Raw genomic sequence first — 106933 nt, forward strand, 5'->3', positions numbered from 1 at the left:
TCTATTCTAATGAAAACACTGGAAGTCGGAAGGGAATTCATCATACTGTTAATGGTAAATATTTACACAATCAAGTTTGGTGGCTTACTACAATGTAGTGTATTTGCTCATGCAGTCTTGCCCACGAGTGAAGATGGTTGGAGGGGAGGGTGGAGAAGAAAACAATCATAGCCTAAGAAGATTTCTAGCCAGAGCTATGGGGAAATGCCAGAATGGAACTCTGCAATAGTAAAATCCCAAGGCAAATACCTAACCTAATGACACTATTAGTAGATGCTTAGACTGGTACACTGTCATTACATAGATTGTGTTAAGATGAAAAGGCCATTATCTCCAGTGAGTTGAGTCTCTGAAGTTGAACTGATTAAAGATGCAACTGTTTGTTGTGGAACTCCCAGGTTGCAGAGGAGTGTCCCCCATAGCAAAGAACACAAAGGAAGTGTAACAGTGGATGCAACTTTAAAAAACTGCACTAGTTGAGGAAGACAATGGAACTCTTTCAAGGAGGGATTGACTGGGTGGACCCAGAGAATGGTTAATGCCTCATTATGGCAGGGAGTGATGCTCACCATCTTAAAAGAGGTGGTGAATCAGCCCCTCTTGAAGATGACTTCCTTAGGCCCTTAATGAATTTTGACACAGTTGACCATGGTGTCTTTCTGAAGCAGCTCAGAGGGTTGGAAGATATGTTTGATACAGGGTCCAGGCTTGCTACCAAAGAGTAACACTCCAAGCTGTTGTGCGGTCCTACAAATGTCCACCTTATTTCCCATGCTGGTCAACATGTAGATATGCTGAACCACGTATATGAAACCATTGGGAGCTGTGATCCAAAGATATGGAGTCATCAGCACAGCTCACCCTCTCTCTCTGTTCCCTCTGTTCCATCTGAGGCCTTACAGGTGTTAAACCAGTTCCTGGGGGTAGTGATGAGCTGGATGGGGATTAAGTAATTAAATCCTGATAAGTGAGAGTTCTCATGTCTGGGAACTGGGGAAATGGCCTGTTTGGGGATGGGTTGCATTTCCCCTTAAAAAACAACAACCAGATATGTAGTCTAGGAGTACTCCACAATTCAAACCTGTCACTGGAAGAATAGGTGGCTTTGGTTGCTGATGCCCAACTCCTTATTCGCAAGTCTGGAAACAGCTGAACCACTTGGGTAAAAATGCCTATACAGTGGTACCTCGGGTTAAGTACTTAATTCGTTCTGGAGGTCCATTCTTAACCTGATACTGTTCTTAACCTGGAGCACCACTTTAGGTAATGAGGCCTCCCACTGCCGCCACGACGCCAGAACATGATTTCTGTTCTCATCCTGAAGCAAAGTTCTTAACCTGAGGTACTATTTCTGGGTTAGCGGAGTCTGTAACCTGAAGCGTATGTAACCTGAAGCGTATGTAACCCGAGGTACCACTGTAAACAGATTTTCAATTACCCATAATTTTGGACCCTGTTTTGTCCATTTTAATACTCAAATTCCTGTTTTATCTGTTTTTATATTGCTGTTTTATTGGTTTTACGTTGTACTTTTTATTTGTAAGCCACTTAGAGAATTTTTAAAAAATGAAGCTGTTTATAAATATTTTATAAGATCGGAGGTGTTGTGGAGATTGTCTTGGAGGGTATAATATACAATTTAACCTACAAGTAGGAGTTAACATATGAGCAGCCGATAACATCAAAAAAGGAAGACTTGAAATGATAATGGGTGAAAGATATACAGCAGATCAAGATTTCCCTATAATGCCACAGAGAGATGGATTGGGAAGTCTTAAGAAAAAAGATAAATAATGGATACTGTACAATGTGTGTATAAAAGTTACTAAAATTGCATAAAGAAAGTACACACACACACATATTTATAAGAATATTATAGCACAGAGAAAGATGTGTCGCCCCCCTTTTGCTGTGTCATCAATACCAGATTTCAATAAAGGCAAAAAGTAGCAATAACAGTTGAGAGCCCCACCACCCCTTTTGTCTGTCTCTTTCTCCTTCAGCTGTGTAATTTGCCCTGAGGAGAAAAGTTCAGCCTAGGGCTTCTCAAAGGAACAGCAAAAAGGAAGCAAATGATAACCATGAAAGGAGCAGCATAAAGGATTGCTTTAGAGTCAATTCTCCTGTCCACAATGCGGGAAAATGCTTCACTTCTAGGGGATAAAGAGATCTAACAAGGGAGACAAAGGGCTGTAATTGTAACTCCCCCATCTCTAAATCTGAGGTGATGAAGGAAAAGAAAGTGGGTGGGTAGCTAGCAAGAAGAACCTGAAACTGAGCTTTGTCACCAAAGTAAAATTAGCACACTGAGAACCTTTGTTTCCCACAAAACTTTTAGCGTGGCATTATTTCCCATATCTCCGCGGTGGAGAGCTCTTTTACAAATTGTAACAAGCAATCGCTGAACTTGAACTAATTTCCCTTCCTTTTCCATTTCAGCTAATTAATACCACGGAATTAGAGTTGGCTCTCTAGCAGTGCCCTATTTAGAGTCTGTCAGCATTGCCATTGTGGCCACCCTTTTAAATGGGACACTCAGAGCTGCCACTGATAATAGCTTAAGCCTGAAACCTGACAAAGCCTGTCAATGATTGGTGAAACCCATCAGGATTTCTTCAGATGTAATCTGCCCAGTATTGGTTTTCTAAAGTGCCATTCTCAACATTCAAGTAGAAATGTAAAAGGGGGGGGACGGGGACTGCCCGGGTTGCCAACTGACCAGGAGGGGAAATAGAGTCAATTCTTCTCTTGTCCCTTTGTTGTTGTTGTCGTCAACATCATCATTTAGATTTCTTACCTATATTTCACCATAAGGTCCAAGCACAGGTTACAACAATGTGAAAACGCATTATTAAAATTGGTTAAAACAATTTGCAGTCATCAATCCCAGCACAACAAACACTCTGTGAGGTGAGTGGGGCTGAGAGACTTCAGAGAAGTGTGACTAGCCCAAGGTCACCCAGCAGCTGCAGGTGGAGGAGCAGAGACACGAACCCAGTTCACTAGATTACGAGTCTACTGCTCTTAACCACTACACCACACTGGCTCTCCAGGAGAGGCTGGTGTGTAGAAGTACTCACAGGGTGACAGAGGATGATGAGGGGATGGGGGTCAGTGCACAGGAACCAAAGCAGCAGGCCCCATTGCCCGTGCCAGAGGGGCCCCTGCCTCCATGAACAGAGCAGACTCTGAAGCATAGGGAGCAGCAAGAGTTCTAGGAGGCTGAGGCAGACAAAGGCCCACAGCCCATCTCCCTAGCTGGCCAGGTGGGGCTCGCTAGCTCTGGGAGGAGGGGTGTGATTCCTTAGCTGGAGTAGGCTTGGAACAGGTGAGGGTCTCATGCCTCATCAAGCCCAGGTGCTGTAATCAGCAGGCAAAAGCTGAGGTGCTGGGCCTGCTCAAGTGCTCCTGTTGATGGACTCAGCTTGCATGCTGCAGGATTTCTGTGAGACCATGCCTCAGTTTGGACCTTGGACAAGTGGATTGACACTGGACTGGAGACTTGACCTATTGACTTGCCACCAGGTAGGCCAGGGGTTCAGGACAGGGTATCTGAAATAGTAAAGGGGGAAGTTTTGGAAATTGCAACAGTTGCAATCACAGTACGCATACTAGTAGTCGCAAGAAGTTGGAAATCCGACAAACCAGTTTATAACAGAATAAAAACATATGGGATATAGCATTGTTGGCAAAGCTTACATATTATAAGAGTTATTGAAGTACACGTGTCCCGTGTGCCAAACAAACACTTAAAAATGGGGGTTGTTTATTATTATAATGTAAAATCCCAAAACTATGTTTGACTTTATATATTACTTTCACTCATATAATTTGACATTCTGCTTACAAGAGAAAAGCAGTAACCAAGGACATCAAACAAGTCATATAATGTTTCTTAAATCATAATTGACTGTTTGTATGGTATTATGAAATTACCGTATTTTTTCGTGTATAAGACTAGGTTTTTTCCCTAATAAATTATGTCAAAAATTAGGAGGCGTCTTATACATGGATAGTGCTGAGGCCATTTTCTTAAATCTGAGTCCCCCAAAATAGGGAGCGTCTTATACATGGGGGCATCTTATAGACGGGAAAATACAGTGTATATATAGATGAAATATTTATTTCTTTTGTAATCACTTTAATTTTTTTTAATTTTAAAAATAAAACAAAAAATGATGTGCAGAGATATACATACTATAGAGTCAAAGGCCAGGGTAAAGAGGTGTAGCTTGAGCATGTGGCAAAAGCTGTACAATGAAGGTGACAAACAGACATCTGTGGGGAGAGAATTCCACAGCTTAGAGTCTGCCACAATCCCCCAAACATCCAAGGGCAGTTCAACTCTCAAAGCTGTTGACTTTAACTGTAGGGGAGATCTGCAGACCCTCCAAGTGTCCCTATTTTCCAGGGACATCCCTGATTTAGAGAAGCCGTCCCAGTTTCTCATTTGATGACAGAATGTCCCCATTTTCCTTAAGATGTCCCTATTTTCATTGGAGAAATATTGGAGGATATGGAGTTATCTGCCCCCCCCCCAAAACTGTCTGAAGGCAATCCTTCATGTTTCATGTTTCATTGTTTTTATGTATGTTGGTAGCTGCCCAGAGTGGCTGGGGCAACCCAGTAAGATGTGTGGGGTATAAATAGGGATGTTCCATTCCATAATGATAATTTTACTATTTTCATTGGAGAAATGTTGGAGGGTATGGTCCGTAGGGAAGTATTTCAGCTATTTTTAGCTGCATCTGGAGGTACAGAAATCAGTAGGCAAACTGATGACAAGCACAGGTTTGACACTGCTCACATGTTCAAAATGTTTGCATAGGAGCCTATGTATTCACACATGTGGGCTCCCAGTGCACAAGAAAAGTGAGATTGCCTACCTGTTGCACTATACAACTCTCAGTGGGGTTTAACATTTGATCCTTCTTCCAAGAAACTCTGGGAATTGTAGCCCTATGAGGGGAATAGGGGTCTCCTAACAACTCCCAGCAGTCTTACAAAATGACACTTCCCAGGATTCCTTGGGGGAAGCCATGACTGTTTAGTGGTATGATAGTGTTAACTAGATAGTGCAGTTGGAGCCTTAGTTTGACTCTTCAAGGCTGGGTTAAAAGTTGTTTATGAGGCAGGAGGGGCAGGGTTGGGCAGCATAGAACGCCTGTTTACCTGGTGTAAGATGAGGCATGCTAAATCCAACCAGTCCCATCAAACGTGCTTCTTCTCAAGCACTCCACACAACATTTAATATCCCATCAGCATCCTTCTGTGAGGCAGAAGAAAGCTCTTCATTCAACACGGTGTCAGCTTTGTCATTTGTAATCATGTTCTGGTTCCTAAGCTTATCCATTCTTCCCTGTGTACCACATAAGTTTTCCGAATGATTATTTAAGCATGCCTCCTTTGCCTTGTGTGAGCTCCCTGGCCCTCAGTTTTTAGCTTACGTTTCCCTTCCCTCGTTTCATGCCCAAAGAATTACAATTGCCTCTTTCTTATCACACTCATAAAACATAGAGCTGTGCCTCATATAAAACCACACCATTTGTTTTCTTTGCAATCCAAGATACTCTGGGCATGCATTAAAAATAAATGGGGGCTGTGTTTGTCAAAGGTTTCTCCACAGTCAAGAGGGTAAAAAAAAAACGGGGGGAAAGAAGAAAAAGCTGTTTTCTCTAAAAACAGAGACAACGGTAATTTTTACAATTTTGTCATAGGTTCCATGGTTTCAGTCTTTTTTGCAAGGCCAATGTATCATCCATGTAACTAGGCCTGGGATTTTGTGATTTGCCCATTTATCATTTCAGAAATAAATAAAGATATGTAAAGTAAAAAAGCATAAGGGCCCCTGGTCTTGCTATCAATGGGTCCTCAATCATGCTAGGGCCACAGACACATCTTTCCCAGTATGAGATATTACTTTATTGTGGCGAAAGGGCTTGGGTTATATATTCTTTTACTGCTTGATAAACCTATTTAGATACAATACCACAAATTGGGTGGCTACTTCTACAAGAGGTAGAAGTTGTTTTGGGGTTTTTTAGCAAAAGCCTTCTAAAGCTAATGAATGCAATCAATCAGACACATTTTGCACTAATCAGTTAATTAGGCACTGGGGGGTGGTCCTTCCTTGTCGCTTTCCTGAACCTACAGCTGGTCAACTTAACTGGATGACCCTTAGTTCTGCTCACATGAGAGGTATAATCTCCTGTTTAGAATGTTATTTATGTAGGTGCAATCCAGAGTAAATTTAGTGAATCTAGGTGGTAGTAAAAAAATCAATGGAATTAAAGTTCAAAGTTAATTTAGGCATGTATTACCTTTAGTTAGTGGCAGCCCTTTCTATAGACCATTGAAATTAGGGAATAGTCAATATAACTAGTCAAAGGGTAAAGTAAATCAATAAAATACAGGAATGTCTCAGTTGTAAAATGGTGTGTGTGTGTGTGCGTGTGTTTAAACCACCAACCATGTACTGCCCTTTGATGAACCCAGCTTAAAGGCCAATGACCATAAACATTCCTGAATAATGATAGACTTCATTAACAGACCCCTGACAGCTGTATAGGGGGAAATATGTCAAGACTTGAAGTTTTCACATAGCTTAGGGGAATAGAAAAATAAACTTTGTTGCTAGATGAATTTGAATCTACACTTGGTGGTGTGTCCGCATTACTTGAAATCCATTCAGTGAAAGGAGTTTGAGAATTGAAACATATTCAGCTGAATGGTCATTTTAACATTTTTGGCTGCTTGGGCACAGTTCCCACATGTCCACATTGAAAGGTCAGTCCTTGTTCTGTTCTGATGCTGCACCGAACTCTTGCATCAGTGGTCTTTTTGCTTCAATGGAGGGTCCTTATTCATGAGTACATTGTGTTGCACAGGAGACTTAGGTCTTTAAGATGCAGGAGCTCAATGTACAGCTGTGGGCTCCTGCATGAAATCACTGTACTGTATTGGGAGGTCCATGATCTGACCAGTTCATCCACCCACAGAATAAAATGCCAATCAATGTGATTATGAGGCAGGGAATGCAAGTTTCTTGTCATATTGACTATATTTTCCTGTATAGATTCTCAGTAGGCACCAAGAAGACAAAAGTACTTTGCTTTTGCCCTGGCCCAACTCTCTTCCCCAAGAAACTGCCACATTCGACTACTTCCATTCCTTCCATCTCTCCTCCAGTGAATACCACCAACAGAGCATCTTCTGTACTGATAACTTCCTGTCTTCAATCCAGCTTCTTTTTTGCTGATTTCCCCTCATATGTGAGGGCAGTAGCCAGGTCATGGGCAGCCCTCGGCTTCTTTCTGGGTGGCCCACCAAGACCTGAGGAGTTCTTATTTTCCCTAACTTCCAAGCTGATAAGACATTAGCCGGGCAGCAGAGAAAAGATCATTGACTGTTCCTATGTTGCCTTGAAACAGCAGTTTAGGAAGGAAGAGATTAAAGCTTCCATTTCCCAGCAATGATCCAGGTGCAGCCTGAATGACTGTCATTGCATTGCTAATAGTGGCACAAAAACATTATCCATTTGAACATCAGGATAGCTGGGGTGCAGGCCTTAATTCCCCTCAGTGATCACTATGCAGCTTAAATGTGTGCCTGTTGACTGTGTGGGTGTTTACTTACTCCAACCAGCATTAGCGAAGGCCACACCCACTTCCATTGTCTGTGGCTCTCAGGAACCACCCACTGCTGCCTTCTGGCCCTCGGGGGCAAGAAAGGTTGCTCACCCCGGTCCTAATACGACTTTATCTCAAGAGCACCTTCAACATTTTCCAAGTGTTGGGACCATAGTGATAGAGCACATCCTTTGCATGCAGAAGAACCCAGGTTCAATCTCTGGCATTTCTGATAAAAGGGGGATCAGGTAAAAGAGTGGACAGTGTCACCACCAGAATACTGACCTAGGTGTCTCAGAACACGGTTAGATGGATGCTGACTTGGTCCAGTGGCCAGCCAAGGAATTTGTACTGTAAGACTAGATGAGATGGGGAAATAGAGGGAGACCTTCCCAAGTACACACTCTCTCTCTCTCTCTCTCCATAGTCCATTCTGCTAAAAACATTAGCCCAGGGTTCAGACGCAAGAAACAGGCTAGGGTCATTTTGAAACTTGGGCAAACAACAAATAAAATAGGGTGCTTGTACTTCTGTGTCTGGGGTTGTTTTCTTTACATTGTGGAGCATTTTGACTCACAGATACATGTTGCTTCTCTAGCCCTAACACATAACTGGGAGAGGGGGATGGGTCACGTCTAGGGCAAAGGTGACAAGTCCGGACACCCTTTCTGGTGCGGCGGTGATGCGGGACAGCAGAAGCTCCTTCATGGACCCAATGAGGGAACCCCATCATCAGAGTCCCATCGAGATGGGGGGGGTGAATGTAGCGCCCGCACCACCTATCAGAAGCCAGATCCTAGCCTGCATCCCAGATTGGCAAATGGGGATGCAGGCTCGGACACGGGCTGGGCCAGGAGGCGGAGCAGGAAGGCTTCCCTTGGGTCCGCTCCCTGGCCATTTAAACAGCCCTCACCTGGGGCCCGACCTGCTTTTCCCTTCTCACTCTGTCCTTTATGTGCCTGGTGCAAACAGTAGTCTTGAAACGAGTGTTTGCTTACTATCCTTCAGAATTCATTGTTCAGATGGGAAGTAAAGACATTTCAGACTGAATCTGAACTACCTATCAATGGAACTCTTCGCCCAAAGGCAGGAGATAAGCTTTATGCCAAATCCCTCTTCACCTGTAGTCAACTGTGCCCTCCCCCAAGAAAAAATAAAATTATCTGGAGGGTTGGGGGGACACCTGAGATGTGATGCTGGAGGTTACAGGGGGAGTTGGCAAAAAGAATCATCCTCACCCCTTCCTCTAGCAGGGAGACTTCACTATATGGTGGTACCTTCTATCAGTGGAAGGTAGGATAGCTCAGACAGTGAAAGCACGAGGCTCTTAATCTCAGGGTCATGGGTAGGTGACCCTCGTGGTCCCTTCCAGCTCTAAAATTCTATGATCCTTTAATACTATTAGTCCTTCCATGAACAGAAAGGCCAGTCTGGGACACATACTTTTTCCTCCTTGCTTTTGTTGATAACAGCAACAACTGCAAAACATTGGCAACTCTATTAAAGAAAAACCGTTTATGCCTAAGTTCTCCATTCCAAGCAACTACATTCTTTCTTTTTATCATCGTATTTGTTACGGGGTTCCGTGTGTGGATGCTTATTAATGGGGATGTTTTCAGGGATGTTGTAACAATTCCTCTTTCATGCAGCACTTAGTTCTGCCTTGCTCACACAATCTTTTTTCTTTCTTCAAAAGTAAATAAAAATGTTACACTGAAGAACCTTTAAGACTGGGGGGAAAACATCATTTGTATATATGAGACCAGCTAAGGATCTGGAAGTATGAGAAAGTCATTTCATGGAATCCTGGCCTGGTATCAGGAAACTGTGGAGAAGTAAACATTACCTCTCATCTACTGACCATGAGGTCATAGTACACTCAATTATGAAAAGTAATTTATAAATGATTTCTACATATTACCAGTTCTCTAAATTCAACTCCTTCAGAGAAATAGTTGGTCGGTGTTTCCCTGTGTTGTTGTCCCTTCTGCTCCTGATTGCAGCTTTTGAAAAGCAAACATTTCATATTTAAAAGGGAGGAAGTGATTTTAGTTTGCGGATGAAGCCAGGCAGAAATCATCTGAGTTTCCAGCCTTTCCAAATGTGTGATATGAAACTGCAGCAGCAGCTGCTGCAGATTCTTAAGAGGGTCGAGACGAACAGATGAACTTGCTTTTCACCAATTATAATTAATTGGCACCAAGGTGTTTACATTTCTGCTGTCATCTACATGCATTAGCACTAGGTTAATGTGCAAACCGTAAGCTAAATTATGTACTATATAAATCTTTTCATTAGATACCATGCCCCTTCTCCTTACTTCCTGAGAGTAACCTTTGATCTTCCATCAACAACAAAAATAATTACCATCTCTGCCCAACCTGGGTTTATCCATGTAAGTCAGGAATAGCTGCTGCACAGCTGGACACAGATGTTCATGTCTCCATACCTAAGCTCTGCAGAGCTTTCCACAGTCATTTATATCACTCTTGTTATGAGTTTATCAGTGTCCATATGTTGTACATTGTAAATGTACTGTAATATTCAGCAAATTTCAAACAATAATGAATCAGAGAGGGGGTGGGAAATAAAGGAAAAGAAACAGGAAAAGGCAGGAGAAAATGGAAGCTTTCCTAACACTTTAATTATGTGCCTAAGTCTAGATTTATTTATTTTTTGATAATGGATGCAAATGTCAACTCTCATCTGCTAGCAATGATTCAATCATCTAGTCAACTGATTTATCAACTGGTCATAACAACAAGCAGGAATTAAATCTCTTTCTTACCTGCCAAGTATGTTTCAAAGACATATAGGGACAAAGCCAACCAGTAAGACAGTAGCACCATAATCAAAAGCCTGTCCTTGACTTAATGTGGATTGTGAATTCCTTGTGCTTCTTTTAATTCCCTCTTGTTCTCCTTCAATTACTGCTGTCCCACACTGTCTCCTCCCCAAAACCCAGAGATTCCCTATGCGGTCGATGTAGGACTCCTATTTGGATTTTCAAACATTGGGACTGATGCCAGATAATTAGTTCAGTTCTGTTTCTAGCCATTACGAAGCAGGGTTCACCCCATCATAGGTGGTGAAATTGGATACACCCGAGCCCACTCCCACCACCTCCATGCATTCGTACAACATCCGAAAAGGGCTAATGTAAAGAAGCAAGGACCCAGCCCTGGGAACAGGTCTCTCATTCTGTTCAGTAGCCTGGTGCCTCAGCCAACCATTCGGCAATGAAGAGTGTGTCCAAAGGAGCACATCAAAGTTGATCCTGAGACTCTCTTCACCAGCCTGCATACCACTGTTTCAGGAAGTGGTTCTGGCTGGAGGGAAAGCAGCAATGGCCCCCAAGCACTCAGAGAATGCCAGTTCAGGTAGACCTCGGTTGGCAAAGCACTTTCTATGTCCATGGCCAGATAACCATTAAATAATTAAGACATAATGTTTAGGGATCCTGAGCATGCACTCTTGGTGTGTACATTTTAAAAAGGGATGGGGAACGTCAGAGCTAAAAGCCATATGCTGCCCTCCAAGTCTCTGGGGGTCTCCCTGTGTCACAGCTTTTTCCCACACCACACCCCTTCATTGGATATCCTCCACCCTGCCCACAAGTGCTTTTGCCCCACTATAAAAAGGTAAAGGTAAAGGAACCCTGACAGTTAAGTCCAGTCGCAAACGACTCTGGGGTTGTGATGCTCATCTCGCTTTACTGGCCGAGAGAGCCAACGTTTGTCTGCAGACAGTTTTTCCGGGTCATGTGGCCAGCATGACTAAGCTGATTCTGGTGAAACCAGAGCAGAACACGGGAACACCATTTACCTTCCCGCCAGAGTGGGACCTATTTATCTACTTGCACTTTGACGTGCTTTCGAACTGCTAGGTTGGCAGGAGTTGGGACCGAGCAACCGGAGCTCACCCAGTCATGGAGATTTGAACCACCGACCTTCTGATCGGCAAGCCCTAGGTTCAGTGGTTTAGGCCACAGCGCCATTATTGTGTGTCCTTTTTTACTATGATGGTGCTTATTGCCTGTCCAGATAGAGGATGGAGCGGGGGTGTGGGGGATGTCAAAATTCTGACTTCTTCAGTGCTGGGATGTTGTCTACTGTAGAAAGGAAAAATGCACACACAAAACCCTTTTTTTTTACTCAGGCCCACCCGCTAGTACTGGTATGCAGCCCCCCAAAGGTTGCTCAAAAGGGAATATGACCCTCAAGCTGAAAAAGTTTCCCAGCCCGTGATTTAAAACATATTGGTGGACCATGGGGATTGGGGAGGGGGGGGACAGACCACCTAAGCCAGCCCACCCCTGCTGCAAAGTGATGTGTGTATATCCATGAGTATACACACATTACCTCATTGAGTACACAGACACTCTTATTTGCTGCATTAGTAAGCCTACGGTGCATTCTGATACCATAGACAGTCATTTTCTGGATCTAATTAAAATTCCCACTTTGGTTGATTTGAGTATATGAACAGGCAACAGAAGGGCCAATGTTCTGTCCCACACATGCTTTCACTTGCCCTGTGCTAGAATAGTGTCCTCCATTATGAAGCAAAGACCATGTTCTCAATGTAAAACTGTTTCAATTTCAGACTGTTCTACTAATCAGCTGCTTAGTGTAAATTTCAGCTTTCTAGCTGAACTGGAGGTAGCTAAGTCATTTGGGGGTATATTTTCTGTTCCCAGTTTCAAGGGAGAGAGGTAAGGATGCCCCATTTTCAGACTTGTCTAGCAGTCAGGCTATGTTGGGCTAGGTGTGTGTCTCCTCCATTTTGAGAGAGCGGGGTAAGAAACAATCATTCCATTTCCAGTTACTTTTTGTAATCAATATTTTTTGGGGGGACTATGTGTACACAAGTTGTATTTCCTAAAGGCGAAAGATTTCCTAAAGGCCGCTAACCATTTTGACATGCCTCCAGTCTGTGAAACTTATATATGATGTGACTGGCCCCATTCATACATAGAGCTAAGCCAAACCATGGCTTAGCACAAAGACACAAGTGTGCTGGTTCCCAAGAGGAGTTGGAAGCTCCCTTGCTCTTCTGTGGCCATTTTAACTCAGTGCATTGTGGCAGCCAAGCCAAGGTTTGGCCCAGCATCTCATTGTCCAAGTCTCGGTTTCTTGCCCAAGGATGATAACCAGGATCTGTAATCAAGGTTTGATTGGGGGAAGAGAGAAAAGCAGGTGTGAGTTCTTCTCTTGGGGTCAGCCATTGTAAGACATAGTTTGGCTTGCCATATTGTGCAAGCCAAGCCAATGTGTATGGATTTCAATGAAGGAAGAAGCATAACAACTTAAGTGTGATTACAAGTCACCCACTGAGCTCACTGGAGCTTATTCCCTGGCAGGCGTCCTTAGGATTGCAACAAACAGTGCCTGTAGATGCCTGAACTTTTCCGTGTATAAGACGAGGTTTTTATACTCTAAAATAATGTTAAAAAACTGGGGTTGTCTTATACACGAATAGTGCATTGGGGGGATGGAGAGACTGGTTCCAGCTGTGACCTGCAGCTTGTCAGTGGTGATTTGGTGGGTGATTGGTGGCTGTGGCAATTGGGCGTGCATTTGCTGGCTGCTGTTTGCGAGCGGGCAGATGCTTGTGGGCTTCTGCAGTGCGAGCGATTGTCAGCTCCACAACTATGGGCAATCCTCCCCCCAAAAAGCTCAACACCTCTGGGCAATTTCCCCCATTTTCTTAAAAATGGGGTGTCTTATAAACGGGTGTGTTATACGCGGAAAAATACGGTACTTCCTCATTATTGATAAGGTAGGAGTCAGACAAAGAGTGCCGCCTCATGGGGGAGAAACTGTTTTGGGCTCCCTCAATGTTGAGGGGGCAGAGGAGGCCAAGCACAAGAGAGGAGCTGTCATCCACTGAAGCGGCTCAGCACTCAGTGCTCAGCTCGGTGCGCAGCACCACTCCACGTGGGGTACTTGCCACATGCAGCCTCCCAACCACGAAATGTGGCGCATGTGCAATGTCCGGCCCCTCAATCCTTGGCGCAAGGTGGCACCTCCAAGTCAGACACTCAATACCAGGCCTTTGTTTCAGTTATTTTATTCAGCTGTTTTACTGCTTGTATTGATTTTTGAATTTTTATCCCTCCTTTCTCCCAAAGAGCTTGAAGTTAGCCATGTTACATTGCAAGTGTTTAATGCTTTGGTACATACATAGTAATTGTAACATATGAGTACAGAGCATGTCCAACTCAGCCAGCTCCTACTAGGGATGGCAAACCCAAGCCAACTTCCCTAATAGGTCTAAAGGGAGAGAGAAAAAGTAAGAAAACAGATTCTTCTAAGCCACACCTGAGAAAGGGAAAAAAGTGACCAACTTGGCAGGCAGTATCTGTGTTCTATTTCCTGAACAGGGTCTGTGCAAAAGCTATCCCTAGGAGAGCTGTTAGCCTTAAATAATAAAGCAGATAACATGCACAGTAGACAGCAAGTGAGCTTTGGAGATAAACAAACATCCTGTTATTTAATAACACAACACCGCAACAAAAATGGATGGCACACAAAGGCTAGCTGTGCTCCTCTCAGAATTCCCCACACTATTTCTGGGCAGAGAAACTGGGATGGGGAATTCATCAGATTTCTCCAGTGGGAGGAACATTTTTGAAAAGCGAGACTTGCTATTAGCAGCAATGCCACTTCTCACTTCTCTGTCTTGTGGCGTAGAGCTGCAGAGCTGCCCTCCCAACATCATAGTGGACGTTGGAGAACAACGCTGGGTGCTATTGTGGATGCAGGAGCTTGGGGGAAATGAAGAGTAAGGGTGGTGGCCCGCTTAACTAAGACAGCAACCCTAACTCTCAAGTGGGAGGACTGGGTCTGAGTGGAGCAGTTGGAGCCACCACTCGCACTGGCTCCAGCCTGACATAGCAGAGACATCTGGACTGGGCCTATAAATTGCAAGGTAGACTGACGTGTAGGGGGGTTTCCACGAAGCAAGACATAGAGATAACAGCAAAAATCTTTACTGAACCAACAGAACTGGACAATGCAGCAAACTGCTTATATACATTTCTGAAGGCCTGGGCCACTCCCACTTTCAGCATGATTGGCTGTCTAAACTCCCAAGTTGCGAATCATAACTCAGAGTTTAATTGGCCAATGACAGTGGCCCAAATCCTGAAATGTTCTGTGATTGGATATCATGTATCACATCAGAACACAGGGGCTCAGAATCCTTAGTCCAGACTCAAGCTCAGACCACTGAATACATAACATAGACCACCACATTAAAATCCAGCAAATCATTGGATATACCAGCTCCATCCACTCCCTGCCCTCTGGAACACCCCAATTCAGGGATCTCCTGGTGACTGCTGGTATGAGCTTCCACCTACACTTTCAGTAGGCATAGCAGGGTCTTCTGCAACAGTGGAGGTCTCCCACTGGCAGAGCCAAACAGCCACTGCATCCAAACACCACTTACAATGGCAGATCAAGGGTTTGGATTGCTCCATAGTTTAGTAACCGTAAATAAGATTCTTTGTTATAAAGTCATTATGCTGTTAGTTCTACTTGAGATATGATGACTTTATGTGCCTCCAGCCTTAAGCCTGTTTGGCTATTTATGGAATCAAATATTTGCGTTGTCCCCCTCGTTGCACTTAAAACATATTGTTATTATACAAATATTCAGAATACAAATGTATCATAAATGGATGGTGATATCTGTAATAATAATACTTCACAGAATACAAAATGGAGAAAAAAGGTCACTGCCCGAAGGATAATGAGACAATTTAAAACAGAGAGAGTAAAAATTGCCCATAGAATATGGTATTGACTGCATAGGAGCTACTCAATTTGTCTAAGTTTGCCTTTATTTTTGTTTGAAAGGAGAAGATTGCTAATTTGGTATTACTTTTCATGAGGAGTTATGACACGCTCATGAGAGTTTTTTTATTTACTCTTTGCAGCGCCGTTTCTAGCTTCTTACGTCAACTGCCTCAAGAAATGCAAGGGATTTAATTTTCTCAAAATTTAGTTCTATTTAAGACAAACTAGTAGCTTCCAAAAGGGTTACAAAATGATGGGCTCCAAAGTAAATTGAATCAAGTAGATTAGTAGTTGCCTATTAAACTGCAATTAGCTCTTGTAGCAGCAAGACATCGTTTCCTGTAGTTTGTTTCATATTTAGTTAGCTGCTTTGGGAATATAATCAGGAATCCACTGTGGTCTCTCAGGAGCCAGAAAGTTTAAACTAATTAAAACTGGACCAAGAAAACTCTCTTTAAGAATCTTGCATGAAAGTGTAATGACCTTGGCCATTGACTTGCAAGGAAATGTTATACAAGTATTTTTCAAATTGACAGACACATGGAAAGTGTTTTATTAGCTACTGTGAGAAAGAGGTATGCTTGGACGCATGTGCAACTAAAATCCCAGTAGCGTATAGCAAATACAAGCCTTTGGAGCATGTGAAAATTCTCGTGCCAGTTTCCTTTTTCCCCTAAACGGAAGCAATGGTAGCAATACATAAGGAGATGGGGGTGGTTTGGTTTTTGTCTTTCCTTGTTTACAATATCTTTTCACTGATGATGCAGTTGTAATGGTGTTTTGGAACTGCAGAACCTTGATGCTTTGTAACGTTTGCACTTCTGTCAATGTGTTGTTTATATTCTTCCTGAGCAGATGTACTCAGTTTGAAAACTTAAGTAACTATGCAGTCAATCCAAAAATTCTGTTCTACACTCAGAAGGATGCATCCCGTAAGTGGAATTCTCCTTCCATGAATGGAAGCTCCTTTGCTGGCCAGAAGGAGCCAACTCTGGATAATAATGGGTTATTCCTGTTCAGCAAGTTTTCCATATAATATAGCCAAGAAAGGGAAAAAGGCATGGCAGAGCAAACAAAGGTTTCAGATTTATTAGATCTTAAAATATAGACTTGTATTTCAACAGAACATTTCAAAGAATAATATAATCTTCAATTTCATACACTCAAAATGGTACACCTTTATTCAAAAATATATTACTTAATGTACCCAAAATACACTTTTCAAATTTTATTTAAAATAAATTCAGTTCCAAATAACCACAACCTTTAATCTATCTAAATCACAGGCAAATCCGTTTCCTTTTTAAATGCTTCTCAGATTAATTTTAACCTTCATGATTTCTCTTCAAAACAGCAAGTCATAAAAGATGCCTATATTAAAATGCATTACAGTACATGAACTGCAGTTTAACTAAGTAAGGCTTTGTGGTAAATTAAAAACATAGTTAAAAGCAGCTGGAATGGGAGGGGTTTTTTTTGTCAAAAAGAACTCTAACAGAAGTAATAGTTTAGTATTTCAACAGATTTTTTGAAAGATATTTAAAAAACAGGAATAAATGTTATTTGTAAGTGAGATAAAGTAATTTTTCTGAAACGCCATACAGCTGACCGCATTTTTCTGCAACAGTGTGCACCCTCACTTCCCCGTCACAGACACAAATCCTATTAAATAATGCTTGAAGGTGAGATTAAGTAATCCAAGAAATAAGTAAATGAGCATTCTTCTTAACTTAAATAATGCTCTTTGAGGACTGGTTCGAGGACATTTGGGGCAGGGGGGATTATTCTCTGCTTATTCTCCATTTCATTAACTCACTCACTGGCTCATGTGTTTTGTTTTGGTCGATAAACACAAACAAATCCATCGCGGTAGCGTTATAGTTTAATAGACCAATAGCATTTACTTGAGGTAAGAAGGTTGTTCTTCTACATTCCACCCTGCCCTGCTCCCGTAACTTCAAAAGCTATGGACCCAGGCAACAAGCAACCCCCAAAAGCTTAATGACTTCAGAAAAATTTGCAACCCCACAAGCAAATAGAGGTAACATAGCTCCTATGGTTACACTCCTTCTGCTAAAGAAAATAGCTTTGACAATTATGTGCAATCTTTCAGCCCCTGCATTTAAACTGCCATTTATTTATTTAAACACGGTTCAGCGTTTTTCTTTATCTAATGGAGTAGAACTTCTAAAAGGAGAATTGTTTTTAGCTAAGAATTTTCTCTCTCTCTCTTTCAGCCTTTCCTCAGTGCCTTTTCTAAATAAATAGCCCGCCAGAGTTTTCATTGGCACAATGTAGCCAAATGTATTCAATTTCCTTTAACAATATAAAACAGTCACGGGAGTTCTGGGGTTTCTGAGTTAAAGAGAGAGAACTATACAAAGGCTTTTTTTTAAAAAAAAAAATATGAAATAAATCTCAGCATGATTAGCTGAAAATCTGCCTTCAATATTCTAGTACATACTAATATAATAAAGCGTTTGCAATATCATTCATACAAAAGAAACTATATACCTTTAAATAAATTAATGCTACTATGTACATAATACTGTACATGAATGAAAAATGGCATAAACTGGAATAAGTTGTTTAAGGTCCTCGTTTCCTTAAAAAAGGCATTCTATCACCTTTATTATAATTAAGGAAAAAAGATATTATTGAGAATCTTCTTTTTTACAAACCGATTCTAGTGGCAACCACATGATCGCACCACCATGTTTCTGTACTTTTTCAAAATAACGTTTGAACTGTCATCAAAATAGAGCACAGAGATTGCATTCAGTTTCGTTGGGGCACAGCAAGGCTTAGGGACATGATCTGGGAACATCAAATGGACCTGGAAAAGACAGAGAGACAAGTAGGACTCAGCTACATTCATAAAGATAAAGTGCATTATATGGGTTATAACACTGTGACACCAGATGGCGCTGTGGAGTCCCTTTTTCGCCAGTGGGATTTCCCCGTATGAAGTTTACAATGCATTTAACTGAACGGGGTTTTTTTATGTGTCTAGATCCAGCCGTAGTCAAACTAAGGCTTTACTTGTGCAGTCGTACCTTGAAAGTCGAACGGAATCCATTCCGGAAGTCCGTCTGACTTCCAAAACATTCAGAAACCAAAGGGCGGCTTCCGATTGGCTTCCTGCAGGAAGCCAATCGGAAGCCTCGTCGGATGTTTGGGTTAAAAAAAAACTCAAACGGGAACAATCACTTCCAGGTTTTGATTGTTTGGGAGCCGATTTGTTCAGGCGCCAAGGCATTTGAGATCCAAGGTACGACTGTAGAGTTATATCCATACTTTCTGCTTGCGTTGATGTACAGTAGGTACATTGGATTGTATCCCATAAAGGTTTCCCAGTTGGTCGTGGATTTGCACTACTGAAAAACCCCTTCCTCTCTTCTCCCCATGTGTCCCCCATGCACCCTCAAATCTGCTCTGGGGCTAGGTGTGGAGAAAAGGAGATTGGAAGTCCCACTGTGCAAGTGGAGCTCCTTGTGCTAATGGGACAACTTCACTGGATTTGGGTTAGAGCTAGACTAAGTTGAACATAGATTCCATTGCTATTAATGCAACAAGTCGGCAATGGTTGTACTTAAATTCCACTGATTTCTCCTTCAGCCACAGCGGGTACCAGTGAATGGAGCTCAACTCAAAGGTTCTGCCAGGCAGCAGGAGCAAGTTCAGGATTCCAGCCAATGTAAGTATGTTACGGTGCTCCAGTAGCGCTGGCAAGGGTGGGGTGAAACCACAGCATATGTGATTGCTTTTTGGAAGGAGCAGGGAAGAGACTAGAGGAGGCCATTCCATGAAATGGGCTTGGATAACCATATGGAAGGCAATGCTGAACAGCTTCCTGAAATGAATGGGAAAGGTAGTGGAAACATTGGAGACTGAGGGAAAATACAGGGTCTTTTGTACTTGAAAGCAAGTTAGGAATAATATTCTGCACATGTTGGGTGAGTTGGGAAGCAAGGAGGCCGTAGAGAAGGGAGTTGTAATAGGAAGGACAAAAGAGTATTAAAGCCAGGATAAAAACTTCAGCAGTAATAAGTTTCGTTTGTTTGGTAAGACTGTTAAAATCTGTTATAGCCATCTGCCCAGCAGTGATATAAGTCTGTAGTCTTTGCCAGAGAACACAGAACAGGCAATCGGGAAACAGCTTTTATATAACTGTTACCACGAAGAGATCGTTTACCAGGGAGAGATCTTTTCGAACAATCATAAATCCTTTAAACACACACACACAGTGTTTAGTAGAAATAAAATGCACATGCATTTCCTAAGGTTGTTTAATAAATAAAATGAAACTTTTGGAAATGTGTGTGTCTAGTTTAATTTTGTAGGGACTGTGGAACTATCATGGGCTTCTCACTTTGGGAGGCAAGGGGAAGCACAATTCTCATTTTATCATTTCTTGCCTCTTTCTCATTTGAAGATGGAACAGATTAATAAGAATAGTGGTCAGCAGTAATACTGCCAAAGTTAATGAATGCACTTAGGAATGTGAATTTTCCCAGCTTGTAATGCCTGATTGTAACCCCTTTGCCTTGAAATTATTCCTCTGTTTCTAACCTAAATAAATAATATTTCTAGATTTTGCACATTCTGCAATCGTCATACTAGGTGCTCACATCTAATAGCCACTGCTGGCATAAGGTTAGAAAGAAATTACTTTAATGCCTCACATTTCACATAATTACACACACAATCGACTCAGGAATTTCAAAGTTCAAATAAGCCAAATACATCCCAAATGCATGCATTAACCATGTACAGCCTGATTCAGCTGTAGTGTCTGAGAAAGTTAAGCTGCTGGTTGTTGTTTTTTCAAAGTGTGCTTCATAAAACTTTTCTTGGAAAGCTACAACCTCATTGGGAACAGCCTGGTTGAAACCTTCACTTAGGTCCAGGGAAATGAACAGTAAATGTCTTTAAATATTTTTAAAATTGGAAATGCTTATTATCACAAGGCTCTTTTTTTATTCTTTCACAGCAAGTGTCCTAATAGAGGAAAGATACTTATTGGCATCATCAGCATAGAGGTGTCTGTTTGCTACAGTCTTGGAGCCCAACTCCCATGCAGTAAGTATGCTAGAAAACACTTGCTACAATAAGCCAGTCTGCCATGTAGGAATCCCAAGGACTAATTGCCGAAAACAAAAGGCTGACCCTTATTGGAGTAATGTGATCACAGTGGAAAGGACTTTATTACAAGTTGCATGCATGAGCAGTTAGGTCCCCAAACTGCACCCTACACTGAATTCTAACATTCCTAATTTGAAGTAGAACATGCCAGACTTTTGCATGTACAGTGGTACCTCGGGTTACATACGCTTCAGGTTACAGACTCCGCTAACCCAGAAATATTACCTCGGGTTAAGAACTTTGCTTCAGGATGAGAACAGAAATCGTGCAGTGGCGGTGCAGGGGCAGCGGGAGGCCCCATTAGCTAAAGTGGTGCTTCAGGTTAAGAACAGTTTCAGGTTAAGAACAGACGTCCAGAACGAATTAAGTTCTTAACCTGAGCTACCACTGTACATATAAATTGGAAGAGGACAGCTGGAGGGACAAACAACAGGTGAGGCAAGATATTCATGATCAGATCTCAGGACACTTTTTTCTTGCAAGTTTAAAAGCAAGCTGGGTTGTGCTGGAACAAGATGCTGTGGAAGAGGGAATCCTTTCCCTTTGATCCCTTTTTTCTACTTCTAAATAGAGCCACCTACTAAAAGTCTTATCAGCTCAGCAGTTGGGGTGGGAAATGCAGGTACATGTTTTTTGGTCCTGAAAATGAACGGCCGAGTCAAAATTTTAAAATATAATGGGAATGTTACTGTATAACAGTGCTTCAGGGGTTTCTTACAGAAATATGATTATGTGGTTTGTTTTAAATATTAATCTGCTTGGAATGAAATGTTAGAACAGTAGAGGGGTTTCTGGATATTTTATTGCCTTTGCATTGAAAACTACTGAAGCAGGAGAAGATATAAAGAAAGAAGGGCAAGCCCAGAAAGCCTGTGTGTGTGTGTGTGTGTGTGTGTGTGTGTGTGTGTGTGTGTGTGTAGGATGCTGTCTCCCAAATAATATCCCTACACTTAAGTACACTAAAGCAAAGCCCCGCTGGTATCTAGTGCCAAATGTATTGCTTTCCTTTCCTTTGGGCAGCATCAGTGAGGCTGAGAAGGGGGTCTTGCTGTCTGGACCGCCAAGGCTTCTGCCAACTTGGGTGCTGCAAATGCAGCAAAAACAATGCAGGAGGCAGCAGTTACAAGTCATAAGCCCAACTTGATTGGCATCTACAGCCACAGCAGGCACTGCAAGTTCCAGCAGTTTGACTTTACCCCCGAAGGCACACACTTCTCCGGAGAAAGACTGATGCAAGCAGCTGATATCTATGAGATAATGTATTTACATTCCATTGGTTCAATTCAGACATAATTCCACCTCTTTTCCTGGATGGCACTCATTACATTTAGGGATGCATACATACCAGAGTCTGCACTATGGCATGATTTGTTGCATTCATGTGTGCATTGAGAGGAAAGGAGCATTCTCCATCACAATAAAAGGCAGCGTAGCCCTCTGGAGCTATAATCCAATCCTAGGCAACAAACAACGCAGGTAAGAGATACTTTAAGGAAGTTGAGGTGCCAAATTAGAAAAAATCAAACAGAAAAAAAATCAAACAGAAATGAATATTGTATTCCACCCAGAAATGTATACAGCAGGGATGTCCAACTTCCAAGAGACTGTGATCTACTCCCACACAAAAAATAATAATGGCAGTGATCTACCCATTGTAATGACCAAAGTTGTTGAGCTTTTTGGGGAAGGAAGACCCAAAGTTGTTGCGGGGGGGGGGGAATCGATCAGGATCACGTGATCGACCATGGATGACCCGCAACTGACCGATAGATTGCAATCAACCTGTTGGACATCCCTGGTATACAGTAACGGTCCTGGCTCTTCTAGATCCTGGGTAGATGTCAGTGGATTAATATGTGTGAACTTTACAAATATTCCACTGTTGCCTGCAAAGCATTGTACCGGAGTTCTTCTGCTCTGCTAGCTGCACATTGCTGTCAATTCCTGAGGGGGGGGGCAAGGTAGCAGACAACTTGGTCTAGCAGTACCACACTGGTGTTGGGAAGCTAGCAGAGCAACAGAACCCCAGTGGCAGCTACTGACCCTTGCTTTGAAACTATTAGAGATAAACAAGGGACACTGCTGACAGAGTGAGGTCCAACACTACTTTCCTGTCTCTAAATTGTTGGCATATCAATTTTCCATGAAACAATATTTATTAATCTGGGATAACTAGATTACCTGAAAATTGATCAGGTAGGTTCCTTTAGCAGCTCACCAAAACCAGCATAATTACTACGGAATGAGTTATAGACTGAATTTCAAGATTTGTTGCAAAGATTCATGTTTAACATTCCTCCTCCTGAAAGCTAAGCACCAGTTGCCATTATTATTATTATTGCTGTCTAAAATAGGATTGATCATTGCTCCTACCTGCCAGCCTAGGTCTCTGAAGCTCACGTACAGTTCATGTTTTTTACAGGCTTGTTTCTGCTCACTTGTGTTATAATCTGCAGAAAGGAAATAAAACGTATAAATACTTCTATGGTTCAAAGCATTCATTATTTCCTCCTTAGATATTACAAACATCTTGATATGAGTAAATAGCAGGAAACCTGCTTTTGATATATGAAGTGTTTCAGGCAATTGCATGTCATGCTGACTCCTATTACTGACTACCATAATATTAGCAGACGAGCTTTAAAAGAATTATATTAACAGCAGACTCCTATACATGTCTATTGAGAAGTACATCTCACTGAGTTCAATGGAGCTTCCTCCCAGGTAAGTAGATGTAAGATTACAGCCTCATTTCCCCTCAAAACCCGGGGCAGGCAAGAAGCTCAGTTGCAAAGGCATCATTGGGTGGGAGCATAATAGCAACTAAATAAACCTGCCACTAAAGTATGTCAGTTATGGGCATTCACCCTTTTCAGGTGGGTGGCGGTTGCGGCCCCTCACTCTCTGCCATCCCAGCAATTAGCTTGCACATGTTTGCCAGCCATTTGGGAATTCCCCCAGTTGGCAGGACTTCCCGCCAGAATGCCAGCTTCAAATGGGCCAATCAGAAGCCCCACCTGATGGGCAGTACCTTGCTGTCTGGCAAGGCTTTGACTGCTGCCATAACCTTCTATGATATGATAATAATAATATAATTGTAATTGCATGCCTGTTTTATTTAAAAAAACAGTAGCTAATTATATCCCCTTGCCAAAAAGCAAGCAGCATGATGGATTTTCATCAACCTGCAAAAAGTTTCATTGTGATCAAGGCACACAGACATAGGGCAGTTCTCATGATGCAAACGACAATACAATAGAAAGAACTATAAGCTCTTCATTAACATCATGTATCTTTGTTGACAAGCCTCCCTGGCTATTCATATAGTTGAGTCTATTGGCATTTAATACAGTGAAAATATTACCAAACCCTTCTGGCTGTCCCAGTCTGTTCTGTGTGTCCTGCACCATATCTGTAGTGCTAATATTGCTGTAATTTCCCCATATTTACAATGAGTTAATAACTTTGACTGTTAAGAGAAATGGGTATAAAATGTTACATACCTTCCACTTCTACTGATTTCAGTTTTCCAGAATGTTCATAGTCAAAAGAGTGTTATAAGTCTCTAGCTTACTTTTTTATAATAAGACCGACAGATCAAGGAAAGACTACCTCATGAACTGATTTTCTAAGAATGTCAATGCATATTTTGTGCCCACTCAGTGTCCAACCATGTTAACATCTACTTGGTTACTGATTCTGTTTTGGCATCTTAATGTTCATCATTACAGCATTTCTACCATTATAAGAGTAATTCTGTCTCCTTTGAGGGGCTTCCCTTCCTTGATTTCTGCCCAAGAGTTTTTCCAGAATAGGCCTGTCTATTAATCTTGCACACAGAATGGAGAGAAAGAAAAATGTGCTCTATTTGCTGGCTGCTTTGGGGGAGGGGTTTAGAGCAGAAACACAAAAATGTACTCACCAGCTTTTTGGAAGTCCCTATCTCCCCATGAGCTCTATGTGAATTTTTATTCAAAAAAACAAACAAAACCCAAACCCCTCTAATATATGTAAAAGTATCATTTCAGCTTTCTCCACAGTGTTAAAATTGTTTTTAGCATTTTCATAACAGATGACTGCTGCCCAGATGTGAAAAAAGCCTCAGCACACTTGATGTGAAACTAAGCATTCAATATCCAATCATAGGGGGAAGACGGGGGAGAATTTGATCGCACACTTATTTAGAATGCAAAAAAAATCCCTAAATTAAATCCATATTCCTTCCTTACATTTCTGCATGTTAGTAGAGACAAATGTGGGATGCAATATTACACTGCATGGTAAGTGGCTAGGGTGACATTACTCTACAGAATCTGGTGCCAAAGATCTAATTTCACTGACTAGGGATTCAAGGTCCATGTGCTTATTCTGCTAGGAATCAAAATCATGGGATATTGTGGCTGAATAAACTTTATACCCAAATAATTTAGGAACTGGAATTAGGTTTAGTAGAAAAATACTTTGAAGGGAGAACAAGGAAATCGGATATAAAAACTCCTAAATGTATCCATTGGCAGGCAGCAAATATTTGAGATGGGATTGAGTTTGTCTATATACCAAGGATTATTGCATGTTTAATTAAGTTATTACACATCTGGGCTGCAGTCATGTGCACATTTACCTATGAGTAAGTACCGCATATCTGACTAGACATGTATAGAATTGCACTATTAAGCATGTCCCACATCAATAAACAGAACAAGTTAGGCTTTTGTTTCTCAATGGAAGTCTGTATTTAGAATGAAATTTACACTGTTAAAATACAGCTTTTGAACGAATATTTGACTCAGTGAAAGAGCTACTTATGTTCATTTAAAAAACATGGCTGCAATATTGGTAACAGAACAACACCATGGAAGTTGGGGAAACTCATTGCATTGTATGAGGGAGAGAAGAGAAACATTAGAGTAACATTTAGGCTGGTTAAACACTATTGACCTCTGTGATTAAACCCCACTGGCTTCTATGGGAAGCAGTGCACCCCTGGTTTAAAGTAATGGGTTTGACTGCACAATCACTTGTGCCTGAGAGGTCTATATGTCTCCGTCTGGCTTGTACTGGGTGGGTAAAGCCACAACCCTGGCTTACTGTTACGTGCAAACCTGGAATGTCGGCTGTTTCACTGCAATGGTCAGTAAACCAAGTAGCAATCGTGCTACATGCAATCTCGTGTTTGGAGCAAAACAAACTACAAACCCAGGTTCAGGGTTGTAGCTTTTCCCTCCAAACATGAACCAGGAGGAGGAAAGATGGAACAATCTGCTAATCGTGGAAAACCATGGTTTATGGCTTACCATAACATGTGAACCAGTGGCGTAGCGTGGGTTGTCAGCACCCGGGGCAAGGCAAGTAATTTGCACCCCCTAACCCGTGGATTTGCGCCCCCAACCCTAACCCCCAGATGTTGCACCCGGTGCGGCCGCCCCCCCCTGCACCCCCACGCTATGCCACTGATGTGAACATGACCTCTGTGCTTCCCATTCTTTGTGGGGTGTGTCATTTACATGCCCTGTGTGTTCTCTACATGTTCTGTAGATATTATGCATTCTTTCTCTTACCCCCAACACTCTGCATTCTTGAGGAATCTTGCGGAGTGCTGGATTTGTTGCGGTTCTGATTTTTCTTTTTGTTGTTGGCAGCTCGGACAGATCGAAAAAGGACTTCGCTTGCTTTGAAGAAAGCAACCATGAATGGCTGCTTTGACTGAGGTCCATGCCGTCCTATAAGGCCAGCAGATTTCACGTTGATACTCCTACCTGCAAAATACATCAACATAAGCATATTTACCAAAACACAGAATAAGCTAAGCCAATTGGTGAAGGGGCAATGTTAGAATAATAACTCTGGAACATTATTATTATTATTATTATTATTATTATTATTATTATTATTATTCTGCTGTATTCAAAGTAGCACTGCGTAACAGCTATCTAGAGTAGGCTGCCTACACACAGTGCCTCCATCTTGCCAGCAACCACAGTCAGTTTGTTGGCCCTGATCCAGCCCCCCACTGACTCCAGGCACTGGTCCAGCACTTACACAGATGTTATCCTGATATATGTTACAGAGGAACAGAGTTGTGTATCATTAGTGTACTGACGGCACTTCACCTCAAATCTCCCAGAAACCACCCTGGATGGCTTCATGGAGATGTTAAATGGCATCAGAGATGAAATAGTACCCGGCAGTACCTCACAGCACCCACAGAAATACTCCCCAATATTTTTTTCTGAATTTGACCCCAGAGAGGACCAGAATCACTGTAAAACAGTAATCCCAATGCCCAACTCACAGAGCTGGCTCAAGAGGATACCCTGATCAATAGTATCAAAAGCTACTGAGAGATCAAGTAAGAATAATGGGCTTGCATTCCCTCTGTCCTTCTCCCAATAAAGGTCACCCAAGATGACAAAGACCTATCGATAACCAGGCCTGAACCTCAGTTGGAACAGGTCAAGGCAATCAGTTTCATCCCAAAGTATTTGCAACTGTTGAGACACAACCTTTCCCCCAAAAGGGACCATTGTCTCAAACCAATGGGCCCAGGCTTGATTATTTTTTCCTCAGGTGTGGTAGCATCACCGCTCCCTCCCACAAGCATACATTGACCACAGCTTGGATCCACCTGGTTGTACCACCTCAGCAAGCTTTTAATAAGCCAGGAGGGAGAAGGGAAGATGTTGTTATTCACATCACTGCAAACACCTTGTCCACTTCATCAGGCTCCATCAACTGAAATGTAATGTGAAAGGCAGATATGCTAGACGTACATAGAATAGCCTCATCTATTTTGAAAACGGTGTAGTGCTAGAAGAGAATATTGTGTGTATTAGAATCCCACATTGTGATGGCAAAGTAGTCAACTTTTTTTTGAAGCCACTATCTTCTTAATTTAAAAAAACAAGAACAGCAGATGGGGAATCCTGTATACTCGACACAAATCAATACGAAAAAGAAAGGCAGGCATCCTACATATTTATACTATGAGTCATAAATAATTTCAAAGCATTACTCAAATTTCACCAAAAGCCTTAAGTATAGGTACAGCTGAGGCTTCAGTCTTTCAAGGAATAATATATAATAGAGGTTGAAATATGTACATGATTGACTCTAGTTTTACTCCCAGGGGGATGTACATATTTCTCTATAATATTTGTTCAGTCAGAACTGAGCACTACACTAGATTATAGACTGTGACCCTCAGGGGCAACCGGGGGTGGAGGAGTGTTGGAGGAAGGCGTTGAAAATGAAAATAAAATAGGTGGGAGCTAGTCACTAAAGCTGCATCCATATGAATTTCGAACAAATAAGCCCCCAGCTCTTAACAGAATTTATTTTGGCAGCCCGAACACCTTTGTGTCTCCACGTATTATGCAGAACCCTTCGTTCCGCCAGAAACCGAGACAGTGTCATGTGAAGCTATGCAGCTGTACAAGGGGAAAGCGTACAAAATTCCTTAAAATAGTAAAAGAAATTCTGAATTGCTAGCCTGGTTGGCAGCAACGTCCCTCTGATCTATAGCAAAGTAGGAGATGGGAAATGGTTAAAATCCTCTGAGAAAGAAGCATCTGCCTTGCAAATGTATCATGCCATTAAACTCAATCTCGCTTGAGAAAGAACTTACTAATAGTCATAGGAGTAAGCCTTAAACAAATAAGCATATAGGCTTCCCTTTTAAAGGCAAACTTACAGTGGCTCTCTGCCAGGGTCTATATTTCTTAGAAAAACTTCTATCATTGGCGTAAATGAAAGAGGCAGTTTGATTTGTGGTTAAGGCAGTTTCCATTCTACTTCCACTGTAACAAATGTATTAATTCAGCTCAGACTTCCTCCTCCTGGCAACCCTTTTGCAGTAAAAAAGAGAAATTAGAAGTCGCAGCCAAATACCGTACCTTGAACTGACCCACTTCAATACATAAACACTTTTACAACATGTTTATTCAGGTGTAGCACTTTAAATTGCTTTAAGATGTTTCCAGTGACAGAGAAACCAGCAAAGGTGAAAAAAGGAGAACTGAGAAAGTTAAGCAGTTCGGGAGCGGAATGGAGTGGCCACATATTATGAAAAAATATATATGAAATAATTGCTGCTTCATGGAGGGGCAGAGTCTGGAAAGGAAAATATGTATTTGTTCAATTTCTAATTTCATTTAAATGATTGTGAAATAATATAGTGCAATTCATTGTTGAATGTGAAAGTCTTTAGCAAGTCGGATCTGGAAAACCTTTTACAGATTATTACAACCTGGACCAAACCACAGCGTTCCACGTTTACCTTCCTTTTTCTAGGAGTCCTTCTGACGAAGCTCTCTGTTTTGTTGCAAGGACTTTCAATAATTTAATTTACCTATAAAAGATTAATACCTTACTGGCAGACATTTCAGGAAATCTATTAGATGTATATGTCCTGAATACTATAAAGGTATGTGTGAGACATTATTTTAAAGGGAGTTCACTTTGGTTTTGAAGGATCACCCCCCCACACACACACACGCACACACATACTTTTGCTTCTCACAACCTAAGTTTTCTGAATTTACAAAAGTGTTTTTTGTGTGAGAAGCAAAAGTGGAGGGGGGGTTGAACCTTCAAAACCAAAGTGAACTCCCTTTAAAATAATGTTTAATATTAAGTTTCCTGTCGGTTTCTTTTTAGATTTCAGCAGTGAGATGACTATTAAGATGCCACAAGCTAAGGTTTACTTAAGTCCTCAAGATATACAGAGATACTCTTAAAAATTAGTCTAAGCCCAAATACCCTTTGAACACAGAGGCAATTTATGTGACTATCTGCTGTTTACTTGATCTTTTGAAAGGCCAAGGTAAGCTGCGAGAAACAGTTTTCCCCACCCCTCACCATAGAATTATGGCTCAGCACTTCTATTTTTCTACATAAAAAACCCAATAAATAATCATTTATATTTCAAAAGGTTTGCTCGGCAGTAAACTCCCAATGACTACCATTCAACATAGCTCCACGTAAGTAAATTTAGCATTATACAAGTTGATAATTCTGGAGAAAAAAGCATGTTACAATCATAAAAGCACTTAATTCAGAATTGCCCCATTGGTCTCAAAACTACTACAAAATTAGTGGTTTCATAACTGAAGGCTCAGCTTATTTGTTATGGCCAGGATCCAAACAACCATGCAACTAGTTCCATGCACCCAAGGGAGTTTGGGGCTTGTGTTTTCTGAGCAGCAGACCCTCATGCCACATAGCAAACCTCTTTCGAACCAGAGAGCCTTTCAAAAACAGTTTGTGATCAAGAGCCTGCTATTCAAAGGGAAAATGTTAAACCGAATGGGGCTTGCCTGAGGCACCTGGGTGGGTCTAAAGTAGCCATCAGTGTGTATAAATCAGTCAGTGTGCTTAAGTCATCTGATTATGGAATGCTTGCTAATAATTTTAATCAAATTCAGCTTGCTCAGATAAAAACCATGCATGTAACATAGATCTGGGAAGCACATACAGGAATCACATGTACTACCATTTTGGGATTCTAATTGACAAAAAACCCTATGTGTTTCGTTTGTAGATTTCCACTAGACAGTGTCCGAAAAAGCAGATGAGTCATTGCTGCAATCCATCCTTTCCCATGTCTGAAGAGTCCTCCCCACACACTGGAAGGCATATTTGAAATGTGGAAAACAGGGGGGGGGGGGCGATGAGTTTCTGGCACACAACTCCATGTGTGTTTCTGGTAGCAAAATTCCACAGGTAATGAAAATTCTTTCTTTCAAAAGCAACCCTGATCAAATCATCTCTTTTAAGAAACTCACCCCAAACTACTAGCTGTTTGAAAGATGCCAAAATTGTGTTTGGTCACAATGGCAGGAGATGACAGGTTATGGCCAAGAAACTTTAGAGCACAAGTCTATGTGTGTCTAGGCAAAAATAAATTCCCACTGAGTTCAATAGGGTTCATTCTCAGGTAAATGAGTACAAGATTGCCTTATTTAACTAGCTTCTGCATTGATGGCTAAATCATGCGTGCATCACACTATGAAATCAGTAGACCTAATTACCCGGTTTTACACTGAGTTGCCATGGCCACTGTGGAGAGGGATACTGCAATTAGTCACCCACTACAGAATTGCATAAACTTTCCAAAACTTGTGATCGTGTTGCTAAAGTTCATATTGCTTTGGCTAAGCATAAAAAACAGCAACTTGTAATGATTACCTTAAATGCAAGGCAGGCATTACGGCTCTTAATTTTGTTTCTTTCCAGTCTAGATGCTAATGCAGAGAACTCATTCTCACTCATCCACTTGCTCAAAAAAAAATGCCCACCTCCTTACTTCTTTGGCTGCTGCTCTGAGAGTGATCTGCTCTCCTATTTCTCCTTCCCACCCTGATGCCTGGAATGCTGTGGCTGAGACAGTGGCATAGCATGGGTTGCCAGCAACCAGGGCCACACAGTGGCAGTGGATGGATGGGAAACAGATGGAGTACATATTCACATCACCCAGGAGATCACAGCACAGATAAAAGAAAAGAAGAGTCATTCTGTTGTCTAGAGAGGTCACTTCCTGGTTCACATGGAGAAGTCGTTCTCAACAGAGCCCAGTGACGGAAGCACACAGCTGTATTGAGGCAGCACAAGGTGCTGAAGTTTTGCAGCCCTAACAATTTTACACCCAGGGCAATCACCGCTGTGCTATCACCCCCATGCTACACCACTGGGCTGAGATGCAGTAAATGCTCTATGTGTTCTGGACAGCAACACATATCTGGGGAGAGGGGGAAGAGGCAGTGACATGCTCCCCCAGGCAGTGTTCTGACACCCGCCTGTCCCAGCATGTCACAGCCTGTCCCAGAGAGCCAGCGTGGTGTAGTGGTTAAGAGCTGTAGACTCGTAATCTGGTGAACCGGGTTCGCTTCCCCACTCCTCCACATGCAGCTGCTGGGAGACCTTGGGCTAGTCACACTTCTCTGAAGTCTCTCAGCCCCACTCACCTCACAGAGTGATTGTTGTGGGGGAGGAAGGGAAAGGAGATTGTTAGCTGCTTTGAGACTCCTTTGGATAGTGAGAAAGCGGGATATCAAATCCAAACTCCTCATCCTCTTCTTCTTCTTCCCCTGCACTGCGAGGTCTGGGATAGTGTCATGCAGTTGTGAAATATGTTAGAAATTATTTACTTGTCCCAATAAGCCCATTTATAAACATGGGGTATGAATTTATTTATTTTCTCTTGATAGGTGCACAAATTTATTCTAACTGCTGGGTGAAGAATGCCCTCTCAGTTTTGCAGCATCACCAACAAGACCACATTTTTGGTGACATTCTCAGAGGGGTCGTTGCTCTCCCCTGCGGCGGTGGCGTTATGGGGGCGGCTATCTCTGCTTGAACATATGTTCTCCAGAGCCGGCCCATCCCCCCCCCCACACACTGGATAACCCTGATGCTCCCTAGGTCCCCAGCTGGGACTGGGGAGGGAGAACGCCGAAAGCCTGAGCCAAGGTCTACCCACATTTGAAATTTAATAAAGTTGTGGCCAATTTAATCCCATAGCACGTTGTCTTGAGTCGTTATTCCACATGACGGGGGGACCGCGCGGGATCTGGGGACTCCGCCTGTCCACGCAATGGGAAAGGAACATGGTGGCCTGGCTAGCCACTAACTGCAAGTGCTCTGTGGTTTTAAGAAAAGATGCTGTCCACCCTCATCTTTACCGATAAGCTCCTCTGCCTTCCCAAATTTTAAAACTTTCACCAGTCCGAAGGTTAATTTTTCTTCCCACTGTTGTCCACTCAAATCCCACTACAGTCAAACCTCGGTTCTTGGACAGCTCCGTTTTTTACATTTCGGCTCCCGAACGTCTGACACGGCTTCTGCTTGAGTGCAAGAAGCTCTTGCAACCAATAGGAAGCTGCGCCTTGGTTGTCAAACAGTCTTCTGAAACATTTGACAACCAAGGTTTGACTGTACCTCTGAAAGGCTCAACACAGCTCTAATTATTTTTTAAGCTGTTGGCTTGACAGGCAAAATGAACTTTCTTTATCCATCTGATTCTAAAGAAAACCATAAGCTGCTATAAGGGGTTTTTGAATTGCAAATTACAAGTGCATTTGCATGGAAGGAAATTCCTTGTCATTTTTCACCAATACTTTCTACAACTTGAAGGTAGCTATAGCTTTTCAAAACATTTGGCTAGCAAAAGAAAAAGGGGAAAAAAGGCCAAGCTGACACTACTAATTTAATTCCACTCCAAACCCAATTTCTTTCATTTAGTCTCGTTACACACTATATTTAATTTTGCCCATTGATGCGTAAAGAAAATACGTTTCGGGAATTTGCAAGGAAAACTCCCCACCTCAATCTGTAAATCTTTCTTCAGGGATTATAAAAGAGCTCAAACTGACATGCTGCTTAGGCCTTTGTAAGTCTGACGTTGCCCAAAGAAACCATTTTCATTGATGCATTAGCACAAATAATTATCATGCCAGAATAATCTTTTCATATAATCTTTGTTATGGAGTAATAAGAAACAGGAGGAAGGCAAGCAGTTCAGGGGAGGAGGAAAGGGATATGTTGGTGACCCAGGACCCAACCTTGGAGAGGCAGCAATGCAATTTCAAATGTTTCACATACCCCAACCCAAATGTTGGCTGCAGGAGGAGGGAAGGAAGGAGGGAACACATTTGAGACGTGTCTCTAGGGACACTGGATTGCTGGTGAATTCCAATGCAAGCTGGTCTTATCTGCACTGTCCAAAATCCACATATGTGTTGGAACTTGGTTATTCAGCATCTTACACATGGAATCATAGATTAGTAGAGTTGGAAGGGACCCCAAGGGCCATATAGTCCAGCCCTCTGAATGTTCCAACACAGTTCTCAACTAAGAGAGAAAATTTAACAATTATACAGTGGTATCTTGGTTTATGAATTTAATCCATTCCAGAAGTCCGTTCTTAAACCAAGGCATTCTTTCCCATAGCAGAGGGGACTCAATTTACAAATGGAACACACTCAACAGGAAGTGAAACATGTTCTTATTCCAAGGCAAAGTTCACAAACCAAAACACCTACTTCCAGGTATGCAGCGTTCTTAATCCAAGTTGTTCATAAACTAAGCTGTTCTTAAACCAAGGTACCAATGTATTTAAATTTTTTGATAGAAAAACGTTTTAGAATTGCACAACTATGGACTCAAATGCACATTTCAATGCAGAAACAGATTGATTCCCACTCCTCAGCCTTCCGCAAGCCAGCTCCTCTACTGTGTGGCAGAAACCTGTTGCCCAGTCCCAAACTGCCCCAACTTTTCCTCCACCTGAAATATGCTTTGGAGGACAAAGAAATTGCATCACCAGCTGCTCCATCTCACCTTTAGCAGGGGAGGGGAGAGAGATGTTGAGAACAAAGGGGCTGAGTGGGAAAGCTGGGAATGTGAGAGTGAAGGAACCAGGAGGTGAAGGAAGCCTCCTCCCACCAACACTTTCCACCCCATTTGTTAAATATCACAGGCTATTAACTAGTTAGAAATATGTGTGGCTGCCACTGGGACTTCCATTCTCCTCACTGCTAAACCATGCAGAGAGTTGTTAGGAGACCGCTGGTCCCCTGACAGAACTCATGTTCACAGAATGGTTTAACAGTCAAACTCCCTTCTTGGTTGGGAATTTTGGGAATTGTAGCTCTGTGAAGAGAGTAGGGACCTCCTAAGAACCCGTAGCAACCTTAACAACCTACAGCTCCCAAGATTCTTTGAGGGAAGCCATGACTGTTTAAAGTGGTTTAGTACCTTTAAAAATGTACAGTGGTACCTCAGGTTACAGACCCTTCAGGTTACAGACTCTGCTAACCCAGAAATAGTACCTCGGGTTAAGAACTTTACTTCAGGATGAGAACAGAAATCGTGCTCTGGCAGCTCGGCAGCAGTAGGAGGCCCCATTAGCTAAGGTGGTATCAGGTTAAGAACAGTTTCAGGTTAAGAACGGATCTCCCGAACAAATTAAGTTCTTAACCCAAGGTACCACTGTATAGTGCAAATGGGCGCCATGGTGGGATGCATGTATATGTGTAAGCTGTGCCATGCAACCTGTCCACCACAAACGATGGGGGTAGATCATGGTGGGGAAGTTATATGGGCCTTTACACCTCATCTCATACTATTTCCTACATGGGATCAGGGTCAGGGGTGCATAAACAAAAGGCCTATTTCTCCTTCCCACTGCTTATAGTGAATGGGAACCCATCTTTAAAATTCATTTGTTTGGCATTAAAAATGAAAGTCAAAAGAGCTACATTCTTAAGACTGAACTGTAGTCAAATGGTTTTAAAAAATAAAAATCCATCTCATGGCTAAGGTCAGAATTAGTAGAATTAATTTGACAGAGTTGCTTTGGGGTTTATCTGTACATGCTGAAAATGATATCTGAAAAGCACTTTAAGGCAAACCTCTTGAAAGATTTATGAATATTTCAGGGGAATGTTTTACACATTCTTTCAGTGCGGCCTGACAGATTATTTAAAAAAGAGGAAAATGTTGTAATCATTGTAGAAAATGTGCTCATGAAATACTTGACCCACCATTCCAATTTAATACAGTTCCAGCTCTGAATGGTGTGTAGGAGTGTTGCTTTTTATCCTAGTTTGACTCATTTTTTAATGATCACAAAAAGATGATAGCATGGAAAGTAAACAGGAATCCTTAATAAATGACTTCATTAAAGGAATGAAAAGGACAGTGATTTTTCAAACAAATGTACCTCTTTTTATATCTAAATGACAGTTATCTTCTGTATTAAAGTGATTCTGTATCAGCCCAGTCTCCCATTGATCACACTAACACTTTCTGATGTGTATTAAACCAAGCCAAAAATGTCCTCAATCATTTGTTACACTGCATAATTGATAGTTGTGTTCTGTGCTATACATCAGTGGAGCCCAGCAGCATCTGAATCATGTCCCAAAATGTTTACAATCTCTTTTATACACTGAATAAGACGTATATTCAGCAGGGCTGCAGGGAAAATTTGCTATTTATAATAAATGGGAAATACACAATGCAAACTTGATGGGCTACTGTGAATAGACTCCACAGGGGAAAACACACTGGTATTTAAGAAACTATTGCAAACAAGAGATTAAATAATAGCATTCAGGAACTGGCTTGCATAAATAGAAAACCCAGAAATAAAACAGAACTAGGCCTAGACGCCAGAATGTACAATGTGCTGTATAGCATTTCAATTACTTTGTGTGATAAGCATCAAATGAGAGGGGGAAAACAAAACTGAAAACTCACAACAACAGCATTCCCTTGGGACAATTCTTACACTGTGAAACTCTCAGATTAGATGCCTCCCAAATTAGATTGAAATCTGTAATCAGATCTCCTGTTACTTTAAATGTTTGGAGAGAGAGAGAGAGAGAGAGAGAGAGAGAGAGAGAGACCGAGACCGAGACCGAGACTGAGAAAATAAATACAGCTATGGAAGCAATGGGAAGAAAGATCTGTCCCCCCACCAATTTCCTAGTGCAAAATTCTCCTCTTAAAGTTGTTATTTGCCCCTGCAGGGAACACCTACAGATATTTTCCTAACAGATCAAACAGCACCTTCAGGAAGGAAAAGTGATTTTCATCAAGAAAAATGATGGGTAGAAGAGAAAGACTAGCCACCTGACCCAGTGGTCCCACAGTGGCTTTTAACAAGAAATCAAAGAGATGGTGATCCAAATCACAGTTCTCCATTGACTCATCTACTTTGGCCTTTAGCCTCACCCATTAAAACCAACCCATTAGCTACCACTGGAATGGATTAATCCAATGGTTCCTAAACTTTTCTTTCCCACTTGATAATTGCTAGGGATCTTTGCAGACAACTCAATGATTTTTCTGCCTGTTGCAGGAACTGTAACGCACAGTGCTAAATCCTGTATGGTTTTTAATTTCCATTTTGCAGACATGCCGTGAATGAAGGAACAGAGTTTGGGAAACCCTGGACTGATCCACATCTTCATAAACCTTACAGCTCTAGACTTAAAAACAAACATGATATTTCAATGAATTTCATCCTACATATTGAACCGACCTGGACCCTGTGATCATCAGCTGAAGCCCTTCTTCATGTGCCTTCTCCACAAAAGGTCTGGATAGTGGCAACACCAGAGTGGGCCTTTTCTGTGTGGCTCCCCACTTGTGTAATGCTCTCCCCAGGGAGACTCACCTGACACCTTCATTACATATCTTCAGGCACCAGGCAAAACACGTTTCTCTATAATAAAGCCATGGGCTGATTAAAATTCTATGGACTTTAAAATGTACTTGTGGGAGAGGGAAAATTGGTTTGTTTTTGTTTTATTATGTATTTTGTGTTCTCATTTTGTATTTTTATGTTGTGAACCGCCCTATGATCTTTAGATGAAGGGCACTATGCAAATTAAATAAATAATAATAAAAATACATATTGCTTTTCAGCAGAAGCATGTTGTTTCCTTACAACCTCAAAAAACGTAAACCACAAAAGCAGACCTCAGTTTCTTTTGTTCTATTTTATGTATCAAAACACAGGTGCTGATACACAGGATGTCAAAAATCTTAAAGAATGTTCTGTGTATATGAGAAAGGAGTGCAAGATATTTCTCTTGTCCCCGCAAAAAAAAATTAAATTCTGAAGCTACATACATTTTACACTGAAATTCAGTAACTTGCCTCTCATGTCTTGTATCAGTGTAAGAGTCATCAACTCTCCTTTAAGACCATAAATGTTTTCAGTCACCAAAAGCCTAGAATGTAAACTTAAAGGTACCCAGTGGATTATTGGAAAGAGATAGGCAGACATTAGAAGGGAGAATTAAAACAACAACAACATGATCCTTTCTTAATTTACTGCAGCCCTGGGGAAACTAAATTGTATGTTGACAGCTTCCATATGTGTTTTGTTGCTCTTTGGACCCACAATTCAATATAAAATGTGGTTTTAGCAGAAAATCAGCTACATTTCATTCAGAAATGATGCTTATGATACAAAATATCATTTTTAAAAAATGGATTCCAATGCCATGTGGCCTTTTGTACTTTTCTCAGCATTATCGGGGGAGAAACATGAACTATAACAACCAGACATTTTCCCATAGAATAGATGTTCTCAATATATGGTTATTTCATACCACATATTTTTCTTTCCTGCTCCTAGTATAACAAAGGATTTACAGTTAAGAGCCACAATCCCAAAGGAAAGCCATAAGGAATTTGTTTTAATTCAACAAGACTTAAGGACCAAAGCTCACAGCAAAAGTGATGGGGCTGAAATCTAGGTTACACAGACAATGTTGCAACTGGGAGAGGCAGTCCCTGGCTTTTGTCAACAGTATGAGACAAGCTAACCAGTGATCTGGGTGTGTGGTAAAGCTTAATTCAGAGCAGAGTGCATGCCCATTTGCATACTAGCTCATGTCACCCACATTTCTCTATGCTCAAAAGACTACAAAAACTAGCACCAAAAGCCCTCCAGAACCACATCAGATATATTTCAGTGGAATCTGCTTCTGTTTCCCTTTTGCATGAATGGACACTTCAATTGCTTGAAATTTCATTTAAAGATTAGGTAAAACTGATGGAATGTTGCTGTTGTTTTTCCAAAGGCCCTTTCACAGGACCACTGTAACTGTGGTGGCTCACAAAAATGCCTGTCTGGTTCAGCTTCTTGTCAGTTGCCTGGGGTCACCGGCCACAACAGGATCAAGCGATTTCCATATGTGAGTTTTAATTATCTTTTCTGATCATGTTATAAAGCACAATTAACCTGCTCAGAAGTTTTTAAGCAGCAAGCCCAGGCCCAATTGCTGTGTGCATTGGACCAAAGTCAACAGTACATTTTTTCCCTCTTTACTGAGGTTTTCTTATGTCTATTAATTTAATTTGAACCGTCAGGATTTCCAATAGTAGCACCAAAACCAAAAATAGAGTTTTCAGTTTGTGTTCTGGCAATGCAATCATTTGACTGCTTTGGTAGTATCTATACTAACATATTATACTGACCTTATTCCTAGCTAGCCTATTGGAGTTTATTTGGGCTTTGAGCCATTACCTTTCTTTGTAATTGATTAATTAGCGTTGCTGTATTTCAATAAGTGAACTTTCTTTTTGGCAAGGAGAAGTTTTTGAGATATTTAAAAATTTTGCACTTCTGACATTTAAGTGATTTGCGCCCGGACACCATTTCTGACGGCCAAATCCTGCCTATGTCCAGGAAACTCCAGACGAATGGCAAACCTAAATTAAAACTTAGATTATATAGGCAAAGGACCCCTGTTTACATGAATTCAGTTGCACTGCCATAATCCTGCACTAATCAGAGCCACTGCCCAGACATGAGACTTATGCAAGTGCATGTCTGAATTGCAGCAAAAGTAGGACATTCTGCATGTGTTCCCTGCATCAGTGAAAACACCATGACTTGCAATGTTGTACTCAGTGCTATTTTTCTATTTTTTTAAAAAAGAGGTGCTGGAGCTCACTATGAATGCCTCCCCTATAATGGCAATGGTGCCCATCTGAGAGGTGCTGAAACTGAGTTCCATCGAATTCAGGGTTTAAAAAGCTGTGGTTGTACTGGTGAAAGAGCTACTACATTTTGTTCACCATCTCCAAGGTAATATCTTTTATCCAATATATTATGTGCCAATGAACTGCTGGGTTAGACGACAAAACTACCACCAGCATGGAAAAATCAGTCGTTTTGTTTTCTCTCTATTTCCCATTTTTTACAGCCTTAAGTTCAGTTTTCCAAGGTTCCACATCAGCTTATGAATTAAAAAACAAAAAAGTCTTCACAAAAATTTATTAGCATTTTTTTCTGCATTTCTAATATACACATTCTCTATCCAATTTTGTCATCCAGACATATAGATTGTAACAATCTCTGATACTCTGTCTCTCTAAGAAGAAGAGAAGAGTTTGGATTTGATATTCCGCTTTATCACTACCCTAAGGAGTCTCAAAGCAGCTAACATTCTCCTTTCCCTTCCTCCTCCACAACAAACACTCTGTGAGGTGAGTGGGGCTGAGAGACTTCAGAGAAGTGTGACTGGCCCAAGGTCACCCAGCAGCTACATATGGAGGAGCAGGGAAGCGAACCCGGTTCACCAGATTACAAGACTACCGCTCTTAACCACTACACCACACTGGCTCTCTAACCCCAATGCCGAGGGTGTTGTCAGGTCATTCCTTCTAACGCATTGCCTCTTTAATTATATATTTAATTTTTATTCCACCCTTTTGCCCAAAGGAGTCCAGGGTGGCAAATTGTAGGCAAATTTTAAACAATGCTTGCAGACCTTACATCAGTAAGTAAAATAAATGCAGTATTTCCCCATTACCAGAAGAATCAGTCCAGCTTACTTCGGCCATTAAGAGCTCTGTGTGCATTTCCGTTATTTCCAATCAGCCCCCCCTCCTTGCACATTGCAAGTTGCTCATGATCTGGACCAAGAGGAAACGAGAGAGAGAAAGTTGCTGTTAAGCCCAGTAGGGTTTCCTTGTCATGTGGCCATTGGACCTTCACATGGAGGATTGTAATAAAATCACAGGGCAAGAGGGTATACAGTCCATAAAACTTGTATAATTCATGGACCTTATGCAGCATAGATATCTTCTCTGCCCGGGTAAATATAGTATAGTTCATAAGGGAGTCAGTAACTGGAAGCCCCAGTATAAAACCTGGCCTTCTAATAGCTGCAGTCTTCCCCATCCCCTGCCCCAAGAAAGAGAGCAAAGAGATCTGTGGAAGGAGGCCTGATTATAGAAATGAAACTTGCTAGCTGGCTGCTGTGCAGGAATAGAAATTCAAGGATAGGTCTTGTCCCTCCAGCACCTTAGAGTGGCCACCCAACAAAATCAATTGCTGGCTTGGGATCTATGCTACATATAACACCAGCTTCATAACACCACTGTCAGTCATCACCAGAAATGTGCTGCTTTGGCACAGTAATACATGATGCAAAGGATCTGTATGGTAAGTGGTTACACATGTCAGTCAGATTCCCACATGGAGTCACATGAATTATGTTTACAGAGTCTTTCACACATTCTAAAATGTAGAGCATCCCACAAGTGCGTAAACGACAGGAAAACCACCAAAAAATGAAAGAAAAATATCTATTTTGGAATGAGTTATGTAAATGTTGCTTACCATCCATCATTTCTGCACAGAGCTGCAATCCTAAATTATTCTGTGGATTAATCACCCAGTGATTGCTGGTCACGGTGATGTCAAACACAAGCCAGCCAACATCAAATGCTTGAGCCCGTCTTGTATCTAACAGAAACAGGTCTGCGTCCCTAGTTTAGAAAATAAAGAGATAACATTTAGAAATTAAAAGTAAATTATGTCTTGGATTTAGACTTTGCTTCTGCCAGTAAAGCGTTTGTCCTGGTGTTGCAACAGCAATGCTGAAAATGGGTGGATGACATCACTGACATTTCTTTTGGAAATAAAGGCTGTGGTCCACACACCAGAGAACTTCAATCTTAGTTGTCGTCGGTGATTCATAAACACTCTTCATTTCTCTTAAGGGAAATCTTTTCTGTATTGTGTCTGTTAGCTGTGCTCTGCTAGTTCCATGTAATATATATGCAATGAAGAATTTCAGTGTGTACATGAAACATGTATCTTTGACCGAGCAGAGGCTTCTATCAGTGAAATGGAGACAATTTTCTCACTCCTTCTCAGTGGCGTAGCGTGGGTTGTCAGCACCCGGGACAAGGCAAGTAATTTGCACCCCCTAACCCGTGGATTTGCGCCCCCTAACCCTACCCCCAGATGTTGCACCCGGTGCGGCCGGCCCCCCTGCACCCCCCACACTACACCACTGCTCCTTCTGCATTTCCACACATGTCCCCTCCCTCATCAGTTCCATGATTATTGAGGGACCCTTTAGAACCATATGCAGGTGGAGGGATGAATCAATCAAACTTGCCTCCTTCCCTGTTACACTGCTGGAAACCTCTGCTGGATCAAAGACCCTTCTGTCGGTGCACAAAGGATGTCATTGGACACAATCCATAGAAAATAACAGAAAAGCCCTGCACGCATCAGGCTTTTGAACATGCCAATGGTATTTTGAGCAGTTCCCCCCTCCCAATGATTATTAGGAGAAAAGTTATATATTTATTTGGTTTACTGTGGGGTCCAACGAAAACCACACTGAAAATCAGGTCAATTAATCTAGATAGGACTTGTAAACATTAGAGCCTCAACAGCAAAACCTTTTCCAAACTCGGTCAGTAGTTTAGATGTTTTAGCTCTATAGCGCACAGATATTTCTGGAAACACCAAACCTAAAGATCATCACTTCGCCCACTTCTTACTAATGGAATATTTGCATTAAAAATTACTTATGGTGAGGAGCGTGGATGTGGCAAATCTAATCTTAAAAGTTCATTCATGGCTTAATATGCCCAACAAGCTATTCCACTCACACAAAAGTCTTATACAGTGTATAGATTAAGAAAGTAAACGTAGCTCTTGGTTCTGTAAAAATAAATAAGAGTTGAGCCATATAGTATATCCCTTGTTGCAGTTAAATTAAACTTGGCTTGTCGTATTCATATTTCAGGGCAATGTGTGTTTTTCAAAACTAGCCATTTAAATTGTGCATGTAATTCCTACATTTGCTCATCCATAACGGTTAACTTAACTAATCATTTACATGATGAAATTGGAAAATTGGATACCTGTGAATTTTCCTTCTGGCACCCTCCCTGGGCAGCAGTACAACAGATGGGTTGTTCAAGCTTCCAACCACTAGGAGAAAAAGACTCCAGGTAGAGGCTGAAAACAGACATGCTGGTATTAGGAACCACGGCTCTGTTTTGAATCCAGATCTATAGAACCTATTTTTCCAAACTTGCCGGGCTGTGTGGGTATGATGTAAAAGGCACTTGCTGGGCTCACATGGACTTTCTCCAGGGCTTAAATGAAACTACACACTGTGCAGAGGTACAAAAGAATAAGTGTTAAGAGCTGGGTTGAACTTTCCCCTTCATACTTCACAGAAAGCCTAGCATCCCCTTCTAAAGGGCAAATGAAATGCCATAGCACCAGCTTCTATTTATTCCCACGATTATGCACAGAAGCTTTAAGTTCTGAGCACACACCCCTGGGAGAAAAATGCAAAGTTCTGTGGTGATTTAGGCCTATTTTTTTTAATGAGGTGAGAAACCTGTGCTTGGGCTATCCCACCTCAGGCTACAGATTGGAGGAGGGGTATCACATGCTCCTCATAAACACCTAGCATCTCAAGCTTGTAGCCTAGCCATCCCAGAAACATGCTTGTTTTCTAAGTGCAGGGAGCATTTCTGTGTGAAGCATTAAATAATGTGTGCCCTCCCTCAACTACTGTTGGAAGCAGTACAGTTCATTACCACCTCAGTGAGGGCTCAAGTTCCACATGATGCCACAATCTCCTGATTGATTGTTTTCTGTATGCATGTATTTTTACTAGATTTCTGGCTGCACAGGGTGAAGAGTGCTTAGTCCTTTCTCATGCATAGTCATTTCAGGAGGTAGTTCTAGTGATCAGACTCACCCTTCTAAAGTTGAATTTTTGGGGTACCTGCATTCACATGCATGCAGGCACACACAAACACACACACTTGGGAACGCATACCTCAATTTATTCTTCACCCAGTGCACTCCTACTCCTAGTTTGGGAACTGGTGTCCACACAAGGTTAGCCATGATCCATATCTATCCTGCAGTGTCCTGAAGAATGACCTAGCTGTGTTTTAAGCCAGTATTGTATATACATCCCATGTTGGGGGTAATTATGATTTTTAAAAGGGCATATGAGGAAAGAGATACCCCTTCCTCCAGTGCCACTCCTGGAATAAAATTTGCCACTCCAAACAAGCATGCTGAGCTGCTGACCACAACATACTACAACAAGTATGAAAATGCTGAGGAGAATCATAACGAGCTGAGGAAAAAACTATTTCATTAACGTGAAAACACTGCCATGATCCAAGAAATGCCAGTGACAGGTGGGATGGAAATCTGTCCAGGTAAGGGATCTTAAAGGAAAATTCACAGGTAATACCTTTTTTTTATTTTTCCATTCATAAGTATACCTTTTTATTTTTCCATTCATAAGTATGTTTACTATTCCAGATGAACATGAAGAATGGCATGGCCCCTTGGCAGAGTGTGACTTACAGAGTGTGACTTACAGAGCAGAACTGAATATTTATGCTGAGTCGCTGATGTTGACAGTTCCAGTTAGTATGATAAGTAATGCTCAGATATATTGTGAATAGGTTGCACAGCCACTGTACCCATAAGCAGGATTCTGTAAGCAGACGTTTCCTGAGATTGTCTGAACCAGCAAGGATCAAAATGTGACAAATGTGTTATCTGATTTGCCTTTGAGTCAAATTGCCAGCAGCTATCTCCTAGCCATGAAACAAGCCTTGTCAGTGGTTTATGTTGAAATGATACCAGGTCATAATCTAGGGTTCTGATGTCTTACAGAGGTCGGCCACATACCACTATGAAATTCTAAAGCAAAACATGATTCAGGAGGAAAGGGCAACCCTTCATTTCCACCCTGGTTTACTTGCCTCATGCAGCACAATCCTATGTATGTTTAGTTAGAATTAAGTCCCACTGTGTTCAGGGGAATGTAATCCCTAGTTTGTGTGCTTAGGATTTAAGGAATGGAAGTATTCCTCTGCTGGAATGTGTGCAGATAAATAAATGCAACCAAAATTCTGACACTTAGGCTGCAATTCTATCCACACTTACCTGTGAGTAAGCACCACTAAGCATAGAAGAACTTGCTCAGGAGTAAACAAATAGTAGGGATAGGGAATGAATTTGATTCAGTTCACATTGAAAGGCAGACCTAACCAATTCTCATTTTCTGAAACAATACAGAAACTGAAATATAGCTACTGCTCTAAATTCACATTTTGCAGAATTTTGCAATGCAGTTCTCCAGCTGAATAATGTGTGTTAAATAAAAATGCATATGGTGGTCAAAACAGCATTATGTTAGAGAAAATGATAAAAATGTGTATATTAGGCAAAATTACATATAAAATGAGGGGAGAGGTTCACCATAAGGCAGGGTTTAGAATTTAGATGGTATGCTAAGTCAAACCTTGGCCTGGATCGGTGCAGCGCAGGAGCAAAAATAGCCACTGGACTCCCTGTACTGCTTATCACATTATCAATATGCCAATAAAGATTTGAGATTGAAGGGGGTGGAGTCACACTCCTTTTCAGGAGCTCACACATTCATGAGGTCCTCATAAGCCATAGTTTGGCTTTCCATGTCAACTGAAGCAGGTCACTGCCGTACTTGCATACATCCCAGGCGCATAAAGAAGAGATTCAACTCTCTTGTTGCTGCAAATGGAAAAATAATTTGAAAAAGAAGGCACCTGTTTGGATACTCCTTGATTATCTGATAAATGCTAATCTTAATGGTTTCATTTTCAAATCGACTGTAACTTCGATCCTTGTAAATCCGGAATTCAGCCGCCGTCACTGCCTCTCCATGAGGGATCTGAGTCAAGTCAAATCGAAATTCTTTGTAATGCCTTCGTTGGTGGGAAAAGTCCTTGTCCCTTTCAACTGTGAAAATAAAACAATGAAAGGGTTAAAAAAAATGCATACCCCATAGTTAATTCAGGATTCATTGTACATTCTTTAAAACATAAACAAAGAGGGCAACGGGAAATTATACTAACAGCCAAACCACAACTCCTGAATTATACAAGTGAAGTGTCATTAGGTCAAAGAGGAAAGCCCATGGTGATTGCACTCAACATTTCAGCAGGCAGAAAGCTGAAGGGAGATCAAGAAATATGACAAAAATATATGGCCTAAAAATGTGGGGCAAATAAAAAGTTACCGAAGAGCTAAGGCATTGAGTTTGGTTTTGCTCTGTATACATGTAGGAATTATTTGCTAATTATCTTGGTGTGTATTACTGAAGGCAGCATCTGAGAATGAAAAAAAAGAAGCCAGCTAAGGCATAATTCTATAACAGGGCAAAAGACTAATTTACACCCAGATGTGCATTTGCATTGACTGAGTGCATAGGAGAAGTCTGTTCTCATGGGGATTTGCTCGGCTGGACCAGGATGCCTGACTCCAGATTAGCAGAGCAATCCAAAGGATATGAAGCCAGTGGAACTTAATGCTGGTTTTAAGTTAAGTTGGTGTAAGTTCCCCCTATTCCAGATGCCATTCAGAAGTGTGACCACTGCTACCTGAGCTAATCCAAGCTTGGTAAAAGGGAAACAAACCTTTAAAACAGAGTTTTATTGTACCCTCTTTTTACCAACATATATTCCATCAGGTTCCCAGGTCATGTGAATGAGATGAAAGAGGTTTGGAATAGGTGTAAGACTCTTCTTGTTCCATCCTATCCCTGCCATGTCCCTGGAATGCCTTTGGGGGAACTTACACCAGAGTAGGTTCCGCCAGCATAGCTTCTGCTATAGCAGGTTGAGTGACTTACATTGGCATAGCCCAGCTGATCCCTGGCTCAGCTGGGAAAGCCAAAGTTCTGCCTATTCCAAACTTGCTCACTCTGGTGGATCTTGGATTTGGGCTGGGGTGTTAGGTTTCATTAAAGATACACTTGGAAGTCAAAAGAAACTAATGCACACAACACTATGTTTAGCAGTAAAATCACACATACACCCCATAAAGCATAAACACCTCCAAATATCTTCCTAATACTCTTTAATAATAATTTTAAAAACCATTCCTTGATGTTTTAGTTTATTTTGCCATTACTATGCAAGTCAGGCAATAATTTTGGCTTTATGCTGTTCAGAATAGCTAAGCCATAAATAAATTCGGCCATCCATTAAGGATGTTAACTTTTTTTCAACATGACAAGGAATCCTAAGCTTCTGGGCTAAGCAACCTACACTAGGACCCGTAATAGGGCACTTGGGTTGAAATATTTTTTAAAGGGTTTGGTATTACTGCTAACAAGAAACTTGAACAGACACGTATAAAATAGGTCATCCTGTCATAAGATAGGAAATGTGAGAGAAAAGAAGCAGGAAACACCTGATTTGGGAACTCTATTTCAGGCTGCGAAACTGAAGGGGGGAAAATGTACCGAGATAAACCTGTCCTCTTTACAAAGACGCAACCACACTTAAATGCCTCTTAAGAAGCTGCAGAACTGTCTTAGTGAAATTAAAACGTTGTTACACTAGCACTGAAATGCTTTTCAATGTGTTCAAGGAAACGGAGCACATCATGTTTTATGAGTAAAACTGGTGCCAAGTCCTTTCGTTGGTCTTTCAGTATTGCATATATCTAATGGTTCCAACAACAAATACAGCAGAATTCTCAATATTTTGGGGGCTATGTGCTGTTCAAAGGGAAGCCTCCTGGTGTGGCAATCAATCCTTGATTCTTTTCAGGTTTTCAGGGGACATCAGGGAGAGATAACCGTGTTCAGACAACTGCAGCAGAGCCTTCTCTTTAACCCTGTTCAGGTATTAGAGCTGAACAGGAACTATCAACATGAGTAGGAAGCACAGAGCTTTGTGCACCAGCCTCACCTGCAAAGCTTTTGTATTTGAGTCCTGCCCTATGTTTCCAACCTTCCTATATCTTGAGACGGGTAGGGCTGAAGAGGACTCCTTGCATGCATTTGCTTGAACACAAGCATGCATAATCAGGAAATCTGAGAAAGCCCGTTTCCCAATCACACAGTTTTTCTACTTGCATTCAACTGAAAGTTGGTAGAAGCCCCCTTCAGATCTTCCCTGTTCAACACAAGAATGTGTGGGACTGACCAGGCAGGGGATGTGGGTGCTGGGAGCAGCGTGCAGAGCTACCTGCCTCCAACTCATATCAATATTTCCTGTTCAAATGATGCCTTGTGAGGACAGAATGAGGAAGGAGGCAGATGAGAACAATAGGCTGCTGCCTATTTATTTTTTATTATTTATTTCAGTCAACAAAATTCAAATGTCACTTACTAGAACAAAAGGCCTCTAAACAGGTTTACCAGAGTCTCAAATATTCATTTAAAATGCCATAAAACAAACAAACATGAAAAAAACAAGTTACTGGGGAAAATTAAAGTAGGAAATAAAACCAGGAATTTTAAAACATTTACAGTATAAGCTTTAGAAGACACCTGAAGGCAGCCTTGTATAGGGAAGCTTTTAATGTGTCAGGTATTATTATGTTGTTATATATGTTTTTTAAAAAATCTGAAAATGCAATCGTGAGCAAGACCTGAAATTAATTCACATGCATAATAGCTCTAACACTTTACAAATGTCTCCTGCTTTCTGTTAGGACAGCTTTATATGACTCTTAAATCTATTAAATATTATGTGATAGGGGATGGCTGAACCTGACTCACTATATTCTCTGCAGAAGCAGAAAAGTAAACCAGTCTGTACCAACCACCTCTGGGTGACGGAGGTTACTGTAAGCTGACACAGAACAAAGTGCACATGTTTACATCTTGAACCCAATGAAATGATAGTTTATCTTCAGTGAATACTTTGGGTTATCTGACAAGCTCAGGTCAAAGGTCTCAAGAGTTTCCTCTTGAAATTACTGAGTGCTCTTTCTGATGAATGATAATTAAAAGCAGAGGCTGGAGATATCAAATGTGGTAGGTGACAGATAAGTCTCAGATAAATGCAAGGACTCTGGTTCCTACACACTCAAAGGGCAGAGGCCCCAGGAATTAGTTATTGTGTTACTGGGAACAGACAGAAACATCAAACAGCTCTCTGTCCCTTTCTCTATCTCCCACCTTCAACCTGCTCTCACCCACACGTCTTTGATTCTTCTTCAGGAATCCTAAGTGACTTATGAGAAAGAAAGAACTTCCACAAAGTAGAAAAGGGAATTAGATCGGAATGAAGGACTACATGTTTTATTATTTTTTCTTCAGGCACTTTAAATCAAAAATATATGAGCTGTGATTGCTTGAATATATTATGCACCATGCTGCCAATATTTGAACTCATTGAATTACAAAGCTATGAAAGGAGCAAGAGGCCACCAAATCTAATCCCTTGTCCAAGGTGGAAGTATTCACATATTAGCCCCCTAGGAATAACCCACATAATCCAAGCCATAAACTTGGGGCTGTGTGTGTGTGCCACAGTCCCATAACAGTGTTGCCTCCAGCTGCAGGTGGTTCTAGTGTGGGTCAGCCAGAGTCCATAGGGGTCAGTTTCCTGATCTGCCACAAGAGAGGTTCTGTTTACATGCCCCTCCGCCTGCCAGCAAGACAATTTGGCTACAACCTGGATCAGTTGAACGTGGATTACTCTGAAAGCAAAGTCACACTAGTTCCAGAAATGCAGCGCCAAGAGCAAGTCAATGCTGAACGAATCATACCAAATTGTCAGAGCTAGGACAAATGGTAAAAACATGATCTCCATCTCATTCTGGTCGGACCACAACTTCTAAAATGCACGTATGTAGGAATCAGTGTCTGTTTTTGTTCGCATCCCTTTGCTCCGAACAGAAATTAGAAACAAACATCACAGTTGATAACTGGCTCAAAAAGACTTTACATGTTGCACAATTTATGTGTGTGTGCTATGGGGAACTGCAGATCCTGAGGACTATGTGGGTATTGGATGGACCTTCATAACGTATCTTAATAATCACCCTCTCTCAATATACTGCCCACAAAGTGTGGATTCATCTGGAAGTAGCTTTAAGTAGTATTTTCCCCTAGTTTTGCACACCTATTACTTTCCTTGTTTGCCTATTTCCCCCCTTACTCTTTTCCTTAAAATTAGATGTTAATCTTTCATTGGGCTTTTTAAAACATAAATGTGTAATATATATATTCAGTATTGCAAAATCTATATTTATGCTATTATCTTCTTTTGCAGGGCTAATCTTACCTAATCTTTTGAAAGGGGTATCAAAAGCTTTAACTGCTCAGTTTCCAAAATTACTAGAGCTAGGGAGAAATGAATTTTCTTGCACACTCATCTATTTGGAAAAGTGTATTTTATTATCTTTAAGATTACGTTATATTTTCAATTTCTTTTAGAGCCTAAGGCTAAATTGGTTCATAGAGTTTTAAAATATTCAGACACATTATAGATAAGGAGCAACTAAACAAAATGACCCCTAGAACTCTCAATCTCTGCTACTTCCGTGCAGGTTTCCTTAGCTACTAAAACCAAGGTCAAAGCACTAGGTGCTCCTACAGCAAGCACTGTGAACCCCACACTCCTCCCTGCCCTGAAAAGAAATAGACCTAACAATTTGATCCTTGGCAGAGACTCATCTGCAGACATGGTGATGTATTTATGGTCTATGGGCCTTGTGTACAACTTTTCCGAGGGGTTCTATTGATTGACCAAAATCAGTCTCTAGCTGTTTTTGGACTACAACTCCCATCATCCCTAGCTAGCAGGACCAGTGGTCAGAGATGATGGGAACTGTAGTCCAAAAACAACAGGAGATCTCAGTTTGTGAAACACTAACCCAAATAAATGTGGCTATATCAAAATTAGGTGTGTATGATGAAATGATAATAATGTTTCTGCCTTTGCACTGTGCTCCTCATTCTTCAAACAACCTGGGAACAATTTGGGGAAAGGTGATAATGATTATGGTGCCGGGCTTGCTCCCCACAAAACAACAACTTCAGAAAAAGGAGGTGGTGGTTCCTCAGCACTGGGCTCCCCCCACAAAACAAAACTGGGAACAGTCAGGGGAAATGTGATGGTGATTATGATGCCTTTACATTGAGTTCTCTGCCACTGCATTGAACAGTTCTGGAATCATCCCAGCTGTACAGCATGCAACAGGAACAAGAAAGTTACCATATTTTCCACTCGCCCTCATAGTCAACTGATGGCCCATTTGTCCTGTGATTTCTAGCCAGGGGTACAAGATTGGGGTGGGGGTGGGTTGCCTGGTAAAACCTGTGGTTCACTGCTGAACTGGAACAAACATCATTTGGGTTGTCTGTGGATTGGCATTTGTTCCGCTTCAGCAATAACTTGTGGGTCTTCTTGGGAAAAGCAGCAAAACAAAAACAAAACAAAAAAACCCTATTGGATCCCTAACTAGAAACCATAATTATCTACTCCATAACAGCAAACAAGCACTACAACATTTGTTCCTACATACACACTTTCAAGCAGCTGCATGTCACATGGCTGGCAGGCAGCAAAATTAGCAACAGATGACTATCTCAACATACATACACTTCTTTAAAAGAGTAGCTGCCTACCCACTGTTCCATGTGGCTGACAGGCAGCAAAACAAATAGAGCAGGAAATGGGTGGATCTTGCACTTCTTCCTCCACTGTTACACAAACGCGCACACTTCCCCCTGAAACTCCCCCATGCCGAGAGCCGCTACCTGCTTCTTCTTCCATGAGGCCCGTGGGCAGCAAAGCAAAGAGAAGGCAAACATTTACAGGACATCTTTAGCTCCCCGCTTTTCAGAAAGCCCTGCCATGGGCAGCCAAAGGAGGGGAGGTGGAATGGCCTCCACACTTCCCACACCCTGACATCCTCCCTAAAGCCAAAGAGGTGGCACCCATCCATCATCTCCTCTCCATCTTTGTCCCATGACAACTGCTCAGACAAATCCTTCCCTCCAGAAATGAGTGGAGGAATCAGCATCATAGCCAACTGGAGTTGTAAGTAGGTGAATCCAGAAGAGGATGAATCTTCTTTCCATCTCTATCAAGGGTTCTGTGCTGCAGAGCCAGAAAAAAAATTATACTCATCCCTTTGCTTGTGTTGGGTTCGTTGCCCCAAGCTTAGAAGGTTGCCTGAACATTATGTTTCCTAACTTTCTTTCCAGAAGAACTAGGGACTTTTTTTTCTCTTTAAATGAAAGCTTGAAGTCTGGGGTCCCTGATGCCACAGGCTCCAGTGAAATTACTCCACTTACACAATTATAAATCCAAGGGATTCCTATTGCCCGGTGTCCAAACAACACACTTATCAATCACAGCTCAGATTTCACTCATTGGCTAAAAACACTGAAAGGCAGGAGCAGCCAGGCTGGCTCATTTAACAGAAATTGCTTAGAAGGGAACCTGTGCATTATGCTTCATAATTTTCTTTCTAGAAGGGCAAGAGACGTACTAAAAAAGAAAAGCAAGCTCAGAATCTGGCATCCCTGTTCTGGGGTTTCAACCAAGGCCTTTGCAGGCACTGAGCTGGCAACCCCATCCTAATGGAGCAGCCTCCAGTGACTTTAATCAGGGAATAAGAGAAATGAAGAGTGGAAACAGTGCAACAAACTAAAATACTAGAATTCAACCATGGTAAATCATTGTACCCAAAGGTATCCTCTCAATGAGTAATGTACAGTGGTACCTCGGGTTACAGACACTTGAGGTTACGGACACTTCAGGTTACAGACTCCACTAACCCAGAAATAGTACCTCGGGCTAAGAACTTTGCTTCAGGATGAGAACAGAAATCGCGTGGCAGCAGCGGGAGGCCCCATTAGCTAAAGTGGTGCTTCAGGTTAAGAACAGTTTCAGGTTAAGTACGGACCTCCAGAATGAATTAAGTTCTTAACCCGAGCTACCACTATATACTAATAACTTGGGGGGCTGTCAAATGCAGAGAGCCCTAATTTTGCACATAATGTGCATATCATATCTATAAATCCACCAGTACAGACTCCAACAAGCATATGATTTAGGCTTGTACTTCTGTAAACCCTCTAACCCTAATCTTGCCTTTATTAAAGAGTGTTCTCGGTGTCTTTCCTTTACTTTTCGCAATTTTGAAAGCCCCCATTTAAAATCACCCATGTGAAAACAACAACGTATTTCAATCAAGGAAACCATATCACCCCATAAAGCAATGTTTCGATGAAAAGTTAATTTGTAAACATGTGTTATTCATTCCATTTATAATTTCCTTTTACTTTCCAAGTCATATGTAGATGTTTTGCAAGTCAAAACAAGCGCCACGTTGCAGCTGCCTCCCTAATTATTAAATTCTGGAAGGCATTACAGTTGTTGATTTTAAGTGGGGGAAATGACACCTTGTCTTTCCTTATGCTAGTCTGATCCTTACCAGCATCAGAACGTTTAAAAAGAATGAATGAATTGGCTTGATAAGGTGTCTGGAAACCAGAAATCAAGGAAAATATTAGTACTGTAACACAGAGACTACAAAGCTAGATATTTATAGATATTTCTTAGAGCCTGCTGAGCTCTGTCCATTCCTTTGTAGACTAATTAATATATTTAGCTGCTATATTATGACATTATGTGTCTCAAGATCAAAAAGCATCCATATTGCAGAATTATACAGCATTAGTCAGTGGTTCCTAAACGTTTCTTCCCATGGACCGTTATCATTTTTACAGACATGCCACAGACTCTTGCAAACCACTTGGTGGTCCATGGATCTTTGTCCTAGAGTACTAATCTACAAAACTCTCAAGTAATCCCAGCATGGAGCCCTTCTATCAGCTCCAGCCACTATGGCCAGAGATAAGTAACAGCAGGAGTTGCAGTTCAGGAATCCACTGGGTCCATCTGTTCTAGAATGTAGCTGATCCATAGCAATACAGCAGTGTGCTTTATTTCAGAATATTTCACATTCATAAAATTTTACAGAGCAGACCCCATCACTTCCGTGGCTGGCTTTGGTTTCATTTTCATTTTTCATATGACTACTTTGCTCTGTATGATACAGACCCAATATTTTTTTTGATGTCCTAGTTGAATAATCCTGGACTACCCTAACACCTGCCCACTCTGCATATGTTCCTGTGTACAGTGGTACCTCGGGTTACATACGAGGTTTCAGGTTACAGACTCCGCTAACCCAGAAGTATTACCTCGGGTTAAGAACTTTGCTTCAGGATGAGAACAGAAATCGTGTTCTGGCGGCACAGCAGCAGCAGGAGGCCCCATTAGCTAAAGTGGTGCTTCAGGATATGAACAGTTTCAGGTTAAGTACGGACCTCTGGAACGAATTAAGTACTTAGCCCGAGGTACCACTGTATGGTGATCTGCAAAAAAAGGATGTGTCTTGGTAACCTCCTCACCCCCTCATCATCCTCCAGACCCTCTAAGTGTCCCTATATTCCAGGGACAGTCCTGGATTTACAGAAGCCATCCCAGTTTCTGATCTGATCCCAGAACGTCCCGCTTTTCCTTAGGAAGTCCCTATTTTCATCAGAGAATGTTGGAGGGTGTGGAGTTATACAACCCCCCAAGCCAAGGAGATAAGTAATTATACAATCTTTAGAAGACACCCAAGGGAAGTTTTTAAATGTTTAATATTTTATTATGTTTTCATAAGCTGCCCAGAGTGGCTGGGGCAACCCAGACAGACAGGTGGGGCATTATTATTACTATTATTATGGAACAGGACATCCCTATTTTCATCGGAGAAATGTTGGAGGGTATGCATCCTCTAGACCAGGAAGTAAAAATGATTCACCCTGTTACATGTAACAGGATTAGCAATCACATTGAAGGTTCTTAAAATACTTACCGGTAAATACCTGTTGTGGAGTGGAGTGTCCTCAGGAATGAAGCACGACAGGGAAAAGGTTTAGTCCTTCTTAGCAGGACAGTGTGAGATTTTTGAATCAATACTGCAGGACTTAAACCTTGCTTCCCTGGGTGCTGTGCTTCCAAGGGCAATCATCTTCATCTGATGCACCTCATTTCCTTCCTTCTTATAATTCTTCCCAGTCAGCAGAATTCAGCTTTCCTTATGTTAATCTTAAATTGGGGGCCTTTCGCAAAGCATTGCTGTGCTCTGCGGCGAATATGCATTTGAGGGTGTAATTCTGGATCACACTCTGCCACCAAAACCCAGATCCGTCAAAACTTCAATTCTCAGAAAATAGCCAGTTTTCAGACTAATCCCACTTGTTCCTGTGCTGAAATCTGAGGGGTCATGTTAGCTTTGTACTGTTCTGTTTCTCCATAATAAAAAAGTAAACACCACTGGCAATTATAAACTTTTCAGGTGCCGATTTGCCAGATCTTAGCAACATACTTCCAAGACAGCTCAGCTCATTTGCCAACTTTGCAAGAACACTTACTTCACAAATTTAAATAGATCTAAAAATATTAGCTTCTAGATTGTTCAGACCTAAAGTCTTGCAGCCAGATCTTGCCAGTCCTTAGACCTGATTTGCTGTGGGATCCCAGTCAATTTTACATTTGAAATTTAATTAAATAAAAGCCTTTAGATCACAAACTAGTTCCCTAGATCATAAATACACAAAGTATGGTACACTCAGGCTGTAATACCAATTTCCCTCCCTCAAAACAGAGAGCCCCCTAAAGAATGACGCTAACACTACCTTTTCAGTAAGGAAAACTTAAGAGAAATTAATATCATTCAGGTATGGATCGGAATACACTAAAGCTCCTGTTTCAAGTTGGGAAGTCAAATTTTCCACATTTAAATCATGTCCTGTTAGGGAGCCAGCTTCTGCTATACTGTTCCTGATTAGTAAAAGGGTAAGGTGAGTCTATAATTGCCTATAAGTCAAATAAATTATTCAGCCTGCTAAGGTTGAAAAATAAGAGGAAAATCAAGTTCACGTTATGTTGCTTTGGTTACAGTCTACTGTTTTCTACTTGACTTTACTTTTGTTCAGTAGCAAAAAAGAAAGACCCATTAATAGCAGAGTTTTCAAAAACCTACAAGTGAGCATGTCAGTTCAAATCAGCCTGGAGATTAGTGAAATACACAAAAAAATAAAAATCTGCCTGACACCCCCCACCCAGATACAATGAAGGCTCAGAAATCTTCACTGCTATTGAATGTGTCAGGTTCTTTGCAAAGCACTGATTCCAATAATACTCATAACTCATTTTCCTTGACTTTTTTCATAACCAAGGTCTGCTCTTACTTATGCACTACCTCACCAGAGCATTTGACTTCCATTCAGCTAGAAAAAACAGTCACACAATTTCTGAATCAGGTATGTGTCAATTTGAAAATTTGTGTGGATAATTGTGAAAAGACTACAGCTCAGTGGCTGGGCATCTGGTGCAAGGTCCCAGGTTTAATCCCTGGGAGTTCTGCGCAAGGCTGGAAGAGAAATTTTGAAACTCTGGAGAGCCACGGCTAGTCAAGTGCAAACAATATGCTGGTTGAACCAATGATCTGACTCAGTATCAGGCGCCCTCCAATGATCCAGTGTTCACTGGTTTTGAAGCTAAGAGAATATGTCAGGGCATGTTAAGAAGAAAATAGCCAAGGCCAACAAGGATGGACACAAAGAGAGCCAGCATGGTGTAGTGGTTAAGAGTCTCGTAATCTGGTGAACTGGGTTCGATTCCCCGCTCCTCCACATGCAGCTGCTGGGTGACCTTGGGCTAGTCACACTTCTCTGAAGTCTCTCAGCCCCACTCACCCCACAGAGTGTTTGTTGTGGGAGAGGAAGGGAAAGGAGAATGTTAGCCGCTATGAGACTCCTTCAGGTAGTGATAAAGCGGGATATCAAATCCAAACTCTTCTACATTAATTTTAAGAAGCACTTCTTGTTCTCAAGGATTTTGCCTCCTTCAGAAGATCAGCATAAAACAGATGGAAAACCCAGGGCTTGATTAAGCATTAAGCAAAATAAGCACATGCTTGGGGTATCAAGGGAAGGGGGCACCACCAAAATTTTCCACTGCCAGATCATAGCTGTCAACTTTTCCCTTTTCTTGCAAGGAATCCTATTCGGAATAAGGGAATTTCCCTTTAAAAAAAGGGAAACGTTGACAGCTATGTGCCAAATTTACCATGTGCCATTTGGTGCAGCTGAACAAAAATAAATATTTATACAAATATACAGAAATAAACATTATTTTCTAACTTACTGTAGATGTTGTTTCATTTTGAAAAACAAAATTTTGTTTTATGGTTTATTATTTTGCGTGTGTGTGTGTGTCCCAAAATCTTTTTAAGTGCTTAGCATAGATGCCAACTCCTAGGAATTGGGGCAGTTTTGCCCCCCTTCCAATGTATTTTTAAGGGGGGCGGGTCCCCTCAATTTTCAGAGGGTGTTCAGCTCCACCCCCTGGCTCCTCACAATGTCCTGTCAGGCCCCCTCAATCCTCTGCAGAAGCTGATGCCTGGAGTGCTTAGGGTGTCTAAAGTTGTCCGGCCCTGACAACTCCCATTATCCCTAACCATATGCTGTGTCGACTGGTGCTGCTGGGAATTGGATTTCCAGCCTCAGATGCCCCATCCCTGACAATAAAGTATCAAAAAAGTAGGCACCCCTTTCTGTACAATACTTCAGTTCTAAAGGAAGTGCCATCATATTTTAAGAATGGCAGCAGTCGTCTGTTTATTGCTTTGTAACAATGGTGGGATGATCAATCCAGAAAATAGTACCTTGATCATTAGAATTAGGGGAAATTCCCCCCCCCTACACATTCTAGCAATCTACAGCTAATTAACACATACATTTGAATTAGTAAACACCAATCCTCAGATGACTATAGTTGTGCGATGTTGCTTAGGAGTCTTGCCTGAATGTAAAACAGTTTTTTAAAAGTGAATAATGTGCACACATTTTGAATGGAAATGTGTCACCCTTTCATATCACTCTTAATAGTTCCCCCTCACCCCATACCAAGTACAAAGTAACATACATACTAATCCCTTTTTTAAAAATGCTTTGGATGCTTTGGTTTTACATAAGGACAAGGAGATCTTTAGGACTGATCTTGAGCATGCTTAAAACTCCTCTTTTTTTCGCACCTGAAGCCATGTGCTTGCTGCTGCTTCCATGACTACGGCTACATTGAGAAGGTTTGAAAATTTCCACCACGTGGTTTCACTTTACACTGTGTTTATATAACATGTAAGGGACACTTGCCCCCTTGAGAGAAGCATCACTCGCGTATTATGTAAACAGACTGTAAACCAAAAACACATGGGACTGACATTTTTAGATATTCCTAGAGCAGAATGCACATTGTTTCAGCTATGTGAAATGGATATATATAAATAATTTCTATTGAAATGAGCAGGGCTTGCTTTCAAGTAAACGTATTTACCAGCATCCAGGTCTTAGAGGTGCACAACATTACCATTTTTATTCATTTGGTCAAAGTGCAAACGACTTGAAGCCAAAGACACACACATAAGTCCGTATCTTCAGTCAGACAATACATCCTGGACTTACTTAGAATCAGAGAGTTGTGCCACTGTTTTGTGGCAGAACACACATGTTGCATGTACTGGAGCCCAGGTCTGGATTCTGGCATCTCCAGTTATAGTTGTACCTTGGAAGTCAAGCTGAATCGTTCCGGAAGTCCATTCGACTTCCAAAACATTTGGAAACCAAAGTGCGGCTTCTGATTGGCTGCAGGAAGCTCCTGCAGCCAATCAGAAGCTGCAGAAGCCCGGTTGGACATTCGGCTTCCCAGAACCAGAACAGTCACTTCTGTGTTTGCGGCGTTCGGGAGCCAAAACGTTCAAGAAATAAATTGTTCGAAAATGAAGGTACGACTGTATTTTAAAATTTAAAAGGATCAAAGAGCACATAATAATAACTACAATAATAATAATTTTATTATTTGTACCCCACCCATCTGACATGATGTGAAAAGACCTCAGCCTGAAACCCTAAAGAACTGCTGCCAGTCAAAGTGGACAACACTGGACTAGGTGATCAGATAGTTTGACCCGATGTAAACAGTTTGCTATGTTCCAGATGGATGCTTCCTGTGATATCTACAAGCCTCAGATCAACCCTATCTGCACTCAAGTGCTGTTACTGATTATTCAAAGGGGCTACATCCCAAATAATGCTTTTGGAGAGCATTCCAACTCCCAAAAAAGCAAACAGGAAAGCCTTTTTTCACAATAGAAAGACAATCTCCCTCTTCAGAAAGAACTTGATTCAGAGTTCCACCTTACTTTAAGATCTTGAAACTACCATGCCACCCATCAGACTAAAGAAATAACCTCATGAGACTGGGCTTTATTTACAACATTCGCTATTATTAGCCTTCATATCCTCTCCATAAGGCTTTAAGAACTTTCATCCTCATTGCAAAACATTAAAACAGGATGCAATTAAGTAAAATTAACAACATGGGTCAGATGGTCAGCAAATAAAAATTGGCCCGAGCAAGGAATCACGCAAAAGCCAGGGCTGAAATGAATCCACAGTATTGGTTTTTGCTTTTGTTTTGTTTTTTTAAAGCAACTTTAAAATAAAAAGCAATTTCATTTTAGGCAATTCAGTTTTCATAAATTTAGTATGCTATATTTTGCCTTCCTGATTAAATACATAAAGGCTGCAATCCTAAACACATATCCTAGAGAGAGCAAGCCACATTTAACACAATGGGACTTCCAAGTAACCAGGCATATGATTGTACTTTAAGGCTGCAAACACACCAGATCTTTAAAGCACATTAAAACTGCAAACCGTAGTTTGCCAAGGTAGCTATGTGAGAGGTAAACTACAGTTCCCACAATTCTTGGGAGGGAGCGGGAATGTACTTTAAAGGTCTAGTGTGTAACAGATAGCTATACAGTGGTACCTCGGGTTACATACGCTTCAGGTTACAGACTCCGCTAACCCAGAAATAGTACCTCGGGTTAAGAACATTGCTTCAGGATGAGAACAGAAACCATGCTCCGGCAGCACGGCAGCATCACAAGGCCCCATTAGATAGTGGTGCTTCAGGTTAAGAACAGTTTCAGGTTAAGAATGGACCTCCAGAATGAATTAAGTACTTAACCAGAGGTACCACTGTACTGCTTTATACCTTTTGCATACTCTGTATTCACTTGTAGTAGCACTAACTTTGTCCACCACAAACATGACACTTGCGCAATACTTAGAAACCCCAGAATCAAATTTTTGTTGCGCTGTTGAGCAGAATATTATATTACTTTAAATAATTAAAACACATATATAGGCTGAAGTCAGTAGATTCCCCCAGACAATGGACTGATGTGTTCCCATTTCCAATTTAGCACTAACCATGGTTTGCCATGACATCCAACTTGGCAAATTCTGCTAAGCGTTTCCCTCCAAAACACAGGCAGAATCCATGGTTGGAATGGGGAGTGCAATCTTTGATTTGGAATGAATTGTGTCATCTGCATGTTGGAATTCTAGCCCGGTCAGAGGTATGTGCCTATCTGTTCAGGCACCGGCTGAATTCCTTTGACCTCCCTCCGGCGACTCCCGGCAGGAACAACACGAGGTCCGTTCCGGCGATTTTCCTCAGGCTGTGAGAAAAACACACCAACTGCTTCTCCTCCTCCCTGCTCCCTGCATATCCCCAGGGAGGGGAATCAGACACAGACAGAAATGTAACTACATGCTTTTATTCCTGTCTTTAGCAGCCATACAGTAAAAGATGTCTGCTCTCTTCAACAAACAGAGAGAAACTCTAAACTCCACCCATGTACATCCTGTACAGGTCATATGACACACACTGAGCTCACATCCTGTGCTCAATAAGGAGAATGGACTGCCCCTTCGTTTTCATGGCAACAGTCACATACTTCCTGTTTGGCTTTCCAGCCACAAGCAGCAGACTGAGCTGCTAGAGCCTTTGCTTGCTGCAGCATTGCTGCTTTAGAATAACATACTCCCCCTAAAGTATCAATGCGTGCTGCGAGCAAAGCGTCATCCAGAGAAGAAAACAAACAGTTGTTATACTTATAACATTCCCCTGTTGTTTCAGTTCCACCCTTGGAACTACCCGCCACTGGTTTTACCAATGTACCTCTCTGGTTGTGTGACTTCCAAGGAATGAGTGCTTCTGCATTACCTTGGTTAACAACTCTCTGTTGTGCCTTTGTCTCTGACTCAGACACAGCTTCAATTTGACCTTGGTCGTTTACAACAGCAACAGCTAAGTTAGCAAACTCTTGTGAATACCTCTTGGGTGGTACACCCTTCGTTGCTCTCTCAGACCTACGTAAGAGGTGCTGCTCTTCTTTGCTTTCTGGTTCAACCTTTGGACTCTTTGGAGAACCAGTACCAATTGTAAACAGTGGTTCATCCTCCTCTTCTGAGGGTCTAGTCATTATGTGAGATTTCCTCTCAATGACTGTGACAACTGAGCTGTCTGAGCTATCGCTGTCATCATCAGTACTACTGAACTCAATAAAATCAACATCATCATCATCATCATCAGAATCATCATCATCACCTGTGGGAAATGTGTGAACAATCACTCCCTCCTGTTCAGGAGCACTCTCAAGTCAGGTATCATGAGAAACTAGTGTTAGGGCTGAAAAGGCAAGAGTTCAAACCTATTCAGGAGGGGGGGGGAGGACATACAACAGCCCATGGCTCAAACCTGATTCTCATAACCAGGATCAGGGAACCTGAAGCCCTCCATAAGTTGTTGGGCTACAACAACTCTCATCATTCTTGACCATTGGGTCATGCTGGCTGGGGCTGTCAGGAGTTGAAACCCAACAACGTACAGAAGGCCATAGATTCTGCTACCATATTCTAAAATATGGCATGCAGAATTCTGTGAATCAAGACAATGAATTAAAACAATTCATTAAAATCCCCTTTTAAAGATGCTTTACAGAGTCAGAACGGTTTCAGAGAGAGACAGAACTAACTGTGGTTAAAAAAGTAAAGTACCTAGGGGTAAACATAACAGCAAAAAATCTGAGTCTATTTAAGGATAACTATGAAAAATGTTGGTCTGAAATTAAAAGAGACTTGGACAGTTGGACAAATTTAAAACTTTCTTTGTTAGGCCGAATTGCTGCTATTAAGATGAATGTATTGCCAAAAATGTTGTTTTTATTTCAAACATTACAGATTGTGGACAAGACGGAGTGCTTCCGGAAGTGGCAGAGAGATATCTCTAAATTTGTCTGGCAGGGCAAAAAGCCCAGAATCAAGTTTAAGATATTAACAGATGCGAAAGAAAGAGGGGGCTTTGCCCTGCCAGACTTAAAGTTGTACTATGAAGCCGCAGCTTTCTGCTGGCTAAAAGATTGGCTACTTCTCGAAGACACTGATGTACTGGACCTGGAAGGTTTTAACAATGCTTTTGGTTGGCATGCATACTTATGGTACGACAAGGTTAAGAGCAATAAGGCCTTTAAGAACCATATTGTCAGGAAAGCAGTGTTTAATGTCTGGACAAAATACAAAGACTTATTGGAAAACAAAACTCCAAGGTGGCTTTCGCCTCTGGAAGCCAAGGCCCGAAAAAGACCCAATATGGAGGCCAAATGGCCAAAATATTGGGAAATATTAGAAAAAGATGGAAACAATTGGAAATTGCAGAGTTTGGAGAAAATGAAGGATAAAGTGTGAGACTGGCTACACTACGCTCAGATTAAAGAAGTATTTAAAAACGATAAAAAGTTAGGGTTTCAGGTGGAGAAATCGAAGTTGGAAACAGAGCTGTTAGAACCTAAAACCAAGGTACTTTCAAGAATGTATAACTTGCTGTTAAAATGGAATACACAAGATGAAATGGTTAAATCGGCTATGATAAAATGGGCACAGGATATTGGGCATAATATTATGTTTGAGGACTGGGAAAGGTTGTGGACCACTGGGCTGAACTTCACTGCATGTAATGCTTTGAAGGAAAATGTTATGAAAATGATATAAGGATGGTACATGACCCCAGTTAAACTTGCCAAGATATACCATTTGTCTGACAATAAATGTTGGAAATGTAAAGCAAATGAAGGAACATTCTTTCACCTCTGGTGGACTTGCCCTAGGGTGAAGGCCTTCTGGGAAATGATATATAATGAGCTGAAAAAGGTATTTAAGTATACCTTTACCAAGAAACCAGAGGCCTTCCTTCTGGGTATTGTCGGCCAGCAGGTGTCAAAGAAGGACAGAACATTTTTTATGTATGCAACAACGGCAGCAAGGATACTTATCGCTAAGAATTGGAAAACTCAAGATTTACCCACACTGGAGGAGTGGCAGATGCAACTGATGGACTATATGGAACTGGCCGAGATGACTGGCAGAATCCGAGACCTGGGAGAGGAGAGGGTTGAAGAAGACTGGAAGAAATTTAAGAGTTACTTAAAAAAACATTGCAATCTGGTTGAATGTTAAGAAAGGATGCTAGATCATAAATAATTGTGCACCACTAAATTAGATGAAATTATGATGATAAGTAAATTGAGGTTAAATTATAAACCTATTAGAGAATTAACAGACTATAGTTAAATGAATGTGACATAAGATTGCAAACAAGATGATAAATTGCGGGCAAGAATTGACAATGATGTAAATGGGAGCGGGAGATGTGAGGGAGTCCTAAGTAGTTAAGAAAATATGTTATGATATATGTTATATTGTTCTTTATCTTTGCATTTATGTTTAAAAACCTTAATAAAAAATATATGGGGAAAAAAAGATGCTTTGGAAGAATATATAATTGAAACACAAGCAAGAATTTTTAACTATTGAAGGATACATTCCAGTTCAGTTGCTCATAAGCAGAAATAGGTTACTCTGGGGGATTTTATAGACACTGAATCTAGTCTTTCTGTTTGGGGAACAGGGTCTCCAACATGTGTTGGCTCCTCAAATAAGAAGGGCACTTAACGCCTAACATTGTCCAGCTGGACAGAAGCATATATTTTGTTTATAAATAAGAAGTCGGGTTTGGGCAGAAATGGAGTGTTGTACAAATTATTTGGGTGGAATTTCTTGGCAAGGCTGAGACTAAACTTACATGTTTTGTCTTATTATGTTGAAAGGCAGCTCCCAGTTTTCCATATTGTTTCACTGAAACTCTTCTCATTGCCCTTTCTCTATTTTCCCTTTGCCACCACAGTACAGTTCCTTGGCCACTTTTGTCCAGTCTACTGTTTTAATTCTTTGGCCAGGATGAACTATGTAGATATTTGGTATGTTCAACGTGAGGACTACACAGATGCATGGAAACAGAACAACTGTGTGTTGTGAGTGACAGTGAGCAAACAGGACTGGGTACTATAAGGACAAAGAAGGAAGTGGGAAAAAGAAACAGCATAATATAGGAAAATAGGGAGCTGCTGTATCCTTTGTTCCGTCTAGCTCAGTATTGTCTACACCACTGCTATTTTTCTTGGGGGGGGGGAGGTGATGGAATTCACCTCTTTCTCTTAGAATGGCAATGGCATCCACCTGAGAGGTCTGGAACTCAGTTCCAGTGAGTTCCCCCTGGGGGAAAAGGCCCTGGGCCTACACTAACTGGCAGTGCTACCTGGAGATGCTGGCAACTAAATCAGGAACCTTCTGCAGAAAAAGAACATTCTCCACCACTGAGCTATGACCTACCTTTAGCCTCAGCCAAGAGAACAGAAGCATTCTAAACACCATAGAAACAGCACGAATATTTGCCCGTTGGATTTTGGTGGCATCTTTTTCATGATGGAAGCATAGATTTTGTTTTTTGTTTTTCCATGGGTTGCTTATTACACACCACACTTTCTTCAAACTACAAGGTGGGTTACCAAACAGAGAGATTAAACGTAGACTAATAGCCTGCAAACAAACACTAATGTTTAAGAAATGTGTGTCTCCAAACGAGGACTGAATGTGAAACGCCCTACGGTCAACTTTGCACAGAAAACATCTCAATCTTCAGGGCAAAAATTGAAAGTCCCTCCAACACCACTCCACCAAAACAAACTAACCGGTTGTCAGGACTGACAGGTTTTGCCTGCTATAGCACTCATGTGTTTTATAGGAATCTTTAGCCAGGGGTGTTATTTTAAGAGATGAGCAAATGGGGAAACCCCATGGCCTAGCCAATAAAATATGAACTTTAGGTGCAATGAAGCACTCATAAATATGACTCTGAACAAGGGGATTCATTGTTTTGACTGACCTCCTTTTTTGCTTCTCTTCTGATCTCAGCCTCTCTGTGTGCGTCATGGCAGCCCTCATCCTTTAACCTGTGGTTTTTAGAAAGCTAGCTACTATGTTATTTATGGCCAGAAGCATTAGTAGCTGCTCTGTGTACTCCCTGCATGCACACATACTGAGGTGGGATGGGGTCTTTTGGTGCATGTGTTTTACTTTGCTGGGATGAAAGGATTTGCTTCTGGAACTGAGGTGGTTGCTGTACTTTAAAGAGGCCTCAGCAATTCGGATCCCTCCCTCTGGTACTAAAGTTGTGATCTCTCCCCCCCCCCCCCGGCTGCTCTCTTTTTAACATACTGTCATATTTTATTATTTCACTTTTCATTTTTCCTACAATATTTTTCCCAATGTACCACCCTCATGTTATCCCACTGCCCACCAGTTTTCTGAAGGCAGCTCTGTATGGGAATTTTTAATGTTTTATTGTGCTTTAGTATTCTGTTGGAAGCTACCCAGAGTGGCTGAGGAAACAGAGGCAGATGAGCAACATACAAAATTATATTATTGCTGCTACTACTACTACTTTTAGGTAAGGAAGTCAGAGAATTCCAACAAATACGGGAAATGAAGTGCAGTAGAAATTGCTGTAGTTCATGTGCTTCTCTGTGGGCAGAAAAGGAAATCACTTAAGTGAATCTAATCAAGTTACATTGTTTTTAAGTCTGCAAAAATCAGCTACTATGTTGTTTTTAGTCTGCAAGCAACATGTAAATAAGAACTGTTGTTTTACGTTGTTCTGGCATTTCCTTTACATTGAAATGAATGTAAGGTGAAAGTTACATAAGTTATGTAACTTGCATTAAATGTTGGACAGAGAAAATAATATTATTTGGTGTTAATAAAACTGTAGCACTACAGAAACAGTGCTGGCTGTGATGAATACAGGTTGAAATGGATATCATTGCTTCCTTGCACCCCTGCTTTCAGGTCAAACTTTGCAAGCATTGCTGCACGCTAAAGGCAAGTTCACACAATCACTACTTACACAGAAACATTACCACAACCTATGTTGTCTCGCCTGCTGCATAATGCAAGTAAAAAACACACACCATGAAATTCAATTACAGAAAGCTAATTTCCTGTGGTGGTATCTTGATTCTGTCACTTGGGAGCACATTTGTAAGAATGAGTAACCACAGAAGGATTACAGAAAAATAACACAATTGCAGGGCTTATCCAAATTGTATCCCAATCAGTGTTTCCATGGTAGAAATATAGCTACTATTGATGTGTGATTTATATATTCATAAATCCACCCTCAAATAGTCACTCGTGAGTGTGACTTGCACACTGCAGCACACACACCACAGATTTCACTTTCAAAGTGTTTCACACGATCTCAACCACAATGCTTTCTGAGAAGGCTCTGAATATTTACATGCAACAGGATAGTTAGGGTGAAAACCAGTAGCATGTATGGACTGGTCCACAAACTGCATCCTACTTGATCTTATGTTGCAGTAGCTAGTATTTTAGATGTACCTGGAATTCAAGTTCAAATCCCACATCTACCATGGATTCTGGATGGCATTCCACGAAGAGCACCAATCAACAGTTTTAAATCCTAGATCTTCTATAGTATTATGGGCTTTGATCTTGTTGTTCAGCTCTGTTGTGTTAATGTTTTATATTTACAGAATCCCAGGAACTGTAGTTTGTTATGGGTGCTGAGAGTTGCTAAGGGAGCCGATTTCCCTCACAGAGCTACAAATCGCAGCGTGGTTTAACAGAGTGTGGTGTAGGGGTTAAGAGCGGTAGTCTCGTAATCTGGTGAACCGGGTTCGGGTCTCCGCTCCTCCACATGCAGCTGCTGGGTGACCTTGGACTAGTCACACTTCTTTGAAGTCTCTCAGCCCCACTCACCTCACAGAGTGTTTGTTGTGGGGGAGGAAGAGAAAGGAGAATGTTAGCCGCTTTGAGACTCCTTCGGGTAGTGATAAAGCAGGATATCAAATCCAAACTCCTCTTCTTCTTCTCTTCCCAAGGAACTGTAGATCTGTGACAACTCCCAGAACCCTTAACAAGCCACACTTCCCAGGGGTCTTTGGGGGAAGACATTACTGCATTAAATGTATAGTGCTAATGGAGCCATGTAGTTAAGCACAGCCTATCAGCCAGCCAGCCAACCAACCAACCAACCAAAGGTTTCTTTGGAAGAGCCTGGGAAGCAGGGAAAGAATCACCACCTCACCGCTAGAAAGTCATTCTTCATGCAAGCACTTTCCTCACACGGCAAATACCTAATAGCCTGCCTTATTATTCATCATAGCCAGGGATAGCTGTCACAGAGGTCTTTGTGTAGGAACCGGCATGCTGGTTAGGAATATTACGCACCACATGGTTTTCCAGGAAACAAAAGGTTGCATCAACAACCAAGAAGTGTTATTATGGATGACTTTAATTGCTATTCACGGTTGCTATGAGGTTTTCTATGTGCATGAGTGTGTTTTTCCCTAGTAAGACATGTATTGTACCTAAACCCACAGCTTCCCGCCCAAAGTCTGTGTTTAGTCTGAAAAAGCAACTGATACTGAAAAAACAAGCGGAACTGTATCAGTCTCCTTCCTAATGGCAAAACTATTAATAACAGTACATATTTTTACACATATGTATGTCCCTTCACCATACACTCCCAGCCATCTGCTACATCAGTTTCTCTTGGGTTACTGGTGATTTCTTTCATATTTTTCTGGCAAACCAAGATGCTGAGTCTCTTTCAAATCCACGAGGAAAAACAAAATAAAATATGTGTTTTCAAAACACTGCTGGATCAATTACTTCAGAACAGTTAGAGTAAATGTCCTAACTGTACACATAACTCACACACATATATATCTATTTCAGAACTCATTCATTAATGTGAATTGCCTATTTTCTGTACCCAATTTTCAAAATCATTCATGACCTTTCTGACGGACCTCTTTATGTGAATACAGTACTTAACCAGCAAATGGGAGTGAAGGGCAAAATTGGAAATGTGGGAGAGCACTGCTAGGTAAGAGAAACATGCTATTTAGCTTGGTTTCATTTCAAATAAAGATAATACAATTTTTACAGGTTTTCCAAGGTTACTATGACAATACTTCCCACCCTCACAACCTGAGTTGGCCAAGTTTGTGGCAAACATGTTTTTGTGAAAAACTGAGAGGCAACAGGTGTTATGCTACTATGAGCATAAATCAGAATGTTATGAGTACTGGAGAAAACACAGGTTTGTTTGCTTGCTTGTGGAAATGCTTGCTTCTTTCAAAACGGAAAAAAAATCCCACACCTAGCAGTAGCTGCCAATTTTACTGGCAGTTACAGTGCTATATAAAACTGGCTGTTTCCATGCATAGCCCAAAAGTCACATTTTTTCCTTATTAAGTTAAGAGAGCCGTGCTAATCTGAAGTGGGGCAACTCAGCCTCAAAACCCTGTGAATTGGCCCTCAGTTTGTACAAGATGTGTAAATCCTAGCGTTTCTGCAATGCTTTTCAGGATCCTGGTCTTTCCTTAGTGATATACAGTGGTACCTCAGGTTACATACACTTCAGGTTACATACGCTTCAGGTTACAGACTTTGCTAACCCAGAAATAGTGCTTCAGGTTAAGAACTTTGCTTCAGAGTGAGAACAGAAATCGTGCTCCGGCGGCGTGGTTGCAGCAGGAGGCCCCATTAGCTAAAGTGGTGCTTCAGGGACACGTGTACTAAGGCATTCCCAGTTAGTGCAGACCTCCGGAACGAATTAAGTACTTAACCTGAGGTACCACTGTATACATGTGTGTAAACCTTTCAGAAATTTCTTTGAACTATGGAGAGGTATATAAATAATAATAGTTGATAAGATGAAAAAGATGAATTAAAAACTCCCATTCTTCAGCTTATTCCTGCTGCTTGTAATTGGGGGAGGGGGGATCATTCAAGAATTTGATACAGAAAATCTACAGTGGAATCTAACTAAGGGTGGTATTCAACAAATTTCTAATCAGAGTAGATCCATTAAAATTAATGGATATTAATTTCAATAGGTGTACTCTGAATAAAACTTAGTGGAATACTACCCTAATAAATTACTTCCTTGCTTTTCAATCCTCAAACCTACAGCTTGACAGTATTGGTAAATAAAAAGAAAATTGAGGATAAGTACAATCATAGTGTCTACTGAATTTGGAATTATCCGTGGGAACAATATGCCAAGCATCAATCATCCACTGCCTGTATTTATTTCACTCTCATGGGAGTCTCATTGAAAGTAATATACAGAATGTAAAGAGCCTTCCACTATTCAACAACTCACTTGTAAAATAAAAAGGTAGCCTCGTTCCCCAACCCCAGTGATCCTTTGAGGTCTATCTGAGTAGATAGTTTTATGTTGGCAATCCACTTAGTCTTAGACAAAGCTCCAATGATCAGCTGGGAGTGAGGCATTAGACAACCTTTTATTTCACCAGTGATTCACTGAACAGAACTGTGCTTAAGTACAATTATTATTATTATTATTATTATTATTATTATTATTATTATTATTATCATCATCATCATCATCATCAACATTTCCAACCAGGATTGAATCACACATTACTACAGATTTTGAAAACTCCTTCCAGAATGCTGTATCTCTCCTTCCTGCCTGACAGCGGGGGAGGGGGGGCGTGTTATCAAAATCCCATGCCAGTTATACAGTTCAGCTTTTAAACACAACAGAAAAAGTGGTGAGGTATGAAAACAACCAGATTCCGTATCTGACATGAATTTTAATGAATAAATGTAAGCTAAAAATGGAAACAAATCTCCAAATGCTGGCAAGTTTTTATTTCAATCTATAGGAGATCCTTTTAGAGGAGAAGCTGGGCACTATGAGGTAAAACTATTGTTAGCTTTTGTCTACTATAATCAGATAACGGCAATAGTAACAAAGGCATGGATTTACCTATCTTTGTTAAGTAAGGTGTCCTGGTTGTCTCTGAGTACTAGAATACTGAAGTTAATTATTTCTCAATAAATTTAAAGGGTTTTTGGTGACAATTTCAGTGTTACAAACGTCAGCTGAAAGGGAAGAGCAGAATGAGAGGTTACATTATTAAAAACATAAATGAGAATACTACTAGCAGAAAAGAAAACACAAATTTTTAAAAAGTATACATTTGCACTTCTTAAGAAGAAGAAATCAGGATTCAGAGATGATGAAAAGGCAAACATCATCTTAATTGCAGATTACTTCGTTTTCCCCTCTAGCTTGATTTCAAAATTAGCATTTCAATAACCCCTCAGGCACTTCAAAATTTCATTAGCAAAGCATGCAAACATTATCAAAAATTATTCTGTCAGAATAATTATTATGACCACCTTTTGTTCCTCAAGGGGGGGGGGGACGGGAATGCCTCATAGTACACGTGTCCCTCAAGACTAATTTTATTACCTCAAGCTCACAGAAAACAGCATTTCTAAGACTTAGCACTTCACGTTTGTTATTTTTAGCATATGGGTTTTTTAACAGTTACAGTTGGCAATGCAATGATTTATGCAAATTCTTTTATCACCTCATGGGGGATTAATGTACTGTAATTTGATAATAGCCCTCCACTTAAACACGGTCAGCTCCTTCCAAAACAGAGCAATTTGATTGCAACTGACTGATAGCTCGAATCACAAAGAACTTCAGTGATACTTCCAGTCACAAAGAACTGCAATTATTTTGTAAAACAAATCTTGCGGGGTGAAAATAAGGACTGCCCATTTGTCGCTCCCATCTTTCCCCTTTTACACCTTAACCCAGATTACCTGATGGTTTTCAAATAAATAATAGAAGATAGTTGCCTACATGAAGGGATTAACCCTGCAATTCTATACATGTCTTCTTAGAAGAAAAGTCCCACGGCATTTCCTGCTGCCTACTCCCAGGTAGGTGGGTATAGGATTGCAGCATAATTTAATTGTATGGCAATGAAATTAGGCTATTTAAAATCAAAATGTTTAGTTAGCTCACGTTATGCACTGATATTTTGAAATAAATGTCGCAAAGTTGGAAATGCTTTAGAAGCTACATAACGCACAACTACAGAGGGGTAAAGAACTGTAGCGTACTATGGGCCAGCTCATAGAAACCTAATAAAGCTTGAAATTCAATAATGTCTGCACATAGTAACCACAAGAAGAAAAAAAGCCTTCCATTCCAGATTCCATAAAAAGACTCTGATATGCAGCTGCTTCTTAAAGTGTTTCCAAAGTAGTAGGATATAAGCAATAACGATCTAGGGAGGGGGTCGGTGGGAATCTAGCTCATAAGAAAAACAATAGTCCGCAAAGAAAATCTTGTAACAGATTTGTCTGTGTTCTGCCTAATCTCTAACCCCTGAAGATCTATGAAGGATTCGGGCGTAGGGGATGTAGGTACTGTATTTCCTTAATAGCACATTCATTAACTGAATGATCCTGTTTGAACCAGTGGAGTTCAGTCCTGACACAAGTCAGAGCAAACGAATACGAAGTGATACGTCAATCTGCCTCCATCAAGGATCTCTGTTAAAAAGCATAAATTGAAACACTTGCTTGGTACTTTTTGGAATCCTTGGCTTCCCTTAGCAAATATGCGTGGGTCTATATAGCCATTTCAACTTTACTTTGGGCACAGGAGTTAAATCAAGCTACAGATAAGGGCAAAGCAAAGGTAACAGTAGGACAACATTTGAAAGGAATGCGAGAAATGAAACTCCTGAGGGATTAGTTATACTTACAAAAACAAACAAAAATCCGGACTGCAATTGCCTTAAAAAGCACACAATAGTACATTTTCAAAGAGATTTGAAATCAGCTTTCTGCTAGCAAAGAACTGGCAAAATATTGTTATTCTTATAGCAGCTGAACTTTGTCATTTGGTGCTTTCTAGGACATAAAGGTATTAGCAACTGAGGACTGGAGTAACTTCACTATAGCGAATAAAAATTCAGAAGATGCTATTTACAAGACACAGCCATTGCAAGATATTTCAGGTCATATGCTGGAAAGAATAGCTGTATACTAAGGGAAATAATGTTGTTGTGGTTATTTTGAAGAGCTGAACACACACTCCTTACCAGAGAACAGCATATGCAAGATATTTCCTCCCTTGAACTGAAAACTGGCAAACTGGTAAATAATTGCATAGTAACAACATTCTTAAACTGACCTTTTCTATTATAAGGTGGGCATGTGGATCATTATTTCATTATGCAGTTTATTGTAATTATATTCCTCCCTGAATCATATACTCAAAAACTGAAGACTCTAAAACATGCTCCATTCATTATGTTTCTGATTCTAAATATTATAGAATTAATATTTTTCAAATATGCATGGGGGGGGGGCTCCCAGGCTTAGATGAATATGAGAACTGTGGCTATAAAATAACAACAAAGGAAAGGCAGTGCATCTCACAATACAAGAATATTCACCACAGATCTTCCTCTTAGATAGGAAAAGCAACAAAAATCTCAAGAGATGTGAAATCTTTTTAAGGCTGCAATCTTATGCACAATTACTAGAGAATAATAATAACCCACACTAGTTATGTCCAAGTAAAGCTGCACAAGGTAAGGCTGAATCACTATCTATAATCTCTGAAACAACTAAAACTTATCTTCCAAACTGTCCATGCTTTTGCTTCTTCTCCCACACAATTCTATAACTTTCAAATAACACGCTTCAACTTCTTATTCCTTTAAGTTTTGTTTTGTAGTGCATAATCCACCAGCTCACGTGCTTATTTTTAAAAAGATTTTACCAAAAAAAAACACACCAAATAAAAACCCTTGCTACTAGCCTAAGGCTACACAACTTCATTACATCAAGGAAAGAAGTCGAGAGAGGAGAATTATAAAAACTGACTTTAACATAAATAGTGAGAGAAACCTACACACCCCATGACCACCTACAATGTAGCCTGTTTTAGCATTAGCTCAACATCAGCTTGCATTATTAATACACCTTCCAGGGACCAATTTGGCCATGACAGAAGCCAGCTTCTAGGTCCTGGCTCCTAGCTTGTCAAACACAGAGGAACGTATCAGAAAGAAAGAAAGAAAGCAACATACCTAAATTGACAAAGCTCATGACCATATCTGCATCATTCAGAAAGTTGGTATCATGCAGGCTAGCTAAGGGAGGGCTCCGTGTAGTCAGCGGAGTTGTGCGAGATACGTGTATTCTCCGAGAGTATCCATTTGGAGATGCTGGGTACCCCTTCCTCAGCCCTTTGCTCTCTCCGCCAAGTGATCCCCTGAGCGAATACTCCAGTTCTTCAGTATCTTCTTCATTTGTCATGGCATTGTAGAGGTCGAGCATGAAGAGGGGTGCCGAGGAAGCTTGCTTTCCAGGTGAAAATGGCCTGGGTCTGTGAGGCAAACCCAGGATGGAGAGAATTTCTCTCTGGATCTCTCTTCTCTCATGGTTCCGCAATCTCCTGTAAATGAAACTGGAGTGGACGTGATTGTCTGCTATGCCCGCCTTCACAGAACCCATTAGAATCCAACAATTCCAGAGTAAGCTCACCAGAGCTTTGAGCACAGTTTGGTCCATATTTTTCTATATATATCAATATGCAAAATAAATAAAAACAACAAAAAAGCAATCCCTTTCTTCCACCTTCTACTTTTTCTTATGAGGTCTGCTTTCCTGGTGTCTGGGGGGTAGGGGGCAAAAAAAGGAGAGGTGAACTGTAAATTACCTATTCTTCATGTCAACGTTGTCATTTCTGAGCACAACATCTTGCTGGTTTTATTTCTCCACTTATTTAAATATTACAGGATGTGTCGGGGCGCAGTTCTTTCTAAGAAAGCTGAAATTCGGACTTCCAATTTTCCACTGTTGTTACTGTTTTTCCTGCATTGATGGAGCAGAGGACCAGAACTTGGTTAGTTGATGCAGGCATTCCTGTAAAGAACCGTAAAGAACCAGTTTTGGGGGATGTGGTTCTATTAAACGACAGACCATCTTCAGTCACACAGGCATTCTAAGAGCAGTCTTCTCCTGCAATGTTTTCAACTCAATTAACTGCTTAAGACTCTTCTCCCACCTTTCATTCTTTCCTGGTCTGAGCTGCAGCTTGGTGGTGTAACATCTACCGTAATTTCCCCCCCTAATAATCAGCTGAGACCATTAACATCCTAAGTTCTCTCCTTAATGTCCAGCAAATCTGAAACATGTACCAAACATTTAAAAGGCCTTTCCCTGAATTCATTCAGGGAAGGGGGGGAAGAGAGAGAGACCCTGCTGAAAATCCACCCTTTGAGTTCCTTAACTGTTATTTCCACCTCTAGCAGGCAAAAACATAGCAGCTCCCTTCAAGAGAGATCTAAAAGCTAATGTAAGCACAACCCTGCTGGGAGAGAAGAGGCTTCTCATTGTAATTTGAAACGGGCAAAGTGAGGGGGGAAATGGCTTAACCCTTCTGTTACCAGACAAAGCTATTTCCCCCCCTTCAGATTACAGTCCTGCCTCTAAGAGGGCGAGATAATGACCTCTTCAAAAGGAGTGTGGCACCAAATATCAATGAAAATAGTTGTGTGTGTGGCACATGTAAAATGTTTTCAAAATCCTTGGTCCACAGGATTATATTTTTTATCATATTAATCAGCATAATATATGAAAAAAAAACTTTTTTTAAAAAAAAAACGCAACTCACCTCTCTCCTTGTAATAATTATGGCACGATGCACCAAAAGTTAAGTACTTTAAAATTCCATTGATATTGTTGGGCAAAGACTTTGAGTACTGGATGTGTGTTTGTTAATCTGGAAGAGCACGATTCAACAAAGTCAAGCACTCTAAAAACAATCTGAGATTGTGGAGACTGAAAAACATGTTGAAGCCATACAGAAAGTAGCTGGAATTAATATGCTTAATATGCTTAAACGTGCTTAACTTTGGTCAGGTTGTACCCCTTTCAAATAAAGAAAGTTGCATTCTTTTCTACTTAGCTAAAATGCATTTTAGAATGATAAATTAGAAATTATTCACCAGGTGTTGGAAGCAATGTGTTGGACATTTAACAAATAATCAGTTTCTTTGTCATTACGTATTAATAGCATCTTGAATTTCTAAAGATTCTTGTCAAGTCAAGACGTATAAATACATAAGTTTGCTAAATTATTTGTTTAATTTTTCTGCTTCACAAATTTCAAAAGAAAGGAAGGTATCTCATCAATACAATGAGCTTCCCTCTGGAGACATATGCAGACCTCCGGGTTATACAAAATACTTCATTTGGCAGAATGGAAAGGTTTAGGGCTAAGTCACACCCACATATATATCATTCAATGTTTCTCCAGTCAGTTGCTCAACCACTGCTAAGTCACAGCTGACTGTGTGAGCTTCTTCTATTGAAGTTAATGATTTTCTGTTTGTAGTGTTTGATCCGTCATTACTATTGCATGTGTGGAAGTCATCACAAAGTGTTGCAGTCCTTAGATGATGAGCCTGCTTGTGTCAATTCAGCCTTTGCTCCTGCCTGAATAGATCTGCCCTTCCGCTTCAGCGGAAGGAGATATTGGAAGTATGCATCTGTTTCCATCCACCGAATTACACACTTCATTTAACTGAATGGAGAAACACATGGGCGCTTTATCAGTTATCAGCTGATAAAAGGAAGAAATCTCTGGATTTGGGCAATATAGTATAAAGTATCCAAAATAAAAAAGAGGTTGGAGTAATAAGAGGCTGCAGACAGTTCTAAAGAACCAAGAATGTACAATCTCTGTATTAATAATAATCGACCCAATAAATAACAACATCACCTCATCCCCACAAAACCCTTGAAGACGAAGACATCTCAAAGAATAGCTCTACAGTGCAATCTTTTCCAACTGGATCTCCTCCAGATATGGCTGGACTCCAAGTCCCATCAGCCACAGCCAGCATGGTCAGGGATGATGGGAGCTGGGAGTTGGAAACATCTGGTGATCACCAGCCCAGAGAATGTTCCTGCAAAGGAATGGAAAGTGGCAAGGCTGTTCAAATGGGGGCAGACATTTGTAGAGGAGCACGAGAGTTTAGCAAACTGCTTAGGATCCCTGGGAGCATTGCTGCAGCTTGTGATGTGGCATGGGGTCTTCTGCTCAAAGACAGGCGGGGGGTGGGGTGGGGCAGAGGTCCCATGGAGTACATGCAAGCCCTAGGATCATTTAAAAGGAACTACTGGCCTCAGTTTACAGTATAAACATAAGTTTGACCTGACCTCCTAGCAGCTGCTGATCAGCTTGGCTGGTCTAACTAACAAGAGTAACTTGTTTCAAAACATCTGAGTTACATATGATTATGCCGCGTATCTTCTTAGAAGTCAGAAGCTGAGATTTCAATCTTATAAATAAAAACACTAAGCTTAAAAAAACAAAAATGAGGAAAAATTGAGATGCTTTCCTTGAAATGAAAGTTACGTTCTGACTTCAATGGGCACATGAAAGACCTGTGATGTAAACCAAACACCTTTTGAATTTATGGCTGTGTTCTATATTCAGTTCCTTTGGGGGTGGGGTTTGGCTTCTATGTATTTTATTATTTATTTGTTGCTTTTAAATGTCTGTATATGTTTTGTGAATTCATTTTATTCACGCTTCTGCACACCGCCCAGTAATCTTTGGACGAAAGGCATCCAAGAAACATTCTCAATAAGTGAGAATGGGATCTTTCCCAGCCCAGCAGAACTTTATGGAGCAGCCAAGCCAGCTGGGACAGGAGGTTGAGGCAGGCAGCAAACAGGCCTGGACTGGGCACAATGCCATCTCATGTGAAGGCACCGGGGTTGGTTCAAGGGCCCGCCGATCCTAACTAGATCAGCCCTGCCCTATCTCTGGCAAGCGCCATTCCATGGGATTTCTCTAGCTGCCACCACTAGCACCAGCAACCTCCCCCCTGCCCCCCACAAACACACATTTGGTGGGAGGAAGGGAAAGCTTTGCACCAATGAAGTACCACTGGCACCTGTCTGCAGGTGGTGGCTTGTGAAAGGCAGGCAGAGCCGGCCAGGCTGAGCACAGGAACACCTTTACCCTATCCATCCCTGCTCACAAGGGGCTTGGATTGCCCTGTTCGTATTTCTTGCTGTCTGTTTTGGATTTGTTCACATCATGGATTGTATTATGGTTTGTAGTTTAAGTATGTTGTTCACAGGCCAGCACTGGTGTTTATAAGCTAACGTGCAATGAAAGTTTCCCCAAATGGTGGAATATAAAAGCATAAGAATAAAACTAAAAGTGTTTCCCCCCTTTTTTCAGCTTCTTCAAAGAACATGATCTGTTGCCTTAAATTTCAATTTAATGAAAAATTGGGGTGGGGGAGAGGTTTCCTTGGGCACATGGTGTCGCATTAGACTTCCTTCAAGTAGACCTATTAAAATCAGTGGTCTTAAAGTTGTTCCCGCCTGCTGATTTCAATGGGTGTCCCACAAGCACAATTCCAAACATGTCTACTGAGCGAGGGGAGGAAGACCTATGGAATTCACTGGGGATTACTCCCAGCTAAGTGAGGTTAAGAATGCAGCCTAGGTCTAATGTTGTTGTTGTTTAGTCGTTTAGTCATGTCCGACTCTTCATGACCCCATGGACCAGAGCACGCTAGGCACTCCTGTCTTCCACTGCCTCCCGCAGTTTGGTCAAACTCATGCTTCAAGAACCCTGTCCAACCATCTCATCCTCTGTTGTCCCCTTCTCCTTGTGCCCTCCATCTTTCCCAACATCAGGGTCTTTTCCAGGGAGTCTTCTCTTCTCATGAGGTGGCCCAAGTATTGGAGCCTCAGCTTCACGATCTGTCCTTCCAGTGAGAACTCAGGGCTGATTTCCTCAAGAATAGATAGATTTGATCTTCTTGCAGTCCACGGGACTCTCAAGAGTCTCCTCCAGCACCATAATTCAAAAGCATCAATTCTTCAGCGATCAGACTTCTTTATGGTCCAGCTTACAACCCACTAATAACCACGTAAGCAAAATCTTGCTGCTTCTCAGCAGCAGCCTATTACCCACAGTAGTCTAGTGGGAAGTCCACATGCAGGGCATGTATGTGGTAGCCCTCTTTTTGGCCCATCAAAATTGATATTCAGAGTTGTGCTGCCTCTGAACATGAATGCTCCATTCGGTTATTGTGGAGAAGAAAGAAAAGGAAAAAATATTGCAAGAATATTACCTTTCCAGAAAGATACTGAACTATCTGATGTCTAGCAAAAAAAGAAGGAAAATTCTTATTTAATCTAATTAGCTGCTTCGATTTCATTTCACAGAGACACAGATGCAATACACACATACAAACCCTGTTTCGAACACCACCCACTTCGCTGCTAAGCATCTCGCAGCATCTGGATTTCATTCGTACCAACCCGATCAGCTCCTTAATGGGGGAAGAACAATACTGGAAGCTGCTCTTGCTTGTCCAAGAAAAAGCACGTGAAAATGATACAACAAATTTACACAGCAAGTAAAGACCAAAGATGCATGAACATGCATGGAAAGCCTGACCAGTTCAGATCTAACCATGTTTACTTGAAGGTCCATCACCTCTTTTTCAATACCTAGTTATTAATACAACTTTCATGACAGATGTTTATCAAATCTATTTCCACAGGGTAAGGCAGAGGAATAAAAGAGATGGTGGTGTGGTGGTGGTATTTATACCCCACCCATGTGGCTGGGTTGCCCCACCCACTCTGGGCAGCTTCCAACACATACAGTGGTACCTTGGGTTACATATGCTTCAGGTTACAGAGGCTTCAGGTTACAGACTCCGCTAACCCAGAAATAGTACCTCAGGCTAAGAACTTTGCTTCAGGATCAGAACAGAAATTGTGCTCCGGCGGTGCGGTGGCAGCGGAAGGCCCCATTAGCTAAAGTGGTGCTTCAGGTTAAGAACAGTTTCAGGTTAAGAACGGACCTCCGGAATGAATTAAGTACTTAACCTGAAGTACCATTGTATAACATGGCAAAACATCAAACATTAAAAACCTCCCAATACAGGACTGCCTTCAAAGGTCGTCTAAAAGCTGTGTAATTATTTATCTCTGACATCTGATGGGAATGTGTTCCACAGGGAGGGCGCCACTACCGAGAAGGCCCTCTTCCTGACTCCCTGTAATTTCACTTCTCGCAGTGAGGGAACCACCAGAAGACCCTTGGAGCTGGACCTCAGTGTCTGGACTGAACAATGGGGATGGAGATGCTCCTTTAGGTATACTGGGCCAGGGCCATTTAGGGCTTTAAAGGTTAGCACCAACACTTTCAGTTGTGCTTGGAAATGTACTGGGAGTCAATGTAGATCCTTTAGTGTAGATTCATACAGGCATGTATCCTACCAAGCTTCTGTCATGTCCAAAGTTGCAACACAGAAGCAATCAAGTGTCAGATAAGGACTGCCGGAATCTTTATGCCACATATGAGCAACTGTGTCCTCCTGAGAAGATTGAAAAAAGTTCTGTTAATGAACTCATCTCTTGGTTTTAGTAAAGGCTCATAAAGTGGAAGTACTTTTTGTAGAGAAATGACAATGAAGGCACCAAAACAAGAGCACGGGGAGAGAGTAAACATTCCTAGAGACTGAGACATAGCATCCAGAGGTGTTTTGTGTAGGGATCAACATTGCTCTGCCAAGGAACCATTTCTAAAGCTATTCACTGGGACAACTGATCTACTAATAAGGAAGAATGCCTCAGAGAACATGCAACAAATACATAGCACTTTAAGATTAACAGATTTACAGCAGAATATATTTTGTGTGTTACACAGCCCACTTTGCCATATGCACCTGACAAAGTAGGCTAGAGGCTGGATCTAGACACATTTTTAAAAAAACACGTTTCAGGGAAACGTATTGTAAAGCTCACAATGGGAAAACATGTTGCTGGAGGATTGAACTCTACAGCCCATATGGTGTCACAGTGTTATGACACATTAAAAACTTTTTTAAAAAACTAATGTAGCCGAGTCCACAGTCTACAAATGCTTATATTGTAATAAACATGTTAGCTTTTAAAGGGTACTACAAAACCCATTTTTCTCTGCAACAGACTGACATAGCTACCCTTCTGGAACATGAGAATGTGCAGATTATCTTTCCCCCACCAGTGAATCTGTAAATTCCCCTGTCTTCCAGGACAGGAAAGCGGAGTTTGTAGGTCCGTAAATGAGGCATGCAGGTCTGCAATCCTAAACATCTTTATCTTTTAGAAAGTGATCACTGTCTGCATGAAATTGGTGACTTACAATGAGACAAGAATTGGTCAGATGCAATATTCCATGATTTGATAAGTTGTTGTAAACGTGGATTATAATATATTCTTATCCATGTGTTTAGCTTACTTTGTTGAAGACACACATTGATTTAGGGAACATATTTTTAATTTGCATGTGTTACATTCAAAACTTACTTTCGCAGAACATTTTCAAAGGTACTGAAAGAGTAGGATCAGGTCAGAAGCACTTATGTTGCATTTACACAGAAGTTTATTCCATTTTCCTGATGTTTCCCTAACCATTAATTTCCACATTACATTTGAGCTTTCACATGATGCAAAGGCCATTCTAGAAATATAGTGGAGCTTAGTGTAAGTTTAGCACTCATTTCTGTATGATTTGCAAACAATCCCCGCCCCCGAAAGCAAATAACAGAGAAATGAGTACTAAACTTGTGGTAAAGGTAAAGGGACCCCTGACCATTAGGTCCAGTCGTGGCCAACTCTGGGGTTGCGGCACTCCTCTCGCTATATTAGCTGAGGGAGCTGGTGTACAGCTTCCAGGTCATGTGGCCAGCATGACTAAGCCGCTTCTGGCGAACCAGAGCAGCGCACGGAAACGCCGTTTACCTTCCCGCCAGAGCGGTACCTATTTATCTACTTGCACTTTGATTTGCTTTCAAACTGCTAGGTTGGCAGGAGCAGGGACTGAGCAACAGGAGCTCACCCCGTCACAGGGATTTGAACCACCGACCTTCTGATCGGCAAGTCCTGGGCTCTGTGGTTTAACCTACAGTGCCACCCGTGTCCCTAAAAAACTTGTAGTGTATTCTGCTATATTTCTGGAAGTGGCTTTTGTATCATTTGAAAGTTCAAATATAATGTGGAAATTAACATGTCATTCAAGCTAAAAGAGTCCTAACCAGAGACAGTAGAAACAAGGGTGAATTTAATATATAAATATGATGCCTCTATAAAATCTAGCTGGAGCTGAAGTGCTCAGATGTGCATTTTGCTATGCTAGGAGAAAGAAGCAAAATCAACTTGCCTCTTACCTGGAGTGACATAAACCCCTCTTTCTGCCAATTCAGACACAAAAGATCATTCTTCTAGCTAAACTGCCCAGTTATTTGTGACCCTCTTCTCCTTCACTTGTGAAGCTGTATAAATATCACTAGAACACATGCTTACTCTCTCCCCTGATAAAGCAGAATAATTTTAAATGCTGGGAAACCTAATGCAGGGAGGAGGAACACCCGCATTTGTTTACAGTGGACATGGTTTTCTGAAATTTGATGATTCATAGGAAAAATCATCACGCTCCGTCTTTAGTGTTCATTACTACCATTTGACCCTCCATCTCACACAATTAATGACACAATCCATCACCATACCACTGTGGTTTGTAAGTTTGGATACCAAAAGAGACTCCAGAAATCCTCTTTGGTTTATATTAAGGCTATGATTAGTGCAAGAATTGCACAGTGGCAAATGTAAAACATTTGGCTGCAGAAAGCATTTGCAAGTAGCAGCGAAGAGCACTCCTTTAAATTTTGATATTTGGCTTACCTACTAAAGTGTTTTATTGAGCTCCAGCTGCAGAGTAGTACCTGTTAAACTCATTGTTCCTTGGCTATACAATTTCCTCAAGCACATCTGTTTTGCTCCACTGCTGTCCTTATTTCTCATTCAAGGAGTCACTCCCTAGTTTTTCAGATCTGCTTGGGGTTCCGTCATGATTTACAGGAGAAGGAAAAGTCGACATGGGGCAAATGCCCTGATCATATTATTGACTTTCCCCTTAAATAAACTTGATTCTCTTACAAATTGAAAATGCTAGCATTCATAGGGACACAGGAATCTGCCTTGTACGGAATCAGACCACTGATCTATCTTGTTCAGTATTGTCTACACTGATTTCCTGGGTATCAAACAGGAATCTCTCCCAAACCTATTTGCAGATGCTGGGGAATGAACTTAGGACCTTCTGCATACGAAGGAGACGCTCTGCTGCCGACAGCCTTTCCCCTCTTCACACATGCACACAGCCTATTGGTTTCCTTTACTGACAACTGCATGCCTTGTTGTAGCATCTGTGCTGTTGTACTTTAAAGAAATGAATCCCTTCAATGTTTGGTAGACTAATATACACACATTTCAGGTGCAATGGTTGAGAGATCAGAAGCATGCCTCATGCTCCTGCAGTCCTCTTCCCTTATGACATGGCAAGATCGGATTGCTAACTCTTAAACAGCAAACAAGTTCCATGTTGCATGGTCTTTACCCTTTGCCAATCTTATATTCAAAGCTGAAGATAATATCTCTGGCATGGCTCTATGCCAGGGGTCAGCAAACTTTTTCAGCAGGGGGCCTGTCCACTGTCCCTCAGACCTTGTGGGGAGCCGGACTATATTTTTGGGGGAAATATATGAATGAATTCCTATGCTCTACAAATAACCCAGAGATGCATTTTAAATAAAAGAACACATTCTATTCCTGTAAAAGCACGCTGATTCCCCGACTGTCTGCGGGCCTGATTTAGAAGACAATTGGGCCGGATCCAGCCCCTGGGCCTTAGTTTGCCTACCCATGCTCTATGCCATACCCTTTGCAACCAGCTCTCTAATCTCAGGAAAATCTCAGACATTCTCCAGGTTGCTGGTGTGTGGGTGGGTGTGGGGGGGGGGTGTTTGCCACTGCCATCCAGGGTGCAATTAATATAAATGCTATGAAGGGCTTAAGCAGCTCCTTTTCAATCTTCCTGTAACAAATATTTCAGAAGGAAACAAATACAAGTGGGAACCCCTATGCAAATTCAAACACTAGCGGGTGTAGAATATTCTGATCTAATGTGAACAGAGGGAAAGTGATTTGAGAGCAAAACAGTCAAATTTGAACAAGTTCACTGGATGCTTGTTGTTGACATTTGTAAGCTGCCCTATGACAAAAAAAGTTCATAGGCTGGCTTAGCAAAAAGAAAAAAAAGGATTATAGTATATAACTAACCATACAAGCCAATGCAGTAACAAATAAAACTCAAGAGCAGAGGGTTTTGTTTTGTTTGTTTTTTAGTGTGCTAAAAGGCCTGGGGAAATAAAAAGGGTGTCTATGTTGTCCCCTCAGCACCAGGCGAGTCTGCCTGGGGATGGCATCTCGCAGAGGTGCCACCACTGAGAACCTGTGGCCACCTGTCACACCTCACCTGGCAGTGGCACTCAGAGAAGGCCCTCTGGGGAACAGCTTAAAGTCTGGACAGGTACGTGAGAGAAAAGGCAACCCTTTAACATGAAGCTAAGTCTGAGACACATATGCAAAGGAGCCACATCAAAGGAACCACACAGAGAATGGCTACAATGTGTGGGTAGCTAATTTGGGAGACGCGCCCCAGACTGGCAGCGAAGCTAATCCAGGCCTCACTGGACTGTCTCCCTGTTCCTCTCGATGGGCATCCCCTGTCCTAAAGCTATTCGTTATTACATGCAATTAGTTGCTCACAGAAAGAGAGGGATCTCGGGGCCACTATTTACTTATTTTCATACCCCAGGATGGTCTTGAAATTTGCTACATGCCACAGGGCCTTGGAACCAGCCAGGCTAGAAATGTAAACAAACAAACAACCTTTTCTGGGTCTCAGACTTCCCACTGCCAAGCTTCAGCCCATTATGATTTTTAAAAATATATATATAAAAAGAATGGTTACATTATAAATTGCTTAAAAATGGGCTTTATGGTGAAAATGGTGACAGACTTTACTATGGCAGCAGCAGCAGGCGCCAGTCTAATTACAGTCTTCTCAAGACATAACTTATTACAGGCTCCGCAGCAGAGCCCGCGACTTCGTGTTTTAATTCAGAAACCTGGATTTTGTTTGTCATAATTGACTATTATGCTGCCCCTTTTGCCAGGACGCTCTTGTAAAAAAGAAAAAAAGAAACTCTTGCCTTAAGTGGTCATTCCTGCTTAGACATTTTGAGCAAACTGAGCCTTTGAAGAGCCTCTCACAGCTAATTATCAGCTGTCCTTTTCAGATATGTCATTTGCCCAACATTTCCCTCAGCTGAGGTTCATATTACTCTGCTAATATACGTAGCTAATAGATAATTTGATCTATTCCTTTTTCAGGGCATCGTGTGCTTTCGGAGGATATATGACAGAGGCAAATGCATCACTGAGAAAGAGGAAGCCGCTTTGTGGAAAAATTTGCATATGTTCATTTGTATGTGTAGATGTAAATTAAGAAATAATAATTTAAATAGAAATACAATATAGCTCACCGTTGGGTGGGCAATGGTGACCAGGAAACCTGTGGAGAAGCCTAACCAGATTATATCTCACGTCTGCTGTCCAGCTGCTAACTGTTGGTGGGCAAAGTGGTCACAGTCCCTGCTTTCCCTCGTTGTGGCGCTTTGTTTTTGAACTGAACTTGGGCCAGGCAACCCTTCCAATATAGGGCATCTTACAATGTAAAGGACTGTCTCTCAGACAACCCTCCACTAGAGGACAATGCTCCATATTTTAAAAATGACACAGGGCCGCCCGATTGCATTCAGTTTGAATGAAAATCACCAAATGCGTTTGGAGTCATATATAACAGGCATCATTGAGAATATTGCATGGAATGCTGCCACCTTTTGGTTTTACAAATTATTTGCATGGGGCATAACTGCTGTATTTTGTGATTTCTGCAATGACTAATTTCAAGAGCACACACTTACCCATATCATTGATCCATTTCCATTGGACTTATGTTCACATAACTTCTATGTTCACATATAGAATACAGAGTTTGTTAAAATAGTATGTTCTCATTTCTACTCGGACAGGGTATATATTCGATGTCTATCTACATCCTTCTCTTCTGTTGCACTAATATGTCTATTCTCTCAGGACAAGGATTTCTGCTTGCCAGATAACATGATCTCCCTTCTCCTCCCCTTGCATGTTGTTCTGGGGGAAAGCAGCTCTCCAAACCTCTCAGAGACCATTTAGCGGTGCAGGGGCACACAGGGGAGGAAAGGGGGAGTTGTTGTGCTGGTTCCTGCACAACTCAAGCTTACTGACGCCCTGCCCCATGCCCAAACCAGGCAAGCAGTGGCAGATACAATTACTTAAAGAAACATTTGGTATGATAGGGGTCTTGAATAAGCTGGTGATATTGCATAATAGACAATAAGTTTAATATACGTAATCATTTTTTTCAAGCCTCAACAGGCAAAATAAGCCCACTGGTTAGTACCCCTAGTGAAATAGTGCTTCCAATACCCCCTGGTATAGTTTAACTAGAGTCACGTACCACTGAAGCCTCATTTTAAACAGAGCTCTTTTAAAGTTGAAGCTACAAGCAACCCCCTGCTTGCACAAGGGTTGTGCTCTGCGTCATCATGAGCGTTGGTGGAGTGTGCATAAGCCCATCCCGCTCCATTCTGCCCACTTCCGGAATTAAAAATGGCATGTACATCAGTGGTCACACGCCAATCAAATGCATGAAAAACCGTTGGTACTTGCATTGTGCATCAGTTTGGCTCCTTGCGGCAGATGTGGATATGTAGCCAGATACTGTGGAAAGAAAAGTCCCACAGAAGGCGATAGTAACAAATTGCAACCATAACCATAAGGGCATTCTCTGTGGCAGCCCCTAAGCTGTGGAATTCCCTCCCCACAGAAGTGGGTCCGGCATCTTCACAACATAGCTTTCGGTGAATGCTGAAGATGATTCTCTTCACCCTGATCTTTGACTTTTGAGGCATGTGCTTTTCAGGACCCACCCTATTCCCGTGCCTGTAATTTCTTTTAATTGTTTCTAATTTATGGATTTTAAATTGTTATAACCCATCTTAGGACCTCCCGGTGAAGGGCAGGAAACAACAACGACAAATGCAGGTTTGCCACAAAAATGTCCAGTACACTCAATGGGGAGCTTCAGATCTACTTAGCAGCATGTGAGTTATCAGAAACCAAATTACTTTATTTTTTTTTTAATAAATTTTTATTAGGGGTTTTTACAAAATAAAGTACAAAAATAGACAACCTTTCTTTTATCTCAACAGAGTTTCATGACTTCTTTGGACTTCCTCACATCTCCCGCTGCCATTTTCATCATCATAAATTTTTCCCAGCAATTTATCATCTAATTTGCAAATTTTATAACCACTTATTTAAATATAATCCTCTGTAAATTAATTTCCCTTAATCTCACTTTACATCCCATTTCGATCCGATTTTGTGGTGGCCAATTATTTATGATCAAACATCCTACTTAACTTTCCACCAAATCACAATATTTTTGTAAATAAATCTTAAATTTCCTCCAATCTTCTTCAACCCTCTCTTCTCCCAGGTCTCGAATTCTGCCAGTCATCTCAGCCAGTTGCATATAGTCCATCAGCTGCATCTGCCATTCTTCCAGAGTGGGTAGATCTTGAGTTTTCCACTTCTTGGCGATAAGTATCCTTGCTGCTGCTGTTGCGTACAAAAAGAATGTTCGGTCCTTCTTTGGCACCATCTGGCCGACAATGCCCAGGAGGAAGGCCTCTGGTTTCTTAAGGAAGGTATACTTAAATACCTTTTTCAGCTCATTATATATCATTTCCCAGAAGACCTTCACCCTGGGACAAGTCCACCAGAGGTGAAAGAATGTTCCTTCATTTTCCTTACATTTCCAACATTTGTTGTCTGGCACATGGCATATTTTGGCTAGTTTAACTGGGGTCATGTACCACCTATATATCATTTTCATTACATTTTCCTTCAGAGCATTACATGCCGTGAAGTTCATCCCCGTGGTCCACAACCTTTCCCAATCCTCAAACATAATATTATGCCCAATATCCTGTGCCCACTTTATCATGGCCGACTTAACCATTTCATCTTGTGTATTCCATTTCAACAGCAAGTTATACATTCTTGAAAGTACTTTAGTCTTAGGTTCTAACAATTCTGTTTCCAACTTCGATTTCTCCACCTGGAATCCTAACTTTTTATCCTTTTTAAAAATTTCTTGAATCTGAGCGTAATGTAACCAGTCTCGCACTTTGTCTTTCATTTTTTCCAAACTCTGCAATTTCCAATTGTTGCCCTCTTTCTCTATTATTTCCCAATATTTCGGCCATTTGGCCTCCATATTGGGTCTTTTTCGGGCCTTAGCCTCCAGAGGTGATAGCCATCTTGGAGTTTTATTTTCCAATAGGTCTTTGTATTTTGTCCAGACATTAAACACTGCTTTCCTGACAATATGGTTCTTAAAGGCCTTATTGATCTTAACTTTGTCATACCATAAGTATGAATGCCAGCCAAATGCATTGTTAAAACCTTCTAAATCTAACACATCAGTGTCCTCTAGAAGTAGCCAGTCTTTTAGCCAGCAGAAAGCTGCGGCTTCGTAGTACAACCTTAAGTCTGGCAGGGCAAAGCCCCCTCTTTCTTTCGCATCAGTTAATATCTTAAACTTAATTCTGGGCTTTTTGCCCTGCCAGACAAATTTAGAAATATCTCTCTGCCACTTCCTGAAGCACTCCGTCTTATCCACAATTTGCAATGTTTGAAATAAAAACAACATCTTAGGCAATACATTCATCTTAATAGCAGCAATTCGGCCTAACAAAGAAAGCTTCAATTTTGACCAACTGTCCAAGTCTCTCTTAATTTCAGACCAACATTTTTCATAATTATCCTTAAATAGACTCAGATTTTTTGCTGTTATGTTTACCCCTAGGTACTTTACTTTTTTAACCACAGCTAGTTCTGTTTCTCTCTGAAACCGTTCTGACTCTGCATCTGTCAAGTTTTTTCCCAACACCTTAGTTTTCTGTTTGTTTAGTTTAAAGCCCGCTACCCGACCAAAGTCCTGAATCAATTGTAACACTCTTTTTGTACTAGATTCTGGCTCTTGCAATGTCAAAACAAGGTCATCTGCAAAAGCTTTAAGTTTATATTGTTTCACTCCGATCTGAATCCCTTGCACCAACCGGTCCCCTCTAATCAAGTTCAAGAGCACCTCCAGGACAGAAATAAACAGCAAGGGGGAAATCGGGCAGCCTTGTCGTGTCCCTTTTTCAATCTTAAACTCTTCTGTAACCACATTGTTAACTATCAGTTTTGCCTTTTGTTCTGAATAAATCGCGTCAATCCCATTTTCAAAACCCCGCCCCACTCCCATTTCTTTTAAATTCCCCTTCATAAATTTCCAAGAAATATTATCAAAGGCCTTCTCCGCGTCTATAAAAATTAGAACTGCTTTAGTGTTAATATTTGTTTGCAAAAGTTCCAAAATGTCAATAATGTTCCTTGTATTAGCAAATAAATGTCTTCCTGGGAGAAAGCCTGCCTGGTCTTTATGAATTATCTCATTTAAAACTCTTTTGAGTCTTCCTGCCAAAACGTCAGCAAATATTTTATAATCCACATTTAAAAGGGAAATGGGGCGGTAGTTCTTAAGTTGTGTCTTTTCAGTTTCTGATTTTGGTATCAATGTGATGAAAGCTTCCTTCCACGATTCAGGCGCCTTCTTTCCCTCCATAATTTCATTGCTGACCTCCATCAATGGTTGAATCAAATAGTCACTTAATGTCTTATAGTACTTGGAGGTCAAGCCATCTGGCCCTGGAGACTTGCCCAACTTCATATTCTGAATGGCCTGTTCTATCTCTAGTCGTGTTATTTTACTATTCAGGAGTGATCTATTTTCTTGTGATAGTTTTTTAAGTCCATTTTTCTCCAAAAATTTTGCAATCTCTTCCTCCTTTTGTGGCCCTTGAGTGTATAATTTCTTAAAATATTTCTGGAAACATTTTCTAATTTCCACCGGGTTCTGAATATTCCTTCCTTCTATTTCCAAATTTGTTACTATGTTCAGCTTTTGTCTCTTCTTCAACTGCCATGCCAGCAGTTTCCCACATTTATTAGCCGATTCAAATGTTTTTTGTTTCATTGATTTAATCTTCCATTCTATTTCCTGATTTATCAGTTTGGAATATTGTGCATGATGAAGTTTAATTTCTCTCAAAATCGGCTGTGACTTCGGGTTTACTCTTAGTTTCTTCTCTAACTCTTTAATTTTCCCCAAAATCTTGTCCTTTTTCTCATTTTGTAGTCTTTTCTTTATGGCGTTCTGTTGTATCAAGAACCCTCTCATCACAGCTTTGCTTGCGTCCCAGATTGTTCTTTTTTCCACAGCAGTGTTCAAATTTATCTCAAAATAGTCCTTTATTGTTTTTTTGGCCTTCTTGATAATCTCCTGATCTCTAAACAGGTTGTCATTCATCTTCCATCTAAAGGAGCCGGTTGGTAATAATGTCATGTCCATTTTCAACGCGTTATGATCGGAGCAGGTCTTTGGGCAGATTTCCACTTTCTTCACCTTAGGAGCCAGACCTCTAGAAATCCATATTTGGTCAATTCTTGTCCAAGTCAGTTGGGCTTCAGAGAAAAATGTTCCTTCTTTCCCTAAGGGGTTCTTTGTCCTCCATATATCAATCCAGTCCATGTTGTCTGTCATTTCAAAAAAGGTCTTTGGTAGTCTGCCTTCTTTAGTAACCTTTTGGCTTTGTGACCTATCCATGTTTGTAGAAACGATCCCATTCATATCTCCCATCATAATGATGTTATCATAGTCCAGATAATCCAGCATAATCTCATGCAACTTCTTGTAGAATTCTGATTTCCCTTCATTTGGAGCGTAGATTCCTAATATCAAAATTTTCTCTCCTTGGTGCTGTATTTCAATTGCCAAAATTCTTCCATGTTCATCTTTAAATAAAAATTTTGGTGAGAGGCTCTCCTTTGCATATATCACCACTCCTCTCTTCTTAACTAAGTCCGAAGATATAAATTCTTGGCCTAACCTTTTATTTACCAATATTTTTCTGTGGAGCCTAGTCACATGTGTTTCTTGTAAACAAGTAATGTCTAGTTGCTCCTTTTTTAATATGTGAAAGATTTTCTTCCTTTTTTCCGGACTGTTGCAGCCATTTATATTCCAACTTAAAAGTTGCAGAGACATCCTGGATAGATCTGTTTAGTTTCCTTGGGATGGTATTTTGTTCTGTAAGTCTTCAGGGTTCTGAGGTACAGGCACCTGTGGTGGTTCAGGCCCTGAGGGTAGTTCAAGTCCTTTATGAAGGTCCTCTCCGTAGGCAGTCAAAAACTTATCCCTATCTTCCAAAGTTCTAATTTTAATCTTCTTCCCTCTAAAGGTAAAAGATAGTCCTTGGGGAAAGTCCCACCTAAAGATGATTGAGTTGCTTCTCAGCAGTTTTACTAAGTCCAAATATTCAGATCTAAGATCCAACAGCTGTTTAGGAATGTCCTTAAAAATCTCAATTCTTTTGTCCGAAATGTTCAAAGAGCTTCCGTAGTGCAGGCCCAAAATCTTGTCCCTTTCCTCCTTTGATCTCAACGTAATCAAACAGTCTCTGGGCCTTTCTCTCTTTGTGAGTCTTCCAAGTCTGAAGGCTGACACAATTTTAAAATCTTCCTCCTCTAGACCCCAGAACTTGGAGAATTCTTTGGTCAGAAACTCAGCTAGATTACCTTCTTCCACTTCTGGTATCGATCTTATCCTTAAATTAATCTCCCTGTTCCGAAGTTCCAACATGGAGAGATAGGTCTGGTGTTCCCCAACCTGCTTACTGAGCGGCCTTACTTCTTTTTCCAACTCTCCCACTCTTTGGCTGGTCTCTTCGGCCAGTTTCTGATTTTCACCTGCAGCCTCCTTCAGTTGTCCGATTGCTTGTGCATTCTGTGCAACTTGCCCAGATAATTTGTTTAAAGTTTCTGTATTAAGGTCAATTTTCGCAGTTTGTTGGTCAACTTTCCTCTCCAAAGACTCCAATTTCTCAAGAATTCTCTCTAGTACAGAACCAGATCCTCCTGAGGCCATCTCTTCTAGTTGTAAATCCTCAGTTTCTTCCTCCCCTGCCTGTGACAGGGAGGTAACTTTTTCCTCCGAGGGCAAAGTGGGCACAGATGATCTGCGTGCTTGTGAGGCTGCAGTTACGGTTGTCAGAGTTGTTTGTCTGGTTCTTAGTCCCTTTCTTTTTGCGCCACTCATTCCAAAGTTATCTAGCAGTCAAGGTCAAGCTGAGTTATTCCCATGGGAAAGCTACGGCCCAGATGGTAGCAGTCAAACAAAGGGCCGGGAAATAGAAAGTAAAACAATGTTTTTGTTGTAAATCCTCAATCCTCTAGGGGGAGCATAAAATGTCCTAGGAAGAAGAGTCCATTCCACATACGAAATCTGAACCAATACTTAGGGATCTTCACAAAAGTAGTTTTAGCAGAGTTGGTTTTAGGTTTGCCACAATATTTCAAGTTGTGCTTACTGGAGTTCCAAAATGCAAGAACGTAACCATTCTGAACTCCCTCAGACTGTCTCAAAGTTTAAATAGAATGTATCCAAATTTGCAGTCTGACAGTTCTACTGCTCAGGCAGTTCTGACACCTGGGCTTCTTAAACAGAATTGTAATCCACAAAGAAAGGAGTATATAGGTCCTAATAAAAGTCCAAAAATCAATTGCTTACAGTCTTTAAAGGGAAAAGTAATTTCTGCGGGTGCTCAATCTGAGCTGTCAAAAGTTCTCTCTATGCCTCCACTCCTCCTGCTCTTTGCTTTAAAAGTCAATGGCTGCGGAGGACGGACTTCCTTTTCCTCGTCTCTCCGCTTTCAGCTTATTTTCAATATTTTTAGTCCCGAAATTTAGTAAAGTCCTCAATTACTCACGGGTTGTTACGTTTTAGAATCTTGTGTTGAAGGAAGAAAGGTCGGCGCTCACCGGCAACGGCAACGCGGCTTCGCTCCGCTGAATGCGCATAGACCCACAGCGCCGCTACCCCCTCTGCGATCCGGAGCCCCTTACGGGGTTCCCTCAACGTTTCGGGGGTAGCTCCTGGCGCCCGCCGGGTCCCGAGACCGCAGGCTTCCGCTGCCTGCGGTTTTCCAGAATGGGTCTCCGCTTCGCCGTAGCGGACGACCCTTTTCCAGCGTAGCTTCCCTCTCCCGGTTAGGAAAGGGCAGCCATTACCGTTCGCGCCGCCTCCGGAAGTCCAGAAACCAAATTACTTTAATTCAGAACAGAAAATAAAAGTGTAGATGAACAGTTAGTATTACTAGCAATTCAACAGCCTAATTACAGGGTTTTTTTCAGGCTTCTCCTAAGCTTGGACTCAGCAGTGATTCCTTCTAAAGTTAGATGCTTAGAACAGGCCTATGAAATATATGTATATAAGCTGAAACCCCTCCTTTTGGATGCTTTACCCAAGAGAAAAGACATGTTTAGGTGAGATTTGAAATGTGGAAGTGACTCACTCATTCAGACAGTTCCTGACAGATGATGCAATGTAAGTGAAAGACCACAACCAACCAAGGGGGAGATCTCCAGGAAGAGAAGAGAAGATTGGAAGAACAGAGAAAGCAAGCTGACGGAGGAAGTAAATATAAGGTCAAAAAGAGAGGGCGGAGTAAAACCCATGGAGATTTTTGCAAGCCAGGACTACAGTGAGGCAGCTGTTTGGGAGACTGGCAGTGCAGATCTATAATGACACAAGGACTGTAGGTCTCGGCTTAATAAAGACTTATTGCAGGCTACTCACACAAAAACTGCTCCTCAAAGAATGCAGCGTCACTAAGCTAGTACCAGCCTGCTTGCCTTAGAAACCCACACCCAGACCTTTCAAACTGGCCTGTGATTCACCAAGTCACCTGTATTTTTAGCATAGGGGAAATGCAGAATTGAAGGAAGCTATTATTTACTACTGCTAGTATCTTTCCCTGTCCCACTGTATTATGGGTTTTAGTGTGAGATCCAATGAAGTACAAGTCAAAGTCCATTCATGCTTCCTTTTCTTCAGTCCTGCAGCTCCCTCTGCACCCCCAGAAGTTGGGGACCCCTCTGGAGTAGATCTGGGGGAAGCACAGGAGGCTGGAGAGGAGAGGAACCAGAAGTCCAAAGGGCAAGTGAGAGAACTGACACTCATACCTCCCACATTCTTATCTGTGTTTTTGAAAACCAGAAACTAAAACAGAACCCTAAGGTCTGACATGAAAATGCAACAGGCATTTCTACCGGTCCTGCACAAACAGTGGTTGCAACGTTAGACTGAACCCATGTAATTTTAGGGAGAAATGTTTAGCAAATTGATCACAGCCGTCCAAGAAGGAATGTAATAATCCCTGTAACCATATGAAAAAGCTAATGCCGCTAGACAACACTTTGCTGACGCAATGCAAAAGGCAAATGTCCACAGTTGTGTTTAGTTGGACTCTGCTTAAGTCTTCTGCCAGTTGTGCTTAAGCTATCTTCCTTTGTAACATTATTGCCCTTGATAAACAATGAAGAAACCAGGGAGAGAGCGTTGGAAGAGTAATTATATCAAGAGGCTGCAACAGTCAGTTTCAGTAACCAATCAGACTACAGATAGGAAGTCCAGTGAAAATGGCTGATATGTCCTCCATGACATTTTGGGAAATCAACTAGATACATTAGGTTCTGGGGATGTGTTGTTTAACCTGCTCTCATGACCTCTAAAGCTTTCATGACCTTTGCCTTGACCAAGTAATCATCTTCCCACAGCAATGGCAAAAAACCCCACACAAAATACCACCCAAATTAAGATTGCAAACATGCAAAACTTCAGGCTGAACCCATCAGTATTTGTGGGATCATGGACCAAGGGGGGAAACTTCAGACTTGTCATGGAAGCTATGCAGCCTTGAGCTGTATCTGACAAGGCAAATTCATGGATGGGTGAAAACAGCCAAATATAGCACACGAAACAATGTTATTTAGTCCCCAAATATATATGCAGTAAATTTGCATTACCATCGTTTTTAGAAGCTGCTCCCATGACAGCTTGACTATTTGGATAGAATGGCTTTAAAACACAACAGATGGCTACAATTACATGCTGGGAATTACACTTCTGGGTCTAGAATAACGGAACAAAGCACAATAAAATAAACACACTAATTCCAACTGGATTGCCTACGGTTTTTGAAAACGTATACACTGACATATACAATAAATCTTGTCACCAAGAGAGGCACGCTTCAAAAAATCTTGAGAGCCTGGAGTCATGGCATGGAAGGTGGCTGTGTGTCCCGCTTTGCATAGGACTTCTGTTTGCAGCAGCCCACAATTTGAAGGGATGACTAATCCAAGTCTGCTTTCAAAATAAAGAACAGTAAGGAGGCGGAATGGTGGGGGCAGGGCTTGAAGTTGCCCATCAACAGTTAGCACCTGGAAAGGGAGGCTGAGCAGGCTTACTTGAAATCTGATAATGCCACTGCATTGCCTAGACAAAGGATAGGAAAGGGTATCAAAAATATCAAAAATAGGCTACGTTCTATATGTAAAATGTGCATGTGTTGCTCCACCCAGCCGCCAATGGCATGTGGCCCCTGTTAGGTTGGCCAGAAGGCAATGTGGCCCTTGGGATGAAAAAGATCCTGCACCCCGCACTACGACAAGAGTTGAGCTTAGGCGGGAGCCAGCCGCTTCCTCCTACTGAGTCATAATGGCTTTTCCTCCACTTGCTCAAGCGCGCTTTGGGGAAAGGAGATTAGTTTAGCTTTAATTTAGCCAGCTAAATTGAGCTTTATTATTGGAAACAACTCTGAGCTTTTCAGTTCCCCCTAATAAAGTCAAAAGGCCAGCGGATGCTCTCACCTGAGACCACTGTAATGTTTTATTTGGATTAAATCTTCCGACTTGGCAGCTTTGTGCCGCCTCCATAGACACGATTCATTTTAGCTTTATATCCTCCCAGGTGGTTGATTACTTATTAGCAAGAGGACTTTCTCTCTCGTCGTAAATGTAGTTGTGAACTCGTTCCCAGCATTGTCATGAAATGCTAAGCAGGCAGGCAAGCAGGTTGTTCCAACTCCGTTTGTTTTGCTATCCAGTCCAGTCCGGTAAATACACTTGAATCATTAGATCTGATTTGATCAAGATGCCTTAATTGGTTGAGCATCTTTAGTTCCTGGCTTCACTAAAGCAGAGAATAAAAGTGCAACTCTAACCATATCTCTTCAAAAGTTCCAGTGAGTTAAACTGAACTTAACCCTCATCTGCACAGTATAGCATCGTGCTTCTTTAAACAGCCATGGCTTCCCACAAATAACCCTGGGAAGTACAGTCTGTTAAGGGTGCTGAGAGTTGTCTGGAGACGCCCTATTTCTCAGAGAGCTAAAATTCCCAGAGTTCCCTGGGAAGAGGGGTTCATAGAATCAGAGTGTTGGAAGGGACTCCAAGCGTCATCGAATCCAGCCCCCTGCAATGCAGGAATCTCAACCAAAGCATCCATGACAAATTGCCATCCAACCTCTGCTTAGGAACCTCGAAGTAAGGAGAGTCCACACCTCCTGAGGGAGTCCATTCCTCTGTCAAACAGCTCTTACTGTCAGAAAGTTCTTCGTGTCAGAAAGGGTTCATTGTTAAATGAAGCCTTTCATTTAACAATGAAAGTGGGTAACAGAAACCTATACTGCAGGGATGGGAAGCTTCGGCCCCTGGGGCCAAATGCAACCCTCCAGGAGGGCTTTGTATCTGGCCCTCAGTAGCTTCCTGAGACCACAACCCTCTCTGCCTCTGCATTGCACCCCTCTCAGTGTTTTTGCCTGGCTGGCATGTGTCCTTGAACCCTGCCTTTTTGCTGGATGGACAATCGAGAAGAGTGTGTGTGTGTGTGTGTGTGTGTGTGTGTGTGTAGAAGCTAGCCTACTGTGGAAGGCTAACATTTACATTCCTTTTGCCTCCATTTACTTTTGCCTCTGGCTCCAACCGCAGCTGTCAACTTTTCCCTTTTCTTGCGAGGAATCCTATTCGGAATAAGGGAATTTCCCTTTTAAAAAGGGGGAAAGTTGACAGCTATGGCCCCAGCCTCCACAGAAGGTGGCCCAGAGGCAAATGCAGGTTTTCGCCTGAAAGAGGTTTCCTACTCCCGCCATGCAGTATAAACCTGGACGAATTGGTGCACCATCAGTTGACGCTGAAAGCTTAAGGAAGTCTGTGCCAGCTTTACTTTGGAGGTGAGGACATTCCAAAGAGTGGAAATTAGGAAATTCCTTTCTCCCCCACCTCTCTCTCTTCTGCCCTGGTTCACACACTGGTGAATTCCTCTCTCACCGTTTCTAATTCCCTCTTTAGTATTGCAGTGAGCAAGAATAGCCACATCGCCCCGAGTCTGTTAGCATCATTGCCACATGGAGGGGAAATAGCACCTCCATGTCTGTGACATGATGTCTCAAGTCCACACTGGCAATTTGCCTCTTGGTTACATGGTAGAAAAATAACTCGCTGGGTTTTAATAAGGCAATAGCACTTCGGAGGTTTTAAACCCTTGCCTCTGTGTTTCTAACGATTTGCTTTTAAGCATACTTGCTTCGCTATCCCACACAAATGCAGGGCAGCATAATTTCTTGCTTGCAACTCTCACATTTTAATGCTGTATTCTGCAAGGGGCATTTTAAAAAGTAATGCCAACATAGCGAGGTGTCCCAATAATTACTTGAGCTAAACAGGGCGGGGGGGGGATGTTGAGGGGCTGATTTGTTTTCCTGTTTCTATTTTGCTCTTGTGAGTGTAAAATGTATGTAAAATTCAATGTATGTAAGCCAATGATTCAAACACACACACACAGCACAAATGGCCTCATGAACTTGTCTGCAGTATTTGTGAGCAGAGTACGGTAATTGCGTGAACCGTGCCAATGAATTTATTGAGCAGCAGGAGGAGAAATTATTTCAACAGGTTATCAGGACTGAAGCAGCGGCAGGAAGAAGAAGAAGAAGAGTTTGGATTTGATATCCCACTTTATCACTACCCAAAGGAGTCTCAAAGTGGCTTACATTCTCCTTTCCCTTCCTCCCCACAACAGACACTCTGTGAGGTGAGTGGGGCTGAGAGACTTCAGAGAAGTGTGACTGGTCCAAGGTCACCCAGCAGCTGCATGTGGAGGCACGGGGAAGCGAACCCGGTTCACCAGATTACGAGTCTACCACTCTTAACCACTACACCACACTGGCTCATTTCCCCTTTGCCTAAGATTCTATGCCCACGACAAGTGACACACAGTAGTGTAATCCAGTCACCATTTGGCATCCTTCACAGCATCCTAGACCAGAGATGGGGAGTCACGTTTCCTCATCACCTTCCAAGGGCTACAAGCACAGGTGAATTTAGGGCAGTGAGACTGATTCTGCTGTACTGGGCACTAAGCCTAGGCATCACAACAATAACATTGTGAATTCAGCAGAACGGAGGGGGAGACGTGACGAGGAGCGAGCACCAAAGTTTGGCCTCACAGAGGGCACCGCTTAAACTTGAAAGACCAAAGTCCACCCCTGACATACGCCAGCGACGGTCAGAATAAAAAGTGGCTAGAGGAACCATTGCGACTTTTACTTTTGCACAGTGACTTTTACTTTTGCACAGAAAACCTCTTCTAGACAAGCAGGAGGGATGGTGGCTGTTCCATGACACTTTCCTGTCAGGGAAATGTGCTCAGGAAGAACACCAAGCAGGATGTTGTGGGTCTAGTGGAGGGTTTGCCTCAGGCTGCATTTTGACCTGAACTTTTGGACATACTGCCATTGGGTGGCAATGGTATATTGATATGATTTATTTATTTTTAGCTGCTGTTTTTATTGTCATGATTTTGCTGTTTACCTTTTTTAAATCAGGGGTGGGTGTCCTGCTTGCTGAAGACGGTGCCAAGATTTATTTATGTGGCATTTCCTGCCCTCACCCTTAGCCTGCTATTTTGCACTTTTGCTTCTGGCTACTAAACAAGATGTCCTCTAAGAGTCTAAGGGACTGAGGAACTGAAGCTTCCTCTCCCTGTGATGGAGGCGGTCTTCCCTTGCTGGCCGTTGCCAGTCAACAGCTCTCCCTGCTGGTTCCATGAAGCAAAGGAGTTGAGCTGAGTGCCCAGACCTCATTCATATAGGATGGGGTGGGGTGGGGTGAGGAGTTAGCTTTTTTTCTCTTTGATGGCCAGTGTAACTGGTAAAGATATGTTACCATTTATGATGGGGGCAGCTAGGCAAATCACAGCTAAAAACTGGGGAAAGAAATCTAGATTTGGGTCACAAAACGATAACATGTAGAATGTTGCTCTAGCAGAAAAGCTGAGAAAAAGCCTTTAAGAGCTACAGAGTGATGAGCAAATACTGATGATTTGAGTGCTTTATAGCATATGGATTTTTTATATATAAAAAGAAACCTGGGCAAATCAAACCTCCAGTCACACATGGCAAGCTATGAACAGACATCTTGGCATAATGCGACTGGAAGATAATGTATAATAACATGTTTTCTATTACTGAGACGTGACGAGATATATGTGACATGACTCCCTAGCCAGATTGTTATATGTATTTTATCTGTTTCTGTTATGAAAATACAGGTATTTTGGTTTTTTTTAAAAAAAAAAAAAAAAACACAACCCACTGCTGATGGTCTGACATGCTTTTCAAATACACAGTTGGATTTGCAGCAATAGAAGAGCAGAAAAATAATTTTTTAGTGTCCTTGCCTTAAGCATTTTCTGCCATCTAGTGCTCACTGATTTGTAGTACTTGATTCTTGAGAACCTTGTGTGTGTTTGCATGCTAAGTGCAACATTTTTTCTTAGTTGTTGTGGATACCCCCCCCCCCCAAAATATATATATATTTGCAGGACATTTCCCAAGTGCTCATTCTGGTGAAGCTCCTAGGAGACATTTCCCCCTCCCCCCACCTTTTTCTTTTCTTTTTTAAGTAAACTAATGAGAGTGATTGACAAGCAACCTCCACATTTGCAGGCCGATGGGAGTGAGGAAAATGGAAAAGTAGGTTTCAGATACAGGAGCAGAGGAAGAAAAGACTTAATGCATTAAAAAGGATGTGGATAAAAACAAACAAAATGGAAGTAAGGTATCCAAAGATATGACTGCCAAAGTTCGAGGACTGGATTCAGCTAAACAGTTGCACTAGCTGGGGCCTGCACATCGAGTCACACTGGTGCAATGGGTCTTTCCACACGCCCATGCCCACCAATTGGCTCTGGGGGAAGATTGTTCTGTCTGGCCAACAGAAACATTCTGCTGACAGAACTACCACAATAGTACAACACTGAGTTCCTCCTGATATTGCAACATATGATACAGACTCTCCATATTCTAGACAAAGTTGGTCACGACTCAAGCCCCATCCATTCAGAATTATCTTCACTGGGCAACTGGTATGGGAAGTGGGATGAGGCTTGTTGGCATCACTGCTAATGATTCAGGATTGCCAACTGCATCAAAGTTTCTAGGTATGTACAAGGGAACTGTACAGGGGTTGTTTATGCATGGAGTTTGGGGTGGGAGAAGCAGGCTCATGGGTGCCGGGGGAGGGGGCAATGGGTGCCACCTTGTACATACCCCATGCATTCAGGGAACAGGCGGACTTAAGGCAGCTGTGCTCTTACTGAAATCAGTGGAGCAAGTTAGCCACTGCTGCTTTCATTCCCATCGTTTTGAATGGGACATAAACCCCCTGCTTTTGTGTTGATGCAATCCATTCGCTCTCCAAATATTACTGGACACAATAATTGTTGGACTGCAATTCCCTATTAGCCTCAGCCAGCATGACTAACAGTCAGGGATTATGGGAGTTGTAGTGCAGCATCATTTGAAAAACCGCAAACTCACCCCTGCCCTGCTGTACAGTAATGTGTTCCAAACCCTATGTTAAGGTCTGAAATTGCCATGCATGCATATTCTCAGCACCCAAATAAGACAGGATCATAAGGATAAACAGCTCACATAATGCTTGTTTAAGGGATTGAGATGGGAGTTAAGGCAGCCAGTTGCACTACTCTGTATTATTTATCATTCGTTTATAAGATTTATAGCAGCTCGCTTGTCCCCCCGTAAGCATTTTCTCCCCTACTTAAACACTGTGCGTCTGTTGCCTATCTGCTGAGCTCTATCTAATCCCGAAGCGGAGACAAAGACCAGACCAGCACTTGAAACGAATGTTGCTGAGTGTCTGTCTTGCTGCCGCAACACACGTCACAGCTGCTGTTTCCTGGAGCAGTCAGGTTTCAAACAACCCCTTGAGGTTACTGTCAGGTGAGCATTTTGCACAGCTATCCTGAGAGATATCTGGTTACTATCTGCCTTTGAAAGCAGGCATCTGAAATTGAAAGGGCTTCTAGATGGTAGTTTGGAGAAGGGGGGGGGCAGGTAGGTGGGCACTATTTGTGACAAAGGAGGAAAGCAAGAAGGACTATCTTATCAGGGAATATCAGCAATCTGAGTTTTTCTCCTCCAAAAAGCAGGCTTCACCTCAAAGCACAGGGATCAGGCCTCATCAGGCCTACTGTGTCATTCAAAATGTTTCTTTGCAGGTTTCTCTGAATGTTTTCAAACTGCTTTCAAACGTTTTCATTTAAAGCAAAGATAAAAACAGCTCCATACAGTAGTCAGAGAATCATCTCTGAATATTCCACGGCAACAAACACTTGCCTCCATCACTTGAAATTGTTGCCCACAGCTAAAAAGATTCAGCACACCCCGCCATTTTTACACCCGAAAAACAGGACATGTCAGGAATTTCTCTCATGTATGGCAAGCCTAAACACCTATCACTGGCTCTGGTTCCTCCTCCTGCTGTTGTCCTCCTTTTCTTCTGCCCTACCATTCTCAATGTGCATCACCCACCATGGAAACTACATGCCGCAAGGAAGCATGGGAAATTATATGTACAGTGGTTCCTCTAGTTATGAACTTAATTCATTCTGGAGATCCGTTCTTAACCTGAAACTGGTCTTAACCTGAGGTACCACTTTAGCTAATGGGACCTCCTGCCGCCGCCGCACCACCGCCATGCGATTTCTGTTCTCATCCTGAGGTAAAGTTCTTAACCCGAGGTACTATTTCTGGGTTAGAGGAGTCAGTAACCTGAAGCGTCAGTAACCCGAGGTACCACTGTATTCAACAGGGAAGGTATTCTTCCTTTCAGAAGTAAAACAGAAGCGTTAAACCAAGTTTGAACACTAGAGGGCAGTGCTTTCTTTACAATACTGTATTTAGCCGAAGTCAGTTTCAGGGGTGAAAGAAATGTATCACTTTGCACTAAACATGAGAGCCATTGGGCATTTTCATGGGCGCTGTTATTTATTTCTAGATAAATGATCTGCACAGCAGATGACTCCTGGTATGATTTTTCAGATAATGTGACTGGCGGAGTTGCTGAAGGACAACACCAGTCGCCCCACCCCTGAGCTCCCATTTCCCAATCTGCCTTGTAGTTTATCTGCTAGCCATTGACCTAAGACCTGGAAGGTACCTGAAAGCCCAACCCTTTGCTTGTGCAGGAGGCCCACTCCTACAACCAGCCAACCTTTGCTTAGAAACCTTCAAAGTATAAGAACCCATCACCCACCAAGGTTGTCTGTACAAGGTTGCCTGCAATTAATCTGATTTGAACTGATTTTACAATGAAATGATTTTAGAATGTTGTATCATTTTACTGTTGTTAGCCGCTCTGAGCCCGGCTTCGGCTGGTGAGGGCGGGATATAAATAAAAATTATTATTATTATTATTATTATTATTATTATTACTCTACAAGGTTTGTACCATCAGAAAGTTCTTCCTAATATTCACTCAAATTTTTATGGTTTTCAATTTGAAGCCTTTGGTTCAAGTTCTTCCTAATATTCAGTCAATTTTTTTATGGCTTGCCATTTGAACCCTTTGGTTCAAGTTCTGCCCTATGGGGCAAGAGAAAACAAATTTGCTCCAACAACAGCAGCCTTTGAAATGTCTGGAGATTGCTGTCATATTGCCTCTTAATTGTCTCTTCTTTAGACTAAGCATAGCCACCTCTTTTGTTCATAGTCTTAACACTTTTTCCAGCGTCCTTCCAACCTCTTCAGTTTATCTGCACAACTCTCCTTGCCAGCCTCCCACATAGCCGACTGAATAAGAAAGATCCCACACTGCCTCTCTCAGCACTGCCAAGGGCTTTCCTTAGCAGCTACAGTTAAATTTCCAGTCTTCTTGCCATTAACACCTCCAGTATTTGTTCCGCCTTCCCACTTTGGTTTTGATCTTCAGCTTTTGACACCCCCTCCCAAAACAGCTCAGTCACCTAAGGACACAGGAACCGACTCATGAAAATCCACAAGAGGGAGATTAAGTTATTCCAACTTCCTAAACATCTCTATGTAGCTGTTACCTGTCCCATTATTTATGAGAAGGGTGTCGATAATGACTGACATCTGCCTTTATTCAGCAGATAAGCTAAAAGCACAAAAAATATACTAAGATGCAAGGCTTGGTGATAGGTTTCATTATACAAAGCAATTTCCATTGTAAGTGGCCTTTGCTTGGATGATTAGCAGGGCAGCTCAGGTCTTTTGTTGGGGTTTTGTTGTTGATACTGATGTTAATCTTCGTATTTCTTTTATATCTTATGACTTATGTGGAAATTTTTCAGTTTGGTTGTGTACTTTTCAATGTGTTTTATTTCTTATGATTCCTGCATTGCAGGGGGTTGGACTAGATGACCCTTGGGGTCCCACCCAACTCAACTTCTGTTATGTCTGTAATTTTGTAAATGTAAATTATACGCAGCTTTGTAAACCGCCTTAACCATGGTTTTAACTATGAAAAGGCAGCATACAAATAAAATAATGATGGCGGTGGTGGCAACAACAGTGGGATGGAGAATTTGTTTAAGGTTTTGCTGATATATATATTTTTTGGGGGGGGGATAACAAAAGCAAATTAACTTTAGAATTAGCTGAAATTTAATTCACTTAAACTTGGAATTAACTTTAAATACAGTTCAGCCCCAGTTCTGTTTGGGTGAATTAAACTCATCCACACATTGGCATAAAGGGGAAGCTAAGATCGAGAACATCTCCTGCACAAGGCCTCATTGAAACCAATACCAGTGGGGTGGGGGAGAGGAATATGCCTAGCACACACCAACTTACAGCTCCAGTTCTTTCCCCCTGCCCCACCAGGTTCTGTGCAGAGGTGAAAACACCATCTAGAACAAAGTGCTTTTGTCAACCTTCTGTAGCAAGCTTCAGCACTGCCAATATTGTTGTTACACTCAGCGCGCATGGTGCTTTTGCAGAGTACAATAGGTTAGGTCTGTGCCCCATGGAGCTTACAGTTCAAAGGTGGGAAACAGCAGAGGAAGGGGAGGTGGGATATAGAGGTGTCCTGAACCCCTGGCCTACCTGGTAACATGACAAGCCAAGTCCCAGGTCCAGGATTGATCCGTGTGTCCAAACTGAAGCATGGTCCCACAGGGATCCGACAGCATCCAAGCTAAGCTCCATCAACATGGGCAGTTGAGCTCTGCCTCTCTTTTGTACTTTGCCTGCTGATGGCAGCACCTGGGCTTGATGAGGCATGAGACCCTCACCTGTTTCAAGTCTAATCCAGCTGAGGAATCACACCTCTCCTCCAGAGCTAGCGAGCCCCACCTGGCCAGCTAGGGAGATGGGCTGTGGGCCTTTGTCTGCCTCAGCCTCCTAGAGTACCACTCCTGCTGCTCCCTGTGCCTCAGAGCCCACCATGTTTGTGGAGACAGGGGCCTCTCTGGCTCTAGTGACTGGTCCTGCTGCTCTGGTTCCTGATCGTCATCCTCTGTCACCCTGTGAGTACCTCCTACACCAGCCTCTCTGCATCCTCTGCTTGCCCTGGTGTGTCCCTGTCTCGGCTACACCCCTCGCCAGAATCCCCTTCCTCCTTCCCATTGTCCTGCCAGTTCATGACAACCAGGCAGCCTCCAAATTCCATGCAATATGGCCTCCGTGGAATATTCCACAGAATTCTCTTGGATGGCTTCGCCCGTCTCCAATTTCATCTCCACTACTTCTGTGGTTTCTTTTCTTCCTAATTGTTCAAACATATTGATAAAAAGCTAGAAAGTTGCTCGAACGTATATTGTTCCAAGAACGTTAAATTCCAGGAATCAACTCCTATTCTGCCAAATTATTTGTGCAGTGTGTTGAATTGGAAAAAGAAAAAAACCGTGCAGCTGAGGCAAAATTAAACAGCTTCTGTGTGCGGCTGATGTTGAAGGAGTCTGTCTTGAAACCTCCACACTTTAATAGAACTGCCACATGTTCTGGCTGCCCAAAGGCATCTTCTTGCTTGTTGCTAAGGCCCTTGCTTTTGGAAACTTATTTCTTCTGCCTAATGTTAAAACACGACACTGTGCTGTAAACAGGCAAAGCAAAATGGGAAACTCCTTTGCTAGGAGCCATTGTTATACCTTTAAGGCAGTGCTTTTTTCAGGGTATGCAGTAACTGCACCTTTTTTTTGTTGTTAAAAAGTGTGGCACTTGTTGTAACTACTTCATGGTGAGTACTGGCACCTATTTTTCTAGAAAAAAACCAAGCACTGCTTTAGGGTATATATCAAAGATATGCTTCAGCTTGGATATACAGGGCAAGCTTTTTAATTAGAACCAAGTATGCTGCCATAACGGTCATTCCAGAGAAAACTTGAGTTGGCTGAAAGATTTTCATCTGCAGAAGATTATTTTCTGTGAATTCTGTACTCTGACCTTTCAAAGGCTTTAAGCTGAGCATTTGCATGATGCAATAGGCAGTGATTTGGATGCCCTGTCAAATTCTTATTAGAACTGGAAAGGCAAAGTAATGCTATTAGGTGTTATTGTACAGGACTGTGGAGAGGAATACTGTAATTGAACAGAAAGCTCTGCATTTATCAGGCTCTTTTGACAATGCAGGGCAGCGGGGTGGGACAGGGTACAAGTTCCCGAGCATCCAAATGTTTTTTTAAAATGTTGCCTCTGTTGCTTCTACAAGCTGAGGTGTATTTAGTACACAGTAGCATAGTATGTGCTGAAACGAGTGCATAGGAAGCAAAGTCATTGTTGCCTTCCTTGCCTGATCTACTACAGTGGTACCTCAGGTTACATACGCTTCAGGTTACATTCTCCACTAACCCAGAAATAGTGCTTCAGGTTAAGAACTTTGCTTCAGGATGAGAACAGAAATCGTGCTCTGGCGGTGCGGCGGCAGCAGGAGGCCCCATTAGCTAAAGTGGTGCTTCAGGTTAAGAACAGTTTCAGGTTAAGAACGGACCTCCGGAACGAATTAAGTACTTAACCCGAGGTACCACTGTACTTCCATTTAAGGCTCTCAAGCAAACCAAAGAGCTCTGAATCTGAACGGCTCTTCTTTGGACTGTAAAACTACTTGATATGTACCAAAATGGAAAAGATGTATAATTCATCAACGATGTTTTGAGGCATCCCTGAATGCAAACATGGAAATTGATGCTTGTTTCATTGACAGAGATGTTTAAGAAATCATGTGCAAGGTTTCTCGGCTTTCAGATGGGGACAGGACAAGGGACGTTTCCTAGCCAGGACATCAGTTCTCTGCTCTAGGGATGGGAGCCTATGGTCCTCCAGATCTTCTTGCTTTTCAACTAACATCATCCAGGCCAGCTTGGCCATTAGAGATGATAGAAGTTGGATTTTGTTGTTTAGTCGTTTAGTCGTGTCCGACTCTTCATGACCCCATGGACCAGAGCACGCCTGTCTTCCACTGCCTCCCGCAGCTTGGTCAGACTCATGTTTGTCGCTTCAAGAACACTGTCCAGCCATCTCGTCCTCTGTCGTCCCCTTCTCCTTGTGCCTTCCATCTTTCCCAACATCTGGGTCTTTTCCAGGGAGTCTTCTCTTCTCATGAGGTGGCCAAAGTATTGGAGCCTCAGCTTCACGATCTGTCCTTCCAGTGAGCACTCAGGGCTAATTTCCTTAAGAATGGATGCGTTTGATCTTCTTGCAGTCCATGGGACTCTCAAGAGTCTCCTCCAGACCATAATTCAAAAGCATCAATTCTTCGGCGATCAGCCATCTTTATGGTCCAGCTCTTCTGAAGTTTACTATACAGTGGAAAGGAGCAGCCAAGCATACTAGGACTCAATTTCTTGACTTTAAGAAAGCCGACTTCATAAAACTTAGGGAAGTCCTGGGTGAGATCCCATGGACAGTAATACTAAAAGGAAAGGGAGTTCATGATGGCTGGGAGTTTGTTAAGAGGGAGATAGTAAAAGCACAACTTCAGGCAATACCAATGAGATGGAAACATGGAAGGTGCCTAAAGAAGCCAGGGTGGCTATCTAAAGAACTTTTAACTGCTCAGGTGGATCACTTTTGGTGAAAACTCTTCACTATGACCTGTCCATCTTGGGTGGCCCTGCACGGCATAGCTCATAGCTTCTCTGAGTTATTCAAGCCCCTTCACCACGGCAAGGCAGTGATCTCTGAAGAGGAGAAGTTGGATAGTGGTTCCCTATCCCTGTTGTAAACACTTGCCTGGGAGTAAATCCCAGTGAGCTCAGTGGTGCTTACTTCTGCTTAGGGTAGACATACATAGCATCGCAGTATAAATGTCAGTGGGCAGTTAAAGGGGCAATTGCTACTCTCACATTTGTGCAGCTGTCAGTTCCATTCAGGTTTCCTGACTATAGAAAGTCTGCTCTTGCCACACGACTAGCCACGAATCGTGGCACAGAAGGAAGGTGCCATTGGATGAGATATTCCACACATTCTATTACAGGTTTGGACCTGGTTTGGGGGTTGAATTGGCCTTGGTCACCCTGATGGAAGATCTTTATTGGGAAAAGTATAGGGGGAGTGCAACCCTGTTACTGTTGCTTGATCTCTCAGTGGTTATTTACCACATTCGTCCTCCCGTCAATAATGAGGGCAGCATTCGCAGGATGGTCTTATTACATGTTACCATTGTAACCACTGCCCTATGAGGTTATGTCAGGCTGGGAGATTATGAATTTCCTATTTAAAAATACTAACCATGCAGCTCTATGTGTAGCTATTGAGAAGTATACATTACAGTGGGACCTCGGGTTACATACGCTTCAGGTTACAGACTCCGCTAACCCAGAGATAGTACCTCGGGTTAAGAACTTTGCTTCAGGATGAGAACAGAAATCGTGCTCTGGTGGTGCGGCGGCAGCAGGAGGCCCCATTAACTAAAGTGATGCTTCAGGTTAAGAACAGTTTCAGGTTAAAAACAGACCTCCAGAACGAATTAAGTTCTTAACCCAAGGTACCACTGTATTGGATTCAATAGACTTACTCCCACTATCTTCTCAAAGTATTTATAGAAGAAGTTCCTCAGATGATGATCGCAAGGTCCAGGTTGGTTCATATGGGGAGAGGCAGTCCTTGAGGTGCGGTGGTCCTGAGCTGTTTAAGGCTTTATAGGTCAAAACCATATAAGATGCATAACTGTTTACGTAGAGAACAAACCATGTAGCAGATTTCTCCTTATAATGCAGAACTGAAACTAAGCACACCCTGCCAAACAGGTA

General features: G+C 41.7%; 1 protein-coding gene across 2 annotated transcripts; it reads right to left on the bottom strand.

The window, feature by feature from the left end:
• Positions 1 to 16496: 16496 nt before the first annotated feature.
• BMP5 (bone morphogenetic protein 5) lies at positions 16497 to 73731 on the bottom strand. Of its 2 annotated transcripts, XM_083730570.1 has the most exons (8): positions 73091 to 73731; positions 72459 to 72826; positions 44978 to 45170; positions 40725 to 40873; positions 26137 to 26334; positions 22952 to 23028; positions 21924 to 22034; positions 16497 to 18269 (listed from the first exon to the last, which is right to left on the bottom strand). In XM_083730570.1, the coding sequence occupies exons 1-8, from the start codon at positions 73099 to 73101 to the stop codon at positions 18120 to 18122; spliced, it is 1257 nt and encodes a 418-aa protein (XP_083586696.1). In that variant the 5' UTR covers positions 73102 to 73731; the 3' UTR covers positions 16497 to 18119. The 2 variants fall into 2 exon arrangements, with proteins under 2 accessions (XP_083586696.1, XP_083586695.1); XM_083730569.1 differs by having other exon boundaries at positions 72459 to 73731.
• Between the last annotated feature and the right edge of the window lie 33202 nt (positions 73732 to 106933).

Source organism: Podarcis gaigeae (assembly GCF_964106915.1).
Source record: "Podarcis gaigeae genome assembly, chromosome: 3".
Classification (NCBI taxonomy): domain Eukaryota; kingdom Metazoa; phylum Chordata; class Lepidosauria; order Squamata; family Lacertidae; genus Podarcis; species Podarcis gaigeae.

What these genes read in the sequence shown, in the direction of transcription:
- BMP5 (XM_083730569.1), bottom strand. Translation starts at nt 72,942, where the DNA reads ATGGACCAAACTGTGCTCAAAGCTCTGGTGAGCTTACTCTGGAATTGT. An exon ending in CATGAGCTTTGTCAATTTAG is followed by an intron (nt 45,171 to 72,458) that starts GTATGTTGCTTT and finishes TTATTTTCACAG; the next exon opens with TTGAAAGGGACAAGGACTTT. An exon ending in TCAGAGACCTAGGCTGGCAG is followed by an intron (nt 22,035 to 22,951) that starts GTAGGAGCAATG and finishes TTTGTTGCCTAG; the next exon opens with GATTGGATTATAGCTCCAGA.